This window comes from Diadema setosum, chromosome 11, assembly GCF_964275005.1.
Source record: "Diadema setosum chromosome 11, eeDiaSeto1, whole genome shotgun sequence".
NCBI lineage: Eukaryota > Metazoa > Echinodermata > Echinoidea > Diadematoida > Diadematidae > Diadema > Diadema setosum.
Genome location: NC_092695.1, coordinates 32,939,066 through 33,041,470, shown reverse-complemented (window position 1 = coordinate 33,041,470; position 102,405 = coordinate 32,939,066). Strand labels below are relative to the sequence as shown.

Here is a 102,405-nt window from a genome sequence, read left to right as displayed (position 1 = left end):
GAGCTACAAGAGTCTATCTCCGTTGTCATACAATGAAAGTTGATTCGTGTTATCGCAACAGTAGAGTGTTTTCGTTTTTCTTTGACTTTTGGCACAGTCCTCAGTTAAAATTTTTTACTCTTGATGATTTATTAGCCCGTCGTAAGCATGTTACCTTGAGGAGACAGGGAGAAGGCTTTAATTAGCGACAGGTGAGTTTAGCAGGCGGCCGGGGATCTCGCATCTCTGATCACTCATAATATATTCTCTATCTACCCCGACTTTCCGTCGGTTCAAAAAAAAGTTTGTTGGTTGAGGATGGTGACAATGAGATTGTACGGAGAAGCATTGAAGCAACAGCAGGGCTGTCTTCATCAGTCGCATTCCCATCTATATATCCCTATGACTGTCTGATCTAGTGCAAGCTGCCAGATGGAACTCGGCAAAGATGACGCGTGAAAGGCAAAGGCGAGAAGAAGAAATGACGGCGGAACACATTCATCAAATCGACTCTTCTGATGGAAAATTGATTAAGACCGACTTTAATAAAACTTGGCAAGTCGAAATCTGCTATATTTTTTCCATCTCGCCCTCGCAGAATATCAAGCCATCAAGATTTCCATTGCAATCGTCTTCTTGTCGACCTGCCGAACTTCAACAACAGGCTAACAACTCGTCCTGTATCCGTCCACCCGTGAAGTTTTATTAACTGCATGTCTTCCTAACTCTTAGCAATTAAACTTAAGTCAGGCGAAAAAAAAAAAGCTTGGGTATCAAAAGTCAGATTTGCTTCTTTTTTGTTTCTCATAAACAAATTCCTATCAAAATCTTGCATTGCGTCGGTTGATTTCTTTTTGAAAATAGCTGCTAAATATCAGTCATCTTGTTCGTACTGTTTCCAGGCCTGTTATCAAGTTATGTGTTTTTTGTGTAATTACTAGAAGGCAATGAATTTTATGCTGTCGATCCAGTGCGAACCATGCCCACCCCAAAAAACAAAAACAAAAGTTTAAAGCAAAACTTAAAATCAACAAATGTGTTTTTACTACCCCACTAGCAAGCGCGCCGGAACACTTCTGGTTTTGGGGGGGCAAAATCTCAACGGGGGCACATTATGTGACGATGTGAGATCCTCGGCGCGGGAGCGAAGCGAGCGGGGGGGGGGGGGGGGGGGTGGAAAAAAAGGGGGATCCCCCCCCCCCCCGCTGTAGGGAGCTTTTGTAAAACAGGGTACAAAAGTCGCGTTTATAGACCATTTAAAAGCAAATTTCTAAGGAATTAAACTCAGTGAAAAATAATCAGTGCGAAGGGCTATGATTATTACATAGTACGGGAGTACATAATAATGTGATGGTGTGAGATCCTCGGCGAGGGAGCGAAGCGACCGAGCGGGGGGAGGGTGTGGGAGGGGGATCACGGTAGGGACTTTTTGTAAAAATAGAGTATAAAAGTCGAGTTTATAGAGAATTTAAAGCAAATTTCTAGGGAATTAACATATTGAAAAAATCAGTTGGAAGGACTATAAATGATCATAACATACGGGAGTACATTAACAATGTGATGGTGCGAGATCGTCTACGAGGGAGCGAAGCGACCGAGCGGGGGAGGGTGTGGGAGGGGGGACACCCCCTCCCACGGTAGGGACTTTTTGTAAAAACAGAAAAGTCGCTTTTATAGAGCATTTTAAATTAAATTTCTGAGGAATTAAACACAGTAAAAGAAATCACTGCGAAGGACTATGATAATAACTTATGAAGACTTTTCATTTTACTATAAGTACGGGCAGAACGAGCGAGCCACTTTCACTTTGCAATTTATCTGAAATGTACTCATTAAAAGCTTAAACATGATCGCATCGTTCGAACAATAAAAAGATATTCTTATACTGCTAGAAAGCAAAGAAGAAAATGAAAAATGTAAGGTTTACTAAAGGTATGTTTCAGCGTGCACACTCGAGGACACGAGACTACCATCTATACACTAAATTTACTCATGTGTTACTAAATTAGTGTATAGACACAATAATGTATGTTGTTAGTGTATTTTAATTTTCGCCCCGTTAGGGGCGAAAATTTTTCAGTTATGAAATTACAACATTTAGACAAGAAATATGCCTTTATTGTTCATTTTGGTCTTTAAATCAGTGATTCATTATTTGTTACAGGGGGCACTTGGGGGGGGGGGGCAAAAACTCGTTTTGCCCCCCAACATTTTGTTTGGGGGGGGGGGGGCAAGTGCCACCCCTGCCCCCCCCCCCCCCCCCCCCGCTTCCCTTGCCCACTAGTATGTTGACTAAGTATGCGGTAATGAGACGAAAAAGGGGATCTCACAATCTACATCAACTACAATTAATGATGTGTTTTCAGATGAACACCGCGTGTGAGTGCCACGTGTTTTGTTGCTGTTGTTGTTGCTGCTGCTGCTGCTGCTGCTGTTGTTTTGGTAGGCCATACATCAGAGAGGTGGAACAGTTTCCTCCTAACGGGCTAAATTATTGAGCAAACATCATTGCCTCATTAATCATTATTTGTGTATGATAACAACGTTTAGATTCCAAACACTTCTCATTGTTGTCTGTCCGAATTCACTGTTTCACGGCTCTGTTGGCCTTTCCCTTTTTGCTAAAGCATGATTGATGATATGACCTCTGAGTTTGCTCCATCTCTTTCCGAATCAAGTTCTCAAAGTCAACATTGCTCTGCCCTGCAGTGTTCGTACGGAACCACGCCACGATATAAACATCGATGCACGTGCTCGCAGAGCGCGAACTGGGACGTAAACTCACGCGGAGTATGGCATACTGGGCTTCCCGTCCTGCCTGTGATCCTCGGATGTATGCACACACACAGAGTAACAGGCCGAGGCTAGGCCGCCGCGTTACGTTTTGGAACATTCAGTTTGTGACGGCAATGGCGACGTGCGGAATCGGGACGTAGTCCATATCATGGTGTTTATTAATTTATTTTAGCTTGTTGTGTTCGAAAGTCAGCCGTGTAAACATTGTCAAATGACTTTTGTATATTCATTTTCTCAGCGAATGTTTGTTCTCCAAAATTAGCTTTCGCAAGTCGGGCTGCACGAGCTCCCAGAATGCCGAGGTATAAGCCATGCGATCCTATCGACGACTTTCTTGCGTCGCAAGGACTGATGCGAAAACTTACCGCTAAGGATGGGTCTTGTCTCTTTCGAGCTGTTGCAGAACAGGTAGACCTATATTAATTTTATTATTTTCATTGTGACACCCGTAAGTTTCGGATTTGCTTTTGCACGTGATCTAAGAGAGGCAGTAGTGTTGGTCTTAGCGCTTCTTGCTTACATGCTTGGTTGAGCATTCTGTTGCGACATTGGTTGATCGATATCAGCTATGATTTCGACATGATGCCGTCTGCGCTGTCAACTCACAGTTTGTGCTGGCTGTCCCTGCGCCGCAGGTCTTTGGCTGGCACTATGACACTAGACTCGCGACCGAACGCCATGGGGGAATACCCGTCCAACAAATCGATCCCATTTCCGTACTCGAGTTGTATTTAACTTTTTATCATTTGCAGTCTAAATCGTTCTGTAATCTCTCCCCCTAACGGTAGATCAAATATATTTTCTCACGTTTTGCATAGCTCTTGTAGTGCATAGACTTGGGATTGGTGTTTGGGTGTGGAAGTCGTGCTTTACGAAAAGGATATCTAACTATGTTAGTATCATAATTTAAAGCTTTGTGTGCAAGAATGTCAAAGACTAGAGGTAGAGCCCATGACACGATTGTGCTCTTTCATGTCATTTATATTTCATTGTGACTTTGTCAGATATAATGTTGATCTGCAACCTGGATTTTGATTCTCAAAATGCAAAACTATTAAAAGAAAAGGTAGCTTACTTGATTCTTAGTAATATTTCTATGTTGACAGTTTTTTGTTTGTTTGTTTTTTTAAGTTTAGTTTTGTTTGTGTTTGTTGTTTTTTTTTTTGGGGGGGGGGTATGTTTGATTTACTGAACATTTACTTCTTGTTGTTGAGGCTTTTGTGTTTTTTTACTTTGTTCATGTCTTTGTTTGCTTGTCTTTTGAGCAGACAGCCATTCACAAACCTGTTTCACCCTTGCAGGTCTTTCACACTCAAGCTCTCCACAGTACTGTCCGCCAAGCCTGTATTCGTTATATGGAAAGAAACCGAGCACACTTTGAACCAGTAAGTAAACAGTTTTCAAGATAATTTGCATACACAGCGGATCAGCTGACGACAACTGAGAGTGATAAATCTGTGGTTAGATACAAGATGTATTGCAAAAGAATTGAAAACTGATAAAAGTTCAAATACTGCTCATTTTGAATAGTCATTTCCTGTTTTGTTTGTTGTTTTTTCTGTGCCCTTTCTGCAAAAATGTTTTAGGCATTATTGTGAACTTGTCTTGTTTTGATGAATGACATTTATCTTCACTGCCCAGATTTGTAAGTCATTATTTACAGAGCAGCTTTTATACTTTTTTTTTTTTCAAAATATCTTGTTGACTGAGAGGTGTAGATTGATTGATACATTTTTTAAATGAACTTTGAATGAATATGAATCATCTCATTATTCTGTGGTGAGAGTGACCCTTGTCATATTGTTTTCTTTTGAATAGAACTTACTATAAAAGGTTTAAAGGTCAGATGTATCCATTAGTTAATAGTTCCGTCATGAGAATTTATCATTCAGGCATTCTTGCACTGGAGGTCGAAGATTAGTATTGTATGAACCCAAATTGCTTAGTTTAAAGATTTTTTAATAAATACTTATGTTTTCAATGTGGTTGCAAGTTTTTTGAATCATTATGCAATTTTTAATTAATGTAATTTGAAGTTTATTTCTTTATCTAGATCAATAAAAAAATGTCTGTCATTGTTGGATTGTAAATGTGCAGTATCTACATCTATGGGTCTTGGAACATTGATACACTGAATATATTAGGTAAGGAATAGAGAAGAAGTAGAGAACTCATGACTGGGTCCCCAAATAGAAAGATACCCTGTCAGCAGTTTAACTCAGGAAGATACAGATAATGATGATGGCATCTGAGCACTGAGAAGTTAGTGTGTTCCATAATACCTTGGTAATGGCTGTTTTTCCAAATGCTAGAATGATGGGTTTTTGTTTTTTATTCTGCTTGCAAGAAATTCAAGTACCAAAGAGAATGTAGACTAACAGTAAAAATGCAATTCAGAATGCATTTTAGGAATATATTTGGACTACAGTCCTGCCAAGGTAGAACATAGGGGTCAAAGGTTAAGAGCACATATTTCAGTCTCAATGTGTAGACAGTAATGCTAATTATATCATGCTTGAGAAAAAGGTGTAGAATAATCTCAATCAAACATCTATTTTTTTTTTCTTGTAATAGAAAATGTCATTGTTTGGGGTCAGAAATCAAGGTTATTTTTAATTTTTTTTTTGTGCAACAGATAGGGTTGGCTTTAAAATGTAATCAAACATGACATATTGGTGTTGCCTGCCATGATAATAGATAAATTGTAATATTGCAATTTCATGGCAAGTTCAATAATTTTTTGAATGTAAATTGTATTTTGTATTGTAAATTTATATTTCAATAAAAAAAAGACAGTAATTCACTACCCCCCCCCCTTTTTTTGTCTTTTGAAATGCAGTGTTCAAGTCAAGGATCAAAGGTCAAAGTCACACTTGTTGTGTCTATGTTGTAATTTCAATAATCAGTGGATGTGATCACATGGATATTTTAGGAACAAAATATGAGAAGTCAACTAATCTTTTTTTTTTTTTGACTATCAAATCACTGTTGATTACTGTAATTTCATTGCTAAAATAACCTACAATTATTCTACCAACTTGTGATGCATTTAAGCCATTGCTCATTTAAAACTGTGTAATATGCTAACACTTCAAAAGCATTAATGAAATTCCCATTGTGGATATTTTTAACATTCTTAGGAATTCATAGAACTGCTTTTGTCATGTTGTCTTTCTTCATGCAGTTTGTTGAAGGATCATTTGATGAGCACTTGCAAAAACTGAGGAACGCAAAGGTGATTTTTGTCCCCGCCGAACGAGTTCGAGCAGGGGACTATGAAACGGGCTCCGTACGTGTGTGTGTCTGTGCGTCCGTGCGTCCGTCCGTGTGTGCGTCCGTGTGTGATCAAAATGTTCAATTTGCTACTTCTCTGTCATTTATGAGCCAATTTTGATTCTGTTTGCTTTATATGATATCACTACATGGGAGCTTTGAAACTTCTACACAGAATTTCAGTTGTGACCTTTGACCTTGACCTTTGACCTATATTGTACATTTTGCTACAAAATGCTACTCCGCCATTTCTAACCCGATTTTGATTCTGTTTGCTTTATGTGATGGCACTAGGTGAGGGCTTCAAAACTTCTACGCAGAATTTTGACCTTTGACTTCTTTGACCTTTGACCTTGATTTTTGACCTGTATTGTACATTTTGCTACAAAATGCTACTCCTTCGCCATTTCTAACCCGATTTCGATTCCGTTTGCTTTATGTGATGACACTAGGTGAGGGCTTCAAAACTTCTACACAGAACTTTGACCTTTGACCTTGATTTTTTACCTATATTGTACATTGGCTACAAAATGCTACTCCTTCGCCATTTCTATCCCGATTTCGATTCCGTTTGCTTTATGTGATGGCACTAGGTGAGGGCTTTAAAATTTGTATGCAGAATTTTGACCTTTGACTTCTTTGACCTTTGACCTTGATTTTTGACCTATATTGTACATTTTGCTACAAAATGCTACTTCCGGCGGGGACATATATTACACACCGCGTAATTTCTACTTAACCTTGTTCAGCTTTCATTTCATGTTTTTGTTTTTATGCCTCCGCCATGAAGTGGTGCCAGAGGCAGTATGTTTTCGTGTTGCCAGTCCTTCCTTCCGTCTGTCCTTCCGTCCGTCCTTCCGTCTGTCCGTAATGAATTTTGTGGACAGCGTAACTATAAAACCGTGTGAGGTATCCTAATGAAACTTGGCAGGTATATGTATGAGGGGGTGAAATTGTGCCTATCAACTTTTGGGTGCACATGCTCATGGTCAAAGGTCAAAAGGTCAAGGTCAAATGCTCAAAATTTCACTATTTCCCCCATATCTATGCAATGCCAGAAGATATTTTCTTGAAACTTAGTGTATATATGAAGAGTTTGTTCGCAAAAACCGATAAGTCCATTTTTGAAGATTTTGAAGTACAGTTTCTGTCATAAAGTCCAAAATATAACCTTTTAAATGATATATTGGTCACTACATATGAAGGTACATTTTTGAAGTTGTCAAAAGAAGCAAAAATTTTCTTATTATTCTCTTTATTTTTCTTGACCTTTAATCGCAAATATCTCCATTTGGCAAATATGGACTTATCGGTTTTTGCGAACAAACTCTTCATATGTATTACCCAATGAAAATTCTCTGGTGAAAGTTTGGGGTCATGAGGTCAAAGGTCAAAAGGTCAAGTAAAAATGTTAAAATCTCACTTTTTTCTCCATATCTTGGAAGTGGTTCAAGGTGTCCTCGTGGAACATAAGCATGTTCTGACTGGCAGTGATTATCTAGGGAATTTTGGGTTCATGGGGTCAAAGGCCAGGAGTCAAAAGTCAAGGGCAACACTTCAAATTTTTACTATTTCCCTTATATTTATGCCATGCCTGCAGGATTATTATTATTTTTTTTAACTTGGTGTATGCATGTATAACCTAATAGAGATTCTCTAGGAAGGTTTTTTTTTTTTTTGCGAAAAAGGTCAAAGGTCAAAAGGTCAAAGATCAAGTGAAAGTGCTGAACTTTACTTCTTCCTCCATATCTCAGAAGTGGCTCAAGTTATCTTGAAACTTAGTACTTGTTGCACGTTCTGCCTGACAGTGATTCTCTTATGAATTTTAGGGTCAAGGGTCAAGGGTCAAGGGTCAAAAGCCAGATGAAAATGGTAACAATTTACTTTTCAATACAGAAATTGCACTTTTTCTCTGTACCTTGAAAATTACTTGATGCATAAACTTATGAAAGGGTTAAAGTCAACTAAATATCCTAAAATCCCCATATAACATGTGCTCCCATTCATCCAATTAAACCTAGATCAAGGAAGGTGAACATTCAACACATTTGTGACAAACCTGTCATTTTAATATTTTGCCAATTTTGTGAAAATGTAATCACACATTGTCCACATGTGCTTTAGACCTTCTAGGAGAATCATGCATCATGGCGGAGGTATACCAGTCGCCATAACGACATTTCTAGTTGGATATCAAATACAATGTATGAACATATTTGAACTGAATTTTAAGCAAGAGGTATGTTGCATTCAAAACAGAAGGGGGACGAGGAGAGGGATGGGGTGTCATATAGTCCGGGTTACATTTTTATTATAAAACATTCTACATGTGTTGCCACAACTCGCATATTAAAAGTAATGATGTATGTTCATCCCTTCTAATGTTACTTCAGTATATCTTAAGTAGCTCCAGCAGATATGGATACATTAAGTTTCATTTTTTCTCCACAGGAATGGGCAGGGCAAGTGGAGATAAGTGCATTATCGCTGATGTACAAGTAAGTGTTTACTTCGTAATGATATGTAGCTAAATGAAATTTGGGATGTGTTAAGTTTCCTTAGCTAAAATGATACCAAATTGATAACATTAAGTGCCATAAGTACATACCTTGTCTGTTATAGGATACCAGTGTCACCAAAAAATAACAAACAAATGAAAATACAGCGAATCAATACAAATAGGGTACAATTCAAGAAAGATTTACATAAATTTTGACAGAACCATTTACCACTACTGTGGCAAGGTTGAAATATGTGATGTCAGGATGAAAATAATGGTGCCACAGTCGTAAATATATATAGTTTAGAATATTAAAAGATACAACCGGATTTGACAATTTCAAGAAAATTTATGATATGGGGATGACAGTTTCTTGAAATACCTGGATGAATCTAATTAGATATCAGGCATAAGTTTAGTAACCATGATCCAAAACAAAACTTTGCCAGGCCATCTCCTAAAATGATTTTTAGCTCTTGGAATGTTGTAGGTCAAAGGTCACAATAAAACTATGGGACAGCTTTGTCTACAAAGAAACAGTGAAATTTATTAATTGTATTGGAACTAAGAATTTCAACTATTTGAACATTGTTTGCCTCCAGAGGTGCTTTCTGTTAGACTGAAGAAAATTGAACAAAGACCAGAGAGATCAAAATGGCTAGACTTTGAAGCAGAAGCAAAGGCACACTTGTATAGATCTTTAAATGTCAGAGACAAAGTTTTGCTGTTGATGTGGGTGTTGATTTGTTGCTATTACAGTGTTATCTGTTTCTGTTGTCTGCATTTCCCAACCCCCGTATTATTTGCAGGAGAGATTTTATCATTTATCAGGACATGGGGAAACCTCCAAGCAATGTTACTCAGAATGGCTTTCCAGATGTGGTAAGTTTTAGTATGATATAAGAAATTAGCACAAGGTCAATTCCATGGAAAGGTTTCATTTTATGAAAATCAAACTATTGAGTATAGATGATTAATGAAGCTTAATTAGATGATCTGGTATTGTTTACTCAAAGCAGCCTTTCACACCGGATATTTTGATACCTCATTTGTGAACATCGGTGAACGTGGAGTGGAGTTATGTCCGAAAAACCTTCATTTTTCATGAAAATTGCCAATTTTTTGTAGAATTTATGTATCATTTCTGATACACTATTATGACCATAATACAGCTTGTGTAATTCTCAGATGGCTTATTTTCTGAATGTTCTTTGGTCATAGATTGGTTTTATGATGCTCTAGAACTTGTTCCGGCACCAGTAAATATTATTCTCTCAATCTCAAAATGTGGTAGTTGATAGCGTCCCATAAGTCACGTTTTTATGTCCCATCAGTCACACTGGTTTTCCCTATCCTGCTACTGTACCAATGAGTAGATATTAATACCACTTGGCTCATGGTAAGCACCAACCCTTTGCTACATTCAGGAAAGAAAATATCTTTCTAGAGACTCTGTGTGTAAGAATATTTCAGAACCTACTTTCCCATGTGAAAAACGGTGGTCCTCAGATGTCCCATAAGTCACGACAGCAATTTGTCGTTGCTGTACGTAATGCAATGATACTTTTCAAACTAAGTATGGTGTTTTCATAAACTGTGATATGATGGATCTAACCATGAACTGAGAAAAATGCATTTGATGCAACTATTTTCTCAAAATACTGGTTTGAAATTGCCGAAAATTGTCACTTTGTCCCATAAGTCACAATGGAATTGACCACAAGTGCTTCTGTATCATATTCATACTATCAGTTTTTGTGTTTTTTTATTTTTTTTTGTTTAAAGAAATTTAAACAAAATACGAGAAAGATCTATCCACTGGATGGTATAAATTTTACAGTCACGTTCTGCTGTGAATTTTACAAAGAGCGAATATAGAGCATACCAAACTTTCTCAGTATTTTCCACCAGATGAGAGTGTAAATATGATTGTTGCAATGCTTTTGCATGTCAGAATCTTGTGAATAGCAATTGGCCAAAATTTGGTAAGTAATAGCATTAATGTGATTTACATTAAGTATACAATGATTCCATGAATAGTTGTTTAAAGAGAAGATCATCTCAAAATATTTTAAATCAACAACAATAAAAGATGCACAATTATTTTCTTTTAAATAAAAGACTTGATACCTCATGTATCTGGCATATACATGTATATACTTCCATTTCTTGTTGGTTTGAACATGCAATAGCCTTGGTCTTACAGTCATATGTAGATCAGATTAATTTCACTGTCTTGAAGTGAAGGATAGAGGAAGTACATACTAATGATATTACATGTAACCTGTCATTAAACTGAACACTTGAGTTTCATACCAACAAGATTTACCAAGCTAATGAAAGTAAAACCAGGAGATAAAATGTTGAACCACACTACCAACCACGTCTAATGAGCTTTGAAATGAGCCAAGGCATTCTTATTTGAGTCGTGAGTTAATCTCGGTGCTTTGACTGCCCACATCCAATTTGTTGATTTTGTCACTTCCAACCTTTCCTCAATCAGTGACTTTATAGGATAGGTGAATGACAGTGATTATGTGCGTATCATCTCTTTCTCTCTGTTCCTTTGAACCTTATTATTACGTAGCAGTTAAATCTTGATGCGCTGTTGGCTTCAATAGCAATAAAAATGTACAGTAGCTCAGGATCAACTTTTTTCTTAAAGACCATCAAATTTAGATCTTTACAGGAATAGTCTTTTGTCTACACTCTACAGTCTCGGGCATGGTATTGTTACTCCTTGCCAAACTTTGCTCCCAAAAAGTATGATTATGTTATAACAGGTAGACTATCATGTGTTGAAAACTTAGGAGGATAATCCGTGCACAAAGTGTGTATTCATACTTTCTGCACAGGATTTTGCCCACATGTTACCTCCTCTCTCACCCAGACTTGCACAGGAGGTAGATTCCAGATTCTGAATTCTTGTTCGTTCAGACTCGAGAATGCCACTTGCCTCTAATTTATTCATACAGTCAGAGATGCAACACATGTCCTGTCTTGCATTGTTGTGCATATGATTAAGTTTAAAGGAAGGGATCACAAAATACTTCTCATCTTGTTTTTCCAAAGTAGGATGCATCAAATTGCTCCTTGGAAAACTATGAAAGTTGCTACAGACTATGAGCTTTATAATCTGGAAAAAAAAAAAAAAATAGAGAGAAGACATTCATACGGACATTTTGTAAGTTTGTTATTAGCTGCCCTAACAACACTCAAAAGGGTCATGAGTTACATAGCACATTTGTGATCAATGGCCTGAGTTTAGATAGTAAAATTAGATTTTGGTGTTATGTCAGGATGTGTGTGCCTCATGTATAATTCATTCTTCCTGTTGTAAAGTAAAAGCATATGCATTGAATGCTCAAAAAGAACATAATGCTGATACAACTCTCAGACTGTGAACAATGCATTGTTTTAAGAATGTTGTTTACCTCAATTATAAATGATTTTTGTAATGTGCCTTTAATATTTTTGTGTCTGGATTCTCTCAGGACCAATACTTCAAACTGCCAACTAGATATTGCATTTAAAGAAGGGGTTGCTAATGGTAATGACTAAATTAATCTCTATTTTGCTTACTTTGCTTTACCAATGAGTGTTATCTATCCTCATGCATTGTTAGCCAGTCAGCACAGATGTCCCAATATCAGTTGACAGTGAACAAGGAGTAAGACAGATTCCTCAAAGCGCCATCTTGTTTTTATCCAGGCTGGCTGTAGGAATTTTTGATGAGGTCAAAGCAGGAAAGCATGTGCAAGATGTTATTGTGACGCTTTTTGACATAAACAGGTGCATGAATGCATTAATGAGTGAGGAATGTCCATGTGTGAAGTAGGTCCGTGGTATAAGCCAGTTCGGAGTTAGCTCATGGGCACATTGGTACGAATTACCTTTCTTTTTTCTCAGTTGGTTAGGGGCACTTCACTCGTTTTCAGAGCGACATAATACATAAGCTTTACGTAACAATTTATGGGATTCATCAATCTCGTTCAAACAAAGAATAAACTTGCGTAGACCATGCGGATGAGCAGAATGATCTGTCAATTCACACTTGAGAAAGCATCCATTTCATTATTTTGCATTGGATGTATTGACAATCTCTTTCTATTGATATTGCCAAATACCACTTTTGCTGTCAGGTGGATGTGCTGGCAAGCGGCATTTATAAGGATTACATGAATAATCATTACATGACAGATGCTTATCCCAGTAAATTTAAAAACCAACATGCCTGTTGGTCCGAATGACCTTGTTTCTCCTCATGCGCAAAGTGGAACTCCGAACTGGCTTATTACCGTTGCCTTTTTGTAGGATTGTCATTCTGTCACACCTGACCTGAGTGGGTTTGTCTAAAGGACCGCAGTACTTCTTTTCAAATTGATTATATTTTTCCTCTGAGGATGAGTATCAAGCTACTTTATATGCTATTATTTTCACATACAGATATTTTCGTCAATGGGGAGGTCACATACATTTTCGCGAGATGTTGTTTTCATGATTTGACATCCAGGCTTATCTGTTAGTGCACTATTAACCTAGTGTATGGCAACATTTTTGCATGTTGTGAAATTCGCAGTCTAGCAGTGATTCGCGAAAATTAAACCCCAGCGAAAATAACAGCTTATACAGTATTCCATTCAACCTCCATGCCTGCCTTTGGAACTCAAAAGTGTGTCATAACTTGGAATCCAATTTGTGTGCATTAGTTCTTGCCATGTTGGGAAGGCCTTTTGGTTGTCAGGAACAGCCTTTGCTAAGAAGCAGTCATAAAGTTGGAATGGTATGTCTGTTATTCATCATTACATGCCCTATTACAATGAAGATGTAACATATCATAGTAATAATAACCAAAGCCAGGTAATGAAGCAAGACACGATTAGCTTGATAACTACTTGGACTCTACCCTTTGTTAGGTAGATCGTGATGACAGCTGTAATATTTTGCCATGATTCAGCTCATGTTTTGATACAGATGATATTTGAAGTTAGTGTGTGCTATCAAGGAGGTGTAAGAGATATGGAGTTCCAACTGGCTGTAATTATTCAAACAGTTTTCGCTTTTCTATTGATGTACAAAAGAATTCCACAGGTGCATTTGTGCCTTTGATGACTGGATTTGATGCAGCCGTCTTATGTCACCGTCTTGCTGAGCAATCTGAAGATTCATTTGGAACGTTAACTTAATGTTGGCTATATTTTGCTTGCTTTATCTATTAAATGAAGCGAAATCCCATTTAATGATAAAGCCCATTAAACAAAGGTCATTCCCTTCCAGAAATGTGCAAAAGTGTAAATCAGAGCTGTATCATGTGAAAGTGTTTAAAACTGTACCCTCCGGGAAAGCTGGTTTTACCACTTTTCCACTTAATTCCAACAAATAAAACTGATACGGAATAATCTTCAAGCATAATTCTTTATTAATAGATATATGAGATAAGTGTCCGGACATGGCCAGTCGAGTAATTTTCATTTTTATTTCATCATTTTTTGCACAATTTCTATTCGCGCATCCCTGTATCTTTACTATTACATATCACCTATCTTTTTGAAGTAGAGATGGCGAAAAATAATTACCATCACAAAAACATATCTTCCTTAGAAAGTGGCTGATGATTATGCAATTAGACATGAGTCAGTTGCCTTCCTATCTGCGCGGCAGATCCTTTGTCACATGCTTCAAATACTTTCGAGTGGCGGCATCGAACCTGGCTGCGAAGGAAATATGACAGTTGTGACTCCATTCTCTTGTACCTCCTTGGTGCTATGCTAAGTCTGTCTGTTCTATTATTTTCAAATATTTCAGTCTACATACCTTGACTTGGGCAAAAATTCCTAGACAGTATTGGGTACTTCAATAATCATTACATCACAGATGCTTATCTTAGTGAATTTAAAAACCAACATGCTCTGCTGGTACAGATGACCTTTTTCTGCTCATGCTCAAAGTGGAACCCCGAAATGGCTTATTTGTAGATATTGCTTTTTCTGCACCCCAGTAATGAAACATTTAATTCATCTGTTTCCTGCCATTAAGTTCTGTTGGCAGATATTTGCTTTGTTGTTGCTAGGTAATGCAAGAAGCTTTGTAGTTGTTGAAAGGGAACTTTTGTGAAAAACAAAACAAAACATGAACATAATTTGAATACATTACTCAGGCAATCTATTTCCAAATGAATGCAAAATTTGGATTGACATTTTGTTTGTTTATTTGTGTGTGTGTTGTGTGTGTCTGAATCTGAGTCTGTTTCTGTTTCTATGTTTTTTTTGTGTGTGCATGCATATGTTTTGTGTCGATAATAAGTATGTGCGATAATGATGTAATATATCACAGGCTACAAAAGCAAACTGTTAGAGGCTTTTTCTTTGGATTTCTTTCTGAAAGAGAAGCTGAATCCAAAATTGAAAAAACAAAAATACAGGATAATTGCTATTAGAATGCATGCATTTTTTTAGGCCCAGTAAGATTTTAAACCTACAAATCTTCTCATTTCATTTTGGCCAACATTGTGGCCCACCTGCGAGAGCTTTGCTGCCCACTGGTTGAGAAGCAGACCTTTATTCCACTGATGATCTGTTTTCATTCTTTTTCTTTACTTTTTATTGTATTCAGGTGCTTCTATGTTTCACCAACAACAACCATTATGACAGTGTGTTCTCCAAGTCATACCACAGTGGTCTTGCTGTGTGTCAATGTAAGTATACCATCCAGGTAATTGTAGAATGTACTTCAAGAGAATATTGTATGTAACAGAGGAAGTGTTATTTTTTTCCCATTTTTTTTTTTTTTTTTTTTTTTTTTTTTTTTGGGGGGGGGGGGTAATGTTTTAAAGGTAGGGGATACCTTTTACAGAACTCCCAAAATGCAGCCAAACATTAAATATGAACCTCAGGGGACTTGTTTAGGCCACTGGTGAGAAATTTGGAAGTCAACAGTTATCCACAATTTGAATAATGCACAAAACTCAACTACTCAGTAGTTCTGTGTGTCAGCCACACTTAAGCCTTTTTGTTGCAGTCTTCTGTATTTTTTATCTATAAACACAAATCTAAAAGTATAAGAGCTGATGTAGTAACATATAGAGTGTGTGGCAAGAATGTATATAGAAATGTTTGTAAGTTTTGATGAAGTTTATTCACAAAATATACATGATGGACACACATGCAGTGCATGGGTCTGCAAAGGTAGCCTAGTAATGTTGGAATTTACGGTGAGCCCCGAAAAAAATTCAATTAAAAATCTAAAGGTCAATAAAAATGTACTGAATGTTACCTTCCACTTTCAATACTTTATGGGAGTTTCTAAAAGGATACTCTCTTCAACATACCACTGTGTTTACACAACTCTTCATTTAAGGCATGCAAATGGGATTCCCTACCTTTAAAGCATGAGAATGTATGGGGTTGTTACATGGGAAAATAAAATGCTCCTCTTTCAAGACATTCATCCCAAATCCTGTAATAAGGGGGGGGGGGGGGGTGGAAAGCTAATGTTCATGAAGATATCATAGCTTTGCATTTTGAATGACCCCTGTGTGTGTTCATATCAGCCAAATATCTGATGAAACAAACATTACAGATTGACTTCAGCTACTGCTGCAAATTAATGATTCCTGCATCAAGATGTGTCTATTGCAACTGTTGACAAATTGCCCTTCAACAACGGAAATGAACATCAATTATTCAGTGTCTGAGTAAAAGCTGTGATTAGAAGTCATTGGCATAGGTGTACATGCTGAGTATACATACCCACAATTATTTATCATGGGTTTTGCTCTGGTACTGAATAATCAGTGTTTGATTACGTTGATAGGTGTATGTGCTCATGATTTTTTTTATCATGGCTATTACTCAAACACTGAACAATCATTTGTTTACATTGATGAAAGAAAGTTTGTCAATCATTTACAATCAAATTGTTATTCTGCATGTAGGAGGGACTGGATTTGTTGTATGACGAAGCAGAAATTTTGCTCTGTAACTATGGCGTAACTATAAGTTTGTGTATGTGAGTGCATTTAAAAAATAAAAAGGAATTTTTATTGTTTGCTTCGTATTGGATAAATGTAGCTCATGACCTTGACTCCTGAAGTTCGCTGGTTATCATTCATGTTATTCGTGTTAAACTGTGGCCTGTGGATCATTTTTCTTAGGATAAAATGTAATGGGGATGTAATATTGCGTGGCTCTTTCACTGAATACTGTATGTACTCTCAATAATTGCAGCTATCGTGTACGAGATTCTCTACAAGAGAGTATTCAACATTGCCAAAGAAGCCGACGAAGCCGTAGAGATCCTGCGAAGCTCTCCCAGTAAGAAGACACCCAGGCCATATGGGTTTAGGGAGAGAAACAATAACACCGATGGGCTAGATAGAGATCAGCACTCGCCACGAAGACAAGGGGTGAGAATATACCAATATACCTTCATAGATTTATGCATATAATTATATGTACAGTGTATATGGGTACACCCAGTGGTGGCAATTTTATGTAAAGGGGTGGGGAGGGGAGTGGGGGAGACAGAAACACCAACGGTAACATTGATATACTGTAACCTGGGGGGGAAAGGGGGGGGGGGGGGGGAGGCAAGAAGATGTTCAATATTTCAGGGAAAAGCAAGCAGGGGATTTAGCAGGGGGATGGGGGTCATCCCGCAAAAATTTGCATTTTTTTTAGTTGAAATTCAATGACATGGTGCACACTTTGGTGCAAGCAATTCTTTTATTTTTTTTATGATGCAGACACAGAATCTGTCAAACATGCTATCAAATGTAATATTCGAGGGGGATAAATCCCTTTATGGCTACTTGTCTCTTGCAAGTGGTCATTGGCTGTTCATATTTGTTGTGTCAAATCCATTTTCAGGACGATGAGAGAGACCGGTTTGGAAAACCGAGGATAGAGAAACGACGGCCCCCACTGCCCTACAAGGTGGCCAAAGCACTGGACCCAGACCTCTACCGCAATGTGGAATACGACTGCTGGAATGAGGCTAATAAACGTATGATAGCCGATTGGTTGTTTCAATATGTTTGTATTTTGCTGAAATGCATAGGACTGAGCATTATGAGTTCGAGTGAAAATTGTTGTGATGATAGGAGCATAAAGAGCAAAATATGTTTTCTTTCCCGCAGAAGTTTTTATAGTGACAGCTTTGTGTTGCATAAGACGCTATACAGTGCAACATTTTCATGTGATTGTGATGATAGAGCTTCTTATGCTATGATTGTAATCTTTCTTTATTTGCTGTGGCTTTGTTGTTTTTAGATACCAAAAACTAACAGGGATCTCAAAAGAATTTAGATTGTTGAAATTACATTTTGAACCAAAAGTGTGTGTGTGTGTGTTTTTTTTTTTAAATTTCAGTAATTTCTGTCTCATTCCTGTTATGAGTGTAAATGCAAATGTGAATGTGTGATCCAGGGTCAAAATCGATCTATAGCTGAGATGCAATTATATTTTGCTGTCGGAGAGGGAACTTTAGTTATCGTGTGTTTGAAATAATCATAAGGTCGCCCATTAACATTCAGATCAGCTGAAATTCATTTATTGTGACTAGTTATCACAGAAATTGAGTTGAGTTTATGATAAAGGATAATGGAGAGAATAATGCAGTTTGATTTGCGTACTCCAAATACAGAACAGCTACATCAAGACTACATCATGGCCTCAGGTCTACAGTTCTGCCCTGGAGACAAAGTGCAGGTGAGATTTTAGAACATAATCAGACGCATGAATGCTGGTTTTTGCATTAAGACAATATTGTAGTGCATTGCTCATAGTTTGTTTGTTTTTTTCATCAGGAGAAATATACACTGATAGTGTACTTGTAATGTCGTCCTTCTTGTGCTTGCATCGACGACATTTCAGGTTTCTTTGCTGATGTATAGTACCAAAGTGTGATGTCATGGCCATTCATTGCCATGGAAACTGGTTCCAAACAACCTTACCTGGCCCAGTTTGTGAACACTATTGTTGCTAACCATGCTCGCACTTGGTTCCAACCCAAGCTGTAGCAAAAGACTGTGACATCATCGCTTCCGTACTCTGTTGACTGGCTATACCAGCAATATGAGAGATGCTATTTCATTTTGTAATGAGGAACCTTGGATTACTTTTATCAGTAGGGCTATCTTTCAATTAATGATTAGTTTCATTTCCTGTGTAGTAGCTCATATTTGCAAAACTGTGAAAATGTCCTTGAGAGCAACATGGTCATTATATAATTGAACAAACATTGCCCAAGCATAATGGCAATGTAACAGTAGTTATGAAGTCATTCCTGTAATATCTTACATGACTTTGTTATTCTTTTCATTTTGGTTTGTGCAGCAATACAAATAGAAAATCCCTCGAAATAAAAAGCAGGCATTTGAAAAGAAAACTTGAGTGAATATGAAATTAGTGAATAGGAATGTATCAGTTCAGCGAATTTTGGAAAATTTATGCTGTTGAGGTGCCATTTACAGGTATGGTGACCCCACATCAATCAGTGCTGATGAATTTAGGGCTTCTGTGCAAACTTTATTTTCAGGTGTGTCTAGATGACCATAGAAAGTGGTACAATGCTCACATCCAGGAAGTGAAGCCAGACCAAGGACCCTTTACAGTCTTCATAGAGGACCTAGGAGAAAAGTGGGTATCGTGACATACTTGTTTGTTTATTTCTTTGTTTTTTTATTGTTCAGCCCAATGATACTGCCTGCAGCTGATAGTGACCATGTTCATTTTGTGACAGTGGGTAAAATCCAAGGAAAGCAATTCCCCCTCCCCCCTCAAAAAAAAAAAAGGGAAATAAAGATTGATAGGGATCATTACAGCATTATTGTGTGTTTATTTGTGTTTATCCTTGACATGCAAATCATCGTATACCCTAGAAATGTTGCATTAAGATACTTGCATGACTTAATTAATGGACTAATAATACTCCTACAATTAAGGAATACTGGTTATACAAAGCTTTTAAGTTTTGCATTGCTGATGGAGTAGTAGGATCTGTTTCTATGGGGGACTGGGTAACTGTGTGTGTTGTGTTTGGTCAGGGTTCTCCAATGGCGGATATGATACTTTAAAAGTGGATATTTTTAAATTAATTTTTCATGCTTGGCGGGGTTAGAAGAGTTTCGCGTGTTTTTAATTCCGCGGAATCAAGACATCAAGTACTGGAACACATGGTAAGCAAAAATATTTCTGTGCTTTTTTTTTTCGCACTAGTTTCTGGTTGCACAAAATGCCCCAAAATTTCCACTTTTACAGTAGTCGGGTATGGGAGGTAGTGATGAAAGCCTCTTTGCTTTACAGGTAATGATTATTGCAGGATGTGTGGCAGCAGCTGATGAAATCAGGTAAGGTTAGCCACCTGCTCTTATGAGATGCTCCTCATGGGAATTGGTTACAGATTAAGTGGTGCTTGTTTTTTCTGAGTGGGGCCATCGTTCATGGCTCAGCAGTTACATCGTGGCTTACAATTTGACAAGAACCAACCAGGCAGATGTGCATGATTACCAGAGAAGGGATAAAAACTAAATGACAACTTAAATTCTTCCTGCTACCACCTGCCAGGAGTGGAATCTACTACCCAAGGAAGCCTGCCACATTTACAGCTCATTAAAAGGTTACACAGCTGTGTTTCATCCACTAAACAGTGTTTTGAAATGAGGATTATTTTCTTGTTTTTACCTGTCTGCTTATCTATCTATCTCTCTCTCTTTCCTTCTTCCTGTGCCTCTTTGAAACAACTTCACATTATCCTCCTCTACCACTCTGCAGGCATGAAGTGCCACTGAAGAATGTGAAGCCCCACCCCTTGAACCCTCCCCGACCATGGACTGTTGTTGGGGGTCGAGGCTACAAAAACATGGCCTACCACCAGAAATGTGCCAATGGAGGAGCAAATGGTGTTGGTAAGCATAAAAAGTGGTGCATTATTAGATATTTCTTTGTATTTATGTAATGCAGTGTGACCAGCTTGACACCTATCCAAGCCAAATGCTTCGAAAGCAGCACGGAAGTCCATTGTCCACCTACCTGTTCATTTGTCTAGATCCTAGATCGGCTTGTTGAGATTATGATATGATAAAAATGTAGATCAGGTTTTCTTCAGCTACAACTCCACTGTAAAAGCATCACAAAGCAATTTACTGATCAGCATTTGAAAAGAATAATTATTGAGATCAAGGTCAAATTCTGTTTAATCTGGTTCTCAAGAAGTTGGTTTCATATTTTCATGAATGTCAGAAAAATCTTTTAGTCCTTAGTGAGAGATGGTCCTTTTCAAAATATGATTTAGTTTCCGATGTGTCAACTTACTTTTAATAGGTTATTATTCCCATAGCACTCTGAGTCCTGTAAAATACTAGCTTTTGGCCTGTGCAATTGCTTCATGTTCTTTTAATATTCTTTTCTAAATCTAATGCATATTCATGCAGAAGGCATATAATGTCAGTCTTTGAAATGCCAGTATATACTCTGCATTAATATCATATAAAATTTGTAAATTGCCCTTGATGATCATGGCAAAGGTCAATTACCACAGAGACATAATGATTCTACAAGTCCTTCAATAACAGGCTTCCCTGTTGACTATATTGTAGTCTGTACAAATATCTTTTATTTATCATTGGTATTTGAGACTTCAGGAATAGAGGCAGACCACCTGCCAAGTGGGGGCGAGGCCAGGGGATGATGATGGTGAGCCAATCCTATCCCCCTGGTGGAGATGTGATGTCTGACCAGCACATCCACAGTCAGCCGGACAAAGCTTTCAGAGGCCCTTCACCGTTCCGGTAATACAACAGCCTCCTCAACATTTTAGTTGCCATGCTTTTTGAAAGTAAATGTGCACGCAAGTAAACCATGAATGAAAGCAAAACAACAGTAAGCTAACAATAGTTACCAGAGAAATTCACTACAGTCTGCCACATTGCAGCATATACAGTGTATGCTAGTACTTTAAATTAACCACTTTCCAGCATGGTAATGACATGGAAATCCAGAAATAACAAACTTGAATGAAGGCAATTTGTAATACCTTGCCTTTTTTTATACCCCCGCCAAACGAAGTTTGAAGGGGGTATATAGGAATCAGTGGACGGTCGGGCGGTCGGGCGGTCGGGCGGGCGGTCGGGCGGTCGGTCCGTTGCAAATCTTGCGTCGCGAACTACTTCCTCAGTTTTCAACCGATTCCCATAAAACTTGGCACAGATGTGTGCCTTGGGTTGTAGATGTGCAAGACGTATTTTTTGACAGTACCCAAAAGTACGTTGCCATGGTAACGGCATATTATGGGCAAAAATGGGTACAAATCTTGCGTCGCGAACTCCTCCCACAGTTTTTGATCAATTTTTATGAAATTAGGTACAGATGTTCATCTGAATATGTTAATGTGCAAGACACATATTTCCGCAGTGGCAAAAAGTGCGTTGCCATGGTAACGGCATGTTATTGGTAAAATATAGGGCAAAATGCTTCATGGCAAAACTGCTTCATCAGTGTTCTTCCAATTCTCATGGAATTCATATTGAATGTTTGTCTTAGGATATAGGTCAGCATGACACATTTCTTGACAGTGACAAAAAGTATGTTGCCATGGTAACAGCTCACATATTATGAGCCAAAATGATAGAAAATTTTGTGTTGCAAACTGCTTCCTCAGTTTTTGCCCAATTTCCATGAAACTTGGTACAGATGTGTGCCTTTGGTTGTAGATGTGCAAGACACATTTTTTGACAGTACCCGAAAGTACGTTGCCATGGTAACGGCATATTACTGGCAGAAGATCAAGGAAAGATCTTGCGGATTTAACTACTTCCTCAGTTTTTTGACCAAAGCTTATGAAATGTGGCACACACCTTGATCTTGGTGGGAAGATGTGGAAGACATATTTTTCGGACGTGTCAGAAGCTGCGTTGCCATGGTAATGGCATATAAATGGCAGAAGATCAAGGAAAGATCTTGCGGATTGAACTAATTCCTCTGTATTCGACTGAAGCTCATGAAATGTGGCACACACATTGATCTTGGTGGGAAGATGTGCAAGACATATTTTTTGGACGTGTCAGAAGCTGCGTTGCCATGGTAACGGCATATTAATGGCGGAAAATCAAGGAAAGATCTTGTGGATTAAACTACTTCCTCAGTTTTTGACAAAAGCTTATGAAATGTGGCACACACAATAGTCTTGGTGGGAAGATGTGCAAGACATATTTTCCGGACGTGTCGGAAGCTGCGTTGCCATGGTAAGGGCATTTAAATGGCAGAAGATCAAGGAAAGATCATTCCTTGGGTAAGGCTGTCGTCACGGGGCGGGGGTATTAATCACTTTCAGTGATATTTTTTTTCTTGAAAATAATGATCAACTGTAGAGATGTGCAAGCTGCTAATGAGTTCCATCCTTGTATGTCAGTATGATTTACAGACACATGTAACTGGTGGTGATAGCTCTATATCACTAGCTTAGAAGGCTTAGCTCCCTCTAACCAGCTCCACCTGTGCTTTGCACTATTTGAGAGCGATGTAGAGGGAATGACATAATTTAATTGTTTTGTGTTTAAGGTAAATGCCAGTATAGTACTGTATATTGCATATATTTTGAGGGGGTTTATTTTAAAGAATTTCGCAAGTCAGGTGCTCTTGGCAATTCGGTAATTAAGTTAAAAAATATTTGCTTAGATCTTGACATGAATGCATCCTGCATGCATGTATTTCTCTGTTCATTGTTGTATTCCATGATAAAAAATTTAACTGTTTGCGAAATTGTCGAGAAGTCCTGATTTGCAAAAAATTAGACGTGCTGAATACATGTCATATACAGTAACTATGTTTCCAAGAGTATAAGAAAAGTAGGGGTTAAAGAGTGTATAGTTGTGGTGAGGAAAGTCCTCAACTAGCACTACAAATCTTGTATTATGTACAGAGTTATGGAGGGACACGCTGAGCACATGGGACGAGGGAGACTGCCCAATTACCCTAGCAACCAAGTGATGCAGGGGCATCCATTCAGGTGATCCCTTCTCATCATTTTGGGATTTGGCTGCCGAAGTTGCAATATTGCTAACACTTTAAGATGACAAATGTGATACCAGTGTCTTGGCACATGACAGCTGTGTATGACAAATGCCTTGCCGTTCCCAGATTTAAGAAGAGAGTTAACAATAGTATCTGTTTATTAATAGTTGTGCAATTTTCCTTTTTTATTCATTGGAGAGTAGTGTTCCAAAGCATATGAGAGCAGTAATTGCATGCTGAAACTGTTGGGGACCATTGTTTTTATGATTAAACTTGTTCATTGAAAAACGTGCCAAGACTGATTTACATATGACAATGTTCAGTACAGGAAGGTAAGATGAAAAACTCCATTGATGTCTGAGATCTGTCATTGTTTTTCTGATTATTATTATTTTTTTTTGTCTCTCAAAATGGTTACAGCAAGTGATCATGAGCAAATTGTGCAGTCATTAAAAGCTTTGAAAACTCCTGATTACTTTTCTCATGGGAGAGAAAAAGGCCATTGAGTCTTGTACACTTTGCCTGTATATTTTTAATTGCTTATAATACTTCACAAGCAGAGGAGGGAGGACTGGGCGAATGTACAACCAGCCAGGACCTGGAGGCTGCTATGAGGGTGAGCACCCAAGTGATGACCTGGATGACAGAAAGACCTTTGAAGATACCTTTGCCCTCTATGAGCTACGGGATCAACCGTTCCATTCACTTTCTCCTGTGAGTGAAGATGCTATGTCAATAAGCCAGTTTATAATTCCGCATTGCCCATGAGCGGAAAAAACTCATTTGATGATAAAAGGCATGTTTGTTTGTTGTCTTTTTTTAATTCACTTAGTTAAGAGGCTTTGATGTTATGAATAGTAATGTGCAGTTTAATGTTTCCAGGTTAGCGTGCCTGGTCAGTGACGGGGCATTGATCTGCACATTACTCGAATATGAGACCGTTCTGAAGCAAATAATTTTCACACAACAGTAGATATATAATGTACTCTTTAATGAATCCCACAAGGATTGGAACAATCATCCCTCAGCATTCCCACTGATTCCCACTGATCAGTTACTAGCCATCCCCTTTAATCATTATGTCACTTGATAACGATGAATGCCTGAATTAAAGAAGAAAGCAGGAAGGTTATGAATTAAGTGCACTCATTAGCTAAAGTACGGACTGGCTTATGCTGTTCTGCATTGTTTGAGGCCCCATTAGAACAGGGCAAAACCTACAATTTTGAGACTCCTCTCTCTATACAGACATTTTTATTACTGAGAGGAGTTTAATACTCATTGTTCCTTTCTCCAGACAGTCAATGGTGTTTACTATTGTGTTTCAATGAGAACAATGGAAGATGATTCATGATGTTTTAACAAATGTTGGCCAATAATATTCCCATTTTTTAAAGTCAATCACTTTGAGTTTCTATTCTAAATTTATATATGTAGAATGTGTCACGTGTAGCTGGTTTAGAAACATCTATGTATTTGTGTGTGAGTTCATATTTGATTTTAATAATGGGTAACCTTTTCTGTCATGGAAAAAAATATCTGTTTCCCAATTTGCTGATAATGTGTTTAACCGTTATTTTTTAAAACTGAAATGAACTGAGAAGAGATTATTGTCTGCATTGAAAGATGTATGCCTCATTTTGTACTTGTGCATTACCTGACAGCAAAATATTCCATGTGATGTGATTTGAAGTATGTGCTTAACTGTTGGGGGTTTCCAAGCCATAATTGTGTTTCTGTCACTTTTGAAGATAAATTGTGTGCCCCAGGGTACACCAGGGACTCAGCAGCCCCAGTTCTGGAACAAACTCAGGAAGGATGGAAGAAGGAGCATATCACCGCAGCAACGAGTGGACACATCATCACCTCATCTGTCAGACAGTATGTATGCAAACCCCTAAGTGTTAATACATATCTGTATCATGGGCAGTATTTAATTGCTTAAAAATGTACTGATGAGGAGGGAACGTGAGAGATGAAACAACATGTCCGGCATTGTAAACTTAAATTGCCTGTTGCCTCTTATCTTTTCTCTCGCAGATTGTGTGTGAGTTTATATTGTTAATCGTAAATGGTGTATTATATGTATGCCTGTTACATGCTTTTTTCGCTGTGACATGTATTTAAAATATAAAGTTATCAAAGAAGAAGGAAAGCAGCAACGTTCTTGCTCATGCTTAATGTTTGCCCCGGACAGTATTAGAAATCTAGTAGATCCACCTGTGATTTTAGATTAACAAGCGATGCAAGTGAAAATTGTGCTAAACGACCTGTCAAACCTTACATCTAAATTTTGTAAAGTGTGATACTGATAAACCTTTAAAGTGAGTTTATCATTTGATCCCTCTACAAGAGGACCCTCTGAAATGAAAAAGACAGGAAAAGAACAAAAATCTGTGGTTAACGCCACAGCTATTAAAGCTGAATGCCAGTGTGATTCTTTGTCATATAAATGTGTGTTAAATATTGGGCACTATGTGTAGATATGCTCCATGGTTCTTGATATTATTTGATGGTAGTGGCTGATGAAAAATGCAGTAAAATTACATTCAACTGTCATTTTCTTGTCTTAAATATGCTGACTGAGTAGTTATCAGTGGTCGTTTCTCAGTGCTTCCCTTTTTATTTGACATGCATGTATGTTAGTTCATTTAAAAATTAATTTATGCTGAATACTTCTTGGTTCCTAGAGAGGGGATCGGATCAAATGGAGAGTGTGCTGTCTGGTCAGTTCTCAGACATGATGATAAATCAAGGTAAGCAGGCGGATTTTATAAGTATTTTGGTTATTTTCGTTAAAAAAATTACACCTTTCCCCTCAAAATGAACATATTGTACAGTCTGATTAATGCCTTGGGGCCATGTCTGCCTAATGTTTCAGTTTTGAGGTGTTGTATCTCATGCATGTGTATTTTATGTGACAGACGTCAAACTATTATGAATTAGATGTGAATGGAGAACTACATGTACTCTTGTTACATAACTCAAGATTCTGAAGTTACTGCATTGAATCTAACTAACACTGTATAAAAGAGGCAAAGTCACAATGAAATGATAGTGGTCAATATAGAGACAATTATGATAGTGATGATAGTAATGAGAGAAATAAGAAATAGAAGAATAATAAGAATTAGAAGAAATGTAAGAGGAGTGATAGTAAAGGTGGCTATGATGATCACTAATTACTTGCAGTGTAATTTTCTCCATTATCATCACAATTTTCATCGTATATTGCCATTGTTATGAATAAAAAGAAAATTTGATGATTGAGGCATATTAAAGTGACTAATGCATTTGAAAATGCTGGATGTGTTTTGAGTCATCAAATTTGTGATAAACTCTTGCCTCGTGTCAGTAGCCTAGAATGCTTTGTAAATATAACCCAGTTTTCATCTCCCATTCCACAGAACAAGTTGGAGATGAAAGTCCTTGTATTGACAGGCAATACAGTCCCATGCCTCAAATGGTAAGCAGACATTTAGCACACCTGCAGTATGTGTTCTTTGTCATATTGTATAGATTTAAAAAAACATTCGGTTTATACAGTCAATCTGGAAAAGGAGAATTATTGTGTATTGTCGTTAAATGTGAATTTCTGTCTTCAGTTTTAGTTTGCTTAGAGAGCTTCAGCCTCTAATGCATGGTTTTGTTTTGTTTTTTGTGATTGTGTGCATGACACCCTGATAATAACTTCATAAAAACATATTAATATTGGAAATGCTGAAATGTCATCACATGACACATGGTAAAGTGTGTACATAATATCTACTGAAGTAACAAGCCACATTATTTTGTAAACAACGTGCATGTAGTTTGAAAGTGATTGGGATTCATAACACTTCCCATGACCTGTAACTGTGCTGGTAGCCAATGTTAACGTGGCCGTACACTCGCAGAATGAACACTTATTGCAAAATGATTTCATATCACATCATGATAAAAAGATAGTAAATTTGCTTTCATGAAATGATTGAGAGACATGTCCTGCCTTAATGAGTACCAATGCATAATCCTGTTTTTAAATACTTCTTACACAAAGACTTCTACCAATGACCCAAAACAGCCCACTGACGAACGGCCCACTGCTGCAATGACCACTGAGTGTGGTGTGGAACCAAACCATCTAGAAGTAAATACAACAGATAGCAGAATGCTAAAGCCTCTGGCTAAATATTTCTAACATAAAACTGCATGAGCATGACAGTAATATTAAAAACTCATAATTCAATAGACTGCCAACCTTGCGTCAGTAGGTAACTAGTAAACTATGCCTAATTCAAATCTGCGTTAAATCATTGATGTTCCAAATTTTGTCTTAAAATAGGGTAACTGCATGCACACACATAAATAAATATTTATGATACAGTTACAGATGCTAATCAATGTGTACAACATATAACGAGACATTTACTGCATTTAGGATGATCTTTTCAAAATACAGTGATTTTTTTTAATACTTATTTGACTCATTTAAGAGAGAATCCATTGAAAAACAGCCTGTCACTGCAATGACCAGTGTGGCGCAGAACCAAGCCATCTAGCTGTAATTATACCAAAATGATGTAACCACAGGCAGAGTATCTTTTACATAAAATTGCATGACTTTGAAATAAAAAACTGAATCAATTTTGCATGCGACTCAACATGTATTAGTGGATCAATAGCAAGTGTAAACTTTGCAGAATTCAAATCTATGTAAAGGCCACACATAATCAAATGCTCTTTAAGAATAAAGTAACTTCTTACATTAAAAAATATAAATACATTTCACCCCTTATAGTTTCCAAAGCTGATAATTTGCATGAAGTAGAGTAGAGACACCTTGTACACACAGGAGGATACATTGGAAATGCAGTGAATTTTTATATGTGCTTCTCATGCAAAGACCTCTTCGAACGACTCAAAACAACCAATTGAAGAACAGCCCGTCACTGCAGTGACCACTGAGTGTGATGCGGAACCAAATCATCTGGAAGTAACTGCAACTAATAGCACAATGGTATAGCCACTGGCTAAGTATTTTTTCTTCTTCACACAGACTTTGATAAAACCTAAAATAACTAAATCAATATACCACCAACATGTATTAAGTTTACTGTGAAGGCATGAAAACAGCAACAATTCCACAAATCAAAATGATAACCACAAACATATCAGATTTCATCAATAGTTATTATGAAATGGAATTACAAGGTTAGGCATGAGAGCATGAATTACAAAATTGATTGGGATGCACAGTGCATAGAGCTTCCAAGTTATGACACTCAAGTAATATGACAGTGGCAAGAATAAAATATTTCATTGTATATACCCATTGTTTTATCAGCCATTGGCCGTGTTTTCTGCTTATAAGGGTACGGTTTATTCATCTTTTCTGTATTATATTGAAGAGAGTATGTAGAAAAAAAAAAATGATTTGTTGCACAATGTGCAGACAGCATCCATTCCAGAACTTTTAAAAGTGTTCATTTACATTAATCAGGAATATCGCTGTCATCTGCATGATATGCTCCTGTAAAGATGTGCTGGTGTTTGATGATACAAAACTAAAAGGAAATACATGTTCGCATTAATAATAACAAAACTGAAAGAAGGACATTTGCAATCTTATAATGAAAAAGCAAACAGCAACAACAACAACAAAATCCTGAAAATACATAAAATACATAAAAAACAAGAATGTATTCAAATACTTCTTCCTTTTTTCTTTTTTTTTTTTGTTTCTATGACCATTTTAATAATAGTGTAGCTGTTATGGTCAATTTTTTGTCTGTAGAGATCTGAACTTCTCACTTTTTACCAGTACAAATTCAATATGCAGAAAAAAAAAAAAAATCAGCATCAAACGAATTTTCATGTCTTGATATATATATATATTGAGCACTAACATTTCTATCTCTGCAGAGCAATTTAATGTGTCGATTTAATTATCGCAAGACAAGGGATATGTTCTGCTGCATTTGTATTCCACTCATACATCATTGCCTTTCCCTTTAATAGTCTGATGATGGTATGATGCAACCATCACCGTTGTCCATGCCAAAGAGTGCAACTCCATCCAGCCTGAGTGTTAGTCCTGGTATGGACCCTCAGGCAAGCTCGCCTCCAAACATCGCTCCGGCTGGCTATGTCCCACCATTCGCCACCATGGGCCTTCCTTTCTACCACTTCTTCATTCCCAGTAAGCGTATGATATGTTTGCTCTGTGACAATCGGCAGTTTGCCTTTGTACCTACATTGTAGTGATGTTGCTGCCTTAAGAAAGCGTCAGTTTAGACAAAGATGTTCCAGCTTTGTGTGTGTGTGTGTGTGTGTGTGTGTGTGTGTGCGCGCCAAGAGTATGCATTCTGTTGTAATGACTAATCGAGTTCATGTCAGTTTATTTTGATAGAATTGAACATTTTGATATCTCTGTCAGTGATGGTGTCAGTATAATAATGCAAAAAGGCACTGTACTCTTTTCACCATTAAATCTGTCTTATCTGCAAATACTTAAAGATAATAAAAAGTTTTGGTACCTCAAAAGTTTCCCTGAATTTCCTTGTCTTGGTTTGTGTTTCACGTGAAAGTACGTTGTCTGTGAGAATTACTCGCCCCAAAGTGCTCTCATGTCTTAGTAATCATGCAACAATGGTTTCGTACCAGAGCCGTCGCCGTACAGCGTCGATAAATATTGTACGAAACCACTGACTGCGACCAGCAGCGTGCAGCCCATTGTACGCATAGCTAACTGCGACCAGCAGCCCCATACGCATAGCGTAATGGGGCTTCGCATTGTAACATTCAGGATCATGACAGAATTAGTATCGCGGGTAAATGTCAATTTAAAATCCCAAAATTTCTTCGATTTGAAGACTTACCAATTAAGTTGAAGTATTGAAAACAGGCTTCGAACAACGTTTGGTTCTGCCAATAGTCCCTTTCTTTTCGAATTGATGACTGAATGTGACTCGGTCGAGAGGACCTTGGGAGAGCTACATACACCATGGACCGATGCATACACTGACTACTACGGCCAGCGCATGCGCACACAAACATCTTATCCATTGATATGGGATTTGAAATTTGTGCGCATGTGATGTGTTCGCATGCACTGGCTGTAGTATTCAGTGTACATGGTGTATGTAGCTCTCCCAAGGTCCTCTCGGCCGAGTCACATTCAGTCATCAATTCGAACAGAAAGGGACTGTAGGCAGAACCAAACGTTGCCTAAATCCTGTTTTCAATACTTCACCTTAATTGGTAAGTCTTCAAATTGAAGAATTTTTGGGATTTTAAGTTAACATTTATCCCGAGATACTAAATCTGTCATGATCCTGAATGCTACAATGCGAAGCCCGATTACGCTATGCGTATGGGACTGCTGGTCGCTATGCGTATGGGGCTGCTGGTCGCAGTTAATTGCATGATTACTAAGACATGAGAGCACTTTGGGGCGAGTAAGTCTCACAGTGTTAGTTATATGAAAGGTACTTAAACCTGAAACACAAACTAAGACAAGGAAATTTTTGAGGTACCAAAACTTTTTATTATCTTTAACTGTGCTTATTTTCAGTTTAATTGCGTTCAATTGTGCGTCTTTTTCCTAAATCACTGTTGTTTCATATCATCAATTCACTGTACCATGAAACACTTTCTAAAGAGTTCAATTATTGCAGTGATGAAAATAGACATGATGTTCAGGGGGAAAAAAAAATGAAATAGAAAAGTGTCAGGGAACTATGATGAAGACATCATCTCTGTTCTGTGTTCTGTTCAGTGAATGACTGGAATTTGACTGGGCCAGTCAACTGGCATGCCCTGATCTCTAAGGACCCAAATGGAGCTGATCTGCCAATGACGGGTGAGATATTTACAGTGCTTTTGAAGTTGTAGCTTCTTCTACTATGTCATAACTCAGTCATAGATTCCTAAATTTGCATAAGTGTGATATTTAAGCGTACCAGAGTCCTCAATTTGATAGCACTGCTAAGTTGTTCCGGCAGAAAAGAAGCCATTCTAGGAATTAGTTCTTTTCGTATTGTTTACTGTCAGAGTTTCAATCAGATTAGTCAGACAGTTTGAAAAATCTTTGTTACCTACTGATGTATTAAGCTTTTCTTAAAAACTTGGGGAAAAGAAATATGTACCGATTTTTCACTTTTTGGACTTGTTTATTACAGTATTCAATGGCTAAATTATTTTATGGGAATATTTGGTGTTAACACTTGCATGAATTCAAAAGATAACACCAATGTTTATTTCAATCCTGTTTCAATGACATATATGTTTGTTTTCAATTTGTTACTTGAACAGATATCTGTACCCTGAGATTCTTCTACAATCTGGGTCTTGAGGTATGACACTTTTTTGATAACTTTATGAAATTTTAATTTCAAAATTTCACACTGAAGGCATCGTGTAGTTTTGGTTGAGACCTAACTTCAGGTTTCCAACTTTTTTTGGTGAGATAATGTGAAATCTCTTATGAAATATGAAAGAGCATGTAATTCCAAGAGGAATTCAATGTTTATTTGATGAAAATTGGTTTTGAAATGGCTGAGATATCCAAAACAGAACGATCCTAATAAAAGATGGGACCCACCTTTATTCCGATCGCTTTGTTTTCCTTTGTTTTTTGATAATTTGAATTCTTCTTAGAATGGTATACTTTGTACTATTTCATAAGTGGCTTCTTGGTATTTTGCAAAAAGTGAAGAGCCCAGCCCTCATCTCCACCAATACTGTACCATCCCTTTAATGTTGAAAAAAAAAACAGAGGCTATTACATGAGAATAATCATTAAAAGCTTTGTGTTAGTGACATTTAAATCATAGGAAACACAAGGCTATGATATGCTTTAAAAGTGCATACCATAGACTTGTTCAATCAAACATATCTTAAGTTTACTGTAAAAGTGGAAATTTTCGCGATGTTGAATTTTCGCGCATTTCATGCAACCAGAAACTAGTGCAAAAATAAAAGCACGCAAATATTTTTGCATGCCATATGTTCCAGTACTTACTGTCTTGATTCCGCGGAATTAAAACAAGCGAAACTCTTCCAACCGGGCCGAGCGCGAAAAATTAGTAACGTGAAAATATCCACTTTTACAGTAATCAAACATAACTTAGTAGTATGATTTTGAAATTGTTGAGGTGTAGTTTACTGTGTATTACATTCAGAGATTCATATTATGTATTGACTGAAATTGTACTAGCTTCATTTCATTATGCCTGATATAGTTGTACAAGAAAAAGAAAAAAAAAACTTTTTATTTTGCATTTTTGAAAAGGTTGTATGAAAAAAAAAAGAAACATGCTCACATGCTCACTTATGGAGCAAGGCTCATATCTTGTATCTTGATTGACTGGCTTATGGGCACACCATGAATGGTAATTGTCTTTATAGAGATACTGTAGTCAGTGGTAGGAGGAGGTAAATGAGAAAAAAGCAAAGGCAAGTTTATTCCTTTGATGAAATTAAATTAGTACCAAGCAGAAAAAGATAATGGGGGGGGGGGGGGGGTAGAAGAAAATGAATGTTTCTTCCAGGAAATCCGAGAGAAAACTGAATAAAAAGATAGTGGGGCTTCTCAATCTCATAGTGACTTTTACCTTGTCGTACCTCAAATGTCTAATAAGAACTTCCTGTCAAATTGATGTGTGAGTTGCTTTCTTTATGTATATTTGAAATATGATTTTGTCTTGCAACCAACCAGGACTATATTGCTATTGCGTGCTCATGGCATATTTTGTTGTCTCCAACTTTGCTACCAGTATCATCGAAGATTGTGCCTGCTGCAGCACATACAGCAGCACTGCTACCACTATCAGGCGGCGGCGGCTGGGCCCATGCAACAGCACCAACAAATGCACCCGCAACAGCAACAGCAGCAACATCAGCAGCAGCACCACCCCCAGCAGCACCCGGGGCTTGTTGGTGGCTACAGCCCGGGGATTCCCCAGCACAATGGCATGGGCATGCCTGCACAGGCCATGGTGAAGAGTCCTTATGAGATGCCTGAAGGGGCAGTGGCCTTGCCCGGTCCAACAGCCAACGGTCAAGAGGATAGTGATCCCAGTGATGGACAGATCACCTACAGTGGTCAGTTTCATTTTCATGCATGATATTGAGTTCATAAAGTAGGCTTTATTTTTTTTTTAACCTTGTGCAATTAGTTTTTTATTGTTTTCCTGGGTAGTAACATCCTTTATTCTCCCGATGTCTGCAAAATTTCCAAAATGGCAAGATAGGAATCTCAGAATGTTACAGCGAAGTGCCTGCTAATGAGCTTTGTTTGTTACATCTTATTAATTTCTGAAATCTAGTAAAACTCAGTGATGCACGCACAACATCCGTACAATCCAATCATCTCTCGTGCAATGACACTTAAAGCTCACATGAGCCACGGACTGTTGTGAGCTATAAGTGTAATTTCACCTGTTGTCCATCATCTGTGAAACTTCTATACATGTTCATATTCTGGAAAATCTGTCTTCACATTGTATCCAAATCATTCTAAAAGACTAGGGATATCTACAAATTATTCATATGGTATGAGTAGCACAGTGGAGGCTGAAGAGCTGGCCCTCAAAAGTCCAAACTGTGTAATTTTTTTTTTTTTTTTGTAGATCCAAAAGTAAAGTTCAGTCTTATTGTATTATCTTGTAGAAGTCAAGTATGTAAGTTTGTTCAAGACAGTGACAGTGTTGACCTGATTGGGCCGGTGATAGGATCGGGGATGTCATGTTCGTGAAGGGCTTGAATTTAATTGACATTTTCGTTGCAATATATACATGTATATGAAGGATTTAAGTTGTTCACAACAATGCATGATTCCAGTTAAGTAGGAATCAGCCTTCAATTGAGTGGGTATGAAATGTTCACAGGGTATATGCGGTCCCAATGTGGGTCTCGGGACAGGGTTCTTGAGAGCTAAACATGGTAAATTTCAGACAGCATCTTCTCTCTGTCCAGAAATAGTACATTTATGTCATAAACTGTGTGGAAAAAGGTTAAGAATAATGGTTGCTCACTGGGTATATAAAGGGGTACTTGATTGTTGTATCACTGCAGCAATGATGACATTAATCCAGAAACTTGTGTGCACATCAAGCCCCTGGGACTCCCCTTTTCTGTGTGCTCCAGAGGTTGGAGCAGAGCAGATTTGCACAGTTATATATACAAACTAACTCATTTCGAAGTGCCAAGATTTAATGTTATACAGCCTGGTAAGATTTACTTGAATTTCATTCACAACCCTAGGTTCTGGGTCTGGCAGAAACTCGGTCACACCTGGCTATATGTCTGCAGAGCCTGTCTCCCTGAATCCCGCCGGCATGCCACCCTCTACAAACCCCACCTACAGCTTGCCAGTCCACGCAGGACCTGCTGGTGATGCATACGTGCCTATGACTTACCATCAAGGCATGCCTCATCCTGTCTCCTTTCCAGGTGAAGAACTTTTCTACCAGTCCAGAGTACTTCGTTAATAAAATTGGTAGAGCAACGCAGAGTACTGTTTACACCATATATTTAGCGAGTCTATAATACGCGAGTGGTTAAATTCATGATCATGGAGTCCTGTACTGAACGGAGATATGGGCATGCATATGTCACATTCATATTTGGATCAGTTAATATTTTCGCGTGTCTTTAATTTCAGGAATAGCACCTGACTCGCAAAATTCACGAAAATAAAAACCTTGCGAAATATGCGGCGTATACAGTATAAAGTATAGTGTGATGTCATGTCATTTGGTTAACTGTTTGGCAGTGTTCATTCAAGTTTGCCGTCGTGTATAATGTAGTTTATATTATAAAATGGGTTCAAGAATGTAGCCAATTGGAAGCGCTGAAATGAGTCGCGTGTGCTTGTATTAATTTCTCACTAACATGCATGCGGCCTGACGTCACAATGCTTACACTAGCAGTGCGCACTCAATCAGTTGTTAGTGCGTCGCGCGCTACTATACGCGCTGTCAATCCTGTAAACAACTTCTAGTTCGTCTTGTGCATAACATGTGTGGCGTACTATACGTACAGTACTTATGTGCGGGATTTCCGAGTGTGACGTGCGTAAATGTTTGGGACGAACATATTCGGACATCTTGATTCACAAAGGTACGTGAAAAATGCTGTTAGTTTTCGACCCATTTTATAAAACAAATGATGCACAGGATTATTTCGTGGCGTTAGTGAAGGTGCGGCGCGCTCGAGAGTATTGACAATGGTGCGACATGCACGAGGCGCAGCCGAGTGCATGTCGCACCATTGTCAATACTCTCGAGCGCGCCGCACCTTCACTAACACACTCTATCCTGTGCATCATTTGTATAGCATCATACTGATACATTTTCAAGTACATTAGCATTGTTTCATATGATTCTGTGTATAGAGACCCAGAATGTTGATGTGCTATGTTTGCCAATTTACAAATGCATTGGAGTGCTTTTTTTTTTTTGTGATTGGTACTTATGTCTGGAAACTAATTGTCAATTAATAGAGATCATCTAATCCCCCTAAACTCTATGGTATCACCATGACCTTTTTCTTGGTCTAAGGCACATTACTGCATCTGAGTAGGCTTCCTTACGTTATAACTACCAGCAGGTCAAGTTTGGATAGATTACTGAATGTTTATGAAAAAAGCTTGTAAAGTTAGTGAAGTGCTTGAAACATGAAGAGGTAACTTTTGGAAAAAGTAGGTGTGGTGAGGATTCTTACTTTCAGGAATATGTTTGCAGTTAATGGACATCTACATGATGGTTTTAGTCATCCTTTGTAAAAGAGCTGAATCAACCCACGTAAATATGCATCTGGAGATTAATTTATATACAGTGTCTATTGATGTACAATAAATATTGAAACAGTTTTTTGTGAGATATCAAATACACTTCTTCTGTAATATCACGATTGCTCTTCAGGTTTATGCAAATGTGTTAAATGTAAATTATCTGACCCCGATGTTTGTATTACCTTCATTTTGGCATATTGTTGTATGTGATATGGAATGTCATTTAATGCTTCTTGAATGGCATGGGGTAAACTTGTAAATGTTTGCTTCTTCTTTTCTCTTTTTTAAACTTCATTTATAGTGTCACCTGCTCCAAACCCAAACATGTACATGTACCAACAACACCTGGCTGGGTCACTGGGGTACCCAGGAGGCAAAGTCCAAGGCAGTGTGCCCCATTCTACCTACTCTGGTGCTCCAGTCTCTCATGCCCACATGACGTCACAGGCAGCGTGTCAGCAACAGCAGCATCAACATCATCAGCCACAAGGATATGTGACACCATCAAACAGTGGGGTCGTGGTGGCAACACCATCAAGTGGTGTGCAGTACGGCACACACAGCACCTCTATCGTCAGCAACAGTAGTTGTAGCAGCCAAGACAGTGGTGTATTGAGCTCAAGCCCGACCCAGGTGCCATACACCAGTAGTGGTTAGTAGCTGGAAGGTTTACTGAAACTTTTTTGACTGCTGTAGTTGTTTCAGATTTTTCTTTCGGTGCTATGCAGTAGCGTTTAATCGATGTACCTGTGTGTGTTGAACTTGCTCTGCAGTTTGTCCTGTGATGTGTCAAAGAGGTTAACAGTTTGCGTGTTTTGTGCTGCCAGTTGGTCTATTGTCTAGTGCTTGTATACTAATGGTTTGTAGAGTGTTGTATGCATGGAGCTTGTGTTCATAGTCATGTGTAGGAGGATAGAATGTTTAGTCTTGTAGCATAATTGTGAACCAGTTCCGTGTTTCGTGGTCATATGCAAGTAAATGATGTTCCTGTGTAAATCTTTGGTTTTATGACAAGTAAAGTAAGTAGAAAAAGAATTCATGTGATCACTTCTTGATGTTATGGTAGAATTACTGAATAGATGTGTCTACTTAATCAGCAGCAAGATTTGTGTATTGCTAGTGATTCCAGCTCACATGAACATTGTATTAATCACCATATTTGACCTACTCATGGTATTGAAAGATGCCAAATTGCAGCTGAAAAAGGCAAATGATAAATGTTATCTATGGCAACTACAGAGGATATTACTCCTTTATAAGAGTGTTGGTAGATTGTATGTGTGTGAGTGTTGATTGCCCTAGTATACAAAGACAATAGAGTTCTGTAGTTACAACATGATTGCGGTTAGAAAATGGTATCAAACCATTTTCATATAACAAATGGTTTTCAGCAACTTATGTATCTACCATTGTGTTTTCAGAGCCGGCGTATGTACCACTTTATAGATAAAGTTGTGATCAATGTGATTTGATTTTAATTGGTGAATAGAAATGGATTTAAGAATATTGTTGTCCTCCCAAACCCTCACTGTTGTTCACAGCTTTGTATCAAGAGTTTGTGAAAAGTGATATCCCCTTTACTTGGACATGAGATTAAAGCAGATATGGTGTTAAACCCCAATCTATGGCATTAATGGTTTGGACATGTGTGATATTACTGAAGATTTAACTCGAGAATGAAATTAATTTCTGGTGCTAGATGTTGATGTTTCTGATTTAGTTCATTCAGTTGACAGATTGCAAATTGCAAGATGTTGATGTTTCTGATTTAGTTCATTCAGTTGACAGATTGCAAAATAGCTGTGTGTGGATTCATTGTCCTCACTGTATGTTTATATGCTCAATTTTTCTTCATCCAATAACTGTCCCTTACTTTCAGTGATTCTTATGAGAAGTGTCAAATAAATTGATTTTGATAAATCTGTGACATCACCTGTGCTTTCAGCTTTTCAATAATGCTGTATAGTATTGTTTTTGTTTTCTTGGTGCTTTTATAATACTTTCATATGTGCTTAAAAGTGGCGAAGATGTAAACAGAAGGGATTGAGTGTACATTCAAGTTCAATCTCTGTGTTTACAAGCAAAAGTTTGAAATCTTCATATATCTCACTATATATTAATGTGTTGAGACAATCAAATTGAGGTTCAATATTTGCTTAGTATCAGTTATCTTGTTTTGTTACCCCTAAGTATCGCTCAGTGAACTTACTGTAGTGCTAGGGATAATTCAGATGTGAAGCCTAACTTGCTCTTGTGTTACGCCTTATAAGTTTGCCAGAAATATTGTTTGCAATACTTTTTTTTAATATTTTTTTTTTATTTACCCTTGCCACTTTCTTTACCCTTGCCATGTATCCTATTGGATGAAAAGAAACTTCCTATGGCTGTAAGATGAGTTGATAAGTCTTGTGTTTATTTCTTTGTTTTATTTTTATTTTTTTTTTTGTAGCTTGTTTTTGTATTTGCCAAGAAAGATGTTTTGCAAGGTAAACCAACTCTGTGAAACTTGTTGTCTTTTATAGAGAGGTAGCTAGTGAAGAAGAAATTTTCTTGTTGAGTGAGGATTATTTAGAAACAAACGAAAGCAAATTACCACAGTAATACTATTTTCTCATCAAATGCCCTCAAAACTATGTGTCATATCTGCGGTGAATATTAGCAAAGTATTGGAAATAGTTACCCAACTTTGCAGCAAAATGTTATTTAAACCGGTACTAGCAGGGATTACATGCCAGAACAATGTTTCATTTGTAGAACAGTCTCTCTTGATTTTATTTCTATTTTTTTTTTTTTTTTTGGGGGGGGGGGGGGAGGGGGAAAGGGGGTAGCAATTATTTCATTGTTATCTGTGTCTGTAACTGTACTTGACACAATGTTAACTACGATTAAGATTCTATTCTAATGGTATATTAACATTATTGTCACAGAAGAAGTCGGTTGTTTTATGTGTAATGCACAGGGACATCTAACATTTATGACATAACGAAATATATGGGTGTATCATAGAACTTGGTAGAAGTAGAAGTAAAGTGATGCGATATCTTACATTTGCAATTGTCTGTATCTATGAGAATGATAAACATTTGCATGGATTGAGTATGTTGTGTTGGTGGGATACTCAACCAAAAGTGCATAAAAGATATTAACTCGCTGTACATTTGTTTTACTAGCCCAAGTACTTTATCGCATGTGGATAGATATTCAATGGTGTAAGTACTTGATGAATGATGGTGTATGAATTAGATTAGGATTGAAATATATGTGTGTTTTGAAGTATTGTGAAGTGTGAGTGTGGTGTTTGTGTGTAATGTCCTGCATCTCTCTTTGTGTAAAGCCATATGAATTGATCTCCTTTGGAGATGTGTATTTCAACTTGGTTTATCATAATATGTTGCCATATACATAATCTTTTATAGAAAAACATATTTCTGTGCATTTTTTGTGTTAACAGGAATGATTGAATGTGGGTAAATATTTTGCCAAATATGCATAGCAGCTGTTTATGTTGACTCTGAAGGACAATGTTTCTCAGATATTTGAAAGCTAAAAAGCTTCTCTTTACTATGTTTGTTGGTGTTTTTTATGTCATTTATTGTGCTTCACTTAGTTTTTCTTTTGTGTGTGTGTGTGTGTGTGTGTGTGTGTGTGTGTGTGCAAAGTCAGCATGAGTAGAATGTACAAGGTCTGTGTGACATTTACTAGACTTTGATTTAGTGAAACATTGGATCAGATGATGTAAAAAAGTTGCTATATGTCAGACAAGGTGGCAGCATTTTTCTTTTCTATTGACTTTCTGATCTCTTTCAAAAGCTGCAGTATCTGAAATTATTGTTTTTGCTATTTGCCAAACGACTATATTCTGATAAAGTACTGCTCTTTAAGTAATGTAGAAGGGTCAGTCACATTTTGGTACTAAAAAGTAGGAGTGAGTGGTGATGATTTTTTTTTTTTTTTTTTTTTTGAGGGGGGGGGGTGGTTGAGGGAGATAGAGGATAAATGTGCCTTACACAAAAAAAAATCCATGATTACCATTATTTCTGTTTCTTAAGTTACATGTTATTTGCTCGTGTTTATTTTTCTTTGTATGGTCAATGTGATAGAACAACACTGTGTTGGAAGCATTCTGAGCTGTGCCTGGTTATGTGACCGGTAGATTTACTGCATGCAATTCATTAGTATTGAGTGTTTTCCATTTGAATTCAATCTAGAGCATATCCTGTATGCTTGGGTAGTACTTTCATATTTAAAGGCTGAATGCTACAGTGTCGTGATATAAGCACATCCTCTACAAAAATGTGGGTTGATTTATCAGCCTTAAAGGGAGAGTAAGAGTGTGTCTAATGGGGCCTCATGTTGTTGGCATGTGTATTGAGAAGTAAGATGAAAGTCGCATGATGTGGATTCACAAAGGATTCTGTGGACATCGTTCAAAGTTATATCAGTATATGGGACCATCACATTTACTATTTTAGAGCTACTGTCAAAAGGAAACAACTGCTCTGTATTGATTTTGCCTATTTTCATCATCAGTGGAATAGATGAATTTGATTAATCACAGCTTGTTTATCAAAATGGGTGAATTACCTGTAATTTCATGAGGAAAATGTTACGTTTTCTGTAGATTTAATTTCTGAATAGAATTCAACATGCCAGAGAAGCGTCTCTGAAATTTAGTTTCACAATTTCTTCCAAGAATATTGAAGAAAGGGGAAGGTATGAATTGCTGTAAGAGTAAACAGATGTTAAAGATTTAAAGGAAAGAAAAAAAATGATAAAGATGTTTGTTGTGAGACTACATATAAAAGTATTTTTGATATCTCTGTGGCACTTTTGCCCAAAAATGAGTTTTTGGTTGTGTAATTCTTGTCATTGAAGAAGTCCTGGAGAGGTCTATTCCAAAGAGGGGATTATATCCAGGTATATGATTTTAAGACAAATGCCTTTTGTACGAGCATGTCCTCCAGAAGTGTAAGAAAAAAGGGGCAGCTATGAGTTGCTGTGAAAGTGAAGCAAAGTTGTTTGAGAAGTTCAAACAAATATGAAAAAGATGTATTTGATATGATTATAGGAGTATTTTTGATATGTCTGATACAATTTTGCGAGAAAAAAAAAATGACATGAATGACTTTAATGTTGTTAATTTCTTGTCTTTGAAAGAGATCCTGGAAAGATCCATCTCAAAGAGGGGATGATCTGTATAATTTTAAGACAAAGCACTCGTAACAGAAAATAATATTTGAGAAAGTTTAAGTTTGAGAGAGTTAAGAGAGTTGTCTTGATTTGACATGAGGCTTCTTGCTTTGGTGTGTGTTGCACCTTGCAGTTTTTGGAATATCAAACTGCTTTCCCTAAATCTTCAGTTGCCCAGAAGAACACCGCAAACGTACTCGAGGTGCATATATTATACTCCTTGCATGGGTTAGTGTTCTTCTTCCAGGCACACAACGAAAAGATACAACTTCTGCTTTCTAAGCATTGACATTGAACTTTTCCCCCTATGCCTCTAGATAAACAAGAAGAAATTTGATCTATTAACAGTTTTATGTTGCTTTTTTTTTTATTAGTAGCATATCAACTAATATTTTATTTCATCATATAGTATGACCCCAGAGAAAAAAAAGTATTAAGTCGAGCTTCCATTCAATTGTAGGATAAGGAATACTCATACTATTCTGAAATGTAGGACTCATATGTAACTAAGTCTACTTGGGCTTCATTGACATAGCCTCATTTATTTTTTTATAGGAATTTATTTTACAACTATTGAGCTCCATGATGTATTTGAGAGTTAAATTTTCACATTTTGGACTATTTATAATTTTACCACCATTTTTAAGCGGCATGCATTTTTTAGAGTTTTGTTCAGACAAAACATTTTTAGATTCATATTTTATAGCCATATTTGTACAGGTTGTGCTGTTCATACAACTTTTGAGCAAGTTTAGAAAGAAGGAAATGTATTTCCAGATTGTGTCATGAGACAACTTGAGCAATAATTCTATGTATGTAACATCTTCTCAAATTGATGGGACTTCTTCCAAACCTCAGTTTTAGTCCATCACAGATTATTTTGAGGAAGACCTCAGTTAAAAAAAAAAAAAAGAAGATAAAATACACATCTGTCAAGCAAGAAATGATGCTTTCACTTTATCAATAGCTCAAAAGTAGTTGCTGCATATATTTTTTTAGTTGAGCAACTGTTTCTCCCCATACTATCTGTTGTGGGGCTAGCCAATAGAATATTAGACAGAGAGTTTGAATAATGATAGTTTTTGTTAGGCAAGATAGGAGTAGGATTAAGTGTCAATGCTCAGCTCATATTATACATTACCTTTATGTAAGAACATGTTTTATAATTTTGCTACAGATATTAGTTTGGGATGATTTAAAGTCTTAGAGTGCACTGAGTGAAGAACACTTTCATCTGAGTTCATAAAACATAATAGATCACTGCTGTGCAGTGAACATCTTTATTATGCACATGAAATGTACAGAGAATATTATAAAAAGTCATATACCAAAGAAAGCAAGTGACCTTTATTTGTACTTGGAAAATACAACAAAAAAGACAATATTTTGTGTATGAGAAAAGGTCAGATGAAAAAGGACATCAGCCCAATATAGACCTTGCTCCGTATTGACAAAGAGAATAGTATTGAAAAATGCTCTTGGTTACTGAGTTCCAATAATCTTTTAATGAACGGTCTGTGTTCTGTCTAAATCCTGGCAATTAGGTCTTATTTTGGTTTTGTAGATGAACGATTGCCTGCGAGTTAAGTTTTGTATGAAGGATTGGAGTCACGTGCCAACCATTTAATATGAATGACAATATTTGTGCAAGAGCTTTGTTTAGCAATTTAGTTTTGTACATATTTTTTTAACCTTTTTGTATTTATGTATCTTATTTCAAAGCAATAGTAGTATTTCATTTCATAGTCACGACTGCAGGGTGTTTTTCATGCAAATGTATCAACCTGTTCTGAAGTAAAATAATACTATGTCTGTTGATTACATGAGTGTGTTGGATAATTCAATGAAGTATGTCATGGATTTTTTTTTTTTTTTTTTACACGATACTGTCATGTTTTTAAGCCGTAATTCCACACCATTTGGTCGGCTTTAATGAATAGAGTCAATCAGACAGAGAATGATCCAAGTGTTGTGGAAACACACATAATGAAAGAAAGTAATGGAATTTTAAGCTTTCTCATGCGCCTGTGAAACAATGGAATTAATAGCAAACAAATAGGAAAATAAATGCTATGATGCCATGTGTCCAATCTCGTATCAACCTTCACAACATACCATTACCAAATTTCCTTTCTATGAAATAAAAAGAAAAATGTTCTACCCTTGTATCCTTTTTTTTTTTAATGTATAAGTTGAAGTATTCTAGCAGTAAGGACTCATAGGGGGAAGTTTTACAAATGTTGAATTATAAGCAGGAACATTTTTATTTCGTGCGTGAACCAAAGTACAATTGTACCAATAAGGGAGTTTCGAGTTGACAGCCATCTCCTTGGATAATTGGCACATGTGATTGCAATTGATATGAATTGGTGAAATTGTTTGGCACTGAAAAATCTTATAACATTATTTTAGGTCCAACTTCAAGAAACATCATCATTCTGTCTATCTGATCTCACTCTGTTCATCAAAGTCAACGTGGACATGGTGTGACATTGTATTGACTCCTGAGGATACATGAAAATTGTATTAGATATGTGACTGAGTCTGTCATTACTGGTATGTCCGTCTTTCCTAGGGATGTAAAGTCTTTTCTCAGCTACAGATAATATTGCAGTGATTTAGGGCTTATTCAGAACTCGTTCTACAAAGCACTGCATGTTTGCTATAAAGGAAGATTTCACTGCTAATTCAACTTTGTCGTGTGTGAAAACACTACAAAAGAAAGGTAAAAATAGATAATTAAAAAGTATGTACCATAGTTAGACACCAGTGTGTCAGAGCTGGTTTGCTGTAGCTCTGGAATTCTAGGATCGGACGTTGCTGCCGGCATCCGTGTGACATGAAGGCTAGATCTGTTGGCAACTCATATGTCATTATATTGCAAGAGGGATGTGATATCCAGACAGGGTCTTTTCAATGTGCATTTTTTTGTTGGCCTGATTCCCATCAAAGATTATTGTAATTTTTGACATTTCATAGGCGATAGTCTTATGTAAGTTTATAGACGAATTAATTTCATTCTTTCCAGTAGTTTATAGGTATTGTATTTAGAATTGGACTTTCATTCTTTATCAATTTATACACTTTTAGTCTTAGTCTTTCACTTTTGCTATTTCACTTTGGTTCAAGATGAGTTTGGGTATTCCTATTTCTTTGAAAACTGTTCATTATATTTTGTTTCACAAAGAAGAAGAAAAATATATTGATAAGTAAAACAATGAATGAACATGTCTGTGTAATCCTTTGCAGCCCACACTACAAAAAGCTGTCACCTCAAGAGAAATTTTTAAAGGTATAGATATGTCCTTGTATGTAAATTGTGTTATTAGGTGACTGTGTGTGTGTGTGTTTGTGTTTGTGAGTGCGTGTATGTGAGTGAGTGTTTTATATGTACTTTTATGCCCCTCATGTTGGTATATCTATCACTATACATATCTGTTAGTGTTTGTACGGTGTGTGTAATTTTGTAACAAAAGATGGGAACATTGGCGACTGTCCTGCATATATATCGGGAAGCTTCAGGGCCGGCGCTGTAATTTTTTTAAAAGTGAGGGGGCCCAGTTTGTATTATAACGTAATACACAAAAGAGGACTTTACTACAATTCTCTAGTGCCACTTCAAGGTTAATCGGCTAACCATCCAAAAACAAAACCAAACAAAAACCAAACAAAACAAACAAAAGGACTTAACATTTTTCTGGTGCCACTTCCGGGAGAGAAAAAGTGTGGGGGAGGGGGGGGGGGGGGAGAACTTGGCATAGCTTAGATTGGAAAGTAAAAGTGCCACTGGTTTAAGAATTGTGAGATAAGAACAATCTCCTTTTCAGACGAGGCCAAGGAATATCTTTAAGTGTGTGTGTGTGTGTGGGGGGGGGGGGGGGGGGTTTGCAGGGCCCGGGGTGTGTGTGGGAGTTGGCTTACTGTTGGTCGTTTGGTCAAGGATCAATTGGTACCCCTCCTCCCCCTCCCCCCGTAGCATATTGTGCCACTATTCCTGGGGATGTTTCACAAAGAATTCAATTTGAAAGTTAAGATCGACTTTATATTATATGGTACCAATGTATGCCATTGGTTTCTCTTTTGGGTTGAAGCTCCTTGGTTTTATCTAGGCCTGTTGTTTTCAGAATCCACTTCAAATTCTTTAAAAAATCCTTTGTCTTTTTGATACTTTATTTTGTTAATTCATACCTGTATGAAAAAGTCTTCAAAAATTGTCATTCTTTTATGAAAGTTAGAAGTCACACACAGCCTTGCATTATAGAAGTGATCCCCAGGGAGCGATGACTGCCCCCCCCCCCCCCGGGGGGGGGGGGGGGGGGGGGGGGGGACTTTCACCTCGCTAGCTCTGCAGCTCCGCTCCCCAGCTCCGGATCCATCCCTCAGCTGCAATTGTGAATGAATGACGTGTACGTAAACACGACTCACGAAAACTCAAACGTCAGTGGTGTGGGTTCCTGCAATTGCAATACGACAGCGCATTAGAGAAAGAATTAAATTTAGTTCATCAACTTGAATTTCTGCTAGTGAAAGATTTTGTCGTCCTCTAAACTCGAGTGAGTACCCATGAGTCTCCTCCTTTTGTAATTATTCGTAGATTTGATCGGTGTTCGTGACTGTTGAAATGAATTAACCGCTGCCAGTCCCACTCGTTGCCTTTCGCGTCATTGCGCGCTGTCGAGGTGAAATGAATTTCGTTCTCCTAACGTTAGTCTAGGTTTTTTACTAGAACTTACATGTCTACATATCTATACAATTACAAATGAGTCACATTAGAACCGCAACACAGCAGAAGCGACATACGAGTTATGATTGTTGTGCACGGGTTCCTGGACGCTCACTGCAATTTCTTACTCCATCGGCATTCTCATATACTCGGATAGATCCTATAATTTGCGTTTTGCCACAACAAGTTACAAACCCTATTAAAATAAAATAGAAGTTTAACCTAGAAGGCTAGGTGTAATTGCGAAACACAACCCTAACGCCGAAGCGTTCCCACAGTATAACTGTGTACAAGGAGTGCCCCGGGGTTAAACCTAGGTGTAAAATTCCCTTAAAGACCTAATAAAATGCTTGCAAAATGTTTTAATATGCAAAAGAAATGTAAAATATATGTCATGATTATCAATGTAAATATGTTGTCAGTGTCGTTCCGGTTTTTATCGCTTCTAGAAACTCCCCAAAATATCACATTTTTGGAGGACCCCGTTGCAGCTTTTGCGAAAAAGATAGTCACGTGACCAACACCCCTGAACCGATTGATGACGTATAAAGCACGGAGTTGTGCTCAGTTAGCAGACGCCGCTCAGCACAAGCACTCAGATTTATACTAGCTTGGTACACGCGCGTACAGGATAGCTAGCCCGGCCAGGCCCGGGCCCCGCGGGATGTGCGCTCCCGGTCGACACACTGACTGTCGACATGTACGCATTACCACGTATATTATCACTAAGTTAGCTTGCACAGATACCTGGTACCTCGAGCATAATGTCTTCCCCTATATGGGTAAACTTCGACATTGATGATGATGATGAAGACTGCAGCTCTGACGATAGCGGAGAGGAAGAGGTGGCACATGAAGTTGAAGGGGAAGATGGGGAGGGAGAGGCAGCCGATGAACCAGAACGTTATCGTGGGGCTGCACCTTACCGATATGAACCAGCTGCATCTCCCCTGCTGCCAGTGCAAGAGCGTATGAACATGGCACAAAGCCCGAGAATAGACCTCACGGAAACGATCGCCTGGGAAATACAGAGTGGTATGTCTGGTATGCCCCCATAGTTTAACGTTAGAAAGGATATACTGTATTTACATGACTGACATTGTAAGTTGTAACTGTCAAGTAAGTAGATTAGAAGAACAGGCCCAGCTCGCTCACAAAGTGAGCGGCTACTCCGGCCGCAGCAAGCAAGCGGGAGCGTCCCGGCCGTGGCCTGGCCCGTCGGCCGGCGCTTACAAGTTAAACTACCAGTAGTAGTCTAGTAGTAGATCTAGTAGCAGTCTACAAGTAGTTTACACTCAGTAATTTAGATGCGTCATTTTCTAAGAAAAACGATACCAAGAATGATCGTCAATTTTGGTCGAGTAGTTTTTGTTTTATGCTAAAAATCATACTGTGGAAGGAAGCCCAAACGCCGTGCTTATCTACCGATGAATGCCACGGTGGGGCTGGATTCACGAGTAGGTCTAGGCCTATAAAGCAGGCGAGTCGCCGTAGTATTTATTAGTACAGACACGCAGTGGTGGTGGGGCTATCGTGAAATAGGCCCCACCGCAGTGCGCGTGCACCGTACCCGTGCGTTTATAGCAAGCAAGGGTAGGTCCTCCTATAGGGTTTAGGGTTAGGTAGGGTTGTATTTATGGTTAAATTGGCCGTTAAATTAGTCGAGCCGAGGGCCATATTATGAAGTCATTTTCGCCACATTCACGAGTATTTACTGTGGAAGGCAGCCCCACCGCCGTGCTTACCTACCGAGATGAACGCCACACGGTGGGGCTGAAACAGGCGAGTCGCCGTAGTATTACTAACACTCTGGTTACTAGTACAGACACGCAGTGGTGGGGCCTATTTCACGAGTTTGCCGAAAATAATGGATATCCAAGCGTACCAAAGTTGTAATCTGTATTATTGGCAGTATTAAATCCGATACAGTTCATTAAATATTCTTTTGTCTAAAGGCTTAGCCAATGACAATAGTGCAGCGCAGCACTTGCTATGCGCTCGCTAGCTCGCTCCCCCGCCAGCGCTAGCCAGTGCAGCCGCCGGCTGGCTGTCGCTGCGCTGCGCTAGCATAGCCTTGCCAGCTCGCTGGCTACGGCTAGACTGGTCGTGAACGACTCCGTTCTTAGACGTCATCACAATTTAGAAGTGATAGTGCGCCGCATGCGGTGAAAGTATAGCAAGTTTTCCAAAACCGAGGAAATTGCATCCAATATGTTAACAAATATAGAACAAAATTCAGAACAGTAAAAAACCCCGCACAACCATAGAATTACTTAGAATTTAACATTTAATATTATTACATCATTGAGAAAAAAATGCCTAAACCATTTTATTAGGTCTTTAATGGCAAGAGTTCCTTTTGGGTGTTTGGGACAGCCACCCAAAAGTGAGTGCATGCATCCGTGCGTATCGTAAGCAAGGTTGGGATAGGCTAGGTAGAGGTGTATAGATATTGGGGTGGCTGTCCCTAAAAGAACTCTTTCCAAATGATGAGATAATATTTAGGGAGTATGAAATGATGAAAGTGACATAATGAAACTGCATTAGTGCCAAGTGTAGAATACAATGTAAACTTAATGCACGTGACGCCTGTGAATAATTATATCAATATGTACAGAAAATGTGTGGAAATGCTTTTCTTCTTTTAGTTACACACCTATGCATGTAGACTTTGTGAAGTATTTCTTCAGTTTGTTTGTAAATTTCTTTATCATATTCCTTTTTTTAAAGAAAATTTCCTTGATGATATTGGTCAATGAACATGAATGCTGTTATTACTTATCCTGCTATCAAACTTAAATTGAATGGGAATAGGATAAAGAGATATCATTTATCATTTATATTGTGTGGTTTGTGTTTTTTTAAATAACAAGAAACATCTTGAAAATCTGTCAAAAACTGAATTTGAAATTTATCAATGCCAGAGCTCTGTTTGGTATGGTAACATTCCTTGAAGTTGAAGGTTTTTTTTTTTTTTTTATTTATTTATAATTTTTTTTTTTTTACTGTGATGCATTTGAATGGTTTGAATTAGTGTCATTTGAAGAGTTGTGTAATTTAGTTTTCTTTGAATGACTTGTTTTCAGACTGAGCACTTTCATCATGGAAGACACTGACAGTGAGGTGTCATATGAGAGTGCAGATGAAGGTGACGAAACTGTGCCGAAAGGAGAAGCTACAGAATCAAGTGAAAAGAGCGATGCCCCCCAGGGAGCAACGTCCGCTGGTCCAGCTGCAGATGACGTGAAAGAACAAGACACACAGAAATCTGGTGGTGCTGCTGGTAGGACTAGGCAGGATGAGACGGCAAAAGAATCAATTAAAGACAGCAAGGCTCAAGCAGAAATTAAAAGTGAAGTCAAAGATGAAGGAGGCGAGAAAGAATCTGAGCATTCCACGTCGATGCCAAGTCCGGACGCATCAGAGGCAAAAGATGCAGAATCAAAGACTGAAGCAGAAACCGATGAAGCAGTGAAGGAGGAGGAGGAGGAAAAGCAGAAGAGACAAGAGGAGCCAGTGGCTGAAGAAATCAGGGACCGAGGTGCAGCGGGGGATGTCAGGAGTGATGCAATGTCCGGTGGCACGCCGCAGCATGCCACAGCAGGGGCGGGGTCCGGCGGATGGGGGGGCTGGGGTGGATGGGGCTCCTCCATTCTCTCCTCTGCTGCAGCCACCGTCACCAAAGTTTCCGACAATGTTGGTGAGTGTGAGAACTTTCCCTCTGTTTAATATCATTTATGAAGATCATATATATCATTTGCAAATGTCATTAAAATTTTGCATAGTTTACGAAGAATAATGTCTCCAAACATCGTGCATGAAATCGTATGGTAATACACCTCTAAGATTTTTGAAAAGAAATGAAAAACCAACCCATGTCACCTGAGAATATGCTCCCCTTTTGTACCAAGAATAATGGTAGAAATTCTTGGGGGGTCTGAATGAATTTGCTGGAAATTTTAAGTAATGTTTTCCCCTCCACCATTAAAAAAATTTTTTTCCAGTTTTGTTATTTTGAGGAAAAGTCTAAATTATCTACCCTGGTACCTCTGCAATATACCAGCTTATGAAAGGAGTCTAATTTTCAGGGTTGCAAAAGGGACACACAAACTTTAACATAATTTTATTGTCATTTATTTGATCTTTCTTTCAGGTGTTTGTTGCTTTTGGAAAAATGGAATAATTTGTCTTTATTTGTGTCGATATTACTTCACTTCTATCAGGAAAGGGTTTGACATCTGTGCTTGAGAATGTTGAGTCAACGCTTGGTGTTCCCAAACCAGAGGAGCTGAGAGAGATTGCAAAGAAGGAGAAAGAGGAGCAAGCTGCTGACACCAAAGAACCAATTCAGTCTGGAGGTAAGACTAGCAACAGATACCAATGCGCAATGCAGAGCTGTGATTGGCCAGCAACGAACTGTCTGTAATGTGTGCTGATGCTCTGTAGTAAATGATCCATGGTATATACATGTATGAGACAAGATAGGTGCATTTACATTGTAGGCATAATAGTAATTGGATACAGAAAATGAGATGAGTAGCACCATAAGATGTTGTTTTTAGTTTTTTTGTTGTTTCTTTGTCAAATGTAATTATTCAAAGCCAGCACTTCACCAACAGATATCCCAAAATATATTGTTAAGTGTAGAAACATGCAGGACTTTGCCATGACAATACATTTAAAAGAGCCAAAGTCAAATTACTGTATCCATTCCTCTGCCAATGCTGGTATTTGTGAATAGCCTTATCCCAAACCTTATCCATAGTTTTATTCCAGGCACATTGTACATGCATGGTACTCTGATGAATTGGGAAACATATGAATGGATTACCATAAAGCTTGCCAAGAAATGTCAACCAAGCAATTAGAGAATACAGTGTGTACTGTATCCACATAGTATGAAGAACTTTAGCTACTGGCAGGTCCATTAGAAGACGCCTTGGTGCTTTGTGTGAATGAGACATCTTAACCCATTGAGGACGAATTGATTTTGCTACAACACGCATTTCCCACAGACCCCTGCCCGAATATACTTGGGACCGGGACTGGTCCTAAACAGGTTAACATAGAATTTGTTCTGAAGTCAGTGAGTCTCCATGATTACAGAAGTAACCACTGTATGTTTCCATTTCAGGTTTTTGTTTTCTTTCCTATTTTCTTTAGATTTTGTTTTTGTCTTTTACCAAGGATCCTTTGATATAAGACCTTCTTATTTGTTCCATTGACATAGCAGCGGACAAGACATCAGATGGAGCAGAGGATGGGGAATCTGGGGGTAAGGAAGAGACCAGTGAAGAGCAGAGAGAAGGAGCTGGGATCGGCGGCCTCTTTTCATTTGGCGCTTCAGCCTTCACCAACGTCATGGAGAAAACAGTATGTGCCACCTCTGTCCATACTCATGTAGTATTCAAAATTCGCACAGATTGTATTTCTTGTGTGTTTGGTGTTAAACATTTGATATAGAAAGCTTATACCATTCCTTGTATGATATTTTGTAATGTTGAAAAATTGGTATAATTTCAAGCATAATGTATGAAATATCACCATAAAAGTGACTTCTGTAAATATAATTTTCACACATTTTAAAACTGATCATAAGATGTGCATTGATATGATACTCTATTCATGTGAACGTGTTCATATGTACAATGTTATGCTTTTGTTCTGCATTTTGATTAGATTTGGTGAAAAGATTTGGTGAAAAGATGCATACTCCCGACAATTTCTTCTCCTTATGCCACAAAAGATTCATGAAGCATGATTTTCCTAGTGAAATGTCACGTCCCTCATATCAAAGCACAAAAGTAAATTCATGCTGTGTTCACACGCATATACATACACACACACACCCCAAAAAAAAAAAAAATCCTTTCTCACAATGTTGCCATGACAACGAACAGGTGACAGGGGGTCTGGATGCACTGGAGATGATTGGACGGAAGACAATGGACATCCTGCAGGAAGGGGACCCTCGGCTGGAGAAGAAGCGAGCCTTGATTGTCCCAAGGTCAGAGAAGGTCAACCTGTCAGAAGTAAGCATTGCGCTTTGCAATCATTATCAATTGCTATTGTAGCATTATTCCTATTACGGAACATAGACCTACATGTATTTTATACGCAGTCATGCTCACTGACATCACAATTGCATACTTCAGCAGTGCACACTCAATCGGTTACAAGCACGCACTCAGTCACTTATTTACTGTCCAACAATGTCTAAGTTTGTGTTTGGTGTATTTGGAACATTTCTTCAGACATCTTTGCTTTTGAGGAAGTTCTACATGCAGCTGACCCGTAGAACCATTTTATAGAACAAATAATGCACAGCTTTTAAGTTTTTGATGCTTAAGTGGAGATGCAGCTCACTCTTGGTATTCACAAAGCTGAGCCACATGTACTCAGCTGGGCCTCGTGCATGTTACACTATTGTAAATACTCTTGAGTGCGCCCCCTTTAATTTTTTCCTTTTACTTTCTTTTACTAGTATTTAATAAAAAGATAACAAATTAAAGGGGGTGCACCTGGTGACACCCCCCCCCCCCCAGCCGTTTTGTAAGCTATTGTAAGCTACAGTACCTGCTGATCTTCTTGTCAGGTCTTACGGCAAGCCAAGGAGGAGGCCGAGGCTGAAGCAAAGCGAAGGCAAGAAGAGGAAGACTTACAGAAGTTCAACTTTGGTTTCCTCTTTGACCAATTTCAAGGTAGTTATAGAATTGCTTCTCTTTGCACTTTTTTTCTCGGGATTGTTGCTTTAACTTCAGGTCAGTCCTATTGAATTAAGTTCTATTCAATTTTATAGAATTTGTTTTGTATGACAAAGATTGAAATGCAGTTTGGCATATGCATGTCAAAAAAAATCCCCAGTGTGTCTTTGGTTTTGAGTCATGACAAATTCTATGAAGCTTATATCATGATCCTATGACCGTTTTTATAATAATGGATTCATGAATAAAAGATTTTGCTTGTAACCCTTTATTAGATGAAAAGATCTTCACATGAGAAAAAATTATATCCTTTGATCCCCCCATCTCATTGAAATTGTTCAGAGTACGTCAAAGATTGTTGTTATCATTTTACTGTGAATTTATTTTTGAGATTTTTGTTTAAAGCATGTACTGTGAATTAATGTGAAATTTTCATGGAAAATGCAGAAATGAAATCAGACTTAACTGAACTGATCTCTCTTTGCTGTGAAAGGCCTTGCCCATCTCGAAGCCCTGGAGATGCTCTCCAACCAGAGCGAGACCAAGGTGCAGTCGGCCGTTGCCACGGTTACAGAGGATGCCCTGGATGAAGTCAAGACTGAGCTGCTAGAGGTCAGGGATGCATTCCAGCTTGAGGACGTTGACACAGTTGAGGAAGGTGTGAATTCTTTGTTCTTTCCCTATCTTTGTTTGATGCCTCATTTAAAGTTTGGTCTTTTAAATTGGAAATAAAGATTTACAAGGTAAACATGAAGAAAACATAAGTGCAAAGCCAAGGTTTACCATTAATTTCATGTTTGTACAGTTTACTGCAGTGGGTAAATTTTGTGTTGTTATTGCTGTTTTAGCAACCTGATACAGCTGTAGTGGAAAACCAAGCAAGGCCAAAAGAGAATGTTGTTATTAAACAAGTTAGCGGAACCAAAGTAACTGATAAGATGACAATGAAGCTCCATATTCTTTGTTGTTTCACATAAATGGTGCAAACAGCTGTAATCAGTGGCATGTCAGTATTGAAGTCATTCATGATGCTACATATCGTTGGATGAACATTCCTTGAACATGCCCTGATGGCTTCATTTTTTTGGGTAAGACATCTAGAATTTGGACAGGACATCACTTAACTGATTATCTGACCATTAACCCAAAAAAGTCATTTTCACCAAAATTGCAGATACAAGGTCTTGTCACCCCAGCGACGATATGGTTCTCAGATATAACTATGTGGGCCAGGTATTTACAACATCATGTGTGATGTTCTGTTCAAAAAAAGTAAAAACGAAGTTTCTTACACAAAAACATGAGGAACTTACTCAAGCAAGGGTACAAGACACATACCAGTAACTAAAGACAGGTCACATACTTATACCCAGATGACATTGTGTCTGAATTGTAAATGACTCTCTCTCAATCGTCTATTTTGAGCTCAAATTGTCATCAGTCTGATCTTATTTTAGTACGTTTAGGCAGTAATACTTCATTTCACTCGCAGATTTTCTACTTAAGGTTTTTTGAAAGTGATCCATTTCGATTGTTGGATTGTTGCAGATGCCACCAATGACCAAGACTTTGTGAATGTTGTCACTGAGCTCCTCTTCAGTCTCAGCATTGCTGCCACTCCTGACAAATTGCAGCGGGTGAGTTTGAGAGTGCAAAGGTTGGTTGGTGTAATGGATCATTCTCATAGTTGTTTGTAATTCACAACTAGGCGCAGTACTAGGAGCAAGTTGCCAAAATCAAATCATACTGTTCCTTTACGGGATTATGTTGATTAATGAAAGCTGTTTTTTAGAGAATGATAGTATTTGATCATTCATTTTACCAAAGCTTAGGTAGCAAAGATGACCATGAACTTTAGGACTTATAGAAAACTCATATCATTTGCCTCAATACTCAAAACAAGATTTATCCATCAGAAGTTTTGCAGTGCTTCAATTGAAAGGCATACACACGCAGGTTTGCATGGTTGGGACTACAGTAAGCATTATTGTATAATGCTGTCAAATATTTTTCCTACACTTTTCATAACTTGAATATGACAGACCCTTTCATCTTTTTCTAACAACAATCCTGACAACTTTCCTTGTAGAAACTACATTGTACCTCACATCATGCATTGTAAATTTCAGATTTGAGAAGTTTCTGGGCAAGAATGTTGTGCAGAGATACCAACTGTGACCTTTTTCAAAGAATTTTTACCGGGCTCTTTTTTTTTTCTTTTTTTTGCAGGAAAAGTAGAATATTGTTCTTCCATCAAAAATACACCTTTCTAGCCGTCAGAGTACTGCAATCCTGTTTACAATGTTAGCATCCCTGGAAGTAGAGAGAAGTGACCAATAAACCAACCAGTGCAATCTATGTACAGTAGTATGTGAACAGAACCGTAGAATGCAATACAAAGGGAACATCTTTATAATCTTGCTCTGTTCTGCAATGAGTGTATACCAAATGGAGAAGATATTATGTAGCTGCTACCCACATTATGTTATAGCAGTCTGTTCATTCAAAATGTACAAATGTTTCTTTTTTCTTTCAAGTCCAAGTTATGCAGTATGCTGGAATATTTAATAATAGTTGATACTTATAGAGCACCTTTTCCGCTGGATACAAAGCGCTATGAGATGTCATCCCTGGTCGCCATAGGAGATAAAATATACAAATTACCAGGCAGTGACAGTACAAGTCCAGTGCGTATATAGGGCAGAGAATATTTTTCTATGCCATGGGTGTATGTAATATTCTTGTATTGTTCATTACACTCCACACAGGTTCAGAAGGAGGCTAAGGAATGGTTGTCAACGCACAAAGTTGAGAAAGATGCCCCAGAGTCCTCCGGAGGAGACGGAGGGGAAGACTCCAAGCCTCAGATTCAGGTGCGATAACTTTTGTCATACATCCTACTCAAAAATTAATTTCTCATTTTTCCTATTTCTCCTTTTCCTTCTCCTCCTCTTTAAAATCTTTGACTGCAGTCCTCAAGACATTTAGATAATTGTATCTTGTTGAGTTGAGAAGTGTGAAAAATAACTGGATGGAAAATTCTGCAAACTTTTAGATGTCTGCAAACTTTTAGATTTATTCAAGATGACTGATGTTTGTTTTCTAGCGAATCCACCTATTTCATTTGAGTCCTGCTGTTTTCGAAGGAGGATTTCCCCTCAAACTCACCTTTATAGAAGATGCAGATGCTACTAGTCCTGTCTCATAATTGTCTGTGATATTTTGGATCAGCATCAATGTTTGTGGGTAAATTTGTTGTCTAAACTCTGTTTGATTAAAGTGACCAATCTTGGTAAACGTTGTTGTGAGAGTGACAGAAAACATACAATGTAGGAGTCTCACAGTTATCTTTTCCTCATACTCATCATTTGGTGACTCTCTATTCAGGGTTCAACACTAACTTTTTTGTCTGGTAGCCCGTTTGGGCCACTAAAATCTTCAAATGTAAAATTTTAGTGGCCCCAAAAAAGATATGTAGTAGCCTGAAATTAAAGCAAAAGTAACAATCCAGATTGAGTCTTAGTTGCCCGATCGGGCCTCCGACAGATCAATTTGGTGGCCTGACACCAATTTTTAGTGGCACCGGGCCACTGGGCCACCACTAATGTTGAGCTCTGCTCTATTTCTTTATCAGGATGTCCATGCCAAGGCCATGCAGGTCCTGGCAGAGCTGACAGCCAGGACTATAGAACAGTTCCACAAAGTGGCAGAACTCATGCTCCTCGGCCAGGACCAGTCTAAGGGACCAGTGGAACGTGCCACCACACTCTCAAAGTGAGCATGAAGTCTGTCAAGTTGTTAATTTACTGCCCTGCCTCATATAAGAATAACTGTATTCATTTTTTTTTTTTTTTGAATGGTGCTTAGACTGGCAATTGAACCAGAACAGGTATTAAAGCTGTGATTTGTTCACCAAAAATGTTGCTACTAAGATAATTGACAAAAGTGATCATGCATGTTGTGAGTGTTAAGCATTGTGTGGAATGGTATGGCAAATCTTCTTCTTGGTAAAACAATTTGGAAAGTTATTTGGTAACATAGTCCAGAGAGATCATACTAAGTCTTTGTCACAAGGTTAGATAATTCCAGGTGTAAAGAAGGGAGGAGCTGACACAGTCCAAATTAAAAGTCATGTAGTGTATGAGGTTAATGTCCATGATTTAAGTGGAAAAGGTTAGATCTCACAGTCTTCTGCACTTTCCAGGTCAGCTTGGTAGTCAGAGTTATGGTGGCATGGTTTGAGAGAGCAATAAGCATGACGTTACTCCATATCCTGCAAGACAAATAGTGATTTTTTTTTTACTTCAAATTAGTGAAGATGCTGTCTATGTTTAGTTACCGACAAGATTTCTTCCTTGGCAGCTGTGATTGAAATAACTATGATAATTGAAATAATTATGGTAACAAGCTTTGACATGTAGCTGTGATTGAAATAACTATGATACCAAGCTTCACTTTAGCAAGAGTACAAGCATCTTTGCAATTTGCTCAATGATACCAAGCTGGAACCATACCGTGAACATTTCCTCTTTCCTTCTCCCTCCTCCAATCAGATTGGCCAGTATTCTGTCGGCAGAGGTCAGCTCCATTGCGACCCGCTTCTGTGAGATGCTGAGCTCCATGGAGGACCAGTCGCAGCAGCCAGAGGAGGTCAACACCATCATCACAAACATCTACCTCGAGGTCAGCATCTCATCTCATACCTTGACCAGTCCACATCCTCTGATGCAATCATTATACTGAATTTAACCTATCAATGCACTACATTTTAGCAGTAACCATAGTGAATTTGTGTAATAAAGCAGTCAGTATATTTGTCCAGAGAAGCAGTCAGTATACTGAAAAAAAAGAAGTAATTCAAGTACCTAATTCTGAAACCTTTAGACATCCAGAGCCATCACATTTGCTTTTTGCTTATGAAATGATCAGTCTTTTATATTTGTTAAATTGATCCCTCACTACAGTTTTGGTACCAGAAAGTTAGTAACTTCAGAGAAAGTGGCTAAAGTAATTTCTGAATTCCAAGTTTGTTTGTTTGTTGTTGTTCTTTTGCCCTGTATTGAATCATGCTAAGGACCTTATTATACTGTAAGTTGCAAAGACTGCGAAGTCAAAAATCTAGCTAGATCTAAATGCTAATCTCCAAAGAGATCACTGAAATTAAGAGTGTTTTGCATGTCCACAAAGTAACAACAAAACTGGTGTGATCACTTGCCGGCTACAGGCTTCCAACAGCACATCGTACATCCAGGATGCATTCCAGCTTCTGCTTCCAGTTCTACAGGATATTGCCATCAGGAGGAGAAGTGAAGAGGCATCGTCATAGCAACCCCTCCTCGTCTCTTCCGCAGCGGCAATTCTTGAACATCGGCATCGCTAATAATGACATTTGGCCAGTGACCCTGTCTTTGGACGTACATGCCTTGCGATGGAATTCCAGACAGATTGTGTCAAAATCAGAAAAACTGATGGAACAAAAAAAAAAAAAAAAAAAAATACACTGGTTATGATGAAAACAATGTCAATACTGGTGGACAGTCATATTTTTTGTTGGAATTTTACAGACAGAATGGATCTGTCAATTTCATCGTTACAATGTAAGACTGGTAGACTAGTACCAGATTATACAAAGTAAATGTTTCACAGTGAGCCAGATGAGCCGAGTTGAACCAGTTGACCTTTGGTTCTCAGCCAAAACTCAATTTTTGTCAGTTCTAGATATCTTAAATGCTTCAAAAGTTATTTCATATTGACTCAATATGTGTCATTGATGCACTTTTCCAAATCTGTTGCACTACATTGATATGAATCTATAAATATGAATTATTTTCCCTGTGGAACTCTCCCCCACCCCTTCCCCCCCACCCAAAAAAAAAAAAGACCCTCAAAAGCTAGGTAAATGATCGAAAAGAAAAACGGTTGGACACACCCACTCCAAACACTCAGAGTAAACACATATTCCAGACAACCCTTCTGGAACAAAGCTTTAGAGTAGATAATGATGTGCATTTTGTACGTACAGGTTCTGGCTAGAAATCAACAATCATATTTAATTTTCTTTGAAAAAAGAAAGTGATTACTATATACATAATTTTTTTGTGTAAACAAACTTTATTTTTAGGATAATGTTACTAGCCTGTATGAAATTAGAAAAAAAAAAAAAAGGTTTTTATGCCTGTATCAATGTGCAAATATTTTATTTTTATATTTTTTATTTATTTGTTGTTGTTGTTGGCTGTGTAGTATACTGATATACTAACTCATGTTAGGTAAATGTATATGATATATGACATCTACATGAAATTGCATGCATGAAGCAAATTATATAGGACCATATTATGTACACTGCCAGCAGTTAAGAAGTAGGCAACTCAATATGTGACACATGGCTGTAGGGTATACCTAGACTTGTGCCATCTTGTTCGAAAATTGGAATTGTGTTGGTATTCATAAACCCAAGAACCATAGATACGATCTTAATTTATCCCTATTGCTGTAAATTAACCTTTTCTGAAATAGTCCACGAGTTATGAAATATTCCACGACGAGCAGGAGCGAATGAATACACAAGAAGTTTCCAACAGGGTACATTCTGGAATGGATTATATCTATGGGACATTTCTTATCAAGTCATCAGGACATTAAGTTGCCACTAAACCCATTGGCCCGAATTCACAAAGGTGGTACAGTCTTGTCCATGGTTTAAACCATGGACAAAGACTGTAGTTTTTAATGGGGCGCCAAGTGTCGCATGGCCTATTTCATTCCGAAATGGTAATTTCGTTGACGAAATGACTACTTTGTTAACGAAATGATAATTTCATTGTAACATTTCGTTGACGAAATGACTGATTTTGTAACGAAATAGGCCATGTGACACTTGGCGCCCCATAAAAAAACTACGGTCTTTGTCCATAGTTTAAACCATGGACAAGATTGTACCACCTTCGTGAATTTGGGCCATAGTGTTCGGGGCAGCTTAATGCCCTTCTCATTCTCAGCCAACAAAGTGGTCTTGAAATGCTTGATTCCAGAATCAAAAACTTTATATTTGTGTGCTAAAAAAACCCCAATAGAATCAGATATTTAACGTTATCAGCAAGCTTTGCTGAAAATGCTATTTTAATTTCTATATTCTGAAGCGCATATACATCATTCTAGTTATTTCTGTGTTTTGGTTATTGATCATTTATACGTTACGAATATACACACATACAGATTCAGATATGTACATGTAGCTACACCTAAAAAACACATTGAAGTGTTTAGTAGTGAGGTTTGCCTAACAGTTCATACGCTTACCAAGTATACCACGTACTGCATTACGAGTGGTGTGATTACTGATACCATTTAAGTTATCGTTTCCTTCTAATTTAATGTTTATCGGATGAGAGTGCTTATCACTGAATTCTGATATTCTACTTAAGTAAATTCATCTGATGTACAGAAACTGCCAGTGTAGAATTGTGGGGCAGGTGTAATGGAAAGCCTTTGCAGACCATGAAACAAGGTGCAATTAGCCCGTTGAGGACGAGTCACGAGTATACTTGGGCAGACGTCTATGGGAATTGCATGTTATAGCAAAATCAACCCATCCTCAATGGTTAAGGAGAATTGTGTCATAAACCCAACAAATAGGCCTTTTACCTCTTCACTTTGGTGGGTTCAATTTCACAGGTGGAAATTCCAGACATTCATTTCAGTGTCAAACTCTCAAGACAAAGACAGTCACCCATACATAAGTCAAATCCAAAGGGACCAGAGGAATAATCCATCATTTTGTGTGAATTTCTTCCAAAAGGTTGTACTTGCACAGTATAATGAAAATGTTTATAGGTTCACATTGTATTCATCCTGGGTGGAATTTTTCTTTGTCTTTGCAACCATTTTTTTTTTTCAACTTTTGCAATATTGACTCATTAGATATCGACTGTGGATGGAAACCAAAATATTTTTGATGCTCTACATGTATCACAGTAATGTTCAGAGGATGTTTCTGCTGATGCCTGTACAATATCTGCAGATCTCGGAACCTTGCCAGGTATAGAGTATGGAAGTTAAGAGAAAGCACTTCCTATGTTTACAGTCAATACTGTACTTATCAATGTTTTTGATTAAATGCTGCCTAGATATGAGGAATATATTGCACAGAAATACTTTGGCAAGGTTTCATGATTAAAGCGAGTCTATAACTGCCTATAACTGCCCATGGATTGCGGGTCCTTGTTGATATGCAGTGGCTTGGTCTTTGTTGCGGTAAAAGTGACACACGTTTTCTTTGTTAGCTGTCATATCATGGAGGCATATGGAAATCTAGTCCGCCATTTTTTGTCAATGAAATCGGCATTCTTGTTGGCGAGATGCAGTGTGTTATTCTGATTTTTGGGCATGTATGTACATTTAGTAGTGGTGCTGTATGTCTTGTGAGAGACTTACATGTGCAGAAAGTCTTTATTTTGGCTTGTTTTAAAATTGGAAAGGGCCTAAAAAGCAAAGTCGAAGAAGAGAAATCTCAAGCTAGATCTTTTGTTGATGACTCTGCAAGAAATCACTCTCATGTGGGAAAGGCATCTACTGTCTAATTTTTATGCTAGCCTAAAATAGCTTGCATGTGCGTACAATAGCCTGTATGTGCTGAAGTGTCTCTCTCTTTTTTGTATTAAGGCAGATGTTGGCTTGCTGAAATATCCATTAACACTGTAGAACTGGATGTGTGACATATAGAGTGATGAAGACTATAATACGGTTATACAATGTACAATGTAATGAAAAACAAAAACAAAAACAAAAACAAATCACACATCTGCCAACTTTGGGTGCAGATGTAGGAACAAATGCAACATTGAGTGACAAAAGGCTCTCATTGATCTCCTAGTTTAGTGATAGAGATATAATGCACTAATGAAAATATATCATCTGGAAGGTAAGTAAGTGTGTTTCTTGATAGGTATGATGGCACAGTATCACTAACAATAAGTCAAGCATGTACAAGTATGGTGTATAGCAAAATAGCAATTCTTAATTCACATTCTATTTGCTCTACCAGCCACTGACTGCAGTGTGTTGTACACTCTTACGGAAGTATATTTTAAATCTTGCTGTATGAAATAATGTCCTTGAGTCTCTTGTCAAAGTGGCTCTCAAATAGAACTGAAAGCTCTGTAAGTGTATTTTTGTCATGTGTGTTCTTATTCCCCTATAATAGCAGGCTTTGTTAAAGGGGAAGTTTCCCCAGATATACATGCAGATTTGAGTAAATGCAGCAATATTATTAGAACACATCAGTAAAAGTTTCAGGAAAATCAGACAATCCATTCAGATGTTACGAATTCTTTAAAGTTTTGGTGGTGCTGTCGCTGAATGAAGTCTATCACAGTTCTTGATGCTACTGCAGAACTATATTGAGAAAATATCGAGGGAATTCTGAAAAAATATTAGTTTTCTAGCATAATGAAAGAGCAATTTAATTACAGCTGTACCTCTTTTAGAAAGCAGCAGGACTTTGACATAATATATGTCAGCAACAATGTGTATTTTTAATGGAAAATGAAATTTTGTGGAATTCTCGTTATATTTTATTTATATCATCGTTATGCACTGAGGGCACACACTGTTGTAGTCTTCTCATCCAGCGATAGCAGCATCAAAACTTTGAAACTTCGTTACTATTGAGTGGATTGTCTGATTTTCCTCACACTTTCCCTGATGCGTTCTGCTAATATTGTTTCATTCACTCGATCTGCATGCAAATTTGGGGAATCTTCCCCTTTAAATCTGTATGAAGATACACGTCAAACACACTCTCAATGAAAACACATAAAATGCCTCAACAATATTGTCATATACATTGTATCAAACTTGAACTTTATTTTCCATCGCAATTTCCTTGACATGCCCTATTCGCAACATAACCATCCAGTCTTTTTGTCTCTCCGTCTGTCTGACAACTCGTAGAATGCCAGGTTTCTTCTTAATGAAACTGTGTAACACCTTGTGAATACACTGTATTCCCTTTCGGTAGTTTCACACTGCCATACAACATTACATTATTTGACACATTAGGCAACACACACAACCATCTAATTCAATCCCATGATTTATGACTGCTGGATAAAATAAAAAAGATCTTGCCCACGACATGCTATTCGCACAATGGCAGTTGAGAAGAAAATGGGGGAAAAAGACAAAGAATCTAATGGCACAATATAACATGTCATCAATACCTACCAGCAGCATTCAGCCATTCTGTGCCTATATTGAGTGACATACAATGAAGATTCATTTTCATATGTGAGCCAGCTGAGATGAAAATTCAAGATTCAGTATGAATCCCACTATAAACGTGGAAATTTTTGCAGTAGTAGTACACTAATTTTTGCACCCAGGTATTTCACGCTGGTTTTGGCTACCACAAATTTATAAAAACATTTTGAATGGGTTGACAACTGTGCAGGGCGAATTCAAGAATTCAGTTGAGCAGTTGGAGCAGACTCTTTAATTTGTTTTAAGAGCTGTTGGAAAAGATATGTCAAAAGATGGAAAAACTAATAAATCCCCCAGTTTGTCATTAGCATTGAACTACACATGTGTACAGCCTTCTTCAGCACAAAAACTTACACGCTAGTGCACACACAGAGCCCCACTACTTTGAAGACTGGCAATTTACCTACTGGCCCATGGCTGTTGCTCAAGGAATTACAAGAGTAAGTCTTCCAGGCATCACAGCCACATGGGGGTCAGTCTAATTGTAAAAGTTCCCAGAATGTCATGACTGGTGGATCAACTCACAAGAACTTGGGAGGTGTTATGGAATGAGAGGAAACTAGAATCTTCCTTCACACCCAAGCTCCATGCTGTAGAGAAGTCATGCACTCTATCACAGATGCGAATCAATTGCTTTGATAAAAGAGAGCACTTTGTGTGTTAAAGCAGGGCTCCACACTAACTTTTATTTTTGGTGGCCCAAAGGCAAACATCCGACCATTTTTGGTGACCCTATCAGGTAACCAACTTCTTCATTTCTGAAATTTTGGTGGCCCGATGTGTGTTTTTGGTGGCCCTGGGCCACCGGGCCACCGTTAGTGTCGAGCCCTGGTTAAAGTATGCATCATTCATATGCCAGGTATCACAACAAACCTAGTGAGCAGCATATCGCTGTCCCTTTCAGTATTTTCTGCAGCAAATTATTCACCATGCAAAGAACAGGACATGTCAACAAAAGTCAGTAAAAAAAAATTGTGCTGCAGCATGCTAATCATTTTTAGTCTGAACATTCATGTATTAAACCTGGTAAACAAAATAATGCACAAATGTGCCCTAGGTCATTACATCTAAACTTTTTACTGAACAGGAATATTCTTTTGTTTCAGTCCTGGGGCATAAATAACATCAAAATTGGCAAAAGAAAAAAAAAATGGAAGGATTTGTTCAATACATGCACAATAGTACCACCCAGTTCCATACAGGATTTCAACATTTCCTCTGAAATATGGCTTACAATTATTGTTAAAATCAAGACCCACTTCTTTGGTCGCCAAATCCAAACTCTACGGAAGGGTGGCTTGGAGCATGGAACATCAAAGCCAGTGGAATGCTCTGCATACCATTATATTATTGTCATGTTATAGAACCTATGCATAAATTTGAGATTCCACTACAATGTACTTCTATGACAACTCCCTGCAGGAACCCAGTATGCCCTTGTTATGACACCGCAGGAGTTACAATACAATGAGGGTAACCTGCTGATAAAACATATTGGCTGTATCATGAGGCAGAATGACACATACCCTAGACTCTCATACAAACTTATGATTATCATTACCTCTCTGCAAAAAAGAGGGACAATTTACAGTTGTCTGAAAGACTGTTTAACTCTTATTGGCTTGATTGAAGAAAAACTGTTCAACTTGAGGAGCTGAGCAACATTATGATGTTTGTGTAGATGAAAACACTTGAGCATATAACCACTTTATACATCAATATATAAATATGAACAAATATAATCATGCTAATCATTTCTTTTTTCTTTTTAAAATTGTTCATTTTAACACTACTGTGTGAGAAAAATGAGTATAGTTAATATGGTCCTATATCTTTAACCTCTTTTTTTTTGGGGGGGGGGGAGGGGAAACATTTGACGATCATTTTCAACTGCAATTTCTTATCCCCTCATTTCAACACAATATCAAAGATACTGGTAAGAAGTAGGTCCATACAGCTCCAATGTTCTACACTGGTAATGTTGTTGAACAGTTCCTTTGGCCTCCCCCCCCCCCTTTTTTTTTTCAGCACAGACAACGTTTGTGCCAGAGGATAATTTGGGCAATTCACCCCCTCCCCCATCTCCCTGTTTCTCTATCTCTCATCCTATCTCTTTCGATGTTTGCTTGGGGGCTTCTGAAGCTGCAGTGGTTTGCCCGTCGTAGTTGTCCCAAAGGAAGAACCTGGCATGCACAGACAATAGAAACAAACGGGAAAAACCTTGATTACATCTTGGATTCCAGCAGGCACTGCACTGATAAAATCATCTGCAGAGGGTATGCCGTTTGGTGGGACTCAAGCATCTATTGTTGTATTAAAGTTGTCTCTCTTCTAGGACTCCTCTTGAACATGACCTTTACAACTTTGCTACTCCAAAAACAATCTTTCCTTTACTAGCCTATAAGGTTTTAATAGTAAAATTTTACAGAATGAAACTGCACATCCTTGCTGCAGTAGTTAAATTCAATGTATTGAGTACACTCACATAAACAGAAAGGTGAACGTTTGATGAGAATTGAACATAGAATAAGAAGTTATGAGATTTCAAGTTTCATATGATTTTTCAAAATGGTGATACTGGTCACAACCGCATTGCAAAGAAGGTGATTATGTCGTTATTTTGCATTTCACCCATTAACCCAGAGTGTATACTGTCTTTACTGAATTTTGTGGGTTTTTTTTTTAAATTTAATGAATCGAGTGTACATTGTATATTTCACACTAAAATATTGTAGAAGTATTGTAAAAAGCTGTTGATCATGTCTATTAAGGGGGAAGGGCGGCTAATTGCTAGATTATCAACCAAAGGCATGGTCTTTACCTTTTTTTAAGTATAAACCAATAGCAGTGTTTAGAGGTTGAGACATCACTGACTTTTCTACTGTGCATATGTCCTTACAAGCATATTACTGTTTTTGTGATATCACTGGAAATTTGGAACATTTCACAACTTTCTCACACTACAAGTGTACATCTGATATCACTAATACGTCCACAACAATTTGCTTGCTACAGTAATGAATTCAGTTTAAAACAAGGTGTGGCCATGTAAGAAAATAAAAGAAAGAAAAAAGAATTTATGTTAATTGTGAATAGTCTGCTGTTGATTTTCAATTTGGCAATGCACATGTAAATGTGTGTAATTCTGTTCTAAGGAGGAGATGAAACATTGAGAATACTGGGATGGAATACAAGGCTCGTAGTGCGGATCTTCAATTATACGCAACGTGCTGAAGTGTACAACATGTGAGAACAGCATGATGGGCAACGGCATGGAAAGAGATAGGAACAGAATGCGAAGGAAGGGTAAAACAGACAAACGCACAGATAGACTTCCATACAACGGCATAAAAAGGTCATGAAAGAAAAGCAAGAGGGGAGAATGCATGAGGTCAGTGAGCAGATGAGCAAGTTCATACAGCGGAGAATGGATCAAGACGGTGAAGAGAGTGTTATAATGTGAGCGGGTAAGAAATTCTGTACAAATGTGGGTGTGAGAAATCCAGTTCTGGATGGGCATTTTTCATTTTGAATGCGCATCGCACAGATTTGACAAAGATGAAAACCATTTGATTCAACCTGACATACCTAAGGCTCAAGCTACTAATTAAGAAAAAAATTGCCACACAAGAAGTAGGACAATCAATTGCAACAAAGGCCATCATATCCCGCTTGATGTGCTGGGAATATAACACCGCAAATTTCATTTCACGTACCTATTGTGTAAATGGATGTGCATTATCTATATATATATATATATATATATATATATATATATATAAATCCTTCAATGCTGCAGTATTGACAGCATACCATTTGTGGAGAATGCATCTCACATATTAAAACGTTATTTTGGATATCAGTTCTGCTGTAACAGCCAACACCAGTATTAAAAAAGAAAAAAGAAAAAGTAAAATCTGAAAAGAAATATTCAGAATGTATTGAGGACCAAAGGGGTGTTTTAATATCGTTAGTGTGATCAGTGAGCTGACTGGTCCAAATACATTGTACTTGTATTGCCCATAAATCATTCATCTGCCTCTAGAGGAATGAAAGTTATCTTTATTATGACATTAACTTTGCAAGGAATCTAATATCCATGTCAAAGTTTACATAAATGCTGTTACTTTCGTTTTCTCTTTGTAATACAAACCATGAACTTTTGATTTACCCTTTCATAATAATGGGCTATATCTAATTTGTGCCTCATGCCTCATTTTGATTTATCCCGCTCTTTAAATAACTTCTTTGATTCTACATTTGAACTGTTCTTTTTTCTGATCACATTTATGCACCAAATAAGACAAATGGGGGTGGGGGGATGGCTTTGACAAATGCATGGATTTATAAGAAATTTGCCACTCCACTGCTTTAACTGGAGAGTTAGAAATGTCTTACAATGAAAAAAAAAAAATGTGCATGAATCTGTTTGTGTGTGTACATGTTTTGTGACAAGCATTTCGATTCCATGGTGGCTGGCATGTTGTCTGTTTGAAATTGCAGATATGTCCACCATGGAAGATTATGTGTGCATTTTTATTAGCATCTTGTATTTCTACTGATGAGAACCGTCTTGGAAATTGGCTGTGTCCAGAAGTCTCTATCACATACTGGACTTCCACAAATGAGTAAAATCACAACGGTTAAACAATTATTTTGCAAGGACACGAGCTACATACATATGAATAGATCAACTTCATTGGCAGGCAAACAGTAGACCACAGGAGAGGTGTTAATGAAAAAGAACCTTTCCATGTAGAGAAAGCCAATAACTAACTACAAAATATACTCGAACCAAATGGACCACCATGACACATCCAAAATAGCATGGGAAAACACATTACAGATTCACTCCCAGTGTTCAAAAGTCAATTCACGTACAAGATGCAAATCGGAAAGAGACGGCGACGCTTAAAAGAATCCATCAAACAGGGAAAGAAACTGCATCAATCAACCACAACACAAACAACCACTGATGGTACTGTCACAACATTTCTCTGAAACACAGACACAAGAAAATGTACAACCCCCATTACCACAAGCATTCATCCATCGATATAGGGGAAAAAATAGTACAGTTTTGGAAGTGCTCAAATTGAAGTGGAGACACATGATTCACGGTAAACTGCACAGCAACAATAAATGCCTCTTGCAAAAAGGAATGAAAGGTTGTGTAAACAGGAAATGACCAAAAGTTCTCCTCTGCTTATAAAAATTTGAAGTTATTGTCTTTCAAGTAAGTGTTGTCATCCTGGGAACTGGAATAAATTATTTTTCAGAGGAGCTGAATAATTGAGTACAGGATAGCATTTTTCCTTTCAATTAAGAAAATTATTCACATGATGCAAATATCACATTCCTTCCAAAACTGTAACATACCCATAAATAGACAGTGCAAATACATTGAGTTGTATCGTATCTCACACAGAACAAGACAGACTTATCATAAGTGTAAGGTAGAATGCCATACTACTGAACAACATAAATTAAATAATAATAATTAATAATAATAATAATAATAATAATAATAATAATAATAATAATAATAATAATAATAATAATAATAATAATAATAACAATAATAATAATAATAATAATAATTCACACTATTTGACTGCCATATTGACCTCTCTTAACAAGAGATGTAATGACAAAAAAAAAAGGTACAGTCCCAGCCATATCCAGAAAGGAGAACATTGTTAAAGAGAGGAAAAAAAAAATGTGCTGTGTAAGTTTCTATATGATCAAAGTTGTGCTCCATAAGTTTCTACATGACTGAAAAGTTGGAGCTATTAATCATTAGTAATATTACGGTTGATACATTCGGTAAAGTTAGGTTTGGAGAAAAGGTTATACACGGCACTGTGGCGTACTAAAGGAGACAGCATGTTACAGGTAAGCTCATGATCATGCATACAATTTTTGGTGTAAGATTGCTGAGAAACTGCAAATAGGCTGAAAAATTGAGTTAGTGACATTGTGGCCTCATTCTCCTTCAATTCCAAAATTAACAATAATGCTAAAAAAGAAGAAGAAGAAATAATCTACATGATGCACAAAGCAAGACAATGGAAACTAAACACCACCAAAAGGTGAAGCATGCGTTTGATAGGACAGAAACTGAGAAGAATAAATAACAATAATAAACAAATTACAATTGTTTTTTTTTTTCTTCTAAATACATGAGAAAAGAGCATGGAACCAACTGATATTTGCTACCCGGAAATATACTGGGAACTTTACAAGTGAATAAAAAGGAAAGTTGTGGGAATACCAATGCCATAAACCATTAAGTTTTGGGTTTAATGAACCTACCAATGGAGGAAAACTTTAGCCGTATAGCGCTGAGCTACAATTTCTTGAACGTTGGGGCTGAAATGTTTCGACAGGAGGGAACAAAAACGTTGATCCAGAAGACATAGATAGACAACTATAAGAGCTAACTATTCAAGTTTGCATGCAGTCAAAGAGATTAGAAGGTATTGAACATAAAAGGTGAAGATGGCAAAGAAACTGGTTTCAAAGTCTATTCCAGTGGCTGTATGACAAAGGCAAGACCTCTTTGTAGTATAACAGGCATTTACCAAATTACCAGATAATACAAGGATATTTGAAGACTGGTTGCATTACAGAACTGCCTATACACTCTGTTTACACATTCTCTTGCACTTCAAACACTGGAATCACTCTTTTTTTTTCCAGCATACTATACAGTGTGCAACAAATAGAATTAGCTACCAATGGAGTATTAAGGGTCAGAATTTCTGTTTATTTCTCTTTGGTATTTTCTGTATGAAAGGCAGAAAACTTGATTTCTATAAACATCTTTAAATAAGCACTGCTCAATAGGTGCCATGCACAGACCATTGCATTTCAAGGCCTTTTGCCAAATCTTCTGAAACTTCGCAAGGCAAAAATTCTCAAACTTTGCCATGCTTGAGACAATGTGGCGTTCAACTTTCACAACACAGAATCAACTGGGGCAGAGTAATCTTTACGCATCATACTGAGCTGAAAGAGGAATTGCAATAGTAATAGCATACAACACACAATCTAAGCGCACTGTATAAACTTCTTTCAAGAAAGTACAGAATATCATAACTAAGTCTTCAGGATGTATGGCATAAGAAAGTACAGAATATCATAACTAAGTCTTCAGGATGTATGGCATAATTGTATCCACTTGAAATGAATGAAATGCTAAAAATACGAAAGAGCAATCTCTTCTGAGTGTACCCAAAGTATATGAGTTACTCATTTTAAAATGAGTATCTTATTTTTGATACATGTGTTATTTTTTGCGTTCTCTATCAATAAGGTAGTGCAAGTATTTTTTCTTTCAGAAAAAGGAACAGAAGATAAGGTGTCCTATGACAGAGTAGCTACTAACGCTTAACAAGTAGACAGAACAAGCATGTAGATGACGTCTTTGACGTGAAAGAAATCTATAATTATCTATTTGAGGAAAAGATGCAGGTGCAACAGGGCACAGCCTTTCTCGAAAAGATGCTCTTAAGATGAATCGGGCTGTGTTGAAGTGCAGCTCATTCAGTTCGTTTAAAAAGTAGCAGGTGTCTCTTCGTCGCAAACAAATCAAACACCAGGTGGAAAGTGGGCAATATTTAACAGCTATCCTTTCAAAGGCAGACCTGTAGTGTATAGTGAAGGCTGAAAATATGACTGAGAATCTGCTTTCAATTGGAATTGTTTTACAGTTTGTCCAAGTGCTTCCTGAATCATCCTCCACAGATATCATGTCAAATTTCAAAGTAAGAGGATATATTATGAAATTGCCTGATACACCACCAGAGGTAGCTTTCAATAAATTTAGCTAGTGGTATCATTCTTTGTAGAGAACAGCTGGACATTTGTCACAGACTAATCTAATATCGATTTTAATAAGAGAATGGTTGGGTAAAAGACCATCACTGCAAAATGAATGGTCACTTTGTGATATCAGCTTTTTATAGTCACAGCATGGATCATACCAGCTTCTTCTTAAACAGAAGTTGTTCCTGCCCCTCTTTAGTTGAAACTCAACTGACCTCATCCTCCCAAACCATGAAAAATCAACCTACAGTTGTATACTGTGGACTTGGTTTGGGCTATGACTGCTGTATATTCCCCAAAATCCCCTCTTCCACATACATACATACAGTTCACGTACACAGATACACAAACACACACACACACGCAAACAATCAAACACATCTAATTTAGCACTACAGAAACCAAACCCACTTTAGTTTGGAAAAAGTAATGTTGGTAATTATACTTTGAGGAATATTTAGCAGACAGTTTTAAGTTCACTTTGATGAAAATATGTGGAATCAGAGCAACAGATAGCAAAGATTTGAGAAAAGTTGAGCGAGTATCAATGAGGTAACAACAGTTTGAACAAAAATGAGCTCATGGCATTTTTTGTGGACCTCAAAATACATGTAGCTGTATATGTCATGTGACCATGATTTTACTTGTAACAAAGCCTCACTTGTTTTGCACTTTAAAAAACACAAAAGACCAAAATGAGATTTCCTGGAATTGGTGTGAAGGAATAATATCTCTCTGTCTTAGAAGACATCAAATACAAATAGCCTTCGGGGTCATTGGGTAAAAAGTTTTTTCTAAAGAAAATCTGAGTTTATCAAGTGATATTTCACAAAATAAAGAGGCGAGGTCAAGAGACCATAAATGCCTACAGAGATGTGCCCACTGGACAAGGTGACTACTGTTAGACATTCCGTCGGGTAACTTACTCATGATAGAATGGTAACATTCATAACACCTATGTGACCTTGCTCAACTTTCTCTCAACTGAGGCTTTTGTTTGCCCACACTACTGCTATACAACTTTCAATCAGGAGTACACTCTCCTTAAAGTTCTCACAGCATAAAGGACAAGTTCATCTCAATATACATGTGGATTGAGAGAACATAGCAATTTATTAGTAGAACATATCAGTGAAATTTTGAGGAAAACTAGACTATTTGCTCAAAAGTCATGAATTTATGAAGTTTCAGTGCCACCATCACTGGATGGGAGGACTACTGCAGCTTGTGATGTCACATACTTTAAGAGAACAATGAAAAGAAAATAAAATGAGAATTTGACATAATTTAACTTTTCTTGCATATAAAAGAGCAATTGACTTACCTCTTTCAGAAGGTAGGGGTATAATATAACCCTTAATTTACATCAGTAACATATAAAGAGATGTGTCCTTTTTTTCAAAAAATGAAATTTTATGGAATTCTCTTCACTTTTTCCTGATATCGTTCTACACATGACATCATAAACTGTACTAGTCTTCTTATCCAGCAGCGACTGCACAGAAACTCTAAAAATTTATAAATTTTGAACGGATTGTCAGATTTCCATCAAACTTTCACCGATGTGTTCTACTGATACACATGTAGCTGCATTCACCAAATCCACATATATATTGAGGTGAACTTGTCCTTTAACAATTAACAGATTAACAAAACATGGTATGGGGAGGGTGTTCTCAAACAGAGAGGGCCTCATTATTAAATCAAATTACATAATAAATAATTTATTATGGAATTTGGTTCTAAGTTCTAAGTAAGTAATCTGGGAACACTAAAATATGATTTCAGTGTTCCCAGATTTATCCTTCAAACAAACAAGATGACAAGGATTAGATTGAAATCAGATATAATAAAGTTGATTTTAAATATTCATTTGCTTTCATAAAATGGATTGGTCACAAATGCATGTGCAAATAAAATTAGGTGCAGTAACCACATCATATGTCCTATAGTTAAATAGTGGCTAAATTATCAACCACAAACATGAATTTCATGTACAAAACAGATAAAGAGTAAGAGCAATTACATTGTCTTCCCTGATTTGCAAATTTTTGCTGTGACCAAAATTACTATCTCAAGAACACATGTGAAACTTTAAAAAACTTTAATAACATTTTCAATGTCATGTCTAATTTCACTGAAACTTTTGTCATCCTGCCTGTTTGATTCTATGCTGTCTAGTCAATTTGATCAGCGTGGTTTCCACAATGAATTGATAAATGCAGTAGAATCTTGAAAGAGAATTAGTGTTTTGTCACACAGAAAATGATACGAATTTAATACTAGAGAGAAAATAGAATATTTTATGCAAGTTTACATTGCTGATAGCATAATGGAGGGGTTCTTTGAATTATGTGGGCTGTTCTGATGCCAATTACCCTACTCGAGGAAAATTTCCTGGACATTGGAGGGGCTGGAGATAACATGGCTTCTACCATAAATTTCACTGTTTTAAATCACACATTCTTTAACAGAAAACTGATTAAGACAATGCAGCTAGCCATGGATGCCTCCCGCTTTCACAGTCGGTCAACTAAACAAAAAACAAATCAACCAACCAAATCATATTATCAACTTATGAATACTGAGTTTACAACATTTGAGCCAAATCTTCTCATGACAGAGTGAATACAAGACTGTATGCTTGTGCATATTGAATTATAAAGATCACTCCTAACTCATCAAATTGGGACTTTATTAGAAACAGCCTTCAACAAACTACTGGGGTTGGATGTCATTATTGTGGTGTTACATACCTGGAGTGCTCCCAAATCCGAAACCACCAGAAGTGCTTCCTATCGCTCCTGCACTTAAGCTGCCACCAAAGGTGAGACCAGGGGTTGCGGTGGTTGCAGCCGGCTTGCTCCCAAAGAGACCAGTTCCACCGGTGCCAAATGTGGATGTTCCTCCCAGACCGGTCCCAAGTCCTCCGGTACCCGTGCCAAAACCACCTGTTCCCGTGCCGAAGCCTTTGCTCTGAAGGCCGGTACCGAAGCCGGAGGTGCCTCCACCAAAGCCCAAGCCTGTTCCACCGCCCAGGCCTGTTCCACCGCCAAGTCCTGTGGCGGCACCACCCAAACCAGTTGTGGTGCCACCCAGTCCTGTTGTGGTACCGAGACCCGTTTGTAAGCCACCAGCCATGCCTGCTGAAAACCAGAAAAACTTGATAATTCAATGTCATTACTCTGGCCATTGTTCCCCCTGTACATAATTATGCTTTGACAAGTCACACAATTCTGACATGCTAATCATCTCCAAATACAGTGAGAAGTAGAAAAAATAAAATTGTTCGAACAATATGCTACTTAAAAAGACATTTGGAAGAGTAAACATTTTTGTGCAATTGATCTTCACTACACAATTTTTTCATACTGAGGCCAATTTCATTTAATTCACAGATGAGAGCATTTCTGTACATAATTGTTTTTCTCCCAAAAACAGTTGTGTGTCATTTATTGCACTAGTAAAGAAGAGTGGGAAATTCACGAAAATTTTCACACCATGGAATACTTCCATGTTTACAGTAGTTCATGTGCTGGATGTTAAACTGTTTGAGACTATGAAGAAAAAGCATACCCTTTGGGGATCATTTATTCCAATAATCAGCTGCGTGCAAACTGCCATGAAAAGTATCATTTCAGCGGTCTTGATACAACCCCAAAATATCAGGTTTGACTGTACCTCCAAGCATGAAATCCCCTTTTACCTGTTGGCTTCTGGGCAAAGTGCATAGCTGTGGCCATGAACAGCGCCATGTTGGAGAACTGCGAGAAGGCCTGAGGGCCTCTGGACTGGGCCTGGGCCTTGGACTGTCTCGCGGCTGCCTTGCGGCGGGCTGAGAACACGTCCTCGTGATCGCCCTGGTACACTCGGCGGTAGTTGAGGTACTGCTCCTTCTGAGCCTGTGGGGGGTGTGATCAGTTGGATTTAGCTCAGATTAAATCACTGTGCTCTCTCTGTTGACATAGCAGCCTATGCTAAAGCATTCTCATGTTCACTCACAACACATATGTACACAATATACACATAAAACAATTGTAGTCACCTCTTTGTGACAATTTCACAACATTACTTTTAATCCAAGAGGGGCCCACACTCCACAAACTTTGTCTTTTTAGTCATAGTGGGTTCCTCCATTTTTTTCACACAATTATTTCACTTTCATTACTGCAGCAACCATTGGATTGTATCCCTACTGTAAGTTTTCTATTACTGTTATCTCTGTAAAAATTTACATGCATTATTTCTGTCACTGAAGAAAGTGAGATTTATGTCTATATATTAGTTAAATGTGGAAAAAACAAAATAAATTTGAACTTGAACTTGAACAATAATGGCGCATATATCACTCCAAGAGTACCACCATCAGTGTTTCACGCAGTAATGCAACACCTACCTTTACAATTTCATGGATGCCTTGTAGCTGGGCGGCTAGAGCCACAAATGTCTCATTCAGCTTCACCATGATGGTGGACAACTCTGAATGGACAGAAGATGACACAGAAATCAATCATGTATGAATTTCAAGGTCTTCGTACTAGTCCGTTCTGGAAGGCTGAACACTATGGCCCGAATTCATGAAGGTGGTACAATTTTAAACCATGGTTTTTGCAAATTTCTTCTGCGTAAATACAACTGCCAGATTGCGGATGGCATCAGACATCCAGTAACAAATGCGTGTTGATACAGTACTCACATGTCAAAGGTATGCCTATTTCACGCTTATTTTAGACCATGGTCTAAATTGAAACCATGGATTCAGTTTAAGCCACCTTTGTGAATTCGGGCCAATAGGTCCAACTTGTGTGAGAAAGAGCTGGAAGACATCCTTCACTCACATAGACAAAGGTTGAGGGCAGATTATATTTCTGTATTTGACCTTTGAAGAATAGATAGCAAACTACATCATACTGAGACAGCACTTATTTGAATAAATCATTACAGTGGGTGTGCCTAAAATAACTAGAAATGTCGCTACAGCGACTGGTTATACCCCCGCCAAACAACATTTCATAAGCTTTGGTCAAAACAACATTTCATAAGCTTTGGTCAAAAAACTGAGGAAGTAGTTAAATCCGCAAGATCTTTCCTTGATCTTCTGCCATTAATATGCCGTTACCATGGCAACGTACTTTCGGGTACTGTCAAAAAATGCCTCTTGCACATCTACAACCAAAGGCACACATCTGTACCAAGTTTCATGGAAATTGGGAAAAACCTGAGGAAGAAGTTTGCAACACAAAATTTTCCATCATTTTGGCTCATAATATGTGAGCTGTTACCATGGCAACATACTTTTTGTCACTATCAAGGAATGTGTCATGCTGACCTATATCCTAAGACAAACATTCAATATGAATTCCATGAGAATTGGAAGAACACTGATGAAGCAGTTTTGCCATGAAGCATTTTGCCCTATATTTTACTAATACATGCCGTTACCATGGCAACGCACTTTTTGCCACTGCGGAAATATGTGTCTTGCACATTAACATATTCAGATGAACATCTGTACCTAATTTCATAAAAATTGATCAAAAACTGTGGGAGGAGTTTGCGACGCAAGATTTGTACCCATTTTTGCCCATAATATGCCGTTACCATGGCAACGTACTTTTGGGTACTGTCAAAAAATACGTCTTGCACATCTACAACCCAAGGCACACATCTGTGCCAAGTTTTATGGGAATCGGTTGAAAACTGAGGAAGTAGTTCGCGACGCAAGATTTGCAACGGACCGACCGCCCGCCCGACCGCCCGACCGACCGACCGTCCGCTGATTCCTATATACTCCCTTCAAACTTCGTTTGGCGGGGGTATAATGATCTGACAGACCCTTTGCAGTAAGAAGCACCAATTATAGGCAAATGGAGTAAGGACGTGTGTTTCCGACTTCCATAGCATATTCATATCAAACACTGTCATCAGGCACTATGAATGTAACTGATGGGATATCTTGATGAGTAACAGAATATTCTGCTTTGTGAGTACACCAGTTCTTCACCCTAAACAATTATAAAATATGCAATTTGGTGGTAAAAACACAATTTAATCAAAATCTACATCGAACATGTACACGACTGCACCATGGTACTACCTTTATGAAACAGAGGACTGGGAAGGAGTGGAGATATGGACAGATAGAAAGATGACGTAAAGAAAGACAGAAAGAAAGACAGAAAGACAGACAGACAGACAAACATGGGAGAAGTAGGGGGAGATGGAAGAACACACCTTGGGGTGAAAAGGATGACCCCCGATCCATTGCCGTCATAAAGCTCTCCATCTGCTCAATCTGCCGCCGACACAGCACCATGTCCTCAGCAAACTGGCCCACAAGACGCTGGAAGTACCTGAGGGATTATTTTGAGGGATTATTTTGAGGGATTTGAGGGAGTGTATTTTGACAATGAGTTGCTTCAAAATGTACGTCAATCCTTGTGACTTCCAGGCAGATAGGATTTTGCAGAAGTACTGGAATTGGAAATGTGGGACAACTCACCAATTGGTCAGATTTGTGTGATAAGGATTAAAATTCAAGTCATGGTAACTATCTCTAAACCTCATGAAAATTCTCATCATGTAACCTGAATTCTACTTGGCTTTACCTCTACGATGACGTGTATGATAATTAAAGATATTTTATACTCTTCAAAAAGTGGTCATTATAGTTTCGAGTATACTGCAAGAGTCTCAAGTTTTCTTCATTTTATTTTGAGAGCGTCTACTGTTCTTTATACTCTGAAACTGAACTAATTCAATCATTAATGATGAGACTAGAAAGAAGCATGGATGTTGAGACATACTCGTCCGGTGCAAAGTATTCCACCTGCAGGGCAGCGGGGATCTTTCTGGTCCGCTGGGCGATCTCCACATCCTTCAGCTGCTGGGCTGCCTGCTCCTTCAGCTTGCGCACGGCGGCCGCGTTGCGCTGGAGACTGCTGCTCGCCTGTCGCAGCAGCTGGTGGAGGGCCGCCGTCTCCTCCCGGATCCGGTGCAGCGGCTTGTCAGAGAAGCGCAGGATCTCCTCGCGGGTCGCCTTCTGCTTCTTCACATACTCCCTGGAGTTTGAGATGTGATACAAAGTAGTGCAGAGAATGAAGCAGTGTATCCTAAGTTCGACTCTAGTCTACAGCTTACATCTGCCTCTAACTTTGTCCAATGAGACGGTTATGATAGCTTCCTCTTTTATAAACCAGTGTATGGCAACTCCTTTCCCTTCTGGCCTGTTCTGTTTTTCTTTCCCTATAGTGGTCTTAATATATATTTGATGGTTATTTCCCTTGTATGGCTGTCCAACGACTTTATAGAAAAGGACAAGTTTAAAACCCTTACAGAAAGCTGCTTGAAATGAATGCTTATCAGTACCAGATCAGTGGAAACCCGAGGAAAATCCGAACAGTAATGAAGAAGTAAAAACAATATGAAGGTAGGTTGATTATCATTTTATATACGGGCATGCATGCCACATAGACTAGGATATTTGTTATATAAACTTGCTGGTAGCTACATGATTTGTCAAAATGATAGAAACAAATGATACGTGGAATATGGTTTAATAATCTTATTTACAGCACACCATGCAAACTCCACCGGGTCAATGATTGACAGTATTTCAATTTGGAAAAGCAACTCAATGTCAGCACTTTTCCACAATTCACAAGCATCACCAATCATCAACAGGTGTTTCGAAAAGGCGACTCCCGAAGCAGAAACACAATCCACGCAAAGCCATCTAATGACACAGATGTTGTTTACTGAGCTAATCAGAGTCCTGCAGTAAATGACAGCAATATACACACACACAATTAGTCACAGACAGCAGCACATCTGCTTGTGCAAGAATATTCTTAGTAAATGTTGGGGTGGCAAATGCACTCACTTGAATGACTGGACGTTCTGGTATATGGGCTGTGGAAGGTCAGTCTCCTTTACATCCTGGCTTTTGCTGAAGCAAGTAAAATCAGGGTCAAAGGTGAAATTAACTTTTGTGTTGCTGAATAAACCACATAATCATACCTGTGTTTCATGTAATGTCTGTTTGCACTGACAAGAAGAACTGGATAGCTTTCATATTCTTGTAGTAACAGAATGTGAAAATATAGATAAGCGTGCAGTGCAGCTTACAGCAAAACACAGTTTCATGAGCTCATGTCATACTTTGGACTATTGGGTGGACAAACGTTATTGCTTGCAACAACAGGGATCTGATGTTTTAGTCTCCTTTTTCTTTTCTTCTCAAGTTCCGTATATTTTTTCTGGAAAATAAAGGCAAAAGCAAGAATTTTAATTGTTATCATAGAACATGAACAGGTCTCATAGAATCTAAAGGTACCTCAAATTTGTAATCCTTGTGTATTAAACTTTTTCCCGATATGCAATGCTGTCCGACAAATACGATTGGAATACCTGCGACATTCAGTTTTATGAAGCATTCCAGAATAACATCCATTCTTTACATTCTAAAAATGGAAAGAAAGTGTGAATACAGTGTGATGATGCACCTTATTATATGTCTTCGATTTGCACCTTTCCTGTCAATTTGGCCTTGCTAGAACTTTTTATTATAAAATAAAATAAAAATCAAAAAAATACTTTTTGATCCCTGATACTTACCTTGTGGTGTCTGAAGTTGTGTTTGATGTTGCTGTTGATGATGTAGAAAGTGTTGATGGGTTGATACCACCTAGACCTATCTTTGCTGTTGGTGCAACAACACCTGCAACAGGAGGAAAGTAATACCATATATGATAATGACCACGGAAATTATGTAACAAGTAAAATAAGTTAAATCAACATGCAGCATTTGCAATCATTTGATGCACACTAAGGAAGAAGTAGATAGTATATTTGATGCTAGGTTTATCTTTAAAAGCATTTTGCTTTAATAAAATGTTTCAATATTTCCCGAAAAATGACATATTTCTATGTTTATGTGAGTGTGTGTGTATTAAATGTTAGAAGCTATTCAATGTTGCATCACTACATATTGTAAGTGCAGGTCTGTCAAGTCACTCCTGTATGTGATGTTTTCGTCTCTACTAAATCCTGACTGCTGGTGCAGCGGGCCAAGCCGAGTTCTCTTTGCAACAACACTGGGACCAAAAAGGCACCATCCGAATCATTCAGCATCTTGCATGTCATCGCATATGAGACATACTGGCAAAAGAAAGTGCCACTAGCTCAACAATGCTTGGTTACTGATGATTGTCAGATAAGAAGTAGCACATTATCCATACCTATCAACTGTTAGGACCACATAAAAAACAACAAACACTAGATGTTTCCTGGGGGAGCAAACCATGCTGGCTCGGCACTTCTCACCACTTAAGCATGACTTCCACAGACCATCTTGTGCATCACTAATGATATAATTAATTCCAAGGTATTAATGACCTAATAGATAGATTGATTAATTAATAAGTTCATTGATTAACGAATTGATTAACTTATGTGCTTAAATCTCTGAATTGACATTAGAATTGTTACAAGTTGTTGGTACTTTACCCAAATTAAGACCAGATGCGGTACTTGTAGTTGCCCCACCCAGTGTAAGGCCAGCGGATGCTGTTGTTTTGCCAAGCGTGAGCCCAGTTCCTGGTTTAGCACCACCAAATGTCAGACCAGTACCCGTTGATGTTCCTCCAAGCGACAGTCCAGTCCCAGTGCTTGTTCCACCTAGTGCACCACCAAGCGACAGCCCTGTTCCTGATCCTAACGTCAGACCAGGCCCAGCTGAGGCAGGTTTAGTTCCACTGCCCAAACCCCCTAGTGAAGCCAGGCCAAGACCAGCTCCTGGAAGAATGAGAATACAGCCATGTGTTGTACTTGCTAATGCTTTGTACTATAACAAGGCTACGTAAAAGTCAATAAGGAATTAACCTAAGAGACAAAATTGTATCAATGCTTTAGCACCATGAGGTTCCATCCAATCTTTACTGAACTACTAACTGAAGAAAATTATGAAATTACATTGTTTGTACAGGTTTGGATGACTGATTGCATTATAAATTCAATTAGATTACACGCCAGAAGATGGTGGTGATACAGGTTAATCATATGATTTATCAATTTCACATAATGCTTCCCACACATAAACACCAACACACAAACAGAGCAGCTGGTACCAGCAGTTGATAAGGTGTTTTTACAGGTGTGACTGTGGTCTGTGTAGATGCTAAAGGGTTAAACAAGAGATAATGCAGTGTGAAAGTATACTAACAATTAGCTATATAATCCACAGAACTGAACACTGCATACATGGTATATTTTGCTAGTTTTCTGGTGGGTTTTTTCCCCCTCAATTTTGCCAGTCAACTAATATTTGCTAATAAATCAACAGCTCACAAAGATATTGCTTCCCATAACGCAAAAATGCCAATGGTGGTCACTACTGAACAGTGCCCTCTACAGTATATATTTTATAGCATTGAAGAAATATTGATACAAGTCAAAATAGTGAACTATTGTTTCTCACCTGCAGACGTTGTTGCTGTTGGTGTTGCAAATGAGAAACTCTTCTGCTGTGTGGTGCTAGTTGTGGCTGAAACAAGTCAAGGAAGGAGAGGAGGTGGAAATGGTATTGGGTGTTGTCTTCAATCAAACATGCATACAAAGTCTGCTCTGTGGAGATTGCAAAGGGATTACTACACACAGCTGATCACTACATTCAGACCGATGGTTCTTCTGAATAATGATCACTTGGGTGCTTACCACTGTATATCAAATCTTGTATACAATTTGTCTAAAATACATGAAAGCATATAATACTTACACATGGAAAATCCAGTTTCATTAAAGCACAAAAGGATATGAAAAGCTTTGTTTCAAAGACAACCCAAACATTCTTTGTCTTTCTTGATACTTCCTTAGTCATCACACAGGATTTTAAGACATTGCACAGGTCATCTGTGGCACATATCTTGGGCGTGAACAAGTATGAACTACTTTGGCCAGATCTAGACAGCACACAATATCATTTCTCTGCAAAAATGGCAGTGGCCACTGTGATCAAGTCCTCCAACAGGCATGACAAGTGGCTGATGGCACATGTGTGATTGTTCTTTCGCTCACAGTGGATCTAGCCTTCGCTCATGAAATTTAAAAAAAAATAATCTTTGAAGCAGTGACAATCACAGTGATCTGTACCTTATTCCTACATTGTGCATTTCATTTGTCAGTTTAGCTGGATTACAACACACATTTTTTTTCTTTTTGTTCGATTATGAGTTCAGAGCTTCTTTTTGCAAAGAATGCCATAACTTGGCACAGACGCAGATCATCATCACATGTCTTACCAGTTCCTCCCAGCAGCAAACCGCCTGACAGACCCGAGGTGGTAGTTGTGCCCCCCAAGTTGAATCCTGTAGCTATACCTGTCGGTGCCTGGGTACTTCCGGTAGGGTTGAAATTGAGGGAACCAGCTGTAGATGTTGCACTACACATGGAGAGGCAGAGCAGAGAGTCACACATGCACATGTAACACAGTACTCAGTAGGCAGCACTGTGCCAAATCAAAATGACCAATTGAACTATATTCCAAATTGAAATATTTATCAATTTTTTTCCTTTTCTTTTCAATCAAATTCTGATTCCATTGAGAATTGATGAAGCAGAGACCCACAAAGTGATGGTGTGCATACATAATGATGCATGTATCTACTTCATGATTACCAAAACTTCAATGCTGTGCATGAGTGCGAGTGAAATCACAGTGAATGTCACTGAAAACTTAACAGTGACAAAATGTCAGAAGCAAATGATGATCTGAATCAGAGTTCAGTTGAAAATTTGCTTCAGTGTAATTAGAGACATGGCACATGACATGATCTGCATCCCAGTAGGATGTAGTTCCCATAAATCTAGAACCTATTTAACACAACGTTAGAATGCTCATTGTTGTAGATATGATTTAGTATGATTTATTTTAGTACAGTTTAGTATATAATATTATTGCTATTTACATCTTTCCAAGCTGTTTGTATAGATGATATACAAAATGTACACATACTTTCTTTTTTTTTTTAATTGGGTGGCTGTTGCTAAAATGAATTTTTCCAATTTTTGTTTACTTTTAAGGACGCTAGTGTACTTCTGCACCTCCTCATCAATCGATCTCCGAACTTGCACAAACTCAGTCTAAATATCCAACAACCATGGATATTTGCATCTGAATGAGACCTAAGCCCAGGAGAAATGGAACTATCACCGTTTTGACACTTTTACACTTGTTGGAATATGCTGATTGCAGCACAGCCCTGTCCCTGCACACACAAGTTCGAATGGCATCTGATCAGGCTAGTTCTCTCTGCGATAACTGCGTTGCAAAGGAGCAGACGGCACAGCATGGTCATACAAAACACATTCAGGGTTCACGGCACTGCAGCGATCGCAGGGATTAATCTCAATGTAGTGATCTCATAGCCATCACAGCAAGTTCTTGTATGGTATCTTTATAAAGACAAACCTGTTTTTCTGCCTTTCCCTCAGCTTGTACCGAGTCTTACAGAAGCGACTGATTTGGGGTTGTTGTGCTATGTGTATGTGTGTGTGTGTGGGGGGGGGGGGGTGTGAGGGTGTGTATGTGAATGAAAGAAGATTGTGAAAAATGTGGTTATAAGGCAATGGTAAAAGAATATAAAAAGGAAGAAAAAAGGGGAAAGGAAATGAATACACAGATACTAAAAATGTAAACCTGGGAAAAAAAAGAAAAAAAGAAAAGAAAAGAAAAATGAAACAAAAGGTTTACAGAATAGAAAGTACGCTTAAAATAAAAACAAAAGATAATGGAAGAAGAAGAGAAACTATGCCAACTTTCATTATAAAGTAAACAAAAAAAGCACTAGGTAGAATAGAACGAGAGATGAATCAAACTTCAAACAATCAAAAAGGGTACATCAGAACGAGACACAGGAAAAAGACACTGGAGAGGTAGCCCGACCAGACGCTGTTAGTACAGCGACTGGGCTGAGTATAGTTACTGGAGAGGAAGCAATGGAAAGGATTGATAACCAATGACGGTATCACAGAGCAATTAGAGAAATTGAGAAAGTTAGGCAATCTGGAAATCCACACACACACACACACACACACACAAAAAAAAAAAAGATTAATAGGATTAGGAAGAAATGGAAAGTTATGAATAGATAGGTCTACCTGAAAATGAAAAAAAGAAAAGATAGAAAAGAAAGAGAAAGATAAGCAAGGGATTGCACATACATGCACTCAACCGCTTTGTAAAGAAGCTACAAAATGTATGGTTGAGGGGTCTAGATATCGCGCATGAAAATTTGTGATGCTCTTATAATAGAAATTATTCCACAATCGTACCTGACTTTCTCAATAAATATCACGAAAATGCAGAAAAATCACCTCCCAGAATCTCCAGATGATACGAAGATGGAGAAGTGTGCTGTCGCCGTTTGTATGTCGGACTTAATTGTATGCGTTCAATTTCTCGGGGTATGTAAAGGTCGCACAGCTGCCCTATGTAGTTTCATGCGTGAAAGTGTCTGTCCCTCTGCGGCTGTAACGTGCTTCGGCTTTCGTAGAATATTATAAATGATCGATCGAACAAATTACGAATTCTATCGGCTACGAACGAGACAAGCGAGACGACTCGTCTAGGCTACAACATCCGTAAAACAGATTTTAAGCTAAGGTAGGTAAATTACAAGGTAAAAAGTTGGAAATTTAGTGAAAAATTTGTTCGAAATCAAAATTTCTTACCTGATTCCTTCTCATGTTTAGCAGTTGTCAGGTATGTTTATTCCATGGGCGTATCGGCAAATTTTGCGCTTAGTTCCACGCGTATTACTTGCTTGCTATACGCAGTTTCGCTATGCGCGCCCATTAAGTCCCTGCGCGAGATCTACGTACCCTTACTATACATGAAGGCCTCTACAGCGTTGTACAATACAAACCCGCTACCGCAAGACTTGGCTGAGGAAAAAGGAAAAACAAATTTAAGCTTTTTAAAGACACCAAAATAGAAAAAGCCGCTGTGATCGCTACATTCATACAGTGTATCAAACGATTGACCCGTACTGCATGCACTAAACATATTTGTACTGTGGACTCTCCGCTGATTGCTTGTGTACAGAGCATCATTTCATTTTCACGCAATCGAGATATTCTGACAAAAACTTAACTTCTAAAGAGTAAAGTAGATTTCTATTTAATACTTTGGAGACTAAAATGCAATTAATTTAGGTTACTTCCAATAACTGGGTGAGTTGTTTGTGTGCATATTTCAAAATCATTTGATGAGGAGGTGCAATAGTACACTAACGCTGCAATTCCACACTTTTAGATTCTATGGCCTAACGTTAGTTTCTTCTGCTTTATGCCAAATTATGGTAAGACTTAGCATGCTTATCTATGTAGATCTAGTTAGTTAGTACCTTATAGGGCCTAGAGTAAAAATCATAACTGGGAATTTAGTATTTGTAGGAATACTATCAACGTTAGCATGGTTAGGATTACAACATGTGACTTCACTTAGCAAGTGTTCCACTTATTTTTAAACTGTTGCTCATCTAGGCGTCTAACGTTAAAGGTTTAAACAGCTCACTACATTGTGCATGCTAAAATGTGCCCGATTAACGTCAAAGAAAACAAGTTGTATGAAGCCACTTTCGCCATGGTGGATACAACCACACGCGTAGGCCTAAACGCTTTACGTGGCTGCACACGCGTGCGCGTGTGGCCTGTATTTGGCTGTGTAAGTAATTAAATGATACAGATAATACTGGTGTTCATTGCTTTGCTACTTTTGTTAGAACGGCATACTCGTGAAATAGGCCCCACCACTGCTTGTCCGTACAAATACTACGGCGGCTCGCCTGTTTATACTCGTGAATTCAGCCCCACCGTGTGGCGTTCGTCGGTAGATAAGCACGGCGGTGGGGCTTTCTTCCACAGTATAATACTCGTGAATGCGGCCCCATCAAACGGCGTTTACGCGAGATGCATACGGCGGTGGGGCCGATTTCCACAGCATAGCATCTTTCGTCCTCCCTGTCTCCCGTTTTTTTCTTTGGTCTTCTACTTTTTATTCTCGGAAGGACTCCCTAATGTCCCTTGACTAATTTAATGGCCAATTTAACCATAAATACAACCCTACCTAACCCTAAACCCTAACCCTAACCTAACCTTGCTTGCTAACGCACGGGTGCACGCGCACTGCGGTGGGGCCTATTTCACGATTTTGCCGTTAGAACCCTGCCCTGGTTAAACTGAATCCCATTAAAGGTAAGGAAAGTTACCTTCCACTGCCACTTCCAAAGGAAAATCCTCCCAGTCCTCCGCTGGCTGCAGGTGCAGCAGTCGCAGTCGCACCTCCAAATTTGAAACCACTGGCGCCCGCCATCTTCGAAAGTCTTGCTGGAGATGCTCACCGGTTCGGTTAACTATGTACGTACGTACGAATACGGAACCGAGAGCACATGCCCCCGCGCTTACGCGCACAGGCCACAGAGCATAATGTGCAATAGGAGTGAGGAACCGCTTTTAACCATAACCGTTCAAAAACCGGACGGTAAACAGAGTGGATAGTTCACGGGTGCCGCCGATGTTTTATCCTCTGCGTATTTACAGTACGCTGCATTGCAGCAGTTAATACGTTAGTGGTTTCGCCAGGATGGATGCATATGATCTGAGGTAGCTAGCTAGCTAGCTATGGTAGGAAATACACCAGTGCAGTCACCAGTGCAGTGTCATGTGCATGTATTGTCACTTCATCCTAATCGAAACTAGAGTCTCCTCTAGTTCTTAACTTTACCCTCAACAACAGTGGCTCAAACTGATGGGATGATATGGAACACGGGAGCTAACGTTAACGTGTTAGAGTATAGACTCCACTTAGAGAGTCGGTTCCAATGACTCCATTCATTCATTCATTCGTCCAGCCGGACTCGCGGGTTCAGCTCCAGCTGAGGAGGGACGAGTGGTCTGACTCTGATTGATTCCCGTTTACACTTAGGCCTACTGTAGCTGTACTGCGTGTTGTTGGATTAGAAGTGTTTTTTGTATACAAACTGATTACTGGTAGAAACTAGAACTGAAGAATCGAACTTCAAAGGAGTGCTCCATTCACTGACATCTTTCACTGGACTGGATATCAGCATCCTATTCAGCACAACACAATATGGCACTGGCAGACTCGGATGACCCACATCGCCTCAATTTAGCCTACCAAGAGATGTCCGAACTCCCAAAAAACATTATTCAGCATTATTCCAAAACTACGTTTGCAGTTGACTTGAGTCACAACCGGTTTTCGTATCCTTTCTTATGCACAGCATTGAGTATCTAACGTTACATTTCTTAATTTTGTATGGTTAATTTCTGTGAAGTGATACATCTGTGATGAAAGCACATAACAAATGCCTTTTCAAAAGTGGTGGTGGGGGGAGGGGGGGGGGGGGGGCCACCGGCTGCCCCCTTTACTTTTTATTAAAAGTATCTACATAGTATCTACATTTCTTAATTTTTTATGCTAATTTCTGAAAAATGATACATCTGTGATGAATTGAAAGCACAAAAAATGCATTTTCAAAAGTGGCTTAAGTTGTGGGGGCGGGGGACACCAGATGTCCCCTTACTTTTTATTAAAAGAAAAGAAATAGCTAGGGCCTAACGTAACAAGGAAAAAAAAAATGAAAGTCTACCTGGTTGTGTACAGTTATTTCTTTGACTAGTATAAACTGCACCACAGAGATCTTCGGACCCTGGAGGCGTTTGAGAATGTGCACACGCTGATTCTGGACAACAACCTTGTCACATCACACACCAAGTTTCCCCCACTTCCCTGCCTGCACACACTGTGGGTGAACAGGAACAAGATCAACAACCTCACCACCTTCGTCGAGATGCTGGCCCAGAATTTCCCAGGCCTGAAGTTCCTCAGTATGATGAACAACCCTGCTGCACCCAGCTACTTCAATGGGGGCACTTATCAACAGTTCTTGGACTATAGGTACCAGAGCAGAATGTTCACTAAGATTAGTGTCATCTGTATGGAAGTTTAAACTTTTAGTGTTTGTGTTCTATTTTTGTAATAATCATAAATTTTTATATCTTTTTGTGGTTAAAAAAAAGATAGAAGAAAAACCCTCACTGCTGTCTGTGATAGGAAGAGCAACACATTTATCAAATGAAATTATCTACTTGTGGTTTGATCTCATTCTGACTGTGCAGCTTTACAGTATTCGTGTTGTTCAAAGAGCTATCCATTTTTACCTCCAATTATAAAACTTCCTACCAGAAGTACCAGGTATGCTATGCTTTTATCCTCTCGTCTCTCCATCTTGGCAAATGTTCTTCTTCCTAGCAAAATTTATAACTCTGTAATTTGGGGTAGTTTATCATTGGCACATGCATGTGACTACATGAAGGTTGACCAACTGATTATGAGATATTGTGTCAGGGGTTTTGATGCCACAGTCAAAGGAGAATGTTTGCATCACCCAAAGTCACTCAAGATACATTTGAGAAAGATCAGTCAAACTTGGTTAAAAACAAAGCTGCCTTACAGCAATGGAAATGTTGCATTTCAGGACAGATGTCATGGAGGTCAGTGTCAAATTCTGACATCTTATTATTGTTAACAGGGCTCGAAATTAAATGACTCACTACAGTACATTGTATTAGCCCAGAGCATCCAAAATGAGTTGATTGTAATCAACACACTAAGAAATACTTTTATATGGGCACCCATCATGATATTCAAAGTCACATGAGAATAATAGATTTTTGTACATTATATCTCCTTGTCATGTGTTTGTCATATTGTAAGAGTTGTGGGGGTTTTTTTCTATTTTTTTTTTTTTTTTTGGTGTAGTCTTCATGTATTTCTGTATTCAACCAAAGTTTGAATATGTTGTTTAATATCAGCTGCAAAGTTTTGGACCAGATAAAGAAGTTCAATGTTGACTGTTGCGGTGATTCAGTATTCATTTCTTTACAGGGAATTTCAAGGAGTACGCCCAAAACCTGAGAAATAATTATTATATAGGGCTATGTTTTGTTTCCTTTCTCCACTCTGCAGGCAGTATGTGATCAGTCAGCTTCCAGCTCTCGAGATGCTTGACGACCAAGCCATCAAATGGGAAGAGCGACAGGAGGCAGAACGTATCTACAAACCGATGTTCACCACCAAACAGAGATCAAAGAAGGTACGGTTGCTTGATGACCCTTGATTTCATCATCATGACAAAAAATATTACAGCAAAGTGTGGTATTTATTGATTCATCTGGTACCGTGCACTCCCGTTATTATGAACACGATTATAACGAGATTTCGGTTACAATGAAGTACAAATTCATGCCACAACATGATCGGCTCTATGTTTTTTATTGTTTGATTGTTCTGTTACAACAAAATTTCGATATACATTGTAACGACAGACAACTGCCGATCCCAGGGACTTCATTATAACGGGAGTCCACTGTAGCTTCTCTTTGCAAGGAATGTAATTGAAGGGATCATAAAAGAGAACAATCGTGATGTGGTCATTTTTACTCAGGGTAGCATCTTCGGTTTGATAGTATGGGGAAACCCAGTACAATGAGATCACCGAACCACTGATTTTACTTCTTTATAAATGCACTAAAGAAAGAGACCAGCTAAATAAAGTATTGGATAATTTGGACTGCCAATTTCAGTGTGATATAAGTGGTACCTCATTGTGAATGAGCTTGTTATCTCCAGAGGACCCTGTTGTTGTTACCTCAGCAATGTGAAAGGTACTCAGAGACCTGGGTCAAGAGGGGTATCAGATGTGAATATAAGCCAAAATGATAATAAAGATAATAATAATACAATCGTAATTATAAAAAAAAAAATGTTAAGCATTTTGCCTTTGCAGAAAAAGGAAAGTAGAAGGACCTTTTGTTCCCAAAATAGCTACCTGACACATTTTCCAAAACAACACACTGAACTACTTTTTCAAGATGACTGCCAGCTTTTTTTTTTTTTTAATGGGGCCCCACTAACAAAAAAATTCATACAGGAGGTTAAAATTTATGATGCAGTTGTTCAATATTTGGAATGTATTTTTTTTCTCTCCCCCCCCCCAAAGAAAAAGATAAATAAATAAATGAAATGAAATGAAATTTTGTGAAAGATGATCAGATTTTTCCTTTCCTTTTTTTATTTAAACAGATTTTTCCAATAAAAAATTAAATAAAACGCTGGTGGCGTCAAAAAAGTATAAAAGCAGGTGGGGATGCTAAACATGAATTTTTATTTTACTTTCCCAAAGCACCAGATTGAATTCAGACTAAGAAATCTCTACTTAAAAGTCCAATGCATTATCCACTGTATACATCCTATGGTTCACCTTAGCCCTTTCTGTAGGATGAACGTGTGATGGCACTTGGTTCATTGCCATAAAGACTGAAGCATTGGAATATGTGCATAGCAGCAGTTCCCTATGTTGACCTTGTTCCCTACAAGTCATTTAACAGTGACTTCACTTTAAAGGGGATGGCTAGTAACTGATCAGTGGGAATCAGTGGAAATGATGGGGGATGATTGTTCCAATCCTTGTGGGATTCATTTAAGAGTACAATATTAATTGTTGTGTGAAAATATTATTATTTGCTTCAGAATGGTCTCATATTCAAGTAATGTGCAGTGTAATGTTTCCAGGTTAGCATGCCTGTACAGTGACGGGGCGATCGTTAACGATTAACTGCACATTACTTGAATATGAGACCATTCTGAAGCAAATAATTTTCACACAACAGTAGATATATAATTTACTCTTAAATGAATCTCACAAGGATTGGAACAATCATCCCCCAGCATTCCCACTGATTCCTACTGATCAATTACTAGCCATCCCCTTTAAATGCAAACATTCATTTTGCATCTCACTCCATGACCTGATGGTGTCACATGCTTACAGAAGACTGGCAGGAGGTCATCCAAGACAAAGAGGCAGTCGTCCCGTGAAGCGGAGGACACCAACGAAATCGTCGACTCCCTACCAGACCTACCAGACCTGGCAGGAGAATCATGATGACCTTTGACCCCACTTTAATAGTACTGTATATCATATCATGCAAATCAGCTCACAGCAACTCTAACCCCAGAGTGTATGGACAAAGGCGTCCATGTGTTCTCGGCGTGTTCTCGCTGAGTGTTTTGGGGTTTATGTATATCAGCCAATTTATGTGAATTTGCCACTCATCATTCTGCAGTACACTGTGTACTGGTATATGCATATTCACTTTGTGTGTGTGTTCTGTAGTGAGCAGTTATTTACTCCCTGCAAATCATTATAAAAATGAATTAGCTCTCTGGGGCAAATGTAGATGTATTCTAGTTCTGAAATATAGAACTACAGTCTGAAACAGTAAATCAAATTTACAGCACTGCATGTGACACATGCATTTCACTTCCCACACTCTTGAAAAAGTAACAGTACGTCATGTCCCTTACCAGCTGATACACATACAGTCCACCTCACATATGTATTGACCTTGCTGAATTAAGTGAAATTTTCGGCTGAGCCAAAAGCTCCTTATCCGTCCCATCAGAGCTTTGATCCAGCATTTGATATACAAGTAGCAAGATAACTGGTTAAGTGGAGGCCTCCTTTTCAGTCCAAAGAGACCCCTCCTTATGCGGGAAGGAGTGTTCTTCATAGCCTGCACATCGAAGTGTAGCTTTGTCTGTTCTAGTTGTGTCATAGTGAGAGTACATAAGTGTATGCTTTCCACAGAAACATATACTAAGTATTTGCTAGGTGTCTGCGGGTGCATACCAAACCTGTGAACCCCCTATAAGGGCCACATCATTGATAAAATTGAGTCAACAGGTCATGCAAAAAGAATGCATTCCCCCCCCCCCCCCCCTGTCTCCCATCTTGAGGTAGGGCAGGAGCAGTGTGCTGAAGTCTGTGGAATGAATTACGATTCCCCAGTGAATGACTGTAACACTTCAAGCAAGATTTTAAGTGTGCGTTTGTATGTGTGTGTGTTTGTGTGTTAGCATGTATTTGTTTGTACCTGAAGCTGTGGCACTGGCGATAATTATGACCAGGCATTCAAGGTACAAAAATGATGTAAATCTGAAATCAAACTCTATCTGAATTGGATGTTGCTTCTCCAAATTGAGATTATGTGTATGTTTTTTATCTCTTATTTTTCTTCTAGAGGCATGGGGACCTTTTGTTGTAGATGAGAGCATTACCAACTCCATCTGCAATAAGTTGCTAAATTTTGCTTGCCACAGCCACAAAACAAAGATATGGCATCTGCTCTTGTACTCCATATTGTTTACCAGCCCTGCAATTTAGACTTGTAAGCCAGTTTAGCAACGAAAAAATATTACCAACTCTATGAAGTATTCCTGGATTTACAGTAGTTCTTACTCATATGGGCAATGCACTAGACAAAATACTAAATATATGTTTCAAGCAAAGTGAAAAAGATTTTTTTTTTTTTTTTTTTTTTTTTTTTTTTTGCTCGGGGAGCTTGAGAGAGTAAGAAGAACCAGAGCATTCTTTTCCAGACAATCTGTTTAGCCCACTGGTGTTTATGTTGGATAATGTTCAGCTGTGCTTTGATTCCAATACTGCAATATCTGTGTGTGCTCTACAAAATAGGAAAGGTACATGTAGTACATTGTACGGTGGAACCTCATTTTAACAAGGTCATATGTAAAGCAAGATACCTAATAAACGAGATGATTTTGCAGGTCCCATTCCTTTTATATTCTTTTGTTTTTTATCCCTGATATAACAATATACTGGATATAACAAGGGCATTTTAGTGGTCCCTAGCAGCTTGTTATAATGAAGTTCCCCTGCAATACATAAACAGTACAGAATTTCTTCCTGGTTATGTTCATCATCAGTTACAATAGAGTGTTACAACAAACAAGAGATTGATACATGAATTTAATACCTGGCAAAATTCATGGAGTTTGGAAAGGAACAACCATTCTTGCCATTTGACATTGCATGATCATTGATTTGATAAATATGACATGTTTTGAAGCACTCTGGAATCAGTATTGATACGTGTATATTTCTTTGTTTTCTCTTGTCAATACCTCTCTTTTCCAGCTCTCTCTGTTAATCTGACAAGAAAAAGTACTGCAATGTCTTATAAAATGCAGAAAAGCTTGTGCAAATACCGGGCAATAAGAAAGTTTCAATACACATACTGTACTGATTTCTGCTAATTTCTAATTTCATTTCCACATCATTTAAGTTGTCAAAGAGGCAAATACCATGTGAATCTTTGTAAAAGATAGCAAATTGACAATGCCTTGTGCATACCCCAAACACAACTTGCACTACAAAGTGTCATGCTTGAGTGTATCTCGATTATCCAGAAATATCAATAATTATCCAAATGGCCATTGCCCACCATGGCCAGAATCAGAGGTTGGTCTCTAATTCATCCTCTTGATTGTCTTTTTTTTTTTTTTCTGTATGGCTCTGGTAGACTTGACCGTTTCGTGATGTAATGTGGATTTATGGTTCTAGATACAGTACTGATCCCAACAAGATACCACCTGAAAAGTGCATGATCTGAAATGCACTGCACTTGATTATTGATTACATGTATATGCACAACAAATCTATAATAAGCCCTAATGCAGTTTTTGTTCTTTGAAGCCACATCAATTTCGAGTACATCTAGACATACCTGATAATCAGTTGTCTATATAGAATAATGTAAGGCAAAGCAGGCCTCACCTGTTGTATTAATTTCCCATGCAAGACTACGTGGTTGACTTCACAACTGTGCACTGTATGAAAAGCAAACAAGCAAGTACAATTGTAATGTTACATGTTTCCATGTCAAGCAATATCACGTCATCCTGAAAATACTATTTTCCTGGAATCTTTAATTCGCATGACACAGTGGTACTGTGGTGTAAATTAGACTGAATAATTATGTACATTGTATTTAAAAAAAAACAAAACTGTCGAGTCCTTGTCATTGTCTTTATTTAAACATTGACAGTGCAGGAAAACAAAAGTTTCATTCAGGTTTGATAAAACAGCTGTATTACAAATACTCTGTCAAGAAAACAAATAAAGAAACCAACACACTGCTGAATGTAGCACCCCCCCCCCACCACCACCACCACCACCCATGTCTATCATGTCCATGATGCAAAAGTGCTAGCATGACTTACTAGAGTGTGCCTGTGATGGTGCAAATGTATCGAGATCATTTCTGTGCTTAAAAATTATACATGTACATGTATTACAGTTTGTAATTACAAACTGTAAAGTGTAGTAATGTTACAGCTTTTGTAGTACATGCAGTGTACGTATATTACCAAACACATGTTGGTGATATATTGCTGTGTTTTTTTCTTATGGTAGTACAGCTGTAAGTATTAAAGGGAAACCCTGCAATATTGCTTATGCTGTCATTCTGAAACAATCCGATTCTGCAGAAAATAGTCATCTGCATTGATTAAGAATTCTAAAATCCCTATAAAGGACTTGGAACAGCTGCAAATGTCACTGGGATAAGGATATAATTCACAAGTTTGTTTATCTTGATAACTTGTGCTGTTTTTATTTTGTTTTGTTTTTTATTTCAGTGATGGTGTCCTGGTTAAAGTGAAAATTTTACAATTAGCAGTGGGTTATCTGAGAAGTCTAACCATTTATCATGAATATTACAATTTATATATCTATCTGTCTGTCTATCTGTCTACTTATCTGGCAATTTATCTCTGTCTATCTATCTATCTATCTATAATATATATCTACATGTTGCACTACACTGATTTATGACAAATGAAGAGGTTTGTATATTTTCATATAAAGATCTATACTGTATACCTTCGGTTTATTGGGAAATGATATATGCAATAAAAGTAACTCTAATATTTTGATAACAATAACAACGGTGTGTTGTGTCTTTATGTAATTGATTTTCAGCATAGCACGTGAGGTAATGAGAGTGTATGTAACTAGGCGCGGTCAGACTGGCGGAAGATCGAGAAGTTTAAGATACGCGATCTTTAAGATCTCGAAGTTTTGCCAGTGTGACCGCAAACTTCCCGTGAAACTTCCCGCGAAACTTCTCGATCTGTTTGCGGGCGGTGTCTCCGAAGCGCGAGGCCATTGTCATGTACAGATATGCATTGTTACGTCACAATCACTAGCCATCGGACAGCGCACTCTTTCTTGGGCGCGTATCAATGGCCCAAATACTGGGGGGGGGGGGGAGGGAGGGAGGGAGGGAGGGTCAAATTGACCCCCCTCGACGTTTCGCGCCACGATTCCGCAACGCGCAAAGATTTTGCTGCGTCGTTTCATTACTTTTTTCATTGAAGTCTCCCGCATATTTTAAGACTAAATTTGTGACGTCCGGGGACACCGTTCTGAAGTTACCTAACGTTTTGCATACGCATGTCAACCCCAAAACAGCACAAAAAAAAATTAATTCACGATATCGTTTGCAAATCCAATGCAAATTGTGTTTTTCTGTTAGATTGATAAGAATTAGATTATTTCAACTTTTAATCATAGAAATTAATAAATTCTAATGTAGTTAAGCTTAAAAAAGTCCCTGCAACAAATTTTGGCCAAAAAACAATAGAAAACAAAGGTCGAAAAAAACAAAATACATAAGAAATTAACAAAACAATGAAAAACAAAAGAAATAGATTTTGATTGTGCTATTTTTTTACAAGGAAATTGCAAAATTTCGTTATAACCGAGCAAATAAACAGTAAGGAGACAAAGAGTGGATAATGTTGCGACCTGAATTTTTACTTCGTTTTAACCGGAATTTCGTTATAACCGTGTTCGTTATAACGGGAGTGCACTGTATAGTATTATACACAATTGTCTATAGGAATCACTGTGCGGACGGTTGGTCGGTCGGTCTGTCACTCCGTTGCGAAATTTTTATCATGCAAACTAACTTTTTCAATTTGTGTGGATATGTGCGAGACAATTTTTTTTTTTTTTTTTTTTGGGGGGGGGGGTCAATGTGGGATGATGTGTCGCCATTGTATCAACATTTTTTTAAATAAAAATTGGTACAGAAATAGAATGACTTCTCCGGTTTTGAAGTTTCGACTTGAAATTTGACACCTTTGACCGCTGTAATTCCGAGGTTGAAATGTGCAAGATTCTTCAAAGATTGAAATGATTGTCAATGGAAATGTATGTATAGGTGGAATTGATTATTACTTTCCATAATAGTGAGCGCTGTTTGGCGGGGTGTTGATCACATGCATTGATACACGAGACGTGTACATGTATCGCACTATTCTGTAGCATAATCATGAATTTTCTAGTATGAGCGTAGAGGGGAATCGATACGAAGGAATATGCATGGTTTACACTCTAGGGATGTTCATGTCAGGGTTTTCCTTGAACATTGCGCACAACGATCAAAATTGATACATTGTCATGCATCAAAACAAGGGAGAGAATAGATGATAGATTTTATACTGATCTGAAGGTCATTCACTTATCGACCCTTGCACAAACAGTAGGCCCTCTAGTTTTTGTCTAGTAGCTAGCTACCCAGTTATCCACCATCATTTTTGAGTCGCATCATGTTCTTACAAGGGATCTAAAGTCATGCTGGGTGAGGGTCAGCAATTGATATAATGTTGCAGCAACCTATGTGAGTAAGGCATACGCAAAGAACAAACAAACAAACGAAACTTAAAAAAAATCAACAACAACATACACACAAACACACACACAGCCACCATGAAAGCAGTGTATTTCACAGATAGGCAACAACATTACTTATCTCTTGTATTTCATTTTGTTGCTATACTGTCGATGCCCATGAGTTCAAAGAAAAACAACTAACGAACTTTACATAGTCATTTCCTCCGCTTATTAACTATCATTTCGTTGTTGTTATTCAATTAATTTTCTTTTTTTCGTTGGAAAGGGGGTGGGGGAATGACGGAGTTTTTCTGACCATTTTTATTTGTTTGTGGGGGTAATAGCACACAAAAATGTGCGGTATATTGTAATAATCTCTGTTCCTTGTAATTTAATATGTTTTCAGGGGTTTGAACTAATGTACTAGCACACCAGTGTAGCCCTTAGTGCCTATGATATGCCGCATCATCCGCATGTTTTTGATAAGTGGTAGTGCAAGTTAACTAAAAAAAGGAAAAAAATATTTTCCTTGGAAAATATCACCAAGAGCTCATTAGAGTGGAATGGACAGAAAATAGGCAGGCGGACGAACAGAAGTGTCCGGTCCTTTTTCCAATTTACCATCGCTATTTTCAGATAGAATTGAAGAGAGAAATCATGGATTTTGATGATTAAAATCCCCTCGGACGAAATACCAGGTAGTTACCAGTTAATTTCTCTCTGAAGCGGCTTGGACAGACTGCAGATCATTATGGGGGAGGAAGAAATGTCAAATTCTCAAATTATACATTGTCCCTCTTCATGCTGAAATTATGCAAAGCTTAAGGCCGGTCAAAATGGACTACGGAGGGAAAATACCAGCTCATAGTTCGTCTCTCCTCTCTGTGCAAAGATCTCCACAGCAGGAAACCAACATTCGGGAGATGGTCAAAGAAAACTAAATGAGTGCACTGAGCGCAAACCTCTACAAGTATATCTATAATAGTGAAGAAGAAATAAGCATGTAAAATGGAAGAAGAAGTTAGAGGAGGAGGAGGAGAAGAATGAGGTAAAAAAGACAAAAGAAGGATGAGATGAAAGGAGAACTTGAGAACCAACCGCAATTCTTCAATTTCCCACGTAATAACTGTAATATTATGAACACCTTTGGAGATTGCACTTATTTACTGCAAATCATCTGAAGGGGAACGACTCGAACCGAACGCGAATGACGTTAACCGGGAAAGGGAACCTACCAAGCAAAGTAATTGGATTTCGACACTCCAGAGCTGATTTCCCATCATAACCGCTTTTAATTCAATTTTGTTCGTTGAGGACTTAAAAGCAGTCAACTATAGACCTAATACAGTTTAGACGATGAACTGAAATGACCTACATGTATATTGTGTATAAAAGTCTCAGTGGCAAAAACGATGATAAACTTGTCTTATAAGAATTGCTTGTCCATCATTTTCTATCAATTCAATATGTCTTGTGTTTTGATTGAAAACACACAAAGACGTATACACGGTCTATTTATCTCTTCATTACACATACGCATGTATGTATGTATGTATGTATGTATGTATGTATGTATGTATGTATGCATGTATCATGTATGTAATATGTATGCAAGGCTCAAATAGAGGACCACCAGAAATAAAAGTCGGGCCACCATTTTTAAGAAAAAATATGTTTTGGTGGTCCGATCGCCCAACTAAATTTTATGGTCATGCCAATAAAAGAAATAGTGTCGAGCCTTGCTGAATGTATGTAGGCCTATGTATGTATGTATATGTATGTATGTAGGCCCTATAATGTATGCGCGTATGTGATGTGTATGTATGTATATAGGCCTATATAATGTTATGTTTGCATGAACATAAATTACGCATGCATAGTCTTTATGCTTGTATATTTGCGTGAATTTCTATATGTTACACTTTATATTCATCTCTATCTAAAATGATTGAGAACACATGTATAATAGCAAGTGTAATATGCGGTATACATACGAGTAAGATCGATTTGATAATAAATCGCTTATATTCTTTGATACGTTTTTTCCCTTTTTTTTTTGAGACCTTGCCTACATAATACGTTCAAAAGCATGCTTGGTCGCTTTAATTATCAAAATCATTCCATAAGTTGCAATTATGCAAGTACATTAAGTCGTATTTAAAGCCATTATCGGTGTACCTCGTCGGCTTCCCACGCCTTTGGGGGGGGGGGGGGTGCCGATGGAACTCGCCGATGGAAAAGAGAAATGGGCAAATTCCTCCCCTCCCCTATCCCTGCGGTTCTTTCCTATCGTCGTATTTCCTGAATGACTTATACTTTGACGTTGAGTATACTAAGCCAAAAGACTTGTTATATGGAGGGCGAATCAACAGGTCTAATCCTGAGCCTGGAAAGTTCAATATTTGAATTTATTAATGACGTATCCACGGGGTATGCAGTTTATGCAGTCTTGATCAAATCTATAATGCTTCTGTTTCCATTGATCACCGGGGTTTAGGACTTGAAAAACTGTTTAGTATTAACTGATGATGCTTCCATAATGTAGTATCAGCAGAAAAACCGTTCCATGTCAAAATTCACCGATCTCTGATGGCTTAAAGAGTATAACCTCTTAGTAAAGGTACCATCTTCCCTTATGTATCTTAAACTTATGACCGCGTGTAACTTGATAACTACAGAGAACAGGTGGACCAAAATCTTCCATAAATACATTACCATGCAATATCTTGAGGGTTTGAATTATATCTGCACGTTCAGGTCTGTACTCGAGGTAGGGAATTCCGAAAGACTTGAGTCTCTCAGAAAGCGTCAATGGATTGCATGTGATGGCAACAACTGCAAATCATCTGTTCCTATACAGAGCATCGAAGGTTGGTATTGTGTGTAGCATATACATGTACGTAAGATTAGGGGGGGGGGGGCACAGATGCTCAAGCGCAATTTCAAGATTGAATTTTACTACTGAGAAGACCGCGACGACTTCAAACATGCCAGGGGGTTTGAAAACTTTCTATTTTTTTTTATTTTTTTTTTGACATGCATCACAATGGCAGAACGGTAAATTCTGCGGAAGGGTGCGAATGGAAAGACATTGTATACATCCCGCATTTTGAGAGAATGTTGATATACAACGATCATCATGATTAATTTCTCGAGCACCTCATTTATTTCATTTATTTATTTCCGGTTTTATTTAATCAGGGTAGCCTCGTCAGTTACAAAGCTGCTCTCAATGAGGGCCCTGCAGATAAGCAAAAACATTAAAAAAATACATTACATAATATTTAAAAGCAAAAGTTTACAGATAAACTGCAACTAAGACATCGATTCGAGACATAATTACACATTGATAATAACAAAGTTAAAATGTCTTTGAACATAATAATACATCATTAAAACATACGTTAAATAACACATTCAATTCTAAAATTATTATACATTAATTTCCATAAGTATCTACAGTTCTCTTATTTGTCAATGTCGAGTATACCTGATTCATTTCTGTCATGATTGCTTCTAAAAATAGGCCTACATATATCACATTCCCATGCAAGTAAGACGTTGCAAGGTATCTGCTACTCAGTATACGTCGATCGCTCTACAACGTGTGTTCCCGCTGGTACGAAAATGCTTACATGTCTCATCGATATTATGATGTCAAGTTTGTCAAGTTTACTTGACGATGAGTTCCGCATCCGTCAAGGAGAAAAAAAAATGCCACTCCTTGCTCAAACTGACTTAATTCACAAATAGTGGAAAAGCAAACATACATAAATTCACACATAAAAGGAAGTCATGGAACCTTACAGTTCGACATCGCATCTGCATGGAAGATGAGGGTGGTGATGCCGTTGTTCATTATCTCGCCTACTTGCTTGTACATTAAAAATAGAACAATCTTGTCTTTGGTCGATATTGTGGCAGCTGCAACACCCGCCCACGTATAGTGGAAATCCACACTAGCTGTTGAATTATCACAGCTCTACAATCACTTGACAAGACAGGCATGGTTTACTCCTTGTCACTGTTGTCACTGAGTGAAGATGTACGTGCAGGTCGATAGAAAAACACATATCCTCACATTCAATCATAGTAGTAATCTCGCTGTTTCGTGAATGAACGAGAAACTCGACATAATGAAAACGGAAAAAAAAAACGAACAAGGAGGGACGGGGGGGGGGGGGGGATTGTAGAAAAATGTCTTGCCGAACAGCTGATTTAATGTTTAATGTGCAGATGTAACACCATGGAAAGTGCGCACCAAACGAGAAAGCGCATGAATGGGAAATTGGTTTGGTTTGGTTTGGTTCAGTTTAGTTTGGTTTATTTCTGCACTTTCTTTCTCCAAATACAATAACAAATGAAAACAGTGTGATACAGAGTATGCCAAAGAGAGAGAGAGAGAGAGAGAGAGAGAGAAAGAGTATAACATACAAATCAATATGAGAAATGTCAATTTCATAACAACATCAGTCTGTAATAAGATAATGAAGCAAAGCAACATATCAAGGTATACTGTATTTATACATGAACAAAGGAGAAATGAATACAAAGGTGTACATACAGGGGGCGGTCATCATAAGCAGAGCTTGACGTGGATGAGGCCCTATCTTAATACAAATATAATTACAACACCATACAAGTATGATTACAACACCATACGAATATAATTACAATACCACCATGATGTGACACCCAAAATAAAGGAATCACACTTGATATTCCATGCAATTAAGAAAGGGAAAGGCAGAGAGAGAGAGAGAGAGGGGGGGGGGATGGGCGGGAGGGAGGGGAAAGGAAAGGGCGGGGGGGGAGACAATGAAGGAAAATAATATCGAAGACTAGCATGTCATTGCTATGAGGAGATAGCGGGTGAGACAGAAGAGAGTCTGAAACAGGGAAATAAAGACTAGGCAGAGAGACATAAAGAACGAAAGGGACAGACAAGGACGGATGGACACACAAACGCGTATGTGCGCACACGCACGTAACGCACACCACACACACACAGACACATACACAGACACACCAAAGAAAAAGTCTTATGGGGGTTTTCTCCGATACTTAGTAGTTGGCAGTAAGCTTAGCCGCAAAACAAACTAGACTACTAGTATAGTAGTACTTCATCCGTCGCCATTGCTCACATGATATGATACATGTATTACAAACACGCACACACACCCACACACACTGAAAAGGGCGTCTGCGAATGAATCACCTTACAAATATAAATTACTAAGTAACTTATACAATTCTAAAACAAGTACTTAAATGCACTGCCTTTGTTCATCATGACATTGTATTACTTAGGAAGTCTATCATTCGCTCATTGAAATAAGAAACAATGCGATCACAACAATGGTTTACCTGATTTTAAGGATTTCCAAAAGAAATTCCCGTGTTTGTCAACAATTCACACCATATATGTATATACTGCGACACAGAAACATGAATTACTCTGCTGAGAGCAGAGCTGTTAGAATACTGTTTGAAGAGCTAGCTTTGGATAACACAGTAAACTTTGTTACTTGTTGAAATAGAGATAGTGACTCTTGAAAATAAGGAAGGTTCTTTTTTGAAGCGCGAAATCATACCACGCTGTAACCTTCATTATTTGGCGCAGACAAAGAAAACTCAACACTTTGATATGCATTGAAGCGACTGAAGGGTTTTGTTGTTTGCCCACTTTTCCCCCTATGAACGAATGATTTAAAGAAATGATAAAAATTAAGTGCTTTC

At 38.1% G+C, this 102,405-nt stretch overlaps 4 protein-coding genes across 6 annotated transcripts; 3 read left to right on the top strand and 1 right to left on the bottom strand.

Annotated features, from left to right (window-relative positions):
- Positions 1–2,868: 2,868 nt before the first annotated feature.
- Positions 2,869–37,822, top strand: LOC140234630 (uncharacterized). The gene is made up of 23 exons (XM_072314657.1): positions 2,869–3,183; positions 4,077–4,160; positions 5,960–6,010; positions 8,500–8,546; positions 9,358–9,430; positions 15,161–15,242; positions 16,774–16,952; positions 17,416–17,551; positions 18,191–18,255; positions 19,085–19,185; positions 20,320–20,453; positions 21,182–21,335; positions 23,465–23,551; positions 24,117–24,270; positions 25,308–25,437; positions 26,247–26,312; positions 26,964–27,022; positions 29,557–29,737; positions 31,316–31,399; positions 31,852–31,892; positions 33,315–33,642; positions 34,804–34,992; positions 36,636–37,822. The coding sequence occupies exons 1-23, from the start codon at positions 3,070–3,072 to the stop codon at positions 36,989–36,991; spliced, it is 2,895 nt and encodes a 964-aa protein (XP_072170758.1). The 5' UTR covers positions 2,869–3,069; the 3' UTR covers positions 36,992–37,822.
- An 11,806-nt stretch (positions 37,823–49,628) lies between these two features.
- On the top strand, positions 49,629–58,427 carry LOC140235102 (protein FAM114A2-like). Its single transcript, XM_072315140.1, has 11 exons — positions 49,629–49,947; positions 50,471–50,605; positions 51,496–51,620; positions 52,148–52,279; positions 52,843–52,948; positions 53,445–53,609; positions 54,500–54,588; positions 55,720–55,824; positions 56,586–56,725; positions 57,505–57,634; positions 58,176–58,427. Exons 1-11 carry the CDS (start codon positions 49,650–49,652, stop codon positions 58,275–58,277), a joined length of 1,527 nt encoding a protein of 508 aa, XP_072171241.1. The 5' UTR covers positions 49,629–49,649; the 3' UTR covers positions 58,278–58,427.
- A 4,367-nt stretch (positions 58,428–62,794) lies between these two features.
- Positions 62,795–86,450, bottom strand: LOC140235535 (uncharacterized). Of its 3 annotated transcripts, XM_072315562.1 has the most exons (13): positions 86,311–86,450; positions 82,342–82,481; positions 81,522–81,587; positions 80,552–80,839; positions 79,661–79,763; positions 78,927–78,992; positions 77,851–78,105; positions 77,279–77,397; positions 75,441–75,523; positions 74,751–74,946; positions 73,801–74,190; positions 69,530–69,586; positions 62,795–65,397 (listed from the first exon to the last, which is right to left on the bottom strand). In XM_072315562.1, exons 1-12 carry the CDS (start codon positions 86,412–86,414, stop codon positions 69,564–69,566), a joined length of 1,833 nt encoding a protein of 610 aa, XP_072171663.1. In that variant the 5' UTR covers positions 86,415–86,450; the 3' UTR covers positions 62,795–65,397; positions 69,530–69,563. The 3 variants fall into 3 exon arrangements, with proteins under 3 accessions (XP_072171663.1, XP_072171661.1, XP_072171662.1); XM_072315560.1 differs by lacking the exon at positions 69,530–69,586; XM_072315561.1 differs by lacking the exon at positions 69,530–69,586 and having other exon boundaries at positions 73,801–74,187.
- A 721-nt stretch (positions 86,451–87,171) lies between these two features.
- Positions 87,172–91,088, top strand: LOC140235256 (leucine-rich melanocyte differentiation-associated protein-like). The gene is made up of 4 exons (XM_072315289.1): positions 87,172–87,325; positions 87,762–88,022; positions 89,094–89,220; positions 90,958–91,088. Exons 1-4 carry the CDS (start codon positions 87,192–87,194, stop codon positions 91,069–91,071), a joined length of 636 nt encoding a protein of 211 aa, XP_072171390.1. The 5' UTR covers positions 87,172–87,191; the 3' UTR covers positions 91,072–91,088.
- The last annotated feature ends 11,317 nt before the right edge of the window (positions 91,089–102,405 follow it).

What these genes read in the sequence shown, in the direction of transcription:
- LOC140234630 (XM_072314657.1), top strand. Translation starts at nt 3,070, where the DNA reads ATGCCGAGGTATAAGCCATGCGATCCTATCGACGACTTTCTTGCGTCG. An exon ending in AAAAACTGAGGAACGCAAAG is followed by an intron (nt 6,011 to 8,499) that starts GTGATTTTTGTC and finishes TTTTCTCCACAG; the next exon opens with GAATGGGCAGGGCAAGTGGA. An exon ending in GCCCTGGAGACAAAGTGCAG is followed by an intron (nt 18,256 to 19,084) that starts GTGAGATTTTAG and finishes CTTTATTTTCAG; the next exon opens with GTGTGTCTAGATGACCATAG.
- LOC140235102 (XM_072315140.1), top strand. Translation starts at nt 49,650, where the DNA reads ATGCCAAGTCCGGACGCATCAGAGGCAAAAGATGCAGAATCAAAGACT. An exon ending in ACTCCAAGCCTCAGATTCAG is followed by an intron (nt 55,825 to 56,585) that starts GTGCGATAACTT and finishes TTTCTTTATCAG; the next exon opens with GATGTCCATGCCAAGGCCAT. An exon ending in TCACAAACATCTACCTCGAG is followed by an intron (nt 57,635 to 58,175) that starts GTCAGCATCTCA and finishes TGCCGGCTACAG; the next exon opens with GCTTCCAACAGCACATCGTA.
- LOC140235535 (XM_072315560.1), bottom strand. Translation starts at nt 86,414, where the DNA reads ATGGCGGGCGCCAGTGGTTTCAAATTTGGAGGTGCGACTGCGACTGCT. An exon ending in AACAGCAACAACGTCTGCAG is followed by an intron (nt 80,840 to 81,521) that starts GTGAGAAACAAT and finishes TCATTCTTCCAG; the next exon opens with GAGCTGGTCTTGGCCTGGCT. An exon ending in CGCATCTGGTCTTAATTTGG is followed by an intron (nt 79,764 to 80,551) that starts GTAAAGTACCAA and finishes CTCCTGTTGCAG; the next exon opens with GTGTTGTTGCACCAACAGCA.
- LOC140235256 (XM_072315289.1), top strand. Translation starts at nt 87,192, where the DNA reads ATGGCACTGGCAGACTCGGATGACCCACATCGCCTCAATTTAGCCTAC. An exon ending in TTGAGTCACAACCGGTTTTC is followed by an intron (nt 87,326 to 87,761) that starts GTATCCTTTCTT and finishes ACTGCACCACAG; the next exon opens with AGATCTTCGGACCCTGGAGG. An exon ending in CCAAACAGAGATCAAAGAAG is followed by an intron (nt 89,221 to 90,957) that starts GTACGGTTGCTT and finishes ACATGCTTACAG; the next exon opens with AAGACTGGCAGGAGGTCATC.